General features: G+C 29.7%; 3 protein-coding genes, 1 long non-coding RNA gene and 1 other non-coding gene across 6 annotated transcripts; 2 read left to right on the forward strand and 3 right to left on the reverse strand.

Annotated features, from left to right (window-relative positions):
- Nucleotides 1-25: 25 nt before the first annotated feature.
- Nucleotides 26-4,633, forward strand: LOC111633163 (YTH domain-containing protein 1-like). Of its 2 annotated transcripts, XM_023377693.1 has the most exons (2): nt 26-1,087; nt 4,153-4,633. In XM_023377693.1, the coding sequence occupies exons 1-2, from the start codon at nt 98-100 to the stop codon at nt 4,159-4,161; spliced, it is 999 nt and encodes a 332-aa protein (XP_023233461.1). In that variant the 5' UTR covers nt 26-97; the 3' UTR covers nt 4,162-4,633. The 2 variants fall into 2 exon arrangements, with proteins under 2 accessions (XP_023233461.1, XP_023233460.1); XM_023377692.1 differs by lacking the exon at nt 4,153-4,633 and having other exon boundaries at nt 26-2,596.
- Nucleotides 4,634-9,218: 4,585 nt separating this feature from the next.
- On the reverse strand, nt 9,219-13,732 carry LOC111633157. The gene is made up of 4 exons (XR_002758014.1): nt 13,533-13,732; nt 13,199-13,439; nt 9,351-9,495; nt 9,219-9,262 (listed from the first exon to the last, which is right to left on the reverse strand). It is a non-coding gene; the product is annotated as an uncharacterized LOC111633157 (long non-coding RNA).
- A 4,984-nt stretch (nt 13,733-18,716) lies between these two features.
- LOC111633155 (NAD-dependent protein deacetylase sirtuin-1-like) lies at nt 18,717-74,923 on the forward strand. Its single transcript, XM_023377685.1, has 12 exons — nt 18,717-18,814; nt 47,886-48,142; nt 59,972-60,130; nt 60,449-60,655; nt 61,070-61,314; nt 62,141-62,293; nt 65,076-65,223; nt 66,099-66,178; nt 66,290-66,479; nt 67,467-67,584; nt 67,670-68,079; nt 72,558-74,923. Exons 2-12 carry the CDS (start codon nt 47,956-47,958, stop codon nt 72,860-72,862), a joined length of 2,202 nt encoding a protein of 733 aa, XP_023233453.1. The 5' UTR covers nt 18,717-18,814; nt 47,886-47,955; the 3' UTR covers nt 72,863-74,923.
- A 315-nt stretch (nt 74,924-75,238) lies between these two features.
- Nucleotides 75,239-77,472, reverse strand: LOC111633142. The gene is made up of 4 exons (XM_023377672.1): nt 77,448-77,472; nt 76,249-77,303; nt 75,611-75,913; nt 75,239-75,413 (listed from the first exon to the last, which is right to left on the reverse strand). The coding sequence occupies exons 1-4, from the start codon at nt 77,463-77,465 to the stop codon at nt 75,239-75,241; spliced, it is 1,551 nt and encodes a 516-aa protein (XP_023233440.1). The 5' UTR covers nt 77,466-77,472.
- Nucleotides 77,473-107,231: 29,759 nt separating this feature from the next.
- Trnav-aac lies at nt 107,232-107,304 on the reverse strand. Its single transcript has one exon. It is a non-coding gene; the product is annotated as a tRNA-Val (tRNA).
- Nucleotides 107,305-110,341: the final 3,037 nt, after the last annotated feature.

The following is a 110,341-nucleotide window of genomic DNA, read 5'->3' on the forward strand; positions in this document are numbered from 1 at the left end:
TATATAATATTTTTTATAGGTATTTATCAGATGCTATCTACTGCGAAGTTTGCTGTGGGTGGTGCTTTTAAAGTACAAGATTAAAACAGTGAAAAATATGTCAACATTACTAGATTCAGGTTCACAATCTCATTTGAATGAAGTTAAAGACAATAGCGAAGGCAGCGAGGAAACAACAAAAAGTATTAAGTACTTTAGTTCCCCCTGCAGAAGACCACAAAGAGGAGAGAGAAGGAGCAGTTCGGCGCCAGAAAGGAGGCTCCTTTCTAGATCTAGCAGCAGTAGCAGCGGAAATAGCAAGATAAATTCTGCTAGAAAATCCCCAGAAGCGGAATGTTCTGGCCAAAACAAGCAATGTAAAAGCAGTAAAAGTTCCGCTTGGAAAACGTCGAAATTTTTCAGCAGGACACTTTCATCGGGAGAGCTGTTGAGGAGCTTAAAGAAATTATCTCTATCATCCAGTAGCGAAGAGACTGAATGTAAATTGAGCGAAACTAAATTATTTAGAAGTCGTGCATCGTCCAGGAAAAAGGTTAACAACGAAGAGATTTCAATAAGATTAGAAACAAGATGCACAACAGTTAGCGATTGCGGCAATAAAAAATCGATTCAAAAAGAAGGTATTGTATGCAAAAAGGAAGATTTGATGAATCTTATTTCGGAAGCCACTAAAAGAAAACCGGGAAGTTCTCCACTAAGCAGAAGAGTCCCTTTAAGACAGACAAGGTCCGCTTCTTACGAGAGTCCTAGGGAGTTTAGAAGCTGTAAAGCTCCTGTGCAGAGGAGTGGAAGCGAAGAATGTAGACCAAAAAGTAATCTGTTTTCAGACGAAGAAGATAAGAATACTCCAATAGAAGTGAAAATAGATTCGAAAGAAGAAACGCCACCAGAAATTCAAGATGCCAAAGAAGAAGAGAAAGAAGACGAACAAGAACAAGAGGAACAAAATGAACTTTCCGAGGAAGAAGATAATGACGAATCCTTATCAACAGTTCAATGGGATGAAGGAGCTTATATAGATGCAGTTTTGATAGGCGATGCTATTGAAACGTTCCTGAAAGGATCTATGGGATCTTACGAAAAAAGAGTATCCTTCAAAAAAAGTTAACTACTAAGTGCTATTAGATATAAATTAGAGTTGGTTTTATATTGATTTCAGTATCTTTAAAATGATATTGTGAAACTGTAGAAAGGATAATAAGTATTATGTAAATAATATCAGCCAAACTGTCATCAACGTATTAACCCATTAAGCATAAATTATTCGTGCAAATTATTCTATTGTGAAATGAATATTTTAATTAACCACAGAGGAAATGAAATTTAGAGTCGGTATGATAAATTACAAACTTGTGTTTATACGGGTATTTTATTTATTACGTTAGAAAATTTAGTTATCTGGAAAGGTCGTTAATTTGTGTGTGTGTGTAGATTATATGTGAGTATAGATTGTGTGTATATATCTATAGGCCTATATTTTACAAATTTCTGTGTTTTAGATATCGATGCGCATAAAACTGTGCTAAAAAGAAACATTTACTGTTCTTGCTACATAATAAGAACATCTTACTGTTTATAACGTGAAAGGAAAATCGAATGTGTGATTTTGAAATTATTTGAAGTTGTTAGTATGGATGAAACGTGAATTGGCAGTTTACAAAAATAGCTTGAATTGTTTCGAAATTTAAAATTTTGTAATCTAAGAAAGGTTATTTTATAGAGGCTAACGGGAAAGTCTAGCTATTTTTTTTTTTTTTTTTTTCGAAAGTTTTTATAACGAACACATATCAATCATAGGATGTTAGCATTATATTATGATCGATCGATCGATGAACTCTCGCTAATATACGAGGAAACAATCGTGTTTTAATCCTTGTTTACCCCTTTTTGATATCAGTGGTTTCATCCCGACTGATCCTGAGTAGTTACCATGGTTACGAGAAGAGGGAGAGCAAACTGATAGGAATTCAAGACGGAAAGGGGTTAGTACTCTAATCATTCCATATAATCGTTCTTGAACCACTTTAAGCAAACCTTTTTAATGTATCGATCGATCAAAAAATCTCTTCTTTGTATTCAATAGAAAATCTACTAAAAATGACAAACACTCGTTCCATCAAGTGTTAGTCCCGTATAATCAAAATCGATTTTTCTTTCGATTTAAATTCAACAGAATTATCAATAGACTTTTTTTAAAAAAGAAAAACAAATAGATATACTTGCGATATCGAAAATATCGTCAGTAATTTTTTTTATCGTTTTAAAAGAGAATTTAATCTAAACAATTTTTTAAAAAATATTTTCACAGAATATTTTGATTTTAGAAAATTAAGAGTAAAGTGTTAACAGTAACCTAATTGGCAATAGCATCGTCTGCTTATAACTGAAGTAAACTTTTTTAAATGCAGTTTAAACAGTTTAATGTTGTTTATTCTGCAATATAAACATTTACTTTTTATTGTCATAAATATCCCAAAGCTTAGAATTCCATTAAGTTCCTTAAAAACTTGTTTTTATTATTATTATTAAAAATTCACCGAAGAAAAATATATTATTTTAAAAATACTTTTACTAGTATTGCAATAAAAAACACTGTTTTTTTTTTCTTTGGGAAAACTGAATTTTTGCCAAATTTAGAGTATTTCTAGTAAAGTAATTCTTTTCTGTATTACATTTTTTTTCTTTTTTGATTTTTTTTACAATATTTTGCTATTTTAAAGAATAAATTTTAAAATAAATTCGTATGTTTTTCGGATTTATATTTAAAAAATTCTACATTAATAATAATAATAATAAAAACATTCTTTTTCTTTCAAATAATCTAAACAAAATTAACCTTGAACTAATCTTTAANTAACAAGCTAATAACCGTAATCGGTTATGTAAATTTGCCTACAGGAGGATACTTTCTGGGCTCGTATTTCAATAAAATAAATTAGAAGCTGGAAATTTCGAATCGTGCTTAAACACGTGATTCGGCCGACCACATGATCATTCGATCATCGATGAATTATAATAATAATAATAATAACATATTAAAATATTTCTTTACTTGCCATAAAAATATTAATTTTAAAGAAAGGAAGATAAAATCCATGGCATAATTCCCTTTTACGATCTATTATACAAAAACTGTTATGCTTAAAAAACTTTCTTTCTCATTCTAAAAGAAGTAATAACATTTTATTACCTTCATTTTTAATTTTTAGTTTGTTAGATGGAGTACATTAAACTTCTACTTGTGAAGAAAGCAGAAAAAATAATAATAATGTAAAATTTCATGAAACTTCAAACCTTAAATATTCTTGGCGACATCAAAATAAATCTAAGGAAAAAAAAAATGAATAATTTATTAAACTGTACTTGTGGGATTGCTATTATGTAGTTACATTAGCACAGACATAAAAGAAATGTAATTTTACTCCTAAAGTAATTTGCATTTTCCCCTCTAAGTTATCAATATACACCCCCTTTTTTTTTATTGAATTTTATTAATAATAATAATAACAAAAAAAATCCTACAGAACTGTCATGAGGAGGGTAATCAGAGATAATATCTGGATAAGAAAATCTGTCATGATTACATTATATGCTACATTATTAAAGCATTAATTGTTTCCAGATTAATAGAGATTCGCATCATCATTATATATAGAGGAGACAGAAATACATCAACTTTTTTGCTACTGCAAACTAATAAAAATCGATCAGCTAGCTTAAAGTTTGGATCTTATATTGATTGAGAGTACACCTTATTGGCTTTTCTTGAGATGTTATCACTGCCTTTAAGAGAGGTTCTCTTGGCTTTTTTTTCCTTTAATAAAATTCACATTTAATGGCTAATTAAAACATAGTTTAATATTTTACACTTTAATAATCTAATGGTCACCTGTCATCGTTTTGTTAAATAAATGTAGCCACTACAATAATAAAATTTTTATGCGGTAATCGTACTTTTTTTCTTTTCTTTTTTTTTATGAATAAATAAATATATAAATTTCTGTCAGAGAAAATTGTTTTTATAATTTAAATATTTATATATGAATGTTGTAACTAAGTAAGATATTCGGGACTTTAATTTTAGCTTAGAAGATTTATAAAAAAAAAAAAAAATAAAATAAAATTTTAGAAGTTTTTTCTTTAGTTTATAAGCCAGATTGATTGATAACTTTTTCTTTTTTTGAAATGTGCAAGAAAAAAGAAACAAGTAAGAGGCTAGAACCGAACCAACCATTCATTCTTTTATTTAAACTTTCTCTGCACAACAGAGAAAGCAAAAGCAATTGCATTTTCAAAAGAAACTTCTTTACAGATACACGCAATAGCAACGAATCACGTGATTTGCAAAATAAGCTGCGATAGGTGACTTAAAATACTGTATTTTTTAAATTAAATGTCGATTACATTCAAATCACGTGACGGTTAGATTAACCAATCAATTTATTTTCTATAATTTTTAAATTTTATTACTGTATATCTAGATTAATTTCTTGTAAATCTGTGCCAAGAACAAATAAGATTATTTTTAAGAAAAAAAAATTAAAAGAATTATAAAGATTGTAAAATTTTTATTTTGTATTTAAATGTTGTGAAATTGTGCTGTATATTATCTGTATTGATGTGTGTCGAATAATGTATAATTAAATCTTTTTTTTTTTTATAAGTAATGAAACCAGGAAAAATCAAAATATACAATTTATAAATAGAACTTATCTGTATAGTGAATGTAATTTTAATAAAATAAGAAATAACTAAGGAAACAAAATGTTTTAATTTAAAAGAAATAATAATAATAACATTTTAACCAACAACTGAAAATATATTTTAAAATTCTGTTGTTAACTGTAGTATATTTTAAATATTGTTGAAGAAAAACAAATAAACTAGAATTTTAATTAAATTTGTAAGATTTTCATAAAATTTTTTCAAGCAAAAATTGAAAAAAAAATATTTATAAAAATTATATATCTTATTGATTTTAATATGAATAAAATTTTTGATAGTGTTATAAGTAAATCTTATAAAAAAAAAATATATATAAAAAAATTTAATTTCCTATGACAGTTTATAAAAATAGAATTCTGCCTCATGAATAAAGTACGAATAACTNGCATAAGTTAGAGGTTGAGAAGTTAGCAAGCTGTTGTTATTGGGAGGGAGAAGTGGAGCCTGAGGAAACCGGTTAGTTACCAGTACCGGCTGTTGACGATTGCACCAAAGTTTTTTTTTTCTGTTTTTGTTCTTTTTTTTTTCTCTTTCTCTCGACACTTTGGCTGCTTGGCATTTTTATTTTGGCTCCCGGTCTTCAACGTATAAAAATATATATATATATATTCTGCTCTGCGGTGGTGTCGTCGTAACGAAATTTGTAATCGAGAAATTTACCGTCCACTCGAGATCGAAACGATTTTATTTAGCTAGAAAAGGAAGCAGGGGGAATGAAAAGAAAAAAGAGAGGATGTTCGACCACACCAGTTGTCGACCTTGGACCTTTTTAGGTTGTATAAAATGCTTTATGTTCGCATTTGGTCACTTAAGTGTACTGTTGGCTCATGTTCTTTCTTTTATATATAATTTTTTTTTTCTTTTCTCACCTTCCTTTTCGATGTTTCTTTTTCTTTTCTTTGTAGCTGGAGGTGTTTTGAGACTCCTCGATAGTTTACCGAGCTGCGAAAATTATTATTAAGACTTTTGCACACGACGTGTATTGGGCGATGGCCATCTTGCTTCTCACGTCAGCAATCTATTGCTGGTCATGTAAATTTATAATGGAAAGTGGTTCCCTCCAGTAAAATTCCCGATAAGCGGTTGTCGTATATTTGCTTAAGAGATATTTTTTCGAAACGTTAAGAGATAATTAGAAGTGAAAATATGTTAGAATTTCTCCTCGTACCGACTTATTTAAATTTAATTAAAAACACTATCGGATATTCGTAAACGAAAATAGGTTTTTAAAATAGTTAATACTGGAAATAAGGTCGTAGTGTTAAAATCTTTCCAGGAGAGTTGAAGCGCAATAAATTCTGTATTCGCCAGCTCACGATGAGGAGATTTTTAATTGCTTCAGTTTTCTATATTATTTTTTTTTTCTCTTGTTTGTGTAGGTTTTGCCTATTAGATAATCGATATCTGTAGATTGTTTGGGTTAATGGAATTCTTAGAGACCGAACATATTTATTGATCCGCACGGCTTATCTTAAATGTGGCGACGTAAATTATTAGAAGAAGACATTAATATGCAAAATAGGCATTAGGTATTTTTTAGAGTCGAACGGTTTCCTTATTTCCAATTTCGGCTCTTTATACATGTTTACTCAAACAAAGAAGTACTGTACTTAAGTACTTATTGTATATATGGAAGAGTTTTAGATTAATGATAAAGCATTAGTGTGGATTCTATCCGGAAAAATTTTGCTTTAGTAATTTAGTTAATTATATAAACTAATTAGGATATGAGTCAGTTGACAGCTGAGTCAATTCTGCTTAAGCTATTTATAAGGATTTCGAAGATACCGTGAGGGTTTATTCGGATGCGAAAAGGTTGGAAAGAAACCAAATAATGGTTAGAGATGGAGTTATACAAAAATAAGAGAGGTTAAAGCTATTTAAGAGTCACGAGGAGAAGGCCGGTTGAGTCACGTGAGGTTGCGTTAGGGAGTCATACAAACAAGAAGAGGATTAGTCATATATGAAAAGTAAGGAATTTTTGGGGGATTTTAAATATGCCATAAATAAAAACATACGGATAGGAAAAGATTTCAACGTAAAGATTAATAAATGAAGGTTTTGAACGGTTTTTTTAAAAAGTTGTTTGTGGTTCTATGTTTGAACGACTTTTCTTATCTTAGGTGGGTCCTAATGGACAAAAGGAGTGGAAACAAGGGGTCCGCGGAGACTTGGTTGACCGCTTCTGTACAATGTGCGGATTCTATTGCCTGCGGCTACTAGTACCAAAGGGCTGCAAATGGAATGGGTAATCAGATTTTGCGTATCTTGCATCATCTTTTTTACTTAGAAAACGTTTTGGCTAACAGATGCGAGGTTACGTCATCACCGATAAGTTGGTCTGCGTTTGTATGCATTCGGAACGGAGTTGTTGAGGGGGGTAAAAAAAGGAAGAACTAAATTATCGATTTTTATAACGGTTGTGCGAATTGGGGCATTGCGTAGATCTCTAGAGTTTTCGAACTTTGCAGCTTGCTTTTTTTATGTGTGGTTCTTTTAATGGTGTTTTTAATTCCAAGATTCGTTTGTAGAGCATGCAAATTGCAGATATTTTTATCTTTTTTTTTATTAATTTAATTCAGCCGTATTCAATTGTATAATAAATTACGCAATGGCTTTCTTAGAATTGCTCTCAAAATTTATCAAATGCGATGGTGTTGAGTGAAAATCAATAATTAAAAAGTACCGAATATGTAATCGCGTTTCTAACAAATACATTTAGTGTGGAGTAAAAAAATTGTTATGATCGACTCGCCGAATTTATTTTAGTATTTTAGTCGAATGAACACGTATTATGCTCCAAAATGACGGGTCGACTTGCGTAGAAGTTGGTGTTAAATCATTGGCTATTACGAAACTTTCAACTTAACGAACGTATAAACTATGTATTTTTATCATTTTCGGCTGGAAACTGGAACAATTTATTCATTACCATTTGAAAAATAGATCTGTTCCATAGTCACGATTTCCATTAAGTTAAATTAGCCTCATTTCAAAAGAGGATTACTTTTATTTTTTATATAGTTATCTAATACATAAAATATAGTCGATATAAATATCTTCATAAATTCAAATCTATCTATCAACTTTTGTAACTGTAATTGATTGCATAGACTACACTGTTGGGAGTCTCCTTTGTTCCATATCTATGCGTTCGAACGATTTAAATATGGCTCTTCGTCTATTTTATTGATAATAGATAACGAAAATGATTTACTATATTTGTGTTATAGGTAGTTTCTGCCTTAAACTAATATAGTAATTGCGTATATTCTAAATTTTTTATGGTATTTACGTTTTTACTCGTGCCCCTCATCGTATCATTTTACACCCATTCGCTCGCCTCCTACTCAGTTGTATGTATTGTAGAGAAGGGAAGTGAATATAATGAATATTACCACATAAACGACTAGCCACGCATATCCGTTTGGTTCAGTCTGAAATGCGTGATTAATGGAAAAATTAGATACGTAAACTAAAATTTTTTGGTTCAGTCAACAATTTTTCGTATCTTAACCTGATTCAACGTACTTAAAAGTTCCTTGAACTTGGATTTTTAGCGAATGACTTCATAAAATTTGTGTTCAGTTTTTTTTTTTAAAGAAAACATCTTACGAGTATCCGTATAGAGTAATTTTCTAATGAATAATGCGAAAATTTATTGAAAGTAAATATTTGTTTAACTCTTATGCTACAAAATATAGTTTCACATAGAACTTTATTGCTGATTTATAGCCAACGCTATCAGAACAAAGCAGCTTTCCCCCTCTAATATTCCCAATGCTTTCCTGACTCGACAAAATAAAGGAAGTCGAATCAGTTTTAATTCCATATTCAACGCGATGCCAATCAAACGTCGTCCATTTTTATGCCTAAATACAATTGATTCTCGCATGCAATCGTCAGAAGAAAGCACCTGACAGTAATTAAAGTAATATAATAGGAGTCAGTTTTTTAACTCTTTTTTTTTTAACTTTCAGGAAGTGACATCTGTTGTTTTGGCGTGTAGCTAGATTATTCGTCACGGGGAGTTTTTTTGTTTGGTTCTAGCATATTTGGAATTATTGGTTGTTTATAATGAAACACCTTTATAAAGGTCTCAAGCGGGAGCTTACCCGATAACAAAAGTGTATTGTTGGGATTGTAGGGTAGCTACGTTGTGCAGGGCGAATCTGGTCGAAAAATACAACAGGAGTGTCACTCAACCTTCAGCAATACTCGGTCTCCCCATATCCAATCTATAGATTGAAGCAGTAGGTGTCTCCTAATGTTCTGCTGTCAGAAAAATACTTTGGTGCATTGCCGTTGTGCTTGATCTGTTCTTAAATAGTTTCTAATCAGTTCTGAATGAATACTTAGTTCTTTATCGCTCCTCCCTTTGCTCCGGAAGATCGTTATCAAGTTTTATTGAAAGATTTAAGAGCAAACCGTTCTTTATTCTTAAATTTACTTAGTTGCAAAATGAGGTTAATTTTGGAACTAGATTATTATCCATGTATGATTTCTTTCCGAATTTTAAATGCGATAAGTTCGTCGTCTTGAATAAATTGTAGAAAAAAGATCAGCGATAAAATATAACATTTTCTCCAAATTATATATTTTTTCGATTGTTTTCACGAACTTACAATATATATATATATATACAAATACATTTTCCCCGCATCTCCCATCTTCAGCAACTACTGTGAATTCTTCCAAGTAACAACTGTGCACGGAACCGATAATATCGACCATGTCTTGTAAAGGTAGGCGAAATATTACGCTTTCCTCCTATAAAAAAATGAAATCGAATTAAGGTTTAAGGTTGCTTGTTATGCTTAATAATCTACATCCTTATTTATTCAATTTAGTATTTTGTATCGATTGGTTTATCTCGGATTTTTTAAAACGTTAACTAAGTCTCTGCCAGATCTCGTCTTTGTTTAGTTCGATGGAAGGGAGAAAAAGCTAGGTTTTAAGTTGCATTTAACCTGATATGCCAGGGAATTTGGGAGGAGACACTCTTGAAAGCAGATAATGCGGTTTGTGAAATGCTCAGATTTGAAAACTGGTTGTTGGTAATGGAGTTTTGTAGTTAAGTAGTCCACACCGTTGACTCGTCGACACACCTCGAGGCGCGCGCTTCCTACCGACCTTGGGTGTTGACGATTCTGAACGTTTATAGAAAATATAAGATTACATATATATTTTTTATGTATTTAAATATTTCCTAGATTAGGAAAACTGAGCGAAAAAAGCAGTTAGGTCATTACTATGTTATGTTCCAGTCATTCCTGTTTGTTCATAAGTTGTGTAAACATTTCGCAATGACAGTGAGTGGAAAGAATAACAAGCTAATAACCGTAATCGGTTATGTAAATTTGCCTACAGGAGGATACTTTCTGGGCTCGTATTTCAATAAAATAAATTAGAAGCTGGAAATTTCAGAAATTTCGAATCGTGCTTAAACACGTGATTCGGCCGACCACATGATCATTCGATCATCGATGAATTATAATAATAATAATAATTATTATTCCTTTGGGACATATTGAAGTGATTCAGCTCGATATTCCTTTCTTCTTCCTCATTATATTAATCGTTTCTCGTCACGAGACAATGTCTAGCTTAATCGTCATTAATTAGTCACGCTCGGCTTGGCGTTTGATTTAAGAGGATTTCAACAGATGGCGCCATGCTCGAGTGGCATTTTAAAATCTTTATTAATCAATTTTAAAATGTTAGCCATTAAAACTTTCTAAATGAAGATAATTTAAATTTGATCTCTGTATTTACTCCGTATAATTTGTAATTTTATAAATTCGAAAGTTAATTATATCAGGATTTTCTTGTATTACATGTATTGTTATCTAATAAAAATAGCAATTGTTAGTAATACTAAAATAAAAGTAATAATATATATATAGTAATATTTATCGTTTTAAACATTCACAATTATTATATAGTAATTAATTTCCGGAACCTACGATTAGGGATAATTATGTTCGCTAGATGGCGCGACGTTAATGAAAGTTAAAATGTTGACAAATTTGACAGAAAATAGAAAAATTAAATTAAACAAGTATTTAAAACTGTCTAAAAACTTGTTAACTATAAAATGTCAACATTTATGCACATTATATTCTTTATATAAAAGATACATGGTGATGCCCAATGATAAAAAAAAGAAAAAATTAAGCCATCTCCCACATTAACAATAAAAAACACCACAAACAATAAAATTATTATTTTACATTATACATTATTCAACACATTAACACATTGTTTTATTAAGTATATCATTTAATGCAGTTGTTGTCAGTACACATACATTGACGTAGAACATAAAGTTAACTTATAAAATAGATTAATTAAACATGGACATGTAAAATTGGCCACTCCATCTCTATATAGTTTATAATTATGGAAGAACATAAATGTTTCAAAATTTTGTTATTTTTCTCATAATATACTTGCTAATACTAAGGTATAAAGTTGAGAAATGCATGAGGAAAAAATTTAAACAATACAAAATTGCTTAATTATTATTATTATTATTGGAAGTTATTTTATTGTCTTAAAATTAAAAATATCTGTATGCAGTCCTCAACTGTTGGACATAATGTGTCCCAAAAAATATCCAAAAGTCAAGCAATAATAGTGTATGTTGTAAAGGGTATTCTATTTCCAGAAAGTTAAAAAAAATTATTTGAGTTTGCTAGAGGAAACTAGAAAACAGTAAACTTCTGTTGAATTGATAAGTAAAAATAAAGTTTTACTATAAAGCAGGAAAGTTTTTGTTTTTATAACAAATATGTACAATGTATAAAATATTTAAAATATCAGGTTTTTGTTTAATCTATAATTTTAAGAATCAAATGACTTGTGAAAATTATTGGCAGAAAACACTACTGCATTATAATAACATTAAAGTTTTTTGTCTGTCAGATGGAAATGTACAAAAGTTTGAATTTTGCACTTGAAAAGTTGTTTAATGATATCAAAGTATCATTTATAAAAGGGCAAGTTGTCCAAAAGTCAAGGACAAACCTTATTTGATGATTTTTCAAGGAAAACTTATCTTTTACTGTCATATAATTGTTAAGAGTCTTTGTAGCCTTCTGTTTTTTTTTTTTTTGCTATTTTATATCTGAGAAAAATTAAGTTTGTTTTTTTATTTTAAAAATTAGTTGCTAAGCATTTGTAATGTTATACCTTTATAAATATTAATGAAATTATATTTTCCAGATAATCTATAATTGAAGCGTGCAATGCCATAACGTTATAAATGCCATTTTTTTTCTAAATACGTTTTATTGAAGAATTGAATTCTAAATGCAATGTTTTCTGCCACAAAATAATATTGTAGCAATGTAAGTGGCTGTATTTTGAAGATGAATTTATGTGAAAATATAACATTTAAAGTGCCAGAGTGCAAGTCACATAACTTTGGTGTGTAAAATGTTGCGGCTTATATTTACATTTTGATATTTCAGAGAATTTGTAACTCAGTGAGTTTTTTACCATTTTATTGTAAAATTGAAATGAATTCATTCATTAGAAAAAATGTTTTATACCTCTCCTGAAAAGTTTGTTTTTTGGCATTTACAACATTATGGCATTGCACACTTCAATTATTTTTTTTAAGTATATGAATGGAGACTATAGAATATTAAGATTTGTTATGAATTTTTTTTAAACCAGATTATCTTGTTTTAGTAGGTAGTTATTGTTACATAAGCTAAATTTTCTTTGTGATTTTTATATTACTATACAAAATTACATAAAGAAATTTTGTATAGAAATAAAATCATATAAAGAAGAGCTAACCTACATCATAGTTTCCAACCTCAGTCTTTTGCACTGAATATCTGCTTTTGGAAGCAGTTGTTAGCCTGAGTGTACTCTCTTCATAAACAGATTGACAGCCAATACTAAAAATCCCAAGTTTGCTTATGTGGTAGGTTTTTTAAAAGTTGTTCACTCTCTAACATTCTGTTACCAGAATTCTCATAAGCTTATGAAAATTTCAATGGAAACTCTAAATATCCATTAAATTTTTCTAAAGTACAGGCATACCTCGACTTACGTCGTTTCGAGTTACGTCGTTCCCGATTATACGTCGTTTGTCAAAAAAATATATGGAAAAATAAAAATCAAGTTTAAGTCATTTTATTCGACTTTACGTCTGTCCGCCACAAATATTGAAATCGTAATATCACTAGATAAACGTTTAAAGCACATAAAATCATATTAAAATATATACATTTACAAGTATGTACTGTATTTACAGTACATGCATTCGTAAATTTAAATTATTTTTTTTTTGTACTATATTAAAAACTAAAATTTATTTGTTTGTAAGCTTAAAATAGATTTTTATTAACCATATATTATTAAAAATGCATTAATAAATAAAATACAGAACCGGGAATGGTAATTTACGGTTTAGCCTAGTGATAAGTAGATTCGAAGACAAGTAAATTCGACTTACGTCGTTTTTCGACTTACGTCGTTTTCCTGGAACCAATTACCGACGTAAGGCGAGGTATACCTGTATTGCCACTTTCAAAATCTTGTTACAAAGTGTGACAGATATGAAATCTTTTCTTTGGTATGATAAATCCAATCTGAAATTCTGGTAATGTTGAGATCATTCTCCATGCTGTTGCCAATGTTGTTGATGGCTGAATGGTTAAGGTGTTTTAAGGTGTTAGCCTACTATTCTGGGAAACCTGGAAATGAATGGACAGGTTGAAAAATTTCAGGAATTTTTGTAGATCCTGACATCATGTCCTGCCCTGACCTCACTACCCAACTAAACTCACAATGAGCTTGATTAAAATGCTCTCTTAGTGCTCACAAGACAAAGAGAAGATAGAAATCCAAAGTTTTTTCTGAAAAGCTTGATTTTAAAGAATTTTATTCTTAATGCATTGGCAATTCATCAAATTTTGATAATTATTTTTATTAATATAATTTTCTTCATTATTTATTATCTTCCTGTTAACAAAAAAAATATTGCTTATTTTTCTTACTAGCTTCTAATGGAATTATTAGATTTAAACCAATAAAATCTATAGATATGCTAACAGTAAATAATTTAATTATAAAAAAGAAAAAAATTATATATATAAAATTTCTTTTTTTAGAAATTAAATTATTTAACATTTATTGATTTTAAAGGAACAAATTGTTTTTATTGAAATCAATGTTTAAATTAGTAGTATATATGAGTTATTGGTTCTAATAAGAATTTAATGATCTAATAAATTTATTGGTTTTAAATGACAATTTTAATCTAATATGGGTTGATTACTTGATAGCATAGTAGATCTACATTTCTGTTATTAATAGATGGGGTAATAAGTCTATTGATTCAATGGAGCTATTGATTTTACACAAAAATTTAGTTAGATAGACCCAATACATTTCAAGATTTCTATTGTACTAATTGATGTGTTGGCTAAAAATAACTTAGTGTCTAAATTTCCATCTAAAACCAATAGGAAATTTTTAACAGGGTTGCTTTAATCATGTTTTCGGTTTATGGAACTTAAATTAATTGTTCCTTACTAGGTCCTCCTGAAAATGAATCCAATACTAATGTAGATTTCCTAGAATTTAAAATTATATTCCAAAATCTTAATATTTGTTTTATTAGTGAAAGTGATGGAGTTTTGAATTGAAAAGAATTATTAATTTTTTTAAATACCATAAGATAGTTCTGTTATAGTGTTAAGCATTGTCATTATTAATTTGGACAAATAATTTGAATTTATAAAAGTTTCATAAATTCAAATTACTTTTAGTTCAAGTTATATTTTTTTATAGATAAAAGAATGACACTTTCAATGGTTTTAAAAATTTAAAATACTGTACTTAAAACAAATTATATTCTTCAGTTTAAATAGAAAACCAGGAGAAAGACATGTAACAAAATCGAAAATTTCAATATTCTAAAATCTATGGGTAAATAACATGCATGCTTGTTTGAATAAAAAATATCTAATGACAGTGTACTTAAAAACTGTAGTTTCATAAGGGAATGTCTCCAATTCTTGAACCATGTTAGAGCATAACTGTGTTGTAGAAATGCCATGTTGTATGAGGGATACCTGTATATGATATAGATTAAAATATTCATTGTAGAACTGTTGATATTTAAAAAAGTATCATATAGAATAAGATTGTTTAATCAAATATCACAATTATACTAGAAATAAAAAGCATTCAGTTAGATGCAAAAAAAATAAGAAACACAAAATTATAATATAATGTATAACAAAAAAAATTTACCAGAATTTTACTTTCAAAAAACATTTAAATTAGATCATCTACAATAAACTTTATGTATTGTATTATATATTATCAGTCAGTTAATGTTATTAGAATTAGCATGCCCTGAAACATAAGTTAACTTTGATTATAATAAGTATATTTTTTGGTTATTACTATTATTATATTCCAGTAAATGGACATTTTTCACAGTTTCAGTATCAATATTGGCCAATAATGTTGCAGTTATCAGTTAGCATTATTAATCTTAACCATTGTTTAAATGCTGATAATTTGCTTGTTGTGTAGTAGTTTAAATTGCTTGTATTGTTAAAGAAGGTAGCAAGCAAACAATTCTGAATGAATTATGTATTAATTAATAATAATCATCATTAATAAATCTTCAAGTTATACAATTTTTAATTGTTTTAACATGTCCTTTCAATATCAGTCAATTAGACCACAATTTCTACTAAATGTAATCTTAATTATTTACTTTAGTCAGCAGGACTGGCTTTAGATTTTTTGTTATCCCAAGCAAACAAAGGTTTTGCACTCATATTTTTAAAAATTGGCTCAGAATCATTTTATTTTTCTAAGCCAATTTTAAAATTCATATTAAAAAAAAAAGAATTAGTGTTTTTGTTTATAAATTGTATAGTATCTTATTATTGAGACCAAAAGCATGAAATAGTGATAATTTTAGACTGACATTGATTCACAAATTTATTAATCAATATATTATTTTTAAGAAATATTTCAATTTTGATAATTTGGAAGTTATTTCATATTTTAACATAAAAAAGTTATAATTAGTTGTCATAAAATTAAAAGATTAACACTAAATGAGTGGTAATAAGACAGCATAAATACAACTTTCTAGAGTATTTAACAGTAATTTTAAAGGTACTTTAAACAGCATAAATGTATGTTGTTTAAAGTGCTTTTGTTAAAAACAGTTAGCAATGTCTGTTTTAAGTTACCTGCTGTAGTTCTAGTGCAGCAAAGTTTGGTAGTACTGAAGACAAAATTTAAGATGACTGCTGTATGTGGCAAAATAGGCTCTGTAAAATTTGTTATATTGACGAATATGTGTCATTGGCTCCTTTTTGATATTATAATTTTCTAGCATCAGCTACAATGTTGTTTCTGAGTGAACACTTGATTTATAAAAAAAAACAGTAGTTATAAACTTCCAAGCAGAAGTAGGATTGTTTCCTTTGAAAGCATAAATCACTTAGTGACATGTAGCAGCTTAACTAAAGCAGCTTTACTAGGCAATGCACCTAAGTATAAAGTGAAATATAGTTAACTTTTTATTTAACATTCCATAAAATAAAGAAAGCCTTCTTTTTGTCCTTTCTTTTTTTTCAAAATATTTTACATTTAGCATTTTTGAAATAATTTAGTTTCATCTAAATTAACAAATTTTAAAACTTTTAGGGTATAGTTAATTCATTTATTATAATTAATAATGTTCATATGTAGTTAAATAGTATAAAAGGCAATGTAATTTAAATACTAGTTAATTATATAATTGTTTTGATTTGATAAAAGTAGCTGAAACTACTAGTTAACTGCATTTAAAATTACTCAGAAAAACAAAAAAATTAGACTGAATTAAAATAACAGTTCTGTTTTCATTTCATCTTTATTATTTAACATTATATTCTTTTCTAAGAATTGCAAAATCCCTCTAATAAAGAATGCCTTCTGGTTTATATTCCATTCCTGTAACAGACAGCAAATTTGGTCTAATAAATACATCACAGCAACAACAGGTTTGTTAAACCTCTATATCAAAGAACTTGAGAATGACAAAAAAAAAGGGTCAAAATAATATAGCCCTGGCAGCAAGAAAATGACTGAAAATGACATTCAGTTCACACTTTGTGAAGCCTGCATTTTACATGACATTCTCATTCTCACCTAATGAGATTGTATTCCATTAAATTTCTAGATTCGTGTTTATGTTCTATGTTCAAATATAATGTAAACCTGAGGATGACCATTAAAAATGGTGTTTTAGTAACCTGATGTATTTATTTTAACACTTTTATTTTATTATTTTTTTAACTGTTATGTCTCAAGAATACAAATTTTTCATCTGACATTCTGCATTATCCAGATGTTAAAATTTGTCCTAACAAGGGAAACAGCTGCCCCACTGCAGAATTACTGGAAAGGATAATGTTGTATTCTAAAAATGTATTCTTTATATGACAGTAATTGTGTAACATGCTCAATTTTTCCATATTCAAATTTTACATGTAAACTCCTGATAACTATTTTAAGAATTAGAGTAATAAGTAATAACTCAGTGTAAGTACAAAACAAATTATAAATACAGGTATACTTCGACTTACGTCGTTTCGAGTTATGTTGTTCCCGATTATACGTCGTTTGTCAAAAAAGTATATAGAAAAATAAAAATCAAGTTTAAGTCATTTTATTCGACTTTACATCTGTCCGCCACAAATATTGAAGTCGTAATATCACTAGAAAAGTGTTTAAAGCACATAAAATCATATTAAAATATATACATTTTAATTAAAATATATAATTAAAATATATACATTTTTACAAGTATGTACTGTATTTACAGTACATGCATTTGTAAATTTAGATTACTTTTTTATGTACTATATTAAAAACTAAAATTTATTTGTTTGTAAACTTAAAGTAGATCCTTATTAATTATATATTATTAAAAATGCATTAATAAATAAAATACAGAACCGGAAATGGTAATTTATGGTTTAGCCTAGTGACAAGTAGATTCGGAGACAAAACTTCGACTTACGTCGCTTTCCTGGAACCAATTACCGACATAAGGCGAGGTATACCTGTATATTTAAGTAATACATCATATACTTAAACATGTGCATAGCAAAATGTAGCTAAACCCAATTGATTGCTTTTGTTTGAATTCAACCTTTATTAATTTGCAATATAAAAATTTCAAATACTACAATGGCTCAAAAACAAGTAAAAAGGTTGAACTATACACTTTGACAAAAATTGATCTTCATGAAATACACACATTCATTCTGATTAATACAATTGATTACACCAAGGCAGGTAGTAGGTAATTATATTAAAAGTAGATAACTATGTAGTTTAATCACATTAGTAGTTCACTTGGTGTGGTAACTTGTACTGTCACCCCAAGAATCTCTTTTTTTCATACCAGACCATACTGAATCCTTAGTAATGTTTTTGTTTGTACTAATGTTACTCAAATCATAATTCCTATATATTACCCAAAATAATGGCAGTAACATAAAGAACCAGCAAAATTAAAATTATATCTATAAATTACAATACATTACTGTATTTACATTTATTTTTATGATTGTATAGTATTATTTGTAAAGGTAGGAAGCTTTGCCATTCTTTCTTCTTTATCCACTCAACTTGTGGGCTTCCTACACTTGTTCAAAAATTTTATGGAGCTTCAACAATTCCTGATTTGGATTCCCATTTCAATATAAAATATCAACTTTTTTTAAATCAATATTTATATAGTCTTTTAAATAATTTTTATCATTTTATTCTATGATATCTTAAAGAATTTTGTAGCTTAAAATTTTTATAAAATATAAGTCAACTTATTTATAATGCCATACATCTTATGGTCCTTATAAATATATGTAGGTATATATAATTTATAAAAAAATATATAAATTATTGGAATTTTATAATTAAAACTATAATAAATGAAATATTTATAGATTTAAGGATAATGGAAATTTTGAGAATGTCATGAAATTTCATCATATGTTATATTTGAACAAAATAGTGGATGAAAATATGGTTTACTACAAGCAAGGTAAATATGTAAATTTAAATTTTAGTTATTACATTAATATTGTCTTTTGTTTAAAAATTTTGTAATAAAAATATCTTAAAAACAAATCAAGTAAAGATATCAAAAAGTCATAAATAACATTTTAATAAAAGAATTGCAAAATTTACTTTAACTTATAAATACTTTGCATATGTTTATGCTTTATTTCAGAAGATTTTTTATCTGCAATGCTAAGATTTTTTTAATTTGCACTATGAAATTTAAAAATAAGTTAGAAATTAGAAATTGTCAGAAATTAGAATCAAAATCAATCTTAATTCAGTTTTAGAATTTGTTATAGATAACTTTTTTATCTGAAAAATCATTCATATGATTATTGTAGATAACTCACAATGACTTACACTCTGCACCTTTAAACACTTGTAGTTTAGAAATTTTTGTCTCAAACATTCCATACTTTTTTCTTGTTTCTTTTGCTTGTTTATGCTAGCAGTTCATTATATGTGTAATCGTAAATGGAGGAAAGGAATATTTGAGATGGAATTTGCCTAAACTGCAAAAATGACAAAAATACAAATGGCCACTGAAAAATAGTATTATTTCAATTCGTTTCTATTTTATTTGTTTAATAGAAGTAATAAATAGTAAAATAAAGTAAGAAAATTAATTAAAGCAAGAAAATTAATTAAAGCAGATAAAGACTTTAATATCTGTAATATTCTTGATGTTTGAAGAGTTACTTGGAATCAAGTCACTTGGCAGCATGACCATTGTGACTCTTAGCAGAAATGATTAATCACATACAATGCAAATAAGCAGTAAATAATGTAATTATGGTTAATGTCATTGTTGTTGATTTTACTAAGAAAATTGTGCTAAAATTCTAAATTATTGTAATATTCAACAAAGATTCCAGAGTTGATTTTTTAATTTTAGCTTTTTGTTGCTATAATTGTTGCCAAATTGACAGTTGGCTTCCACATAGTTCATTAACATTCAGTATAAGGAAAATTGCTAGAAATTTATCAATTTGCAACACGTATGTTCAAATAGGAGTGTCGTCATTGGGACAATCCTAATTGAATTTACATATTTGAAAGTTGATAAATTTCCAGTAATTTTCTTTTAGATCAAACTTTCATGTAATATATTCTTACTAACATTAGTAATTGAATCATCATTTTTTTTTCCTGTTTACTTTATTATTTAGTGAACTTCAGATTTTCATAGTATTAATTAAAATTTAAACAAATACTTAACTGGATAAATTTCTAAACATTTCGTAACAAAAACTTTCATAATTTAGCAATGATTTTGAATGAACAGATATTTTCAGTTATTTTAAATGGCCATCTTTAGGTTTAGTGTGTATAAATTATTTAAAATGCAAATCAAAATAAACTTAAAATAGAACAAATTATGATAAATTTATATTAATATATACTATAATAATTTAAAAGTAATAATAAATAATAATTGTAAAATGAATGTAAAAATTAACAATAAAAAAAAATTAAAACTTAAAAAATAGAATTAAGGAATGCACATTTTTGGGGATAGGACGAGTTTTTAAAAAAGTTGTAAATGCCAATAACAAGTTAAATTTCTTTTAAGTCTGACCCCATTTGAGACATGACACTCTAGTCTATTTTCCCCTTGATTTATTATTTTCAAAATGTAATAGCACCAATATTCCATATATAGAAATACAGTAGAGCGTCATTTATCCAAATCAATTGGGGACTGGGGTTGTTCGGATAACTTATTTTTTTGGATAATCGATTGTGTACGAAAAAATATATTAACCTATCCCATGTTGAAATTTTTTCTGTTGCGTGTCAGTTTGCGTTGAATTTTCGTTGATGTTAAGCCTAATGAAACTTTTTATAATAATAATCGTGGCTTTTGTATCGTTAAAAATTATTTCTTTATTTTGTACAAACAAAATAAATATATTGAAGAATATAAAAACAAAAAAAAAATACTTTAGGAGTTAATCTAGTATCAAAAATGTTCAATTCAGCACGACACACAGTCCTCAGAAAAACTCTACATAAAAGTGCCAGTGCTGTCAGCTAAAACACATGCACCAACAAAAAAAATATTGGAGTAGCCCAAGACATAGCCAAAGGTTGCAGCGCCACAGCACTAGTGGAAATTTAAATTTGCCGACTGGAATGCTTTTGGTTAACCAACGTTTCGGTTGACCAGCTTTCAGATAAATGGCACTCTACTGTATTCCTGCCAAGTTTCAAAATTTTATCTATGGTGAGATATAATACAAAATAGACAAACACAACCACACACAATTTCATAAGGAGTTTCTTTTACATTTTTGGACTCATGGAATGTTAATTTAAAAATACAAAAATGGAGGTGTCAAATTTTGACCAATTATCACACCTTTTTTCCCTTCCTATTTTCTAATTGTCAGGAAAGTAAATGAGTACAAACATCTAATCAAAATGTTGTTTCTCTTTTTATAAAATGGATATTTAATTATATAATTCATGAAATATGATGATTGCAAAAATATTTGTTAACTGTTTAGAAAACATTCTTATTTTTTATTGAAAACAGTTGCATTCTTTTGTATCCATAGATGACAGTTCTTTGTACATTTTATAACTTATTGAATATCAGATTTCAAAAATACCATATATGTCAACCCAATTAAATTACTACTGCCAAATGAACTGCCAGATTATCATACTGTAACAAGGCTAATTTGATGATTAGATATAAAGCAATTTGGCTTTCATCTAATTTATTAATTCCAAATCAACTGCTGGATTAATCATTAGAGAGTGGCATAATTGTCTACCTATAACCAAGTTACTTTCTATTTCATCATTCAATTATCTTTATTACAATCCAATGACTAATTTAGCAGTTTGTTTAGCATTAGATTTCAATATATAGCAAATAATAATTTGGACCTAAATAAAATAAATGTACAGAGAACATGAGTTAACCTTTTTCCATAAAACGGATATATTGTATTTTATTTAAATATTATAATAGATATTTAAATATACTAAATATTTTAATATACTGAATTTCATACATCAAATTTTAATATTAAAAATGTGTAAGTTTTAGTATTTTAATCCCTAATTCTCATCACATTAAAATAGTCTTTATTACTTTAATTTTGTTAAAGAAATGAAAAATATGAAAATTTTTTTGATAAAGTTTTGTCGATCTCTTAAATTAATTTGCACAAACAACCACTATATATATGCAAATATAATGTTTGTTCATGTAGAGTAATCTAACAGGTGTTTTTATATATGATCTTAAATTTACATAATGTTTTTGTGATAAGTTTTCATTTGAGAATTCTATATTTAGAACAAGTAAAACGGCAAAACTATATTTGGGACAAGACTATGTCTTGGAGACGGAATCACTTTGATGCTCAAGGCAGGTCTCATTCTCATTCTACTATCTTCTTTGATATCGCTGCTTTTGGGCACGATTGTTCAAACTTCGCCAGCCACAACCACGAGATCGTTCACGATGCATCTTCGATGAAATTAACCTATCTAATTTCAAAATTTCTCTTTGTTGCGTGTTGGTCCAGGTTGAATTTTTGTTGATGCGTAACGAAAAGTTCTCGTTTTTGAAAAAAATAATTGTGGCTATTGTATTGTTCAAAATTATTTTTTATTTTGCACAAACAATATACAGTTTAACCCAATTATAATGTCATCGAATGTAACGACAACACTAATATAACATCAAATTTTTATCAGTCCTATGATTTTACTATACTAGATAATATTAAAAAAAACCACTTGTAACGACATAAAACTGTTTTAACGTCATATTTGAAGCACTCACAAATTTACAAAATTAGATTACAAATTTTATTTAACATAAAAGAAACTGTGTTCGGTCCTAAGGTCAGAGTTTACTACTTAGAATGACTGTGGGTGGTATTCTCCCCTATCTGACTTCGGTGGCTGTTTTGCCTGTTTGTAGAAGAGGGTCGCCATTTTGGATTTTATTTTTACTCGGTTCTCGGTCCCCTGACTACCTATGAGTCTGGATTTTTTATGCTCAAATGATTTGGGGACCTAATACTCTGTGCCAAATATCAACTCTCGACACACACTCTTTCATACCTCTATGCTGGTAACAACATCGGGCAGTACGATTTTATAAAAAAGACAGTCTTGTCAATATGATATAAGTAAGTTATATATAGTAGTAATGCAAGTTTGACCTTATAATTTCATTAAGTATATTTAAATATTTTTTCAGTTAGAAAGTTACATCTATTCATTAAACATTTTCACCTATTTAATACAAAAACAGAACAGTTTATTAAGCACAATATTATAATTGTTTTTGATCTATAACATATTATCCTACATGCTACTTATCATGGATTTATAATGTCTGCTAGGAAAGTTATATTAATAGCTACTAAGAACTCTCATTTTACAGTTAATAATTGTTAACTTCACAAAAAAATTGTTATAATGATAAGTGATATACAGTGGAATCTCGGTATACGACCTTAATCTGTTCCTGATGTTTGGACTTATACCGAATTGGACGTATACCGAACCAACCTTTTCCATAAGAAGTAATGTAAAAATGATTAATCCGTTCTCACGTAAAAAAAAATGGCTGGCTTTAAACACCTCGCTTTCCTGGCTAGTTCCCGCTTGATTTTTCATGAGATCAGCGTGTATCTTTTTAGCTTTCTCGCAAATAATTGCTTCCAATACGCTGTCGCCAGCACACGTTTTTCAGTTATCCAAAGCAAAAGCAATTTCTCGACAGGATCTAATGTCTTCGATCTCTGTTTAGAAATTGATTTAACCCCTTTCGCAACGTTAGCAGATTTAATAATATCTTTATTTTTCACGATTATCGATATCATCATTCTCGGAATACGGTATGCAACAGTTAAAATCTCGAACACGTGTGCCACCTTCATATTTCTCAACAATTTATTTTTTCAGTTCCATTGTGATTCTAGTCATTTTTTTTAGTTTTATGTCGCTTTTCATGACTCATAAAAATAATAAAATTTTACATACAAATTAAAACCAGAAGAAATTTAACCAAGTTATAAACTGTTGCACTGCAAACGTCTAGTCTGGTCTAGTACACCAATAGTGCTACTTGTTCGTAGATGGTGCGTATAATTGAATTAAGTCGTATACTGAACAAAAGTCGTATACCGAGCAAAATTTATTTTGTCCAAACAGGACGTATTCCAAATTGGACATATTCTAAAATCAGACGTATACCGAGGTACTACTGTATATTATAATGTGCTTAGCATTATTGATGTAAACACATATGTTTAACTGTAAAATAAACATAAAGCAATTTTCCAAATATATAGTAATTTCTAGGTGATAAATATAAAATAAATAATAATTTTTACATTTTGGATCTGTAATTTCAACAGTTCTATTATAATTTACTCTCTCATTATAAATACTTTAACTAAAACTGGAAAATCAACTCAAAACCGATTTATAGTTAAAGCCAAATGAACTGCTGAATTATTGGGCTATAATATGGCTATGGAATTAATTAATTAAATACTAAATAATTTGTTTAGAGATAGACAATTATACTATCAATTAATTATAGTCATGCTAAATTGAAAAATTATAATAAATTTAATTTAAATTTTCTGGAAGAAAAGAATTGGTCTAAAGCAGAATTTGAACCCACAATTCCCAAATAATAATTCTTTAATAGTTCTGGAAGCAAAGATTGCTCATAGATTCTGGTAGCAATGTGTCCTTGTGATATGTGGGAGTTGCAGGTTCGAGGAGTCCTTTGGGTCAATTCTTTTCTTCCAGAAAATTTTAAAATTAAATTAAGTTTATTGTAATTATTAAATCTAGTACAAGATGACAGCATAACTGCCTACCTCTAGACAAATTATTTAGTATTTAATTAATTACATAATCATATTATAGCCTGATAATTTGGCAGTTTATTTGACTCTAAAACTGGAAATTATCACAATAAATTCATAATTAAATACCTTTTAGAAAAGACAAGTCTACCCAAATTCTGTATTGTATTATACACCATGTACAAATCATATGGAGAGCCAAACCTCAAATCAGCAACTTCTTAGCAAGAGTTAATAACCCTTATGGTATCATGCTAATTCCAAATTATTTTTCCAGTGTGATATTTTGCATAATAAAAGCTCTTATTATTTGAAATAAACTCCAGAATTTTTATTACTCTTTTATTACTCAAGGATTATTTGTTAACAAATAGAAAAATTCCTGCAATCAATAATTTTTGCATAGCTATTGCTGTTTGAAAACTTTTTCCATGGGTTGTAATGCATGACTCAATTATATATTTGAGACTGCTGTATGTTAATAAAACAAGTATTTAATATAGATTAAGTATAAAATATATATGAGATACACATATTTTCACACACTTACACTCACTCACTAAAAAAAAGTAAATGTATACAGTATTAACAATATATTCTATTTTTATTCTATATTATTTAATTTACAATGCTTATGTGTAGTTTTGTATTTGTCAAAATATTTAAAAGATAATTTGAATTCCATGAATGTTTTTCTGTTTATGAAGTAAATATTTAAATAGTTTGATTGTAAATTGTTACACTTCGTATGCTTAAATGAGAAACAATTTTCTCCTTTATGTCAATCTGATAGGTTACAGTTTTTACTTTATCATCATGAACATTTTGTAGATTAAATGTTTTTTAAGATGCAAAATTGACCATACAATACTAATTATTAAAGTAGTTCCAAAACAAAAGAAGCAGTACACCTTGTATGACTTCAGCAATATATTTAATTAACCAAAAACGTTTTTGACCTACTTCCATATATATACCTTCTTCAGTTGGTAAAGTCAAACTTAAATGAAAAATTAATAAAGAGAACGTACAAAAAACGTATTAAATGCAATGGAAATAATTTAAATTAAAAAGGATGGGAAGAATATTCTAAGTCAATTGAACATTTGTACAGTTCAAATAGAAGGGATAAAAGAAATAAATAAATACATATTATAATCAAAACTTAAGAACATAAATACAAGTAAAGATAAATAGTATAAAAATAAAATAAAAGTAGCAATAACAATAAACAGTTATCAGGGGACCAAGCCCAAGTTAGAGCTCATATACAGATTTCCATGCTGAAGATAATGTGTCACTGCTTCTTTCATTTGGTTACTTCTCCAGTTTTGTCAAATTATTTTGTAGTTCCAAAGATATTTTTGAAGTAACAGAATTGATTTTCAATTTTCTTACAATGTGTAAAAGTTAATCACTTTATTAATCAGTTCTTGAAATATTGCAAGTTATATATATAACATTCATTTATTTATTTTATTAGCAATAATAAAGTAAGATATATTTCAAAATGTGTTTAAGTTGTTTCTATCTCCATTTCTAATAATTCTGTTTAGTACATTAATATAATATATATAAAAATTTACCTGTATGGTATGCCACTATCTTATTATATTACTGAAATTTTTACTATCTGTTGGCATTAAATATGCTTTTAATATAAAAATTAAGAATAACAAGCACTGTTGACAAATACAAAATTGTTTCTTCAGGCAACGAACAAAAGAATTTTAATACATAACAGCATTCTAATAGAACGATTAAGAGCTTTGATGTACAGTAGATCCCCCTATAAAACCGTTTCCTATAGTTATGATTCCTATAAAAATTGTGGCAGTATCCGTAAACAACGGTAAAAATAACTCCTATAATACGTAAAACGTCATCGGGCAGCCNATTTTCAAGAACATCTTTAATGATATCAGATATTCTTAAAAACGTTGAAATCATCTGGAGCAATAAATTCCAATGCATTTTTGTCTAACACTAGCTCAGTTTATTTCCTAGAACACTTTTGACTTTTTCCTGTAAAAGATGCACAGTAGAATTTTTTAAATATTTAACAATAGTATGAATACTTCATTATTACTAAATTGTTGACATTTGTTAATTCAACTTCTGCATTTTCTTCAGCTTTATCATTGTTCACATTGAAAAAATAATCATCTTCAACATAATCAGAATCATTTTGGTCTTATATGTTGAAAATGTTTTTTTGTTCGTAGAGTGCATTGCAAATGACTAAGTGTATAGTGTGATTCAAACACACATTATAAGTACTAGGAGAATCTTGTCTAAATTTGTCATTACACTTGCACTGTCATCAGTTATTCCAATTATTATGTTTTTTTAAAATTTCTATTAAATGTGCTTAAATGGTGCTCTACTATTTCTATTAGCTGTGAAGCTGTACATGGATAAAAAGTTCTAACTAAATCTAGATTAAGCATTTCATTGCCAATCTCATATACAGTAGACCCCCCTATAACGCGGGTTCATATAATGCAGATTTGTATATTGCGGCGAAAAAATTGTGACCATATTCGTATAAAGACACTAAAAGAGACTCGTAAAATGCAGTAAAACATCATTGCTGACTTGTGTCGCGACAGGATTGATCGAATCTGGACCAATAGTGGATGAGCAGCTGAACTACTTACACGCTACGGAGAGTTTAGGCGGGCTAGTTGAGTTTACTATCGTCTGTACTGTATATAAATTAGATACTGTAAGTCTAATACAGTACTGTAATTTTATACATTTCTTGTGAAAAAAACATTTCTTATTCAACGGCCATAAAAATGATTTCTATTAATGATGTTTCCAAAGTTCAACGAATTTTTCACAGAAAAATAACTTATCAGAAAACACCCCGCAGTTTGGTGTGCTGCTCTGCGACGAAAACAAGCTTAAGCAATGGCATTGTTGAACGGTGCACACTCGGTAAGCAATCCTACAATTTTTTGTTTATAACATAGTTTATACGGATTATTCCCAAAAAATTATACGTGTTTTGGAAATGTTGAGTCGAATTAGTCTAAAATCGATTAATTTTATGGAAGAAAACCTTTCAAACAGCCATAGTCTGTAAACTGCATACGTGCCGGGCTGTGATTGGCTCATGTATTTAAGGATTCCTACAACGCGAAATTCTTATAAAGTGGAACGTATCTAATGCGTTATAGGGGGGTCGACTGTATAATATAAAATTAACATTTATATATTTTCGCATTTTTGTACTCATCCATCATCAAGTATGAAGCTAAATCTGTGGTCTTCTTTTAATTTTTCTTCTAAAAACTCTATTATTTCAGTCTTCTTTTTTTCATAAAAGTTATTGATTGAACTCATAAGATCTATTTCAGCTTTAAGAAATTATAACCTGATTTTGTTAAACTTTCACAAATAAAGCTAGATTTTGTGATGCTCTAATTGATATATTATCAACAGTGGCTATTTCTGCAACAATTTGATCTAAAGATTTACTAATGGTGAATTTGTAAAAGTTTTAAATTGTTAGGTTATGATATTTTCTTGTTTTTTTTTGTCCCAGGCTTGTAAAATAATTCTATGTTTGGTTTTTAAATGTTTAATCATTGCTGAAGTATTTCCATCTTTGTAGGATATTGTTGTTGAACATTTATTGCATTTACTACTATTTTTCATATTTGCACATTATGTGAAGTAGACCCACACATTTGATGTCTTTGGCATGTTGTGATTATTCCTGAAGAAGTTCTGAAGATTGATTCAATATCTCTAATTCTGAGTATAAAGTCTCCTTTGATTTATACTCAGAAGTAGAGATATTGAATCAATGGAAGAGAGTGAGTTTTACAAATATTTAGGATTCCAACAGGATGAACTTAACACAACATCTTCAGGTCTCAACGATATCAAACAAATGGCTAGTAAAATAGAACGTTTTTACTAGCCATTTGTTCGATATCGTTGAGACCTGAAGATGTCTATTTCACATAGACGAAAACATATGTAAGAATTTTGCTTTTTTTGTGACATGAACTGGTGATGATTTGGTGAGTGGTATATTTACAATTACCCAGTTTTTGAGATATATTGAAGATGATTTTGCCGGCCAAGTTCTACTCCATAGGCAGTTTAGAAAATGACACACACACAACACAACACAAAATATATTAAAACAGAGCCATAATCCATAATCACAGATAAAACAATTAATCACAATAGACCTGACATCACTCTCATTGACAAATGCAGTAAGATCACTTATATATAATAATCATCTCTGTTCCAAACACTAATAACATAAAAATTGCTCATACTGAAAAAATCAAGTACACACTACTCGCTCAAGAAATAAGAGATCTGGAGGATGGAAAGGTATTTATTGTACCTATTGTCCTCTCTTCTACTGGTGTCATACCATATACATTACACAAAAATCTAGAAACATTAAACCTTAATAATAACATATATTGATACATGGTACTACAGAATGCTACAATGTTGAATGCATGTCACATTGTTAGGAAGTTTCTAGGTGTTGACACATATATCAATAACACAGAAGTTTAATGTAACACTTGTTTGGGTAGCTATACTTATTACTACTATTATTATTATTTATAACATAATAGTTTACTTAAGAATTAAGAGCCAATCAATAGAATTGAAGGTAACAAATCAAAATTTGTATGTTTTATTTGTAACTTTTAACTAAAAAGATAAGATAAAGAAATTAATAAGCACTTACTAAATAAAGAAATGACAGATTTAAAACCAAAATGAAAGCATTGTGTACTGTACTGGTACATATGAAAATAAATAGCATGTAAATAATTTCAAAACAACTAATAAGCCAGTGCTAAGAACTTTGTGACTGCAATTATATAAGGATAAAGGGAATTGAATTTTAGTCCTAGAGTTATAAACACAACTAAACATAAGAAAAGAATGAATGTAGAGAACAAATATTATTGTGTATTAATCATTACAGGATTTTATGTTGTGCCATATGCAACTTTATGATTCCTGGCCAAAGTCTTGTTGAGTCTTAGATTGGATATCAGGTCTGAGAATTTACAATCTGTCTCAGTGAGTCTGAATCCAGGTACCTGAACTCGATAAACCCTACTACTTACTATATAGATTATTTGTGTTATCTTTCTGTTCAAGCAATAAGAATACATGTATGCTTCTTCCAATCTTATCTTCCTTCTCCTGTATTTAAATTCATAATTACATAATGCATATTTGGTCATCCTACTCTAGGCCCAGGAAATCTCATACTAAGACCAATATGTTCTGGCCACATACACTGTGAAAACTGAAGTATAAGTTTGTCTAAATGAGGCTAGAATTATTGGGCACACATGCTATGTCCTCCTTAAAACAGGCTAGAAATATATAAATATGCTAAAAGGAACAAGGCAGTTAATTTTAATAACCAAGGAACCATCTCTAGGGATGATATGCACATGCCTCTAGGCCCAGTACCTCATATCTTATCACACTTCCTTATATTTATTGAACTTACTCTGCTTTATGGCATGCCTGGTAATAAGATTGACTAAATATGATGTACTTGAACCTATAACCGATGTGTATCGAATAATCTTTCAACGATGAACGCTTTCATAACCCCTTCTGGGCTTTTCTTCAGGTGAAACAGCTGGATTGAACACCAAAAATGAAATTTGAATAAATACGAACTCTGTTGAGTTTGAATCGTTCGGATTGTTCGCTTATTTCGTTACGTGATATGTTTGAACGTGATCGAAGTTAACGATCAATGTCCAAATTCAAGAGAAAGATATTATTATGATACTTAAAAATGTGTGATTGAGATACATACTTATTCAATACTGTTCTCACATGTTCCCCAGTACCTTTTATTTTTTATTTTAATATTTAATAAATAGTATTTCGCTGTTACTCTGTATGTAGTAGGTTTTGCCATGCCATGGAAAGGCCGATTTTGTCTCTTGAATTAATACAAGTGGATGTGTCGTATGCTCTAAAAATTTCCATCTCCTCCAACCATTTTAGATGGTGAATATGCGGTGTGGTGACAATTATCTGCACTCTATTGAAGTCTGCTACTATTTCAGGTTCAGTGGCGTAGGTGGAGAGTGATGATGTGTGTCTGTTGCGTTGTACATCCGAGATGTGCTCTTTTATCCTAACCACTAATGAACGTTTAGTTGATCCTACGTATACCAAATCCTGTTAAACCGGTTATCTCTTAGAAGCATTGTATAGACACCTGATAACCCTGGATTGGTCCTTTTTGTTGCGTAGGATATCGAACAAAGTGCTGCACCTTCTGTATGCTAGGGTAACTTTTCGTTCCTTTGCGATGGTGCTGTATAAAGACCTCAATAGTGGGTTGAACATGATAGGTATCCTCATATTTTCTGTAGTGTTGCTAGTGTTTGCGTGATCACTGTAATGTTGGAAGAAGCCTGAGGTTGTTTATGGCCCTCCGAGATTTTTTGTATAATATTTCGGTAACCATGGGACCTGGCAATGCCTTCTAAGTATTTTAGCTCTTCCTCTAGCACTAGTTGTGTATAAGAGTGCGTAAAAGCTCGTTTGACCAATGCCCTGAAGGCCGCCATCTTGTATTGGAAGGGATCACATGAGTTAAATGGTATGTATGCCGATAGACTAGACGGTTTGCGAAAAACAGATGTGCGTATGAAGGAATCTTTAAATCTTATATCAAAATCCAGGAAATGGACTCTGCTGTTACTATGTTGTTCTAGTGTCAGTCCATACGGATTCTCGTTCATTTCTTCTATAAAACGGGTTAGGTTGGGAGTTGTCCTCCATAAGATGATGTCGTCATCGACATGTCTTTTGTAAAGGATAATGTCGTGGAGGAAATTAGGCAGTGTCCTGCTCTCCAATTGCCTAATGACTAGTTCACATAAATCCCCGGCGACTGAACTGCCCATGGGGACACCTCTTGTTTGTGAATAAGATTGACATTGTTTCTTAGGATAATTACATTAAGCCTCTGACAATATTTATATGCCAATCATGGAACTACTTAACTCAGCAAAATTTTTGTAAAATTTGAGTCGTCTATTCAAATTCTCTTAACTGTTTATGTTCAATGTAATAATCTGAGGAAGGCCTTTTAAAACATCAAATATTTATTTGGTTTATTAAGCACATGTGCTGGGTAGAAAGTGAATAATTACCTTTGTTTCTTGTATTTATTTTTGTATTTTATTATTTATGTCCAGTATTTATAATATTTTATATCAAATATTATTCTTATTTATAATTGTATTTTTACTTATTAATTATTTAAATTATTTTTTCAAATATGTTCCTTACAAATTGTTCTTATTTTACGTGCTTAATTTAACTTTTAAATTGAGCATTCAATTTGTATTCTATTTGTTACATCCTGATGCTGCATGAACAGCTGAAAACATTTGAAAAATAAAGAATACTTCTGGTAAAGGCTTATTTTTTGACAGTTTTTGTACAAATCTTGTAAGCCAGTTTTTGAATTGTAGTATTATTAATAAATTATAAATTAAAAAAAATTAAAATTAAATATTAACATTAAAATTCTCTAATATCAAATGACACAGATTTGAGAGTCAATCTGAAGAAAAAATCTTGTTCAATGAAAGATGTGCTTTTTTATATGGCAATTATTTGATGGATTGTAATGATCAGGTCATCCATTAGGTTGCTGAAATTGCTTTGTTTATTCAGTTACTATTTAGAAAACATTAGAAGAAAAATTTTCCTACTGTCTTTTAACTTGGAAATATTAAGAATTTAATATAAATAACCAATTTCTATCTAATTAGTTTATAAAAACTAAATATGACACAACCAATATTGTGTTTTATATTAGTTATAAGTATTGCTACCATGGTGGTTTTTTTTTATCAGAAATTGTTTCATAATAAAAAAAGCAGGTTACATCTATGTTTCACTAAACTATAGAGTTATTATAAAAATATATGTAGCATTTTAAACAATCGTATTATTAGTTTTATTAACAGCCATCAACATCTATTGTAATACCAGACTTATTATACACAGAATAGGAAATATAGCCCAATTAGGAAATCATCAATGTTTATTGGTTTATATTAACTGGGGAATTCATTTTGGACCTTGTCTCTTATTAGCCCCTATACAAGTTATACATTATAAGTTATTGTGCATTTTTTTTTAGACACATGATACATACATACTAGTGTTGCCACCAGGTCAGTTTTCATCCAGACAAGCTGGTTTTTAAATTCATGGTTTGGATTAATTATTAATTTGTCTGGTTTTTGTAGAAATTGTGAAATTATGATGAAACAAAATAAATTTATAAAAATATTTGCAAGTATTTTATTTTAACAGTTAAAGACTAACTTTACACTCCCACCAAAACTTATCCCTAGGCTAAGAGTGACAGAAAATGTACTTTTAAAATTCTAAACTTGTAAATATCTCTGGCAAATATTAGGTTTATAGACTTACCTAAATGTCAAATTTCCAGCAAAACACCCAAATTCAACATTCGAACATTTTTGGCCACTCGTTAATCGCCCTTCATCAGGAAAAGTCAAACGAAAATAACTGTTCTTATTTATAGAATGTTGCCACATTGTATATATAATTAAAAAAAATTTTTTTAAATCAGTTTGACCAGTGGCTGTGACGTATATTTCTTTAAGGATCAAAATAATACTTTCATGCATTTGGTACAGGAATGTAATCAGTGTTGATGCATACTCCTCTTATGTCGGTCCTGTAGATTTTTGTGACCTCTAATGTTCTTATGTGTTGTCTGTCAAATATCCTGTGTAGTATTATGGTAGCCTCATCCCATAAGGGGGAATTCCTGGCTTGGTGGCATATCAGGCCAGGGCCATATTGATGTTTCCTTTTGCCACATCATACTTGTGATCTTGTAACTGGGCTTTTATTACCAAAGTTGATACTAATGTCCTCAGATATTAACAATGAGTTAGAACAATTGAAACATATTGCATCCAAGCATGAGTACAGCCACACATTTATCAACAACATAGCATCCACATATCAGGCCAGGTCAATTCAACACCAATACTAACATCAATTAATTAACAACACAGAAGAGAAACGGGTAGTCCTAAGTTACGAACCATTCCTCTATTACATATACAGGAGGATGGTCAACGATTTAAACATATGCATAGCATACAAAAGGAAATCCACCATGTTCCTCCTTTTGTCTAATGTGAAGGATGAAACTGAGGACACAAGAGCACCAGGAGTTTATTGCATTCCACTACAGGATGACAGGTTCAACAGGACACTAACATACATTGGTTCCACATTCAGATCATTACAAGTTTGGTTACGAGATCAAAGTATAATGTGGCAAAAGGAAACATCAATATGGCCTTGGCCTGATATGCCACCAAGCTGGGAATTCCCCCCTTATGGAATGAGGCTACCCTAATACACAAGATATTTGACAGACAACACAAGAATATTAGAGGTCACAAAAATCTACAGGACCGACATAAGAGGAGTATGCATCAACACTGATTACATTCCTGTACCAAATGCATGGAAGTATTATTTTGACCCTTAAAGAAATACAGTTGACCCTCCCATAACACGGTAGATACGTTCTGAGATTTATGAATCCAGCTTCTAGCCAATCACAGCCTGGCACATATGCAGTTTACGAACTACAGCTGTTTGAAAGATTTCTTCCATAAAATTAATCAATTCTAGACTAATTTGACTCAACATTTCCAAAATATGTATAATTTTTTGGGAATAATCCGTATAAACTATGCTATAAACAAAAAATTGTAGGATAACTTACCGAGTGTGCACCGTTTGACTACGCCGTTGCTTAAGCTTGTTTTCGTCGTGGAGATTGTTATCAAATGGCGCTTGCGTGCTTCCCGATAAATTATTTTTTTTGCGAAAAATTCACTGAACTTTNGACTAATTTGACTCAACATTTCCAAAATACGTATAATTTTTTGGGAATAATCCATATAAACTATGCTATAAACAAAAAATTGTAGGATTACTTACTAAGTGTGCACTGTTCAACTACGCCGTTGCTTAAGCTCGTTTTTGTCGTGGAGATTGTCATCGAATGGCGCTCACGTGCTTCCCGATAAATTATTTTTTTTGCGAAAAATTCACTGAACTTTAGAGACATCATTAATATAAATATAATTTTTATGGATGTTAAATAATAAATGGGTTTTGGTAGGTCTGCTGCTCATTTAAACTCAACGGTTTGTGCAATCCTGTCGCAACACGAGTTAGCAATGACATTTTACCAAATTATAGGAGTTTTTTTAGTATGTTTGTACGAATACTGTCGCAATTTTTTCGCTGTGATATAGGAATCCAAACTATAGGAACCCGTGTTATAGGGGATTGACTGTATACATCACAGCCATTGGTCAAACTGATTTAAAAAAATTTTTAAAAATTATGTATACAATGTGGCAACATTCTATAAATAGAACAGTTATTTTCATTTGACTTTTCCTTATGAAGGTTGATTAAGGAATGGCTAAAAATATTTGAATGTTGAATTTGGGTGTTTTGCTGTGAGTTTGATGTTTAGCTGAGAATCTATATATATCGTTCCAGTTTATGGTTGTGGTTTTTTAAATATTAGGTTCGTTCCAACACAAGTCCCTAACCGGTTTAAAACTGCCATATGCATTGTTTGGTTCTTGATCATTGGCATAGCCAGAGTTTTGTTATGGGGGGCCTAGTAGAGGCCAGCTTGAGACAAAATTGAATTATTTCAAATTATTGTTCATTAAAATGAAATTTCCATAGGAATCGATAATAACTTAACACACATGTAATATGAAACTTCCTTTAATCATGCGTTTTCGGTAACATTAATATCAAACTCTAGCAATGCCTTAACCCGTAGAGACTAAACTGTTCATAGAGATTACAGATACATTTTTCACATTGGGCACTGAAAGTTGTTGACTTGTTTTTTTATTTTTTGGTCACAATTTCTCAACTTTTCTATCACTTCACATTGTGAGGATATAAGGAATTATTGTGGATCCATTCAGCAATTATTTAAAGCTAAGTCCAATATTAAGATTAATCGCTGGCCGCATAAATTCATTAAGTGGGCCGTATGTTGGCTATGCCTGATCTAGACTTTCAGTGGGTATACTACACTCAATTAAATTAGCTTCAGCTTTTTATTTCTTTTTGCAAATTGGCTCAACACTTTTTGGCTGTAATTTTCTGAGGAGGGGCACCAGGTTAACTGGGGGGGCATGCCCACCCATGCCCATTCCTGGCTATGCCCATGTCCTTGGTTGTAAAATGGCCTTGTACGGTTTCAAATTCAAACCAGTCAGGAACTTGTGTTGAAACAAACCTATTGTCCAGGTACAGCAATTTTGAAAAGGTGGCAACACTAATACATACATAGATAATTTCACTTACACATTTTGATGATGACTAATTTATCCAGTTTTGAAAAGCAAGCATTAACTTTTTAACCATACAACCAGTGATGTTAACACCACTAGAACCATATTTTCCACTTTCAATCATCTCTAGTTCATCTCCAAATAAAAATAGAAATTAAAAAATATCAAATAATGTTAATAGCAGAATTGATGAACATATTAGGTAAATTAATTATGAATAAAAAATAAAATAATTTGTTTATTTGGAAAGAGAAAAATGTAGTCTATAAATTTTTAACTGTAAATGTGCTAATGCACACACGTGTGTAGGAGAAACTAGTAGAGAACTCAAAATTAGAATAAAAGAATATATTGCTGCAATAAAGTACAATAACAAATTCTCAGCAGTTGCAGAATGTTGCAATAATAACATCTGTGAAATTTTTAAAGATTCTGTTAAAATAATTAAAAAAAATCAAAAAATTGGTTTAAAAGAAACAGAAAAAATCATAATAATTTTGGTTTACAATTACAGTTTTTAGTACCCTATTTTAAACACTAGAGGAAGGGACATAAAATTAAGTGAATGTAAAAACAAGGGTGAAAGGGAGTGGGGCTGTAAAATGTACTTTGGAACTGGAGATGATTGAAAGTGGAAAATACAGTTCTAGTGGTGTTGACATCTGTGGTTGTATGGTTAAAAAGGTAATGCTTGCTTTTCAAAACTGGATAAGGTAGTCATCATTGAAATGTTTAAGTGAAATTTTTATGTATGTATGTATATTCATGTATCTAAAAAAATGCACAATTACTTACAATGTATAACTTGTATAGGGGCTGATGAGAGACAAGACAGTCCAAAATGCATTCCCCAGTTAATATAAACCAATAAACATTGATGATTTCCTAATCGGGCCATATTTCCTATTCTGTGTATAATAAGTCTGCTATTACAATGGATGTTGATGGCCATTAATAAAACTAACAGATAATAACTAGACATGAAGCAAATTTAAGAATCATATTATTACTTAAAAAATTTTTATTTTGATACTTTTTACAAGAACTACTTTTCAATAAATCAGGTGTATGTTTTAAAAATTTGTAAAACTATACAATTCATATTAAAGTTGCATTTAGTATAATGCATTCCTTCCAATGTTTTGATTCTTAATTGTTTTTTTTTTCACTGGTCCATGTATTGTTCACTAACAAAAATACTCATCATTGAGAGCATTAGATTTAGAGAGGCATAAGCAAAATTAAACAATTTTTAAATGACTTTAAAAGATACATGTTTATTTGTGAAATATTTAAAAATTTCAACTTATCTACATTGTCAGGATTTATCATTTTGTCGGCATTCTTCAATCTTTTCATTGTGACATAGCTTTTAATACATGAACCTTTGTCAAATAGTTTTCCATCATTTATATTTTAGTTCCATTGACTGAAAATGAATAAAACTCTTTCTTTTATCTTCACTCAAAGAGGGCCTTGTGCATGTGTTAATATTCAATTTACTACTTCAATTCATGTAATAAAAGAAAATGGCCATTTTATAAAAATAAATCTAAAGGAATTGAGCAGTGAAATAATAAAGGACTGTCCTCTGAAATAAATATGGTCATCATAGTTATAAGTTACCTTTTTTTAGTATTGTATATTAAAATGTAAAGGTAATCTATGGTATTTTATCATAATATTTTCAGAGTACATTTAAAACATTGATTTGAATTTTTTCTATTTCTTTTAATTTCTCATTAAACAAAACATACAAAATTGACTATTGTTTTGTTGTATGAACATAGAATGCTATTTTAGTGTATATAGTTATAAGATAACATTATTAAAAATTGCATAAATTACAACTACACTGCAGTCAATTGATATATTAAACATTTCATGTAATAGGTCTATGTATGTAATCATTTAGACTTATACTTTTTTCTAAGTGAAATTTCTTTGGAACTTTTGGAAATATGAAGCCTTTGGGTTAAAAATTTAATTATTTAAATTTTTGCACATATTATTTTTGACCATATTATGTATTTTTAATTTCAGAATTATTGAATAATTAAACTGAGTAAATCTCATATAATAGGAACTCAGTTGTCAATAGTTTTGACAATTTTTCATAATGTATTATTATTGATTTAAAATAAGAATTTCCTAAATTAAATTCACTGAAAAAGTTTCTTTTAAAATACCATTAATTAAAATGGACATTTTATAAGTAAAAGAGAAATTTTGTTTTTTGCACTGTAATACTTTACACAGATACTATTGTATCTGTGTAAAGCATTTAAACATGTTTGAATTTGTGGTGTCATTAAAATTGTCTTGTTTGGTTTTTCTTTTAACTTTTTTTGGGGAAATTTATCTTCCTTTTTATTTGTATATTTTCCTTTGAACCTGTTTTGTGAATTTTTCTATAAAATACAATGGATGCCCACAAATTTCCTTTGAATTATCATAAAAGTTCATTTTGGCAAACAAATCAGTCATGTCAGACTCCACATCATATTTAACTTCACATTGTTGTTTTCATTTTGGAAACAGTAAATTAATACAACAATTTAATTAAGAACATGTGGTCAATTAATGATGTGCAACTGGCTAAGTAGTGTCATTGTCATTTAATTGGTATCCCTTTATATGAATTCTAGTAATTTTCTTTTATCATTTCTGATAAAACATAATATGGATATTTTGAAAGTATTTAATAACTCTTATTAATATTATTTCCTCTCTACTAATATGTAACTTTAAAATTGAAATTCTTGAAATATATCACTTTAAATTGTTTTGTTACAGATTGCTGTATTAAGAATTATGTTTTTCCATCATTTGAGAGAAATTTTTTAACCTTTGAATATTTCTATAAAATATGATGAAACAAGTTCATTAAGAAAGTTCGTAAATAAAATAAAAATTGATTTTAATATAGGATCAAAAGAAAACCAATGAGCAATTATTTATTGTGACATTGTCACAATGTCAGGCTGCAATTTTTAATCATATTTTTAATTTATTTCATTTAAAATATATGCTCTCTACCTCAAATTAGTACTGGCTTGCCCGTATACATCATACATTTCCTTTAACAATACAATCATGCCAGCCATCTATCTAACATCTTTCTGGGGGAAATTTTTGAATTGAAATAATGACTTCAGTTAACCTCCATTACTCTCCATTAATTAATTTTCTACAGTATTGATTCAATAATTATTCAATCACTACTGTACCTTGCTTCTGTTACATATTAACTAAATATAAGTTCACAAGAGTATAGGTAATCAGCAATGAGCTATTCAATAGCGTAGTCACCATGTACAGTACAGTACTACAATCTTCTCCTTGAGGGGGCCAAATACTGTTTCAACTTCTATGAAAGATAATGGCATAGTTTAAATTATAGTCATATATTCAATAGAATCTTAAAATTACTAAAAAATGTTTTTTGTCTGTCAGATTCATCCAGTAAACAAATTCTGCAGTGATTTCATTTTTGGTTGCAATTTTTTTAAATTCAGAAGGATTCCAGAGGACCTTCAGAAGGATTTCAGAGGGATTTCAGAAATGCCTATATATTCTATTATTGTATTACTGCTGCCGGACACTGAAAAGGTTTTATTGTCCAGCTATGGGTCTTTTAGTTTGATTATAAATTCTATACCTGTTTTAGCTATGGGCAGTTGAGGCAAAAAGTGTTTTCTATATTAAAAATTAGAAAAGTTTTACTCAAATAGTTTTTTGGAGAATTTAACTGTAAAATTAAGGTCATTCTACAAGCCATGACATTGCTTTGCCTTCTTCTATATTTTTGTCTAACATATTGAGTTGCCAAGTTGAGGCCCCTAATATTGCAAAGCCCCAGGCAGCTGCCCCTCCTGTCTCCCCTCTGATTAGCCCTGATCATAAGATATATAATGATAAGATAGCCTTTCTTGCTCTCTTGTCCATCTTTTGTTGTTGTCTAAATTGAAATTTGGACATAGTAGACAGATCAAATGATACATAGGTATTTTACTGGTATCCTGGACTTCTTTCTTATTCACAATTTGTATGGACATGACAACTTTCCAGTTCAATTTAAGATGTAATTAGCAGTATGAACTAATTCTCCCCATATTGTTGGTGGAATGTATATATCTAGATTCAAGAGAGCATCCATAAATAACATAATGCTATTTTTATAGAAATTGAAGATATCTTGGGTTGTTATCATGCTTTTATGCTATTTTTATAGTTTCAACTACCATCCAATCCCTTCTAAAGCCTTGTAGTGCTGTTGCATGTATCCACCTCCAAAATTATGTAACAAGCAACCTCAATCAACTCTCTTAATTGTACTAAGGAATAATATATAGCATAAGATACTGAACATTAATTACATGTAGGCCAGGAATGTACAAAACAGTAACATAAACGGTATGGTTTGCTATGCAACACTTCAGACACAAAAATGAAATTATTCTGTTACCCAAAGGTTGATAAGAGCATCTGTAAATGGTATTACTAGAGGTCCACTATTGTTTTCATTAGAGAGGTTGCGTGCGGCTGATGTTTTCAGCCCAAAATATGAATGTCAGACGTTGAGCGCCACTATCTGGCAATTCTGGAAGGTTGATAATGGCGTTTGCTATGTCTAGCATGGCAAGTAGAAGATCAGTTTAAACTTAATTTTTTTTGTGTTTGGGGTTAAAATTATGATGTATTTTATTAAAATAATGATTATTTAAACATTTATGAATAATATTGTAAAGAAACAGATGATTTTAATCCAGAAATTATTTAATTATTCAATTTTTTTGCAAGTGATGTGAAGTGCCTATAGAATTTACATATATTTGTGTTCATAATAGCAAATCGTTTGAGACTGCATACTATAATATCAGAAAACTTACTAATACACCTTATCTTGCAGCCGAAGTTTATAATAAAACAATTTCTAACGTTTTTGGTCTTGTTAAAAGACCTTTCTCAAGAAAAATAAAGCAAATAAAAATAACAAAATGTAAATCGAATGCTTAGTACAATGAACAAGTTTTTCGAATATTTTCAAACTCAAATATTCAAAAATATTTGAATGAGTTCGAAAATATTCGAAAAACTTGTTCATTATACTAAGCTTTCGATTTACATTTTGTTATTTTTATTTGCTTTATTTTTCTTGAGAAAGGTCTTTTAACAAGACCGAAAACGTTAGAAATTGTTTTATAAACTTCGGCTGCAAGATAAGGTGTATTAGTAAGTTTTCTGATAGTTCATAATAGCTTATCATAATTCTGTAGGAGTAGGTTTGTTCTTCCATGGCATCTTCTACCATCAACAGTGTAATATGTTTGTAAATTTTCTAAAAGTAATTTCCCGAGCTGCTTTCAGATTTACATAACCACTACTTTCCTCAACAAAAGCATGAGGTAGTCCTATTGTCTTATTGTATGGTAGGAGACACGATGCTAATTAAAAATAATTATTTAGTGTTATTAAACATCCTATAAATATTTTAAAATAGTTTAATTTGTTTATTTACCTTCGCTGGTAACATTTGTTGTTGTTAAACATTTTCACCATTTTTCTATAATATCCCATGATATATTGTTGTGAACATGTGGCGCAATGTGTTTTACTTGGAGCAAATGTTAAATACTTCTGCTTGCCATACAAGTTTAACGTTTGAACTTCGGCCGCAACCTCTCTATTACAATCATCTGGAACTTCCATACCAGGTGTATCTAATTGTTTTCATTAATCTATTCATAATGTTTTGTTTTTTTGAAAGTTTGATCAAACATATAAGTTTCTTTTGTTGTTTAGCTGCTAAACATAGACAAGTAGAAGGAATTTGCTGATTAGAGCCATAATAGGCACTGGTTATGCTCTATATCCTTTTTTCCAAATTTTGATATAACAGCAAAGTGATATGGAAGCCAAGAACTTTGCTTGTCTGATGTATGGAAGACAATGAAAACTATAGCTAAATCTGAGAAGTTATTGCCATTTGGCACAAAAGCTATCAGTAGCTTAATCCCTACAAAGAAAATCAAAAGCTTTAAACTAAATTTAATTATGCTAATGTTTTCAGCTATATTAAATGGTAGTCATCAGGATATTCAAAGAACACTATTATTCAAATGAATTTAAATTATTTTTTAAATATGTGGAACATTAATGTGTTTATTCACATTCAATGTAATGACCATTTTACATAAATGGCTTGTTTACAAACTGTAGGAACACTCAACTGTGTATAAATATAGAACACAATCAGTATATTCACTGAAGTACACATAAATGGTCAAACTGGAGAGTGATAAACTGAATCACAAGCTATAGGATTTTGTAAAATATTCTCCATGACTAAGAGATGCTGTCAATATACTTTTAATTGATGGATTTGGCCCTTGGGGATAATTTATAAATTTCTAACTGCTTGAGGTTAATGTGTCACACATTCTGACTCCCTGCAGGTTAACTTTCATGCCATTATCCTTGATGTATGCTGCTAAGGCTACAACAGGTGCTCATGGTTACTAAACCAATTGATTACTAATTAATTGAGCTATTAATATTAAAAGCTCAATTAATTATGACAATTGTTTTGGTTTAGTATCAATTTATTGGGCTTTGGGAAGTTTATTATATTTATGTTTATGGTTATCTCATGTTTCCAAATTCTTTCCTGGGAGTAAGAGATAGATGGGTAGGTCTTTATTTTTTTCTAATGAGTTTATAAATTGTAGGCTTTCTTCTATAGCATAATAGTATTGACTAGCCCTTGCAAATTCTTTGTGTAAGTTTTCAATACATCATTGATGCATTGAAAATCTCATTGAAATTGTGTCAGGCTTCTTTGCATGGCTTTGTACATATAAAGCTGGACAGAAGAAGCCTCACATAGTTTATCCTACCTATTTTTCACAGTATCTGGTTGCTTCCTGTGAGTATTTTAAGTAGACAAAAAAAACATTTTTTAGTAATTTTGAGATGTTTTGTGACTTTGTAATTTAAACTGTGCCATATCTTTCATAGGAGGTGAAATAAAATTTGGCCTCAAGAAAAAAGGATTTTAAGTGCATGATCACTATTCCATTAGATAGCTCACTACTGATTACCAATCGTCTTGTGCACTTATATTTTGCACATAACAGTACATAACAGAAGCAATATAAAGTCTGGTGCAATGCTGAGACACTAAAGTATCAGTGGTGGTGATGTAAAAGTTAATCAGAAAGCATATGCTTTGATGTTTGATGTTAATCAGAAAGCATATGTTTGATGTTGAAGCAGATGTTTTGATGTTTCAGTTTTGGAGAAATTAAAATCATTTCAATATTTAAGATTCAGAGACATCAAAAACAAGAAAAAACATGGAGATGAATTTTTTCATATCATCAAAAAGTAGTTAATGATTTAATGTATCTAATGATTGGAACAAGATCTGATCTAGTTTACAGTGTGAGAGTCTTAGTAACAGCCATTTTGAGAATCCATCAATGAGGATATATATATAAAATTGAACACACAGACTAAATCATCATAATAGTATATGTGTTTTAAATATGCCAAAAGTTTTTGATTAGAATTGGAATGATGACATTAATTAACTTTTGTATCTATACTAAAAATAGACAGCATATTGCATCTATTACTGTTTTTTTAACAATATTTGGGTATTGTGTGTTTTAATATTTTTTTATAAATCTTTATATATAACGTCACTAATCCAAACTTTTCACTAATCAAAATAACCCCATATAATAATTAGTTTATATGAGCTGTGTCCAGAAAGTAAGTACAATTTGTGCACAGTAGTTGTGAAGATGGTGCCAGTGATAACTTGCCACAATAATGATGGTTAAGTCTAGAGTGATGGATAGATGGATGCAGTGCTCAAATGTTTGTTACTGTACTGAAAATGAGCAAGATTATTGATAGTCCTGCTAAGTGTGAAATCCAAGCTGTTATCAAGTTTCTGTAAGGCAAAAAGCTTTGTCCAGTTGAAATTCATCAAGAGATTTGTCATGTGTATGATGAAAAGGTTATGATGAATGGTGAGAAAATGGTGCAAAATGTTTAAAGCAGAAAAAACTAGCATGCGTATTGACAAATGGAGTGAGTGCCCTTCATTTATCACTGCAGACCTTCTGGAACAAGTGAACAGAAAAATGCAAGAAAACAGAAAATTCAACATTTCTGAGTTCCAGGTATGCTTTCCAGAAATGTCAGTCTTTGCTCCTTGAACTTGTAACGGAGCATTTGCATTATTATAAGCTTTGCACAAGATGGGTTAAAAACCAAAATTAATCCAAATGCTTACAACACATGGGAGCTGCACTGACATTTTTAAAAATACTATCAGAAGTTCTTGGCCCATATCTTGACAGGAGATGAAACTTGGGTTTTCTGTGTAACTCGACACAGAGAGAGTAAACTATAATCCATGCAATGGCAACACAGATTTGCAACCACAGAAAAAGTTCAAGTAGACCATGTCTATCAGAAAGCTCTGAGATGTACAGTATGTTTTTTAGGACCAACATGATGTTCTGCTGATTGAGTTCATGCTCAGAAGCCAAATCATAAATGCATTTACCTACTGTGAAATCCTATGAAAACTGCAGAGAGCCATTCAGAACAGAAGAAGAGTGCTTATCACATCTAGTCATTCTGCCACATGACAATGTTCAGCTCTACACTGCTGGTGCAACTTGCCAACTTCTGCAAAGAAGCTGGCAAGTTGCACTGGCAAACATTGATAAACATTTCAGCATTCACCATTCAGTCTGGATCTTGCACCTAGAAACATTCACATGCTTCTTTACCTTTCTAGCAAGAAATAGATTCAATAGAAATGATGCTGTAAAGGTTGTCATGCAGGCTTGTTTAACACACAGGCAGTACACTTCTTTGCAGAGGGAATGGTAAATGTGCAACACTGATAAATGTCGAAAGTGATTGATGAAAACTAGGTAATGATGTAAAGTAAAATGTGAGATAAAAGGTATATATTGAAAACAAATCATTTAAATTTTTGCAAATAGTATTTATTTTCTGGATGCCCTTTGTTTTAGCAAGTGTGCACAGCATTGTTATTACTAAATTTTCATTAATAAGTAAGTAAATTAAATAAGTAAAGAAATTTTGCATTTCATTACAGTACTATAAAATCAGATTGAAAAAATTTAAAAACTCATAGAATATATATGTACTGACTTGATTAACAAAAAAGTTTATTTTAATAACTAACATTATTTATTTATTTGTTCATATTCAAATTTGTTACTAATAAGATAGTGATTCTCAAGCTTTAAGTTAATGTTACAGCTGTGAGTCAGTGTTGCATATATATGAGGGCAGTTTTTTTTAACCTTCAATGGACCATAAAAAAAAAAAGACAAGTGTAAATAACAAAATGAATTTATTATGAAAAGTTGGGTACGAACATGGTTACTTTTCAACATAATCACCATGAAGATTGAGGCATTTGTCATATCTGTGGACAAGCTTTTCCATCCCATCTTCATAAAATGTTACCATCAGTGAATTGAGATGGCCTTAACAATGTTGTTTTGAAGATTGTCATTAGTCTCAAACCTCTGCTGTCCTAGCCACGTTTTAAGTTCAGGAAAGAGATGGAAGTCTGAATTCACCACCTTTAAACACCCAGCTGATTTAGTGCTGAGTGACTTCCACCTCTTTCCTGAACAGAAAACGTGTTTAGGAGGGCAGAGGTTCAAGATTAATGACAATCTTCAAAACAATGTTAGGGCCCATCTTAAGTTATTGATGGCAACATTCTATGAAGAGGAGATGGGAAAGCTTGTCCACAGATATGACAAATGCCTCAATCTTCACAGTGATTATGTTGAAAAGTAACCATGTTTGTACCCAACTTTTCATAATAAATTCATTTTGTTATTTACACTTGTGTTTTTTTTTTATGGACCATCAGAGGTTGAAAAAAAATCAGCTTACTTATAAAGGTCATAAAAATATAAATTGTTTTTTATATAGTATATTATGTCTTATAAATAAGAAAAGTGAATAAATGAATTGGTATTGAAGACATGCATTTTTCTATATAAAATATATATAATAAATAATTTCATTTCACTTTTTATTATTTAATTATTTTTTGAAATTTTGTGGTATCTTTACAAAAAGTTTGTGAAATATTATTGTGCAGCAGCAAACTAGTAGTATTCCATGAACTTTTCATTGTAAATCATTGTTATAAGCTAATCTGTATTATATCAAGAAAAAAGAATTTCTTTTAGTAAAATTTTTTGTAAAAAATTTAAAGGATTCTTTATTACTAATTCCTTCATTCTAAAACTTATTTCTTTGTTTAGTTAACATTAGGTTTTATAGAAATAACAATATTTATAATTTTTAGTCTAAATAAAAATAATAGTTCTTTTAATAAATCTTTTAAATTGAAAGTTTAGTATTTTTTCTAATATTATAGTTTTCTATAAATTAGAATGGTATGCTTGATTCCATATTATTTCTTGTTTTATGAATGTATGCTTTAAACATTTTATTTTTCATTCATAAAGCAAATAAATGTTATGGAAGAAAAAGACAACAATCTAATTTATGCATGCTTAAGAATGATACATTTTAAGCATGTGTAAATTGAAATGTTAATGGGAATTAAGAAATAGTTTTAAGCATTATTCTTAAAACAAAAAATTATAGAAAAAATTTTATTTAATCATCAAAATATGTAATTCTATATTAGTTTTATTTGATAGTATTTGTACTTTTGTAATTTTTATATATTTAGTTAAATTCTTTTTTAATTCTGTAGAAAATAAAATATTTTTATATGATAAAAATTTAAGTCAATTATTTTTCACTATTCAGAAATATCTGACTTTATAATTAAAATTTTAAAAACATAATATTCTGTTAGTAATGAAGCATAATATATGGCAAGAAAAGAAATTCTCAAATTTATTTCAAGTAATAACAACAATTACTGTGAATGGTTTAACAAATATAAGAAAATTTATAATGATAAAAATTATTCTGGAATATATATTATGTCCCAAAGCGAGATTCCAACAGTCTTATAAATTNTTATAATGATAAAAATTATTCTGGAATATATATTATGTCCCAAAGCTAGATTCCAAACAGTCTTATAAATTGTAGATTTATGGTACAAATCAGGATATTTTTAAATCTGTTTAGATATAAAGAAATGTAACTTTTTTATTCTTATGAAGTGTAATATTAACTGTGCAAATTGAAGCTAGTGTTTAAGTAGAATAAGTCTGAAGACAAATTTCATGTAGGCCTATTCGGCGCGCGTTATTTCTGCCTTAAAAGAGAAAAGTAATATTTTGAGCAACAGTTTCTAACAAACAGATGATTATATTTAAAAAAGAAATTGATCAAATTTTTTAATAGCTTAAGTTTTTTTTAAACAGAATAATGTTTTGTCTCTCTCTTGTCTTGGATGACGAATGATATATTTTTGTCATATTTTACGGCAATTTTATCGCTTTTTATTATTAAAATTGTATATTTTGTGTAAAAGATGATCATTTAAATTTTAAAAATTTGGTTTTATCATCGTAATTTTATCGAAAATTTGATATTTTTGGAAATAATTTTTTAATAGACGCGAAAAATAAATAAATATTTTAAAAAATTATCGCACGAAATAATATTTAAATTTTATTTCGAAAATAATAGCGACGAACAAGTAAAAAAAAAAATATAAATTTGATGGAAATTCCGTATTTTTGCTTTATAGAAATCGTCCAGCATGACGTCATTAGGCAGAGTGACCCGGATGTATGTTCTGACGCTATGCGCAAAATTCGATGCGCACAGTGTTCTGGTTCGACGTCAAGATGGCGGAAGCAGTTCAGACATCTTGTGCATCGCCAAGATTGAAGCGTCCTAGACTAGATAATGATGATCACATAGTACTGTCTTTGACTTCTTACGACAGTAAATTGGACAACTGCGTCGATCGCGGTGAAGATGGGTGTTTCGCCGTACCCTATGGTGAGTATATGCGATGGATATTATAATCGATGTCGGGAATGCGTCATCTTGTTGCCAGGTTGGCACAAGCGCCTTTCTACGGAAGGCCGAGCTGGTCACGTGATGCTGGGAGGTTTTTTGCTCCAACAGCGTTTCCTCTATGGCGCACACGTGGACTTGTTTATATTCGACTTTGACGTTTAATCTATGCTTAGAAAATTTTAAAAACTATTTCATTTTAATCCTATTATATTATTCATTAATAGTAAACACTAATATTGCGGTTATTAAATTGCGAATAGTTAATAAACTGGTGGAAATGTCGTTGGGTTTTGCGGGAAAATGAGGAAGAGATAATCTCTGGCTTGAATTTATTTGCTAATCTACTGTTTCGTGAGAAATTATTACACATTATTTGATTTAATAATACGAATTTTGATAGAATCTGCCAAATATATTTAAATTAATTTAGTTTAATTTTGAAAGTTCTTTTAAACAAATCGATTTGAAACTTTGTATCAAATAATTCATAATATAAGGCAATCATTTTGAATTTTGTCAAATTTTTGAATATAATTGTTTCNCGTGAGTATTTATAGGTCTACAGTTATTTCAAATTGCAGCCCAAAAATCAGAAGGCACCTTAGATTGTAAAAGAATCTAATCGATAGATCTTTTTTGTGTAAATGTTTAATAAAACAAAATTATATACAAACAGAACATTTAATTTTTAAAAATTAGGAGATCTTTGAATATTGTTAAAGAGAACTCAAATTTTGTAGGGTTATTTTCCAGGTATATTATACATTTATTACATTTTTCTCTATATTGTAGTTTAACAGTTAATAATCTTACAGTATCATGAAGTTATTTGTTTTACTTCAAACTTATAAATTTGTTAACAACTCTTTTTAGAAATTTCTGGTTTTAATTAATTTTATTGGTGCTTTTATTTTTCTTAGAAATGTTTTAAAAATATTTTGTAAATTACAGTTTCATACATTACTAATAATCTAAGAAAAATTTATTTTTCACTGTATATATGGATAACTCAGTTAAATGTAACATGTTAGAAATATAATTAAAGAAGATAGATATTTGATAAAAATTGCAGGACAAATAAATTTTTAAAATTTACAGAATTTTAAAAAATTCAGTAAAGTAGACAATACTAAAGATATTTTGTAGATAATGTTTGTTCAATGTAAATATTTTATAGTCAGAATTCAATTTATTTCAGCCTATAAGTATTAGAGGTTTTTAGTATTTAACAGTTGACAGTTTTTTCTTAAAATAAGTTAATGATTTATTTTTGCTAATACATTGTCATTTTGATAATTTTGTTTTGAAATATTCTGATTGAATTGTGTTATAATTTAAGGATATTAAGTAAAAACAAATCTTAAAAACAAAAACTAACTTAATGCTATATTTAACTCACATAATGCTAAATTTAAAAAAGTGCTCCAAATATGATGATTAAAATATCTTCCATACTTTGTTTTTATTTCTTTCTTCGCTTCTCTTTCTGCTTCTTCTGATCCTTCTCTTGGAATTCCCTCTCCTATTAGAACTGATTTGTTTATGAGTGACTTGATGCAGATTAGATTTCCTTTCTATTCCTTTCAGATAATTTTGGCCATTTGCAAATACATTCTTCAAACTGTTAATAGTTTTTCATCCAGAGAACCTTTTGTTAATTTTGAAGGATACCTGTCAATTTCAGGAGATTGCAATTTTGTTTTTTTTTCTTTTATCAATGGGAAACTTACTCATAATGATATTCAGAATTCAAGAAGCAGAATATATAGAACTAAGGCATAGTAGAGGCAAAAAGAAAGTTGGAAGTCAATAAAATATCTTTCATATCTACTTACAGATTATAGGTGTCTTGCTGAATTTTCTTTTGTGGCTTCTCCAAAGACAATTTTCATGCCAAAAATAAGGAATCATAGTTTTTGTGGTTTATGCAAATATCCTCTAACAAACCTTTATAAATCTCTAGTATTTCTAAATTTTCTAGGTGGATTCTTATTGATTTGTGTCAGTAATTTGGCTTCATCCAGATTTGCAATTACCTTGGACTTTGTGGCAAACATGGCCTGTGTGGTGTTTGTTTTGTTATGATAGATTTCCAATTTATTGTTCTTTTAGTCTACTGGACAAAGATGTCTAACATATACTAGGATGTCTAACAATTAACATGGGTCTAACATATACAGGGACAACTGTATATATTAATATATGGTTAAATCTTTTGTTTATAATAGGAATAAAATATATTTCTGGAGTTTTTTGATGTTATGGTTTTTGTTGTCATGTAATAATTTATACTATGTGCAGTTTCTTTGGTAGCCTATGCATGCATGTAGACACAAGGCAGTCTTCCTATAAATTGAATTTAGTATGGGATCAAAATCCAGTTATAATTTTGGGTTTAAAAATTTAGAAAATTCAACAAGACTGATACTCTATAAATAAGTATAGAAGCTATTTTAAACATTAAGTGACCAAAATACAGCCCCAGGATTTATCTCTCATCTCTTCTTACGGAGACAAATGACGTCAAAATGAGAGATGAATAGTGATTCTGGTCATTCATAGTGATCTCGTCTTTGTTGTTGATTCTGTTAGGTTGATTATACATGTTCGTGTTATCTGTGCATGCAACACAGTATAGAATTTTAACCAATAAAATTGTAAAATTTTTGAAAATGCATAGTATGAAATCATAGATCACGTGGTAAGGAAAGCACTTGTTCAAATAAAGCACATAATTTTGCTAAATATGCTTTTTGTTTTGTAATGTTTTAAATATCATAATGTCAAAATGTCTCGGGTAACATTCTCTTAACAAAAATATTTTATTAATCTAAATTAGAAAAGCATATGTACTTAGGGAGAAATTAGAACAGTAATATCTCTAAAAATACCTAGAAACGGATAAGGTTAACAGCATATTCTGTAGTTCAGAAATTGATGCAGGATCATTAAAAAAAATGGACTCAGTGGTGTTCCCGTATAGCTGCTTAAAAATCATGTGTTATCTATCTCAAAATATTCTTTTCTGAGATAGAGAATGCTCCTAATATGGTTGTATAAGGCAAGCTGTGTCCAGTCATCCATATTGGATTTAATGAAACCAAGGCTACAGATGAAAGACTGGTCAAAAGACTACTATCCACTTGTCTCTGGGAGACGAGAATCTTTGAGAGAAAAAATTGTCCAGAATTGCATTTGGAGAGACGCGATGATCTCTTGAGATGTAAACAAGTGATTATCCAATCGGTGACTGGCTTGTGACGTAGACACCGTCTCTCAGAGACGAGAGATGAAGACCTAATACAGACCCTGGTCTTATGTGACATACATGGTCCCATATAGCCTGATTATTCCATCTTTTGAATTTTAATAAATTTGACGCTTGCTAGAATTCCATGTTAGAACATTTAGAACATTGTTTATAAAATGATGATAAAATTTCTATTTAGCTATTTATTGAGACAGTTCAGAAAGTTTTTAAACACAGTTTACTAATTTGGAAATTTTTTTTGTATAGGGAATGAGTGAAATTTTTTACTGAAGTCAATATGAAATTTCACTAGTTAAAGTCTTGAAAAGAGTTTTGAAATAAAAATGAATTTTCTTTTTTGGTTCTTTGTAAAACTCTGTTATCTATATCCAAACCATCCATAGTTTTGATTTTTACAAAAAATTAAAATTATGGTAAGGACAATTGACATATCCTTACTGAAAGTGCATAACCATATAAGCAGGCAGTGATGCAACAAGTCACTGAAATGATCAGAAACAAAGAAAACAATGTTTCATAAAGCACATGGTTTCCCTGCATTTTGGTGAGTATTCCTGGTGAATGTCTATAGGCTTCATTGAAACTTTACTTCATTTTATTGTAATGTTTTGAACTATTGCTGTAATAGTATATTTCTACCACAAATTTCTCCAGGAACACTTTAATTTCCTCATGACTTGTTTGTGTTCAGACATATTCTGTACCTCTGCTGTTTAAATCGTTGGTGCCCAACTTGCAGCACATATTAATCCAACTATTTGAACATATTTGGCACATCATTTATAAATGATGGAAATAGGCCTATTTCTTGTATATTTAGAATATATAAAATATTTGGATTATGTATAATTTGTGTGAAATTTAGCCTGTCAATCAAAAAGTTTGGGCATCACTCGTTTAAGGAGTAGGGTTTCAGGAATAGGAATATGTTTTAGGAGAAAAAGTCTACGTATTCAGTACATACATAGTCAGTGCATTCAGTACTAACTATATAGGACATGTTGGCAATAATGTAAACTTTTCTTTCTTCTGATGCTTACAGATTGCTTTTGTTTAATGACTTGAAGGAGAAAAATACATAGAATAAAACAGAATATTTAAAATACAAACAAATTTGAACTTTTTGAAACTTTCTGAAAGTTTTTATTATTTGTAGTTGATTTAAATTTAAAAATACAGAACCCACAGATACAGAAGGCTAACTGCAATTGATAGGTTATTCTCTAGAAAAGTCAAAACTCTCCATTAGGAAACTGACTGATGTATAGCAACTTTATATCCTGTTGTTAGTCATTGCATGGTTTTGAAGTCTAAAGCCTAGTACTCACATGTGGAAACGGATGATAGAAACTGTTGACAGAATGGCAAAGTGACATCACTTTTGCTGTTGAAGCCAATGGAATACAAAGTTGAAAATTTTTAACTTTTGCCATCATGGAAAGTGGAACAGTAAAAATTAGACCAAGGAGGCCATTTAGCAATGTTGTCATAAAGATCTTGTGGGATGATAGCATTTTAACTATGGCAGTCAGTAAGGCTAAAATGCTTTATTTTATACACTGATACACAAATATATTTCATTTATATGCTATATTACTATACGATTTAAATATTAATTTCAAATAGACATAACTACTGCATAAAGTATTTGAAATGGCATAATCTTAATTTGGGCGCACAAGTATTCGATATTTCTAAGTTTCAATGATTTCAAACATTTTTCATATCCAAATTCTTCATTTTTGTGCATTTTTTTTTATGATAAGATTGTAAACAAACTTAAAAATTTTAATTGATATAACAAACCAATCCTAGTTGGTGCCATTTTTGACTACTGGCACATGATGTGGAAAGATGGAACAGCAATGTTTAGCTTACTGTTTCTGTTCACGGATTCCATTATCCATTTCCATATGCGAGTACCACACTTAATGGCTCTAACATTCAATTAGTAGATTATTCTTATCAAGTTACTAAGAGACAAAACAGACTTTAAAACTGTAGATTCAAGAATAAACACATACAAAAATAAATGTCAAATCAATCAATACAAGCGAAATTTTTATTAGACTACTACGGGGTTAACTAATCAGATATTAAACAATTCCTTAATTAATTAACATTATAATAGTCCAATAAGAATTTGGCTTGTATTGTTTGATTTGACATTTATTTTTGTATGTGTTTGTCCTTGAATCTACAGTTTTAAAGTCTGTTTTGTCTCTTCGTAAACCAAAAACATTAATTTTTTAGAAAAAATGAATGTTTTTGGTTTACTTCTAAGACCTGCTTTAGAACACAAATTTCTAACAGATGGAACACCCAACATTTTGATGTTTGAATATGTTGAACACAGACATATCCTATTGGTTGATTTTAGAGGATTTTAAATTCAAATTTACATGAGAGCTCTTCTGCACTCTGATCTCTTTTGTTAAAAAGTTCATTTTTTCTAAAAAAAATTAGTCAGGTGAATATCAAGGTAAGGAGTTTTTGCATTTTTTTTTTTTTTTTTGAAGCATTATAATTGAAGAAAAGGTTAGCTCCACTTCTACTTGTAGAAATATATTAGTAATGAGGAAACAAGTATTTTCCATTTCAGTAGCAGAGAAAGAGATCAGAAAAATCAAGTTAAAAAGTGTTTAATTCTTCTGTTAGTACTTTTTAAACTTAAAGCTTACATTTTCTCATTATCAGATACTGATGGACATATCATTTTACTTATTATTGATATTAAGAGGAGTTGGTATGTGAAATGGATGTCTGTTCTGCATTTGTTCTGAAATGAAATTGTTTTATTTGTTGTTTTTAAGTAATGGTCTAAACAGATGATTAGCTTGTTCTTCTGTAGTAAAATAAATTTGCATTATGTCTGGCAATCCATATACCCTGCATAAACTCTTCATTTATTAATAATGAACTCACTATGTTAGTTGTTTAAGAGGTCCATATATACTACATTATGTAGGACACAAAAGTTTGTGCTTCCAAGTCCTTTGTGACATTTTTTCCAACAGTGCAGCTGTGACCAAGCCGAAGGCCTCTGTACTGCATGTTTCAGCCACTGTTGGTTCTATAGCAACATTGAAGTGAAGGATTCAGATGCATGACAACAAGTTTATTACTCAGGATTCCCCTCATTAAACATTAAAATTAAAGGTTTTAGGGATATAAGGACATTACCAAGGAAATTGTAAAGGTTTATGAGAAGGATATACTGACTTTTTAGGCATACTATATTCTTTAACATAGGTTTTATATAGGTAATATTTCTTAATATTTGAAAGCCCTAACAAATCAAATGACCATAAAGCAATGCAGGCAGAAGCATAAGTTTTCAGTAAGGTTATCCATACTAGTAAGGTCTGAGAGATGAAGAAAACAGTAGCCACTGCTTGTCAGAGATCCAATTATCAAAAAGGGAAAAGTCTTAAGCATCTGGGTTGAAGAAGTCCTAAAAGACTATCTTGGAATAGCTCTATTCTTTGTAAAAATAATTTTTGAGCATTTTTACTACAAATAATTCTTTTTGTCTCCATTCACGTCCACAACTTGGTGCTTACTATATGGCCTTATCTGTTGTTTCAGCCAGGTCAGATATGGTTCAATCAAAAAACAGGTTGTAATACTCTTAGGTGGTCTGTGGTTTGGCATTCTCCACAATCATGAGTCATAGTCAATGATATATCCCTATTTTTAGGTCTCTTTTTGACATTCCACTCTGTTGCAAAGACTTTATAGTTTGCCAGGTGGGTTAGTGTGTCATAACCTGGTGGTAGTTCTATGGGTTGGATATATATGATCTCTCTCTTGTTTTTAGCTTTTAGTTTGTTCATAGCTGATGTTCAATCTTGTCTTTTCTTCTAGTGGTTGAGTAAGTGAAGTTGCATCTCTTTCTTATAAAGCTTTCTCCTAGATTTAAGATGTTGTTTTGGGGCAGTATAATCTGGCAATAGATGGATATCTGGCATTATTTAGTTTTTCTGTTCATAACAAGCTGATCTTTAGCTTGTTATGACTGATCTTCAAATGTTGGATGGGAGCAATACCAGCAATAATGTGCATGTATTATGTTGGTGTTGGTTTAGGTAACCTGTTTTACAGTGGCAGCTTTCATTCAGGACTTTCTTAATGTGTTTGACATGGGATCATTGATTCCAAACTGGAAAAACACATTCATCGACAGAATAGTTAATGTGAGTGCATATGTTCTTAATGTTGAGGGACAGTCTTCCACCACAGTTTGCAAAGAATATTGTTGGACTGCAATTTGAAAAAATTGTAGACTTATAAATTCCCACTGTTGTCTGTCCACCTATCTTTCCTTAATCTCGAGAATGGAGTTAGATGAAAGACAAGACCACATACGAAAATCTTAGGGAAAGGAGACTCTAATTAACTAGATTAACTAAGAACTTCTGTTGCAAACTGGAAGTAATGTTATTTCAATTTAAAAATTTCCCCCAGAAAAGTGTTAGATGACTGACGTGATTGTATTGTTAAAGGAAAAGAATGATGTACAAGAGCAAGCCATTACTAATTTGAAATGGAGGGCATATATTTTAAATTAAATAAATTTAAAAAATATGATTAAAAATTGCAATTATTTATTGTGACATCATCACAATAAATAATTGCTCATTTTGTGTATTAACTTACACATGTTCCTTAAGTGAAAGTCTTGTCTAGACTCACTCCAAGGTAAGCATTTATTTGTATGATGTAGTTTGGTTCTAAATACAAATAACAGTCAAGATCAATTGTTTAGTCATTCAATGCTTCTGAAGAATAATTTCAAAATTTTAAGAAATGTTCTGCATAATATATAAAGATTTTAGATGAACAAATTGTAAGAGTTAAGATTGCTAGTTTTGCAGAGTTGGAAAATAGTTGTTTAATTTCTGTAACTTGTAATAAGGTTGAGTGGGAAAGGGCATCCTCAGTTCCAGAATTTGAAAGTTTCAGCCAGTGAGACAGGGTAAAGATTACCTGATTTCAAAAACCAATTGTTGGAATAAATTTTCTGGTTCCTTAGCAACAGGTCATGAATAAGGTATTTGGAAAAAGTTTAAGGTTGCTGAAATTTTATTTATATTTCCCATATTTTTGAAAATTATTTATTTTTGCTGTTAATATACATTAATCAAAAAATACAACTTTAAGTTATACTTTAGGTCTCATATTTATAAAACTATTAATGGAAATTTTAAAAAATTAACAAAAATATTAGAAAGTACTCGATGTCCATTCTATAATTTTACTTGCAACAATACCAAAAGGAAAACATTTGTCAGAATTTGATAGCATTTTTAGAAATGGGATTGAACAGAGCACTTTTAAGACTTTAAAGGTTGTTTAAGGTGTGTATTGACTGGCTTTGCAAGAATAAATTCTATAAATTTTATTACCTCAAAAATAAACTCTACTAAATATCAAGATATTTTGGCAGAAAATTTGTTGTCTTTTGGACTAATTACATCAGGTGATTGGATATTCCAGCAAGACAATAGATCAATTTACTGCTCTTTTTGGCAAAAAAATCATGGTTTGCAACTAATGAAGTAACTGTTTTGAAATGGCCAAGTATAAGCACTTATCTAAGCCCTATTGAGAACCTGTGGAGAATCTGTGTTAGATTTGTATACAAGGATTTTCATGTATCTATGTATCTAAACAGGATTTGATGCAAGCCATTGAAAAAGCATAGCAAAATATAAATTCTGATGTACTAAATAAACTTTCTTCATTAATGACTGAAAGATTAATAAAGGTTATTCAAAATAAAGGAGAATTCATTGGCTATTGATAGTTTAATTGCTGAAAATATTGTGTGACATATTTTTTTTCCAAGTAGATTTCATTAAAATTCTAACTCCTAACATTTTTTTTAAATTCATTTTTTAAATTTCTGTTTAATAATTGTATAAATGTGTGTTTTTATTTTGATTAATGTATATTAACAGCAGAAATAATTTTTAAAATATAAATAAAATTTCAACAACCTTAAGCTTTTTTCCAGCACCTTATCACAGGTTTCAAGTGAGTGTTATATATATTGAGCCAGAATATGTTTTTTAAAAATAATGCTGGAGTAGCACCACTTATTCTCATTTAGCTAGGAAGATCCAAATAAAATCAAATGCTGGGGCATTTGATTTTTTATGTATGTCAAAACTGTGATGACAACATTTTGTATACAGACTTCAGCACATTTCGCTGTGAGTATGACTTTAGCAAATGAAGTAACAATGGTACTTTAAAAGGTAATGATAAAATGATTCAATCATCTTTTCAGTTTATCTCCTGATCATTTTTTTTCAATCAGCTTCTTTAAATTTATTCATATTTATTTCCTTTCTTTGAATATTGTAATTCAAAGTCTAAAACTTCAGCACACATAAACATTTTTAAAGATAGATACTGTACATTTACCATGTGGCAGCAAACTCCAAAAGGTTTGCCATACCTGTTCTAGAACTACTTTTGAAGCATTTTTCTTTAGGTTATAAGAAGTGTGGTTGGGAAAATGTACAGAGGGTCATTTAGTAACTTGGCCATATGAAGTGTATGCAGTGAGCGTCTCATGAATTGACAGAGGTTTAAAAGATGAAATGGCTCAGTGTGTGTCCTTCACACATTTGTCTCACTATGCTCAGGAAGGGATTAAATTTCTACAATGTATTGTCACAGGTGACAAGGCATGGTGGTTACATTATGATGTGGATAGATTTGATGCAAGAGGAGGAATGGGATGTCTCCATTCTCCTCCATCAAAAAAGGTCCAATTCAAATAGCCACAAGTAAAATTAGTACACACAGTAAATAGATGTCTCCTTAGCGCCTATGTACCATGTATTTTTTCCAGTTGTTGGGTTCGAAAGAGGTGCAATTTTTTTTGTCACAGTGCTCTCAATTTTAGTAATGTCCTCTGTACATCAAACTTTTCCTGTGAATAATAGTCATGTCTGTTAGCTATATAACTCTGTTTTGGAGAAAATTTTAAAATTGAAGTAATATGACTTCCAGTCAAAACTAGAACTTAATATATAGTTTGAGGCCTACTGCCCCTAATATTTCTGTATCTGGTCTTGAGTTTCATCTATCTAACTTCATTCTTGAGATTAAGGAAGGATAGACACCAGTGGGGATTTATAGGTCTGCAATTTGAAAATTGCAGACTAATAAACTAGATATTCTGAAAGAACACATTTTAAAACACTTACACAACCAAAAATCCAACTTGTGAAAACAATGATGGAGAAAAACAAACATTTTCAATTGTTCTCAAGAACATATTTTAATTAATTTATATATCACTAGCAGACCTCGCCATGCATTCTTGTGGCTCAGAATGTATCTAAATGTGTTATAAATGTATCTAAAAGTGTTATAAATGTATAACACTTCTCCTGTGGGGGGAATTTTCGAAAAATCCCTTAGTGTACATTCTCTTGATGTACCCCATTAAAATGCAATAAAAAACACAAAAAAATCGCATCTAAAATAGTATAAATAGAAGCAGAGTTCTTCATGGTAAGCCTTAATCCTGTCCCTCTCCCCACGGGGGAATATCGAAAAATCCCTTTTCAGTGTATTTCTGTTGATGTACCCTATTAAAACGCAATCAAAAATGCAAAAGAACCACATCTAAAATAGTATAAATAGAAGCAGAGTTCTTTACGGTGAGCCTTAATTAATCCTGTCCATCTCCCCCTCCCAGTGGGGGGAATTTTGACATGTATATTATATAAAAACACGTGCATATTTGAATGCAGCATTGTGTCAAAATTTTAAAGGAATCGGTAGGAACAAACGAACATTACATTTTTATTTATATAGATAGATAGAAGATGATCTACTTTAGTTCATCCTCACAGAAAATCAAACTTAGGTTGTCGTACTCATAGTGCCATCTGTTGGACATAAAAGCCTTAACCCTAGATGATATCTTTTAATTTATATGAATGTTTAACGGAATAATATACAGCCTATGTCCACCCTGAGGTTCCATTTTAAAGAATTTTTGAAATTGGATGAGTAGTTTCAGAGATTACCTGCTGCAACGAAACTTACATACAAACATTACCTCTTTATTATATTAGTATAGATAGATAACAAGTGTAATATCATATATTATAATCCTATGTTAACATTCTGTTACAGTGTAAAGTCATAATAAGATGATGAAAAATACATAAGATCATGAGAATAAGGTTACATAAAGGTTTTTGGTGTGCGTATGTATTCATTCTCTGTCTCCATATACTGTATATATAGATACGTACGTACGTACATACATACATACAGTACATGGATATAAAGACAGTGAACATAGGATATTCAGAAAGTAAGAGATGAAAGTCCTATGTGATATAGGAACATTTTAGATAGAACAGTCAAGTGAAATTCATAAATAATGATGAATTTTATTTTGAACATTATTGCTACAATGCTTTTTAATCTAATAGTATATTTTTTCATATGGATTTAATTTGTTAATTTTAAATTATTATTAAATTTATTTTTATTGATTACAGAAGTGACATCAACAAGTGATCCACAGAATGATACTTATGGCGGTGATTCTGGATTTCATGAATTGACTCCTCCAGTATCTGCTGGATATGTGGATTCTACATCTATTGATGAACTTAATCTTGATTTGATGTACGACCAGCATATTGATTTTGTTAATGGTTAGTAATTTATTTATATATTATAAAATATTATATATATTTAGTTTCCTTATATTGATAATTTTGTTAAAAATTTAAGTTATTATTAAATTATTAGCCCAGTTAAAAGAATTTGAATAATAATTTAGATTTGTAATAATGTTTTGTAGAGAAATAATTATTTGGTATTTGGATCATCATGTAAAATAATTTGCTATCTTTGGAAATTTAAGTAAAATTTAATTAATTTTATAGTATCATGATTTTATATTATTTTACAGAAGAATTTTTATGAACTAATTTTCAGATTTATTGAATCATTTAAATGTTTTGATATAGGAATACATATCCCTGATCCTGACAGTTCTCAAACTGATTTATTAGGTCAGCCATCAGTTAGTACATATTCATCTGTTGATGATATAAACAGTTTGGTACCTGATAATATAGAGAATGATGCAGATGAAATAGCTTCTACTATCAGTGATTTGTCTGGCTTAAGTGATCTCTCAGATTTTAGTGGGCAAGAATGGAAACCAACTGCAGGTAAATTAAGTTTGTATTGTTATATTATGTTCTTCTGTGAATTTAAAAAGAAAAGTTTTGAAAGTTTAGTTAAATAAAATACTGTTGGAAAAGTTTTTCTATATATATAAGAATATCTGAATGTAATAAAAAATAAAATTCAGTCTAACTTTTTCAAATTTGCACTAACTGAATACTGTACATATAATTTTTTAATGTGTCATGAAATTATGAGATAATAAACAGTTAAATTTTTTTAATATAATTAAAACTTAAGTAAATTATTTCATATTTTATTGCATTTAGAAACCTAGTGAAAGTAAAATGTATTTGGAAAAATTTATTTTATGAATTTGAATGTTCAATTTATTCATTTTTTTAAAAATTAAATCATAATTTTTATAAATTTCATCTTAAGCCATTTTTTACTTGTAGGTCCTGTAAGTTGGGTCCAGAGACAAATGAGTTTAGGTGCAGATCCACATGCTATATTATCAGATATATTGCCAAAAGGTACTCTCATACCATCTCATTTGGATGAAGTCACACTTTGGAAGATAATAGTGAACATGTTGAGTGAACCACCCAGACGCCAAAAACTGGCCAATGTTAATACTATGGAAGATGTAGTTCAATTATTGAAAACATGTAACAAAATTATTATTTTAACAGGAGCAGGGGTTAGTAATATAGTTATATACATCTCTCCTTTCAGGACATTTAGTATGTAATTACTAGATTTCAATATAAAATTCTTTTTTATAAAGAATTTTGTTATATGTAAATATTTATAGTTATATTTTATATCATATGATGATAAAAGAATATACTGTACTTTGAACAAAGTGTGTGCATATTATACATATATTGTTTTAAACAAACTGTGTGTATGTGTGTGCATGCCTATGCATGTGTGTGCATAATGTATATAGATATAGCTTGTATTGATTATATACAGAGTGATTCTCTCACTAGGAAACCTAAAGTTTCTCAATAACTGCTTTATTGCTGTTTGGCTTCTTGTGAAAATTTACATGGACAATTTTATGTAGGCTTGAATGAGAAATTTAGGGAATTCTGCTCTTGATTCTCAAATGATAAAGCATCATTTTAATTGAATTTTTTCATTCGCCAACTGCATCAGTGACAATCAAATGTTCATGATAAAGATGGAAGCATCTTTATCGTACATGTTCTGTCTGCCCTCATGAAAAGTCTTCACTGTTGCATCACTTATTTCATCAAGTTTATACAGATCACAATCTGCTTATGAATTTCAGTTTCCAGAACATTTTTTGGAATTCAGAAATTTTATTATGAAGTATCTTACAATAAAATATGTATCTCACATCTAGTAGAAAAATTAATTTTAGCAGACATTTCAGTGCATGGCTATGAACTTAAAAGCTGTATATTTTACAATATTTATATTAAATTATTATTAATGCTGTTCATTTCCCCCCCATAAAATTCACAAGTTACTTGACTGTTTTAATTTTATTTCAGGTATCTGTTTCATGTGGAATTCCAGATTTTAGATCAATAAATGGAATATATGCACGTCTAAGCAAAGAATATCCTGATTTGCCAGATCCACAAGCAATGTTTGACATAAATTATTTTAGAAAGGATCCTCGTCCATTCTTTAAATTTGCAAAGGTAAATATTGTTTTTAATATGATTATTCTTTTATTACTTTGTAATAACTGAAAGAATGAAATTCAAATTTTGATCTCAGTTCTCATTTTCACATGTTGCGTGTGTGTAAATAAGCTCTCTCTCTCTTTCTCTCTCTAACTCTAGAACATATTTAACATTTTGATATCTTTAAAATGTCTGTTCATTCTCTGAGCTGTAACTACTGTTTATTGATAATACTTTAACAATGCATTTATCAAATAAAAAGTCTTCATTTGTTTATTCTAAAACTGTTTCCCTTTTATTCAATTTTTATTCAAATGTTTCTGTTAGTTTCTTTTTCTAATAGTTTTATTTTAAAATTACAAAATTTGGACTATCAAATTAAAAAGAATTTTGAATTTAATAAATGAAATAACATAATGATAGTAATTATTATTACTTAATGATACATTGGTGGATTGCATTCTATAGAGTTGACATCAGTATGTAAGACAACTTTTCTTATAACTATATAGGAAAAGTTTTGTTTATATGCTTTTTGTATACAGTATGTATTGTTGTTGAAGAATTTCCAGACTATATGATGTGTTTAGTACAGCTGCTTTCTTTAATATGAGCTACTGTTAATGCTTAATGTTCCTAGTCTTTTGTTTAATACAGTGATGGCAAATTGTTTTCCAAAGGTGGGTAAAATTGAATTTGAAATTTATTAACTTCAAATTATAGGCCAAATATTTAATTTGAGTAATTATGAAATAACAAAAATAAAAATGCTTATAAATTTACTTTATGTAACTAAAAATTAAATAAAGTAGTTGTTAATCTAAATCATAAAAATAACAGTAAACTTTATATAAGGAAAATAATAATGTGATTATAATGGAAAGAAATATTTTGTTTGGTGGGAAATCTGTTATTTATTTGATGTTAATTTTCTATCTTATAATTAGTTGCCATTGACAATATAAAAGTGTGGCTAATATAAAAGCAGGATTCTAAAGTTTATAAAAACAAAGCCTTAGAATCCTGCTTTTATATTACATATGCAAAGTTTTAAAATATATCAAATATTTTTTAAAATAATTTATAAAAACTTAATACATTTTAAATATTCAATGTAGATACCTTAAAATTCTTGAAATGGGTCACGGATTTGTTATTATTGACTTAATGTATTGCTGTGCGAGAGAGAATTACAAGAATTGATGAGTGCCTCAAATGCTCAATGTTTGTAATATGTGTGATTTTGTTCTGTTTGTCAGTGAATGTGATATCTGGCCTGTTGTGATGATTGTTTTGTCTCCAATTGTATTCTGGTCATACTATATTTTGTTTGTTGTTTTATAAGATTGTCTATGGTATCTGTTTTAGTATGATTGCTACGAGTATAATAATAGGTTGTTTTTGTGAAACTTCTCATATACTATGTGTGCTGTTTGGTTGTCAATGTAAATCTGTGTTAAAAGCTTGTAACACACTGTGATATGTTGAATAGTTTCATGCATAATATGGCATTTCCTACATATATCATCTGTTAGTGTTATCTTTTAAAATGTGCTTTATGTAGTTTCTTGTATTTATAACCTGATTTTGTATGGCAATCATAAATCCATCATTTCTTCAAGGAGGCATCTTGAGCCAACTTGCAGTTTGATATAGTTTTGTCAACATGATCACGGCTAAGGTAATTAGGATGTCTATTGTGGGACTCCTTCCAATCCAGAACTGCTTAGTGTAAATCTTTTATGTACTGTATTATATCTGGGTCAGTCTTGTGTAGCTTTAATGATGTACTGTATTTGTCTGCAAGAGTTATAGGTTTCTGTAAAAGGTTTTAGAAGTTTCTTGTTTTTGTAGAAAAACTCTATGTACTTTTTGTAGTGAACTTTTAAAATATCTGAGGATTCATCATTTCACTTTGAGGAAGAGTCAGCTTTTCTACAGAGGACTTAAAATAGTACTTGTTTTGTTAATGTTGTTCATACTTTCCTTTGCAGTCCTAGTCCTGTATGTGTGTGTCCAGTTATAACTTCAAATGAAGCCAGAAGTGGGATGACATGTGTTGATTGCTTTAAATATATTTTTGCATTCAGTTGCATTGTTAGTATCAAGTTTAATCTAATGTTGTATTCTTTTGTTAATCTTTGTTTTATTTGTGCATGTTCTGAGATTTGCCTCTTGAAAATCTAACTATTTGTAGACTTTGTCTTCATTCATGAATTGAATGACATCCATATTTGTTATCCATTGTATGTGAGTGAAATTGTGGTTGTTTGTGATAGAGTAGCCATACTTGGGTCAGTGTTGTGCTTGCTAGTGATGTCAAGGAAGACTAGCAAAATTTTGAACACGCCTAATGCACAAACACTAGAATTTGTTAATTTGGATGATGTCTGTGCTGAGATTCTGCTGAGAACATGTCACAACCATTTATGTTTTCTCCACATAAGTGGAGAAGCCAATTGTTTATAACAATGCCCTAATAAATCCCTACAAACCTTTCTAGCATGGATGACCCTAACAGAAGCTTATACTTCTACCAGTATTGCTCTATGGTTCATTGGAACTACTGAACTCTTTCACCTTGACAGTATGACTGTTGATAATTGTTATTATTAATCAATATAAGACTTTGTTTTGTTAAAATAGTTAAGGTCATAATTTGAAATAATGATGTAATTCAATCTTACTCTTTTGCATGCAAATGTATGATTACATTTACATGCATAAGAGAAAATTAAGCTACAAATTAGAATGCTATTTAGATGTGTGTTTAATTTTTATTGTATTGTCATTTTAGGAAATCTATCCTGGCCAGTTTCAGCCATCTCCAAGTCATCGCTTTATTCGTCTTTTGGAACAACAGAATAAATTACTGAGAAATTATACTCAGAATATAGATACATTAGAACAAGCTGCTGGAATAGTGAAAGCAATCACTTGCCATGGTAAGATGATCATTGATTAGCAGTTTTACAGGAATTATGAAAATTAATTTAAATAAGTTATTAACTTGATACTACTAAAATAAGTGTTGTCATATATTAGTCTGAGTATTTTATTTACTGAACATTATAAAAATTTCTGAACACGTGAAGTTTATAAGACTAATTTCTTAATCCTTGATATAAATGTATTAAGAAAGCATAAGTTTCATTTGAGATGATATTGTGGATAGTAAAAAAGAAATTGAAATTATTAAAATATTTTTATATATCAGAAATTGCATAAATTTTTCTTAACCACAAAATATAATGTAGCAGTAAGTACAGTATAATATTGATTATTAATATAAAGTATAATTGAAAACAGTAATCTTTCAAGAAAGAATTCAAAACACTTTTTTCCAAATTTACTTAAGATACATTATTTTTGTATTCAGTAAGCATTTCAACTTTAATTGAGTAACTTGTAAAACATTTTGAATTAGTTATAATCTGATAGTGTAAATTTACATTTGTGATGATAAATAATTTTAAATTTAATTGTCTGTGAAGAGAGATATTTGAAATTCTATCATGAATTAGATATGTATTCATTGTTACATTGATGATAAGCCATTTTACACAGTAATTAAAAAGTTATTAGCATTAATTTCTAAAATTCAGTCTGTAATTATTTTAAAATTTTATATTTATGTATGTAATATAAATTATTTTTTTTGTAAAAGAAATAAATCAGAATATTGTACAAAAATCAAAACTGAAGAAACAAGTGAAAATATTCCTCAGTTATATTATTTTAAATTTAATAGATTTTTCATTTAAATAAGATTTATAATTTCTTTTAGAAATTTTTGTGTTAATAAAGCTTAATTTTGTAGGTTCATTTGCTACTGCTACTTGTACACAGTGTGGTTATAAAGTTGATTGTTCAGTAATAAAAGATGAAATCTTTAATCAGGTAAATAAAAAAATTTTTTTTAAAATTGTAATAAAGTATTTTAAAATACAAATTATTTAATACATTACATTGGGTTATTATATTTAATAATTTATGATTATTTGTTTTTAGCAAATCCCTTATTGCCCATATTGTCCACCTGATATAGAAGAAATGGCTGTAATGAAACCTGATATTGTATTTTTTGGTGAAGGTTTATCAGATGAATTTCATCAAACAATGGCCAAAGATAAAGATATTTGTGATCTTCTTATTGTTATTGGTTCATCCTTAAAAGTTCGACCAGTTGCTCTCATACCCAGTAAGATCACACTAAGTATTTGTATTACTAAATTTATTTAATTAGATAAATTAATTCTTTGTACATGCATAAAATATTGCCCTCCCTGTCTTTTAACAATAAGGAAATACATGTACAGTAAAACTTCTCAAACTCAAAGTTCCAAGGGGAAGGAAAACACTTTGAGTTACAGACAATTCAAGTTATAGACCAATAGAGTAGAATAAAAAATTCTTATTCTGTACAACAAATTTGTATTTTTACTTACATCTCTTGCATTATATAAAGAATATTTGATAGTTTTTTTTGTTTTGTTTTAAACAACCCATATAATGCCTTTCAGCAAAATGGTCAATATAACTAATGGAATAGAACAGTTTTGCAGGTACAGTACATCTTGTTGAGATAAAATGAAAGGACCTTGCTTTGGACTAGAATATTGTCTGAAAATTGGTTTTGGAGAGTAGCTACCATTGTCTGAAAATTTCATGGAAATCCGATAATTAGGATCACTTTGGAAACGATAAATATTAAAATTTGAGATAAATATTAAAAGTTGAAAGTAACATAAATCACTTTTGGAGTACAACCATGAAACACTTTGACTTGAAGAAAATTCAAGTTAAGAAATTCAAGTTGGAGATGTTAAATCTCTATGCTATTCTATTGAAACCTACCAAATGCTTCATTCTTTTAGAGTTAAAGAAATATTTGAGTTAGAGAAGTTTTACTGTATTAAGAATTTTTATATTTAAAAACAAATTAATTAAAATTTTCAGGAAGAATTCTTAGTTTTATAATTTTCTTTTAAGTAATGTTTATGATTTATACATACATAATAAATGATTATATAATAGAAAAACCAGTCTCTGACCAATCTAGTTGAAAAGAATGAAAAATGAAAAACATTGCTTTAATTAATTTTTTTTGACAATCAAGATACACTATTTAGTTTTTGATAGTTTAATTTATGAATTTTTAATGATCTTATTATCATTTTTATTTTAGGTTCAATACCTCCAAATGTTCCTCAGATTTTAATTAACAGAGAACCATTGAAACACCTTACATTTGATGTTGAACTGTTAGGAGATTGTGATGTTATCATAAAGGAATTGTGTAGCAGGTAAACTGATCAAATCTTACATACATAGTAGATTTTCATTTTATGAATTTGTAAAATAATAATTAACTGTAATAAATTATTACAGGTTAGGGGAAGAGTGGCTGCAAGTCATAGGAACCCAGCATGCTCTTCAACAAATTGCAGAATTGCCATCTGCTGTTAATAAAAATTGTACAAATGTTTTATCAGAATCTGAGGTTAACAATAATAACAATGTAGCTGCAGCAGATACCACTACTGCTGTGGAAGCTAATAGTTGGAATCAGAATTCTGATAACCCTGCAGAAGAGGAAAGTAGTTGTGACTGTAATAATCTGTCTAATATTAGAATAGAAGATAGTTTGGATGGAATAGTTGATAGTGATCAAAGCAATAACAATCCTGATTCCACTAGTAATGATAGAGATTCTGAACCACAATCTACAAGAGATATAGAAAAATTGAGAGAGTGTTGGCAGTCCACACAAAAGCAGTCCTTGTCATCTAGATTACCTGGTGAGTTTTTAATGTTGGGTTATAAAAATTTAATAATAATGAACGAGAGTTTTGAATTGTCTGAGTTTTATATTATGTTATTGAAGATTGCTTAAAATTTATTACTAAAATTTATTTAAATTAGTAATTTTTAATATTGTAATACTTTTTTGTTGTAATGAAATTAAATATATAATTTTATCATTGTTATAAATGATATTAAATAAGTAGTATTAGTAGTATTAATAATAAATATTTTATGAGATATGAACAATGAATATAGAGATTGAAATAATATTTAGGAAGTCATGAGGTTATATTCAGCTAGATCTTACAAACTCGTTTCCTCCATATTAATGTGTACATTGATTTCAATATTTTGGCAACTGCTGGAAATATTCCGTGTGTTTTTGGAGTGATTAATAGTTAATGCATTACATTCTGTAAAATTTTTTCTTAATTGTTGCAAATCTTTGCTATTCCAAAAAAGCTTTAAAACTTAAACAGAAAATAAGAGTGTGATAAAGGAACTTCCATTATTTATGATCACTGTGATGGGATGCTTGATTTATGATTAATGATCAGAGGGAGTAGCAAGTTTTTGCATATGAAGATCTTTGTTAATGTGCTGTTCACTTAAATCATTTCTCTCATCAGTCTTTACTTCTGGGCCATATATATAATCCAGAATTAAAGATTCAACCCCATCAAGGTAAATAAAACAAAACCATCTCATTAAAAATAAAATATAAAATTTTGCTACGGTATTTTTTAAAAATATTTCTGGGATATTGTTTGTTAAATTCAAATGTTAATGTTAAGCAAGAAATATTACAAGACAGTTCTATAGTGATTGAGCATGCAGTTCAGAAAACAAAGATAAAAATTGGTGCTTATAGGAAATGCTAAGTGCTGCATTTCACTTAAAATACAAGCACCAATTTCTGATTCTTTGTTTTTTGAAAAATGTCTTCTCAGAACTTTTTAAGAATTTTATCAATGATCTATCTACATATTGTTCAAATTTTATTTGACGAGTTAAAAAGAGAGATTATACTATATTTTTACATATAAATTTTAAAATTTCTTTGAAAGAACATAACTTTTCAACAATCAACCAAACTATTCGAAACATGATAAACTATAGGTATCCCTTTCTTAACATGGGATTTGGTTAACTTGCAAAACTAATTGTAGCAGTCCCTTCTTATACACGACAGAAGTTTCAATTTACATGTCTTTACTTAACATAGATATCATAGTTTGATTAATGCGATTTCGATATACCTGGTAGGATCGCGGGATTAATTAACCATGTTAAACAAGGGATACCTGTATTAGCATTTCTAAAAGTAGCATATCATAATCACTTTCAGAAGTGCTGGAATTAGTCTACATCAGGGGTTGCCAAAGTGGTCTATATCGACCCCCAGGGGTCGATGCAACATCATTGGGGAGGTCGATGCGGCAATGGGTTACAACCTTTTTTTTTTTATACAGATATCAGAGATCACAACGTTTATTTTTTTTTTTGCTCATACACTTACACTTGTAATAAAACTTTATGATGGGGGTCAATGTGAGGTTTTGGAAAGTGGTTGGGGGTTGACAGTTAAAGTTTGGCGGTCTACATAGAGTTATGGAGACTAAAAGAAATCTGTTGAATAAATGTAAGACTCATCTTTTCCTAAATATTAATTTAGTCTCTGAACATTTTGATTTAACCTCATACATCAAATAGTTTAAATTTCAGTACATAAGCTTTCCTATTTTGTAGAATGTTTGATTTCATGTGTGTCCTCTTTAGCTTTAGTGTAATCATAAACCAATCTAAGAATTTTTTTTGTTTAAAAATGTGCAAAGTATTAAGGAATAGCAATTTAAATTTATGATCTTTAAAACGTTATCCAAATTTGTTTGTACTTTCCAAATACTAATTATTATTAATGTATAGTACGGTTTATTTTTTAAGGGTTATAAAAATGATTTATGTCTTGACCTTTGTGGTTATTAAGTTTACTATAAACAATTCACGTGAACCTTTAAAAAGAATTAGAGATTTTTGATTGCATTGGAAAATTGTGAATCAAAGTTTTAATGTTTAAAATATTTTATGTGGTAGTCAAAACTAAACTGAATTTTTAGTGTAGTTTTTATTACAGTACAGTAATATAGTATTTGCAAGTAACAAATACAGGGTGATTCAAAAGTCACAGAAATTTAAAAAAATTAATAACTCACAAACTATTTACAGTAAAATGATGTGGTTTTCACAAAAATGCTTAGTAAGAAGCTGGATTTTTTTTAAGTGTAATAAAAATTTTAGTACCAAAATAGTACGTTTCTTGCCGTAAATGGTGCTTGATAAGATTACATAATTTTTATAGTTGTTAGTAGAACTTACAATAAGAACATTAAAAATTTTTAGTCTTATTTTAAGAACTTACAAATGCTTTCAATTTCCTACAGCACCATCTATGGCAAGAAATGTAACTATTTTAATAAAATTTTTATTACTATAAAAAAAATTCCACTTCTAAGCATTTCTGTGAAAACCACATCTTACTATAAATAATTTGTGAGTTATTAACTTTTTAAAATTTCTCTGACTTTTGAATCACCCTGTATAATAGTAACAAGTATTTGCAGAAGATAATCATCAAAATGAGTATCTTATGAAGTCAGATGCTTCTACTAACATTTCTACCATTAATTAAAACTGTCTTACAGCTCATTCTGTATTATCTCTGTGTAGTTATTGTAGGCTGATGTTGAAAGATCTGGTGCATTGTATTGTTTCCAACAATAGGCATTTTAACTAAGGAACCATACATTGACATTCTTAGTTGCTGCTCTGATATAAGATGAAAATGGCCTAATCTACAACAAACAAAAAACTGAGTTCACCTTTTCCCAACAACTTTAGCACATCATACTCTCCTAGTTACTGTACATCTGGCAAAATATCACATATCTGTACTTTTATGTCTATCTTATGAGTTCTCTCCCCTCAGATTTTCATATTTTAACCAAAATAAAAGCTCTATTATAGATTAAAATTAACAAAGAGAAAGGGAGACGTTGCAATGATTATACTTGGAGATAATGCAGAATGAGCTGCAAGGCTCTTTTAAAAGTGGTATGAACATCAGCAGAAATGTACGAGTATAGCAGATGGTGCTTATTTTGAAGGTGATCTGTAAATACTTGAACTATTAATAAAAAAACTATATTAAAAATCCAATTTTTAGTTTTCACTTTGATATAATCATTGTAATTAAATTAAGATTAGCAATTTAAGTTTAGTGGTTATTAATTTTAGCTTGCTTTTACAATGAATGTAAATATTGCAGTATCTAAATAAATAAATTCAATAAGCATTTTAGCTTTCAATTTTTATTAATATTATTTTAGATTATAAATGGTATCTTGGATAAAATATGAGAATGGCTTATAGAAACATAATCCTAGTATATTTTTCTTCTTTTTAAGACTATAAATTTAATATTTTGTGTTTTGATATATTTTTGTAGAAATTGAATTTATAGAATAGCCAACAATTATGTTTTTCTATATCTCTCAAATTTCCAAAATCTGATTTTTCTTTTCATTCATTCATAAAACATTTAAGAAACCTTATTTCGTGAATATTTCATTATGCCATCTGCAATGATAACATAGTTTTAGGTTATATTTAGTTGCATTTATTGGTACTCAATGAAGTAATTGTGGATCAATCTATAGTTATTTTATTTTCATGATCAGTTTTTCTGACACAAATGAGATGAGATCCATCTTGATTACATGATCGTATTATAAAAAATAACGGAAGTAGAAATTGTCCGATTAAATTATGTCATTATAAAAGTGTCAAAGAAAACGTTTATTTTACCTTGGCATATTTAATTCTGAACATAATTTGTAAAATTATACGGTAATAGGAACTCGTCTATTTTATATAGAAAAATATAAATGAAAAATATTTTCATTTTTGTAATAAAAGAAATTTAGGAAAAAAAGCTACTTTAATTGGAGCATTATCAATAAAGAAAATACTTAATCACTTGTCAAAATAATACATTTAAATGAAGTTTACGTATATTTTAAATTTTATTACTAATATTATAACGACTTACTGATTCTAAAATGTTAGAGAAATACTGGAAACACTTATCAGATTAGACTGAATATGTTTTTATCTGAATAAGATAAAATTTCATTGTAAATTTTAAATAGATTTTCACAGGAATTTTTACATTTATAAGTTAATTTGGAAGTGATTCAGCCATGATCCTGTCTGAAATAAGTTAAGATTGGGAAGTAGAAAATTGTATTGAATTTTTATATGAATAATTAGTTTCATGTAGAGCAACATTTTGATAATTGATAAGTATTTCTATAAGAAACTGTGTAAATTATTAAATAACTTTATCTATCAGCAAACTTATTTTAAAAACTATTAAGATTTATATAAGATTAATTCTAGTATTATCTTACAGAAAATACCTTTTTGATTGTTCCACCGAATCGTTACGTGTTTCATGGAGCCGAATTATATTTGGATGAGCATCTGGATACAGAAGGAGAGGTTTCAAGCATGTCCGTTTTAGAAGAACAGAATTATAATGCTCCTAGTGTGGCAACCAACAGTAATCTTGTGAGCTCTGAGGAAAAAGTCGAAGCAACGTTTACTGTGGAACAAAATAATATACCAGAGAATGTTGACAGTGACAAAAACTATGCAGCAACAGCAGCAGCAGAAATGTTGGGGACAAACAATAATGAAAATTTCAGTTGTTCGTGAAATTAATTTTAGAATTTATACCTCCTGTAAAAATACCATATCTGTGATGTGGTGTATATGATCTGTGTTTGAACTCATTAGCATTCTATTATGGTGCTACAACACCAACACCATTATAGCTACCCCGAAAGTCCCATTTTGCACAAATATTACTTTGTGCTTTACCAGTGACTTTGACATGCTGGATTTATGCAGGTTGAAGATTCGAACATTGAGTGTTTCAACTTGCTTATTTTCACCCTTTAATGAAGTTGGATAATTCTTCAGACTTTTTCGTCTATCATGTAAAAAGAAAACAAAAAAAGTTATGTAAGTCCATGATTCATTTTCCAAGGTCACTTAAAATTGTATGATGGTGACAACCCTGTAAATTTATCTCGCATCCATTAAGCCATTAGTTTTTCGTTTTTTGATGTTTACGCAACTTCTCAACGAGATTAAGTACACCCATGCAATTTTAAAAATCAAAAGATGGAAGTTTAGTTTGTAGATATGCCATATTATTGTCGTATATTGCATAAATGATGATAAAAATTAATACCAAAGAAGCTCAGAGTAGAAACTATCATAGGAAATTTGTTCGCAGTTGTCGGCACGTTAATTCACGCTGCTGACGTTATGCGAAAGAGAGGAAGTATATTTTCCAGTAGTATTTATAGCTAGCTGTTTCACGTTTAAGAAAAAGTCCATAGATATGTCCGGGGTGACAATCAGTATTATTTCCCTTGGGGTGCTATTTCAGTTGTGTCCATAGAGCACAATCAGAAGATTGATTTAAACCTCAGGCATCAGCAATACATGACAGGTGTTTCCTAATACAGCTGGACTGATTTTAGGGAACAGGGATATAACCCGGATCTGTATTAGTTTTAAATATAAGATTAAAAAAGGATCTTGATAACAGTGGCAGCAATTCACATCAGTGATCAGCAGCGACTCAGCCAGGTGCTTTATTTAAGTGTTTAGATCACTTTGGTCCGTGTTGTACGTGTTTACAATAGCGCAGAATTATTGTCCTTCCCAACTATTGGTGGCAAATTCTTGCAGACTTTTCTGTGATACAGATTGTTGACTGATGGCGTTTACTGCGAAACCATATTTGAAACAGTGGGGAGGGGTGAAAGACGACGGATTAAGTATGATTTGTGTCGGAATCTCATCGGGGCCACATCCAAAGGAGAAATGAAATTCTTTTGTTTTGGTATATAATTGAAGAAACTTCTGTACCTCAGCACTACTTTCTCAATGTGTATTATATATAAATATTTAAAAATATGCGGTAAATATATATATATAAAAAGAAATTCACCATAATGTAAACTTGTTAAGAATTTCCTGTTGTTTCATTGTAAAGGTAGCATGCCTCTCTTCCTCGTTAACCGGGAATATTTTTGTGCATGCTTCAGGTAGCTTATGGGCAGAGTTTCGAAGATGCCCCGAAATTCAAAGTGATTTGGATGCCATTAGAAGAGTAGAAATTGCTATTTTAAGCGCATTTGACAAAAAGGTTAAAAACGAAAAAAATTCAAATAAATGTAAGTTTAACTATTTAGTGCCACTGACCAGTATAATAGTTTCAACTTTCGAACGGAAGCTTTAAAAAAATTCCCAGTGCGTCCATTTGAGAGGCTAGTGCCAATTTACTCGCATGTTAATTCTTTTTTCTTTGGACATTAGAACGCCACCATCTTCTCTTCTGTATTCAAGAGCATGGCATCTGTTAATTTGCCACGATGGGAACGTTTCGCCCGAGTTTCCGATTAAGAAATATGTAAATATCCATTAGCTGGGTGTTGCATCGTTTGTATTTATTGGTAGAAATTTTTGTCCCTCCTAGCAGTTTCACTTCTGTACAAAAGCTGCACTCTTCGGTCGTAAGTTCAAAATTTAAGGGATTATTCGTTGCAACTTAGACACGGTCCCTAGTATCGATTAATCGCTATTAATCTGGTCAGTGGTCTGTTCATAGTGATGCTAACGTCATTTTATATGTTTCATCTTAGTTGTTAGTGGGTATGTAATGTCATCAGATGTACAATTAAAGCTATTCAACTACTTAAATGGTGTTGTTTTGATATGATATATCAATAAAATTAGAAAATAACATGAAACATTTATAGGCGATGAGTTTATTTCGAACATAAGTTAGTGACGATGATAAACACTCGAATGACATTTTAAAAAAACTAATAAGAGAAGTGAAACAGAATTGTGCCGGAATTTTAGACGTCTTAATCCGGTTGTATACGCGAGTGTGACAGCAATAGACGCCCTGTGATGGTAAAGGATTAGTTGTACGCGCTACATCCCTTCAGGATGCCTTCTACCCAATACACTTTCCACTCAGCTGGTGGTAACGCACTGGTTGCTACCGCATCACGGCAGTTCTCCCGCACGACGCACTTGACACGAACACGCGATGGGAAGACGGAACACGTCGAAGTGGATGCCCTCTTCGTAACTCCATGCCAACAATCGCTGCAAGTTGAATTTCTGTACGCAGCGAGAATTGACAACTCCGTTCAGAAAGTTGCACGACGATTCGGGAGTGCTGTAAAGCAGTTCGTTATAGAAAGCCTTTGGTATATTTATACATAAAATGCGCTACATCTGTAAGTTGTTACGCCACGCCATGACTTCTATCGAAATAATTTCTTCCGTTTTAGAACAATTATAAAATTACGTTAGAAGATACGCGACGCGAACGTACGGTGAGAAACAACTTACAGATGAGAAAATAACACTTACCTGCACTCTTCCAGACGCACTGTTTGAGAATATTTTGCTCCTCCTTCACGCTCTTTCAAGTTAACAATGACTTTCCAGTCTCCATCGATATTAGATGCACGCAGAGGTTGGGCGTAAGTGACAGTAGAGGAGCAGATGTAATTTCCGTCTTTAGAACTGGTGCCGTTTTTTTCGCGGATGTTTCCGGAAGTGGAATTTCCGTCCACACCCTCTACTAAATTAATGGAACTGCTGTCTGTCGGGTCTGCAAGAATACGTTCTAATAGGAATTGATTATTGTTCATGGACAGCCTGATGATCTCCCTGGAAAGAATACAAAAACGTTATTGTAATTAATCGATGTGCCATAAAGTTTTCATTATGGACGCACTGATTCTTAAAGAATTTAGCATTTTTTGTAATGAACAAAATTGATATTAATTATAATTTTCTAAAATTGCTATTTATTGCTTTTTGTCCTACTTAAAAAAAGGAACATTTATCTATTCGATTATCAAAAATATTATCTGATAGGTACTTTAAGATAGTAATTTTAATTTAAATAACAATAAATTATCATTTAAGGAAGTAAAGATCCGAATCTAGTGTTAGTTTACGATGCTAGTTATAACTTCGGTAGTAATAGGTATTTTACTTACGATGGGTATTCGTCATCCTCTAGGCAGAATGTGGCATTAGTGCCATTCACACAGCTGGGTGGTTCTTTCGATCTGATTTTCTGCCTGTTGAAAGGTGGGGTATTAAAATACCTCTGCGCTGAACCATCGGCTCGACCTTGCGGTTGGGGAGGCGTTTCGATGCCTCTCAAATTTCCGAAAGCGCCGTCGTCTCTCTGAGAAAACTTTAAATCGGGATTGTTGGTTTGGTTAGAGGGTGCAGTACTAGTATTGGCTACTTTGATTTCGCTTTTCACCAGCAGTGGCTTGGCTGCAGATCGAGGAGGTATGGTAATCACGGGCGAATAGGGCTGCGTGATCTGGTGGTTATGCAGATAAGAATGATGATAATTGTGATTGTGCGGTAATGAATAATAATGGACGTAAGGTCTATCTATTTGGTCTACTAGTTTATGGTTTTGATATATATCTCTTAAAGGGATGTAAGAAGCGGTTTCGTGGACTTGCTGAGTCGGTTGACCATGTTGAGCGTGTTGAAAAGGCAGCTGGGAATTCACGTAATGGTTATTTCCGGAGGCGTAGTGTACGCCTTGAGGTTGAAGTCTGTTTAGCGCCTGTGCACCTTTCAACATCTGCACCAAAGTTCCTGCTGGCACTCTGTGATATTGTCCAGTATGATCTACTATTACGGGTGGCAATTTGACGTGATACACTTCAGTCTCCACGGGATCTGATGGAGAATTTTGAAGATGGTTGTAGTTAATAACTTGTTCTCTGTTGAAATAATTATTATCTGAGGGAGAGTTTGGTTTAGAGGGAGCGACTGCGAACGGTATTAATCGTTGTTCCTCAGACAAAAGTGACGACGAAGCTTCAAAAGGTACTTTGAAAGGGAAAGGATTAGCCGCAAATTTATTGAAGCTCTTCTTAGGGAAGAAATTTTTCGTCCATAGAGGATGGTATTGTTCCAAAGGTAATTGATCATAGTAAACATTAGAGGGCGAAAAGTGTTCGTCGCCGAAATCATCCATATAGAAACCTAATGTACCGGCGCATAATGCTAAAGTCTCGATAACCTATAACAAAAAACCTCTTTTAATAACCCAAACGTTTTAAAAACAACAAGAAAATACTATATAAAAATACTATTACGGAAAAAAAATTAACGTTAATAGATAAGGTACAGTACGGTTAGACTATAAAAAATTAGCAGCACTTACCCAAATGGTGAAGCACATGGTTGCAAGTTCGTGACCATTTGCTATAGCTTGGCAGAATGGCTTATATGCCCTTCCATCCGCCAATCGCAGGCGGTGCACCCAGTTAAAAGAAACCAGTAGAGCAAATACAGTAGGGCAACGTGTCACCCAACCCAAGAATTACTGATCCAAATCTCGTTTTTCCCTAAAACACCGAGAAGTTGTTTATAAATAACGCTATACATTTTTTTTTCTTAATGGAATTATATTTTGCTTAGGCATTTTTAATAGTTGGGCGTCTTGTTAACCATTTACGTTGTTTTTTTTTCCCGATAGCTTCCTTAGTGCTAGTTATTTAAATTAACCGAATTTTTGTCCATAAAAGAAGTGTTATGCGAGATTGTTTACGTTTATTGTTTTATTATTTTCGCTTGCGTATAGAAACGTGATTTCTGTCGTTTGTCACGCTAAGGTTTTCACGGTCGCCATTGCTTATTATAGCTGATGTTCATTATCTAATATTTAAAAATAGAAAATTTCCCAAGTGTGCTATATTTCCAACGAATTTTTAGACACAAAAACTTTCATAAATGAGTAACGAATTTAATTTCGTTATTATACTTAATTCATTTTTAATTGTTGTTAGTGGTTGGTTATATTAATGGCTTTTTTAATTGCAAACAATTTAAGTTCCGTGCAATTCAAACGTTAAGGGGTGGTAGAGAGAAGGTTTTATGCCATATAGGGCGTAAAATACACTGGAATTTGGGTGTTTCCGATATTGCTTTGTTATTGACGGATCTCGTTACATTTCGATAGTATTAAAAGCGACTTCTGTATTAGAGAAGGGAAATTAAAAAGTGGTTTTTCCACTTGCCGGCTTCTGAATGTGTTAATTACTTTTGTATAAGCAATTTCACTCGTCCTTTGATACAACCATATTTTTGTATAAACGCTGTTTTGAAATGAAAGTATTTATTTAATACTAATTTTATTATTACATCAGATACTTATAAATCTAAATTCGAATTTAAGTTTGTTACAAACGTATTACTGGTCGGATGGACGAGACGAGGACCGCTCTGGTAATCCGGGGTTCGAATCTGGGAATTTTTCGGAGATGGTCAGTCTAAGATACAGGATATGTCGGGCCCAGTCTTTCTCCATTCGGACTCTCCATTGTGGGTGTGGCCGAACCCACGATGGGCCTAGTAAAGGACCTCTAACTACTTATGGAAAGAGTCCAAAAAGCGACGATTATTGAATGAATAAATAAGAAGAAATGTATTATATAATTTTAAGATAGGAAAATCTGTAAAAAAATGGATCGGCTATTAATTAATATAATGTTAGATGATGCCACTAATAAGGAGAGTTTAAGGTTCCAATCCTAAACAGTGCGTGAGGATCCCTTTTAATAACATTGTTTTTGTAATTCAAGCGGAAATTTCTTTGCCAGCAACATCTTCAGCCAAGCGTTGACTGAAAGCTTGAAGGGTTAAAGAGAATAGGTTAGTACAAATATTTAAAATAGACCTTCATTTGCAAAAATTAAGATGGAAATTAAAAACGATTATAAATAGAATAGCGATAGAGATTCTTAATAACGCTTGCTAAACCAAACTGGAGATTTCTTGTTTCTTCATTCAAAAGTTTGTTAGATAAATGTAACAATTGAATGTTACGAAAGATGAAGAAGGGGACGGTTAAAATCAATCGGGAAAAGAAAACTAACACGATATAATCCTATTAGAAATTAAAAGAAAGTAAAAATTTAACATGGATGTGATCATAAAAAAAGAAGGAAAAATTAGTTTAGTAAAGAGATGTGAAAATCTAGGAAGAAAAAAAAATGATATAAGCCTAGACCTATTAAAATAGTAACTTTATTCTTCTTCAGTAATATATATTTAGTAGTTTTTGCAAGAAATATAATACATTCGAACCTTCAATAACAGCCATTTTTGTGTGTGTCGTTCAGAGGTTTGATCCATAGTATATTTACTACACTTGTTTATATATAGAAAATTCTGATTATTGAACACAAACTTTGTAGAAAAAAAAAACAATTATATCGTAAATAAAAGGTATAAAAATTAATGAAATATATTTTAGAAAGTTATAAAATGCAAGCAAATGAATTCTTAACTAATTATAGACTTTCAGTAAGCGTAGCTAAACGTAACTTGTGTTCTAGGAACTCTACGGAGTGTGTCCTACTGAGCGTAAAATTATTATTATTTGTTTAATAATTTATCAATATCGATTGATATCTACAGCTGTCGATATTATAGAATATAGTAGTAGAATAAATTGCATATTATTAAAGAAACTGAAGAGGATAAAGATATTTCTATACGTTTATAACAATTCTTTTGTATTAGTCAAATGGAAACGTTATGGTGCTATAAAAAAATAGTTCCTGTTAGATCCTGTATATTTTTGAAGACATATTTTACTGCAATTCAAGAAGAATAAATAAATCTGAGGCTCTTATAAAACTTTGAAAAGATGGGAAATGACCGTAACAGGCCATTAGGCCGTAGTAGACAGGATGATGATTATATATCGTCAAATAATCTTCGATTTAGTTGCTTGTTCAATTAACGTCCCCCAGAGTTATTGTATGAAAGTCAATACAAGAAAGAATAGTTTGTGTATTGTAATGTCTCGCAATTGAGCTTTGTTCGTTTTAAATGCTTTTTATATAAGTAGTTTTGCCATATTTTAGATTATAATCTGGGATAAAAGAATGCCGTCTATTAGCAATCAGTCGTAAAATAAGTTATAATAATTTAAATACTTTAATTGAGTTAGCAGTTAAAGATTTAAAAAAAAATTGCAATTTGATTGACACTAAAATTTTTAATTGATGTTCATTAACAAGCAGGTCAAACAGAAGCGATCATTTGGTCCGAATCCCGGCCACAGAAAAGTTTAGTTTTTGTGTAAAAAAATATATATGAAAGTAAAAAAAAAGTAATTTGTTTGTTTTATTAATTAATCTTATTCATCTTGAAAGCCAAAAGACTTTTATGGCTTTCGGGAGGAATTTGTGACTAGGCCAGCCCCATTTTACGTCTCTCATCCCCAGTCAATAACCGACGATGATGAGGTCCTTCCCAAATTTTGTATTTGTTATATTGTTTTTCTGATGCAGTATTTATTATTCTAGGAAAATTCTTCATTAAGATATTTTTACTGTCAATTTTTCTCTGGATAGAAATAATTCTGTTTAAAACGAGGAAGGAAAGGATGCAAATCCGGAGAAATTCTTTCGGAAGCGAGCAAATAGGGCATTTATAAAGCATTAATCGGGACGGGAAATTTGGATTAGTTCTTTTATTTTCCTGATACACCGTATGGACATTTTGATTTTTGATTTATATAATAGATGATCATTGGAGATGTTAGCATAACTTAGGATTATGCCGAGATGTATGTCATATGCTCTGATTGAGTGACGCATTATTATTATCTTTCCAAAAATAGGAAATTATCGGGAAAGAAAATTCTTGACCTCGTATCGATAACGTTATATCAAATGCGTTGTTATTTTCTCCACGTTTATAATTTAGTTCAATGCGATGCATGAAAATGCATTGTCTACTTAAACACTCAAAAAATAAAATTTATATACTGTATATATATATATATATATAATTTTCTGCGATGTACTCGATAAATTATTAGGTTTAAAATATAATTTCTGTAACTATTTTATAAGCTTATACGGATCGAACAAATTTCAGTTTATTTATATTATAAAACATATAATTTTGAAAAAATACATTATAAATACTGTATATGAATTTTATTGAAAACTTTATTATATTAAATGAATTTACAGTATAATATCAAGCTCAGATGGGCTACATAACAGAGATTATGTGATGGAGAAAATCAAGAATCATGGTTAAGTCTGATAAGAAACTGCACTTTGTATTAGATTTTGCGAGAAAGAAAGAAAATCCTATATGATTTTTTTTCATTTAGATTTAAAATGTAGGAAATTCTCTTTGTTTTCCATTACTCGTTTTTGAGGTAAGAAGAAAACAAAGATGGCAGACTTTATTCGAATTATTTCGAGCGCAAAACTGTTTTATTAACTTAAGGAATTTTTATTTAATTCTTCTTATTATTTTTTTAATAATGCAAAAGACAAGATTTGAATTAGAACGAATATTTAAAATAAAAACATTCCTAGAGAAGTTTGATTTCCTGTAGACGAAGAATGCTTATATTAAAGGATAACTTCAGAGATTAAATGGAGGATACGGTGTGATATCGGTTAACAGGTTTCGTTCCCATTAAACACATAAATCATTACAATGTGACATTTGCCTATTAAATGCTTCCTTTACTGATTTTAAATCTGAATTATTCTGTCAATGACAGATTTATTATTCTGTTTAATTGCGGCAAGTCTCTATTTATTTGATGTCTGTTTACACAATTTTTCAAAAGAAAATGATACTAATATGTCATTTTCTTTTGAAAAATTGTGATAAATAACAAATCTCTATAAAGATTATGAAAATATAAAAAAAATTTTGATAATGACCGGATCCAAGTTGCAATTTTAATGCGGTCAAAGTAAACAGTATTTATAAAATAAATAAATAAAATAATAAAATATATACACAAAGATTAAGTATAAGTTTAATAATGATAATCGAAATAATTATATTTTAAAGAAAAATGAGCAATCTCTGAAATATGTTCGCACTTTTTTAAAATTTAAAATGGAGTTTACAGCATTTTGAATTGAAAAACGAAAAGGAAAACTTAACCTCCGCTAATTGTGACGTGAATAATTAAAATGCAGTTTACAAAATGGAAATGTTACAATGACATAAAATAATAAAATGTCTCATTATTATATTTAGCAATTAATTATTTTCTTTATTATGCGGTAACCACAAAGTCCTTTACGCGTGTACACACACCTCCTTCATTCTACGTACGAATTTTGATTCTTGTTTTTTTCTTGAGAAATACAGAAATATTTCGTGTTGACAGTGAAAAAACTTATTAAAACAATCTCTGATAATTGTTTTTAGTGTCGTAAAATATAAACATTTTATCTTTTATAATTAAAAAGTCGCAAATGTAAACACAAATAATTTCACTTCTATCGTATACTTAACTGTTGTCCTTCCTAATGAAGCTCTATAAAATAAAAAGAAAAAATAACCCAAAATTAGGGCTAAATCTAGATGTTTTTCTATTCCAAGTGAGCAGTTTTTGTTCTTTAAATATTTAAATTTGGCTCAGAAAAATACAAAAGAACAACAATTAAAAATTCAGATAAGTTGTAGCTTACAGCGTTGTTATTGGAAAAGACTTAGGCTTTTGACAGTTGATTATCTTCTTGACTAATGAGCATGGAGTGTATTTGCAAAGTCAAATTTTGATAATTATGTTGTAATTAATAATTAAAATGCACCAATTTCACTGATATTTCCGAAAATATTGTGTGAGAAGTGTAAACATAATATAATTAAATATGTTACATTTTAGGCATGTGAATATTAATAAATAGTTTGAAAATATTGAATAATTATACAAATAGAGTACAGAAAATAAATAAATATCATTACGAGTGTAATTCTGTTCCGACAGATGGCGACACTAATATTTATGTTTTCACTTAATAAATCAATACAAAAAAAAAGCACAATAGTAATTCAAGATTTTCCGATGCCATCTTGGACAAACGTCTATACTCTATTCATCCTTACTTCGTTCTGCCTTTAAACAAATTCACGTGATGGAAGCCCACTCTTATTGGTTATAGGATTACAAACAGCTTCTGTAGTGTTTAGTTATATAGACTAATAAATGTTTTTTTATTTGTGATAATCACTTTCTCTCTCAAATACAAAGCAGTATTTAAATTTGACATTTTGGTTACGACAGGTTACGTTGAAGAAATATGAGGACGGAAACTGTTTCCGTTACAGTAAGCAGAGGAATTAGTTAATCGAAACAATGTCGGTCGTCACGTTAATGGCCGAAACTAGCAAGAAGCTATCCATCACGCCATTAAGGAAGAAAACAAAATATGGGAAATGGATTTTGCCATAAATAACGTCGTATATGTTGTAATTATAAATACTGTTGATAGTTTCTGTACCAGTCCGTTTCTGATTTAGAAGGATTTTCTCCTATACTTGAAGGCGGAAAGTAAAGCCTGGACTCCACATTACCGGAATCCGCAACGTAATCGTAAAACTGAAAGCCAAACTGACGAAACTTTCAGTTTTGTAACGTTCGGTTGGACAGAAACAAGACTGAAAGCAGAGTTAAAAATTATTTAACTTTTCCGTTTTCGTCCTGCGTTCTGTCGTACTGCAACCAATAAAAACACAAGGATTTGTGACGCGTAATCACGTGCACTAGTCACGTGTAGTTTGATTGTCGTAATGGCAGAAAGTGTAGCGCAAACGACGAGGAAATAAATAGATTTGGAATTCTTCATCGAACAAGTTAGAAAATACAGATGTCTGTACGACAAAAAATGTAAATAATTCAAAGATTATTTACATTTTTTGCAGAGAAATCGTGGCAAAATCCGTAGCGTCGTCCATGTTTGACTCTACGACAATTACAGAACTGATCAACAGATGGCGCATTTCTAGTGGTGTCGAGTTAAAACGAAAACATAACTGAAACGGAAACTCTATGTTTCAGTTCTGTTTCTGAGTTTCTGTTTTCAGGTAATATGGAGTCCAGGATTTACTGTATATTAGTACAGTACGTACGAATTCAATACTTTTATGTATTAATACTGTATGCATATTAGGAAAAATCTATAGAGTTACTTGACATTCTTGTTATGTCAAACAACTACAGACTTTGTCACGTGTTCTTTGCATCTTGCATATTTTGGCGCCAACAGTATGGCCAATCATAAATACAAGAGCAGAAGGATACGGAATGATTTTGTTTTTATTTTTCCAGAATTGCGCCGATGTAATTTTACTACAGGAGCAAGAGATTTTTGTCCGTAGTGCTCTTGTGTTTTTTCTTTCTTAGACTGTCTCACGCTTGTTTTTAAAATGATGGCAATGATAGTATATATTGCAATAATTAATAAAGTAGTACAGGTCAGAAAATACTAGATATTGTAAGGATTCAAAATAAACAAGATCGTTATAAAAATTATATTCTGAATTATTGTATATATTGCGTATTTAAAACGCGAACTTTGTTGGTTTAGTGTGATAGGGAAGATTTATAAGGTTCATAATTATCATGAATAAACAGCACTAATTTAAATTAATTAATATGAAAGTTACCATCCGGGTGGATTTTACAAAATTGAAAATATATTACAATGATTTCATCGCAAGAGATCAGCTTGAAATCTGCATATTAAACACCTTAGCCAAGCGGCTAAGGTATTTAATATAGTGGCCAAGCGGTTCCGTTTCCTGAACACATGGGTTCACGCCTCGCCCGAACCGGCTGGCCACGTGGAGTTTTCCACGTCTGTAACGCCTAAATAGAGGCCAGTTTCCCTTTAAAAGACCTCCGGAAAGACATTATTCCCCGTGTAACGACCATCATATACCATACAACTACTATTACATGACAATTACGTCACACTTTACTACGGGACGATACCGCCTAGAAACTCATGCAAAATATCATCGTTGCCAATTATGTTTTAAGGGAAAGAAAAAGCGTGTAACACTGTTCTTTTTTCATTTTTTGCCTCTTTCCTCTTTCTTTGCGGCCACGAAGAGGGCATTTTTCTAAGCCTATCATGGGTTCGACCAGCAACTGGGATGTGAAGGATGAGGGCCGACATATCAAGAAAAATTCCTGAATTGTTTAGACCGGTAGACTGACGTCGTAACCATCTTGGCCATCCGGTCGGCATTACTATCGGCTTAAATTATTGTAGTTGTTTTTAAAGTTCCAATATTATTTGGATAAATTATAGTACAATTTACACTTCTCAATTTAATTTTAAAGAACTATCTGAGCATTCACTTAACTATCGAATATATGGCTGAAAGAGAACAGTTAACTCGATTATTTATATACTATTTGAATAAAGGAATAAGCACCGAAAACCATGACACATACAATATGTCACTTTTTTGTACGTAATTAATAAAATAACGTAACGTTCGGTTCTTCAATATTCCATGCTATGTATTATTCCTTAGGAGCATTACAAGGAGTGAGATGTGGTATTTGAAAAATATAAAAACAGTGTTCTATTCTCGATCGACAGGTCGCCGCTAGTTCACCTACCTCGGAATTTGGAATCGGTACTTCTTTGGCGATGTCACCCCTTCCACTGTGCCCAATCAGACTCCTTGACATACAGATCAACAGAAACAATCAGTAATACTGTTGCTTGTCTTTCTCTTTCAATCCACAACAGAAAGTTCAAATTTAATTTTGTTTCTTTTTAATATCTTCTGACCCAGGAATGCTATAATGTTTTCAATTACAGAGGATATTTATTGAATAAAAAATCATGGCACATAGTTCATAGAAGTAAATTTAATCAATTACTTTATAGAATATATATTTCGTTTATTTTATTTAATATCTCAGGATGGGTAAAAATTAAGAAACGAAATTTGGTACGGTAACATACATGTAAGGGGCACTGAGGCTATTAAGCTTTGTTGGTTAAATGTCAAAGAAGTGAGGAGATAGACGAATTTAAGTGTTATATCTCGAGTGGGGTCGGACTTAACGAAAACTATACTCGTTATTGGCATTTACAATATTTTTAAAAACATATCTTTCAAAAGGCAATATGAATTACGTTATAATAATAATAATGTAAAAGTTATTTTTAATAACATCTCGTAACAGCTAGCACCACACAATTTTCGTTCTAACGTGTCTTACAAGTTAGTATTTTCTAAATAGAGGGTTTTAAGTTACGCTACTCGTTGCTGGATTATTTTAGATTAAGACTTGAAACAGAATTCAGTTAAAATTCTCTATATTTCACTGATATCGTTTATGTTCTATACTAATATAAAGCTAATATAGTTTGAAAGGAAATTCAATTCTAATTAAAAAATAATAATTTCTTATTATTGTACAATATCTACTAGTACATATCATTTCCATTGTATAGTATTGATGTTATATGCATATAGAAACACTTTTATATTAAGAAAGTTATTATTGAAGTTTAGTTTAATAAAATATGTCTGAAACTTTCTGTTTCCAATATAGTTTTATAAGGTTTATACAAAAGAGAATAGTATTTAAAATAATGATGTGATTGACAACTGAATAACTGAAAAGTATGTATTTCATTAAATTTATATATTTTGGAATTATGCTTGTATATAATAGGTTTAATGTAAATTTTAAAAAGTTTTCTCATAAGAAAACTGTAAGGAAATGTTTTGAAAAATGAACGAGGTGTTGTATGTTTTTTTTAGCTTCCCCCTTTTTTCTCATGAGAAATTGGTACTCCTAATTGTCAGTCTGTAGCTGATTTTTGTGATATAATCGAATAATCAAATTAAAGAACAGTTTAAAACGATTACTTGGTGCAGTCGACTAAAGTAAGAATTAAATAAAAATGAAAGAAAAACAAAATAATTTTTAAATAAAATAACTAGAATATGATAAGTATTTTTCAATTAAGTGAATTAAATCAATTATACATTATTTGACTAATTCTTAAATATGTCTTCTGACCAACCAAGCAAATTATTTAATTACTATTTAATTCATATCTATTTTATCTTTTCAAAATATATTTTCAATTCACTAAATATTATTTACAGGAGCAACCATACATATTGTAGTGTGTGTGTCGTTCAGAGGTTTGATCCATAGTATATTTACTACACTTGTTTATATATAGAAAATTCTGATTATTGAACACAAACTTTGTAGAAAAAAAAAACAATTATATCGTAAATAAAAGGTATAAAAATTAATGAAATATATTTTAGAAAGTTATAAAATGCAAGCAAATGAATTCTTAACTAATTATAGACTTTCAGTAAGCGTAGCTAAACGTAACTTGTGTTCTAGGAACTCTACGGAGTGTGTCCTACTGAGCGTAAAATTATTATTATTTGTTTAATAATTTATCAATATCGATTGATATCTACAGCTGTCGATATTATAGAATATAGTAGTAGAATAAATTNGAAATCAGTTTAAAATTTCTTATATAATTTTCAGAACTTTTTTGACTTGAACCTTAATTCTTTGTAATGAGTCCAAAATTAGAGGACCGAACTAAAACGAAATAGCATTTAATCAAGATCTCAAATTGAAAGAAAAGCATAAATATACTCAAAGAACTTCGTTTTTGATCCTCTCTTTCTTTTATGCTAATTCGGGTTATTTTTTCTTTTATTCCGGACAAGTTTTATCATGATGTAAATAAGTTAATCAAGTATCGAATGTTTATCGTCGTTAAAAATATCACTTAATGGATTTTGCCACTGAGCAAGAACATGCTGCTGGAACCAAAAATTGGTCAATCATTAATCCTTCGTTATCGTCATAAGTTAGAAGATGCAATATTGCATATTTCTGATCGCATTGAGTCTTGAATTGAAGAGGGACGAGATTGCATCTTTCTCCGACTTTTCTGAAAATTATAAAAAAAAATACTTTCTTTATCTAATTAATTACGAGTTTTATTAATATAAATAATTAATTATAATAAGATTTTTATAAAAAAAAAATAAGCTTAAAATATATTTAAAACTTATGTCGCCATCTGTTGGCGTACGGTATAATGATATTATAATTTAATAAGGAGGGTTCATCTTTTATTTAATAGATTTAATTTGTATTATAAATAATAAAAATTATACAAATACTTACAGACATGTTTCGATATTCAAATTTTGCTTAACTTCTTCCACGTTTACAATAATTTTCCATTCTCCTTTCAGATTTCTTGCTCTGAAAGGTGTTATATGTGATACTACACTGGGGCATATGTTATTCCAATTATTTTCGTCTATAGGTGGGACTTGTCCATTAGTAGGAGCATTACTGGAATTAAATAATGCCGTAACTCCGCTCAGTTTACTGAGAAAATTGTTTTCGTCTGAAAGGGCCTTCAAAATTTTTTCTCTGAAAAATTAAAAATGCATAAATTTCAGGAATGAATAAATTGGCAAAATCGATCAATTAAAATTTGTTTACTTTGGATAATCATCGTCCGAGGTGCATATTGGGATGTTGTTACTCTTGGCACATTCCGGTTTATCATCATCATCATTCACGTTGATTCTCACTTCTTGAACAATTGTAGAATCACGAGAGGTATCCGTTTTAGGTGTTGATGTAGCAATATTACTAGGGGTAGCGTATGCTTCTTTGCTAGTTTCAACCGGAACGGGAAGTTCATAATTTTGTGCCGCTTCTGTGGAGGATTCGCTGTACGTAATGGGTTGAGTTTGAGTATAAACGTGTACTGGTTTTCCCTCCTTATTTCGGACATATCGTTCGTCCACTAATACACCATCGGTATCGTTAATTGCAATTTCGCGAAATACTTTAAGAACAGATGGATCGTTAGAAGATGTTTTATATTGCTTTGTTACTTGACGTTTACTTCTACGATGCGAAGAGCTCTCTTCGTCGAATGGCTCATCATCATCGTCGAAGTCTCTAGATCGAGTATTACTATTATAGCGATGGTTTTCGTGATTATGTGATTCTTCTTGTGGTTTGTACTCCTCTTTGTTCTTGTAATTTCTGTACTGATCCAGTTTATCGTCGTCTTTATCGTAATCGTTTGAAGATTGTTGCTCAGATTCATGATCTTCGTTATAATCTCTGCTGTTTTCTGATCTAGTATCGTCATCGAATTTCTGGGGTTTTTCCGAATTGTATTTTGGCAAATTATGATAATTATCCCGTTCATATTTCAGATGTTGAGCTGTTATTTCTGGTCTTTGAACTTCTTCTTCGGTTTTATGGTTTTCGAGGTTTTCAACAATATGCCCATTGGCACTTCTGCCTCTTGTGTATCCATTAGGATAAGAACCCACGACCGTGATTTTAGGTTGATTGATAGCGTGGTTAGGTACTGCAGCATACTCTTGATTAACTAATGCTTGGCTAGGATTTGGATAAGGTTGTCTAAAATTAGATACAGGGTTGATTTGATGGATTTGAGGTTGTTCCTGAGGTCTGTAATTAACGTAAGGAACAGGTTGGATCTGTTGTCTGTAAGGCAGTTGTGCTACGTAATTTGGCTGTATTTCAGGTCTGTAAGCTACGGGTAAAATTTGAGCGTTGGGTTGTACTGCGGAAGCGTATTGCACTGGTGTTCTGTAATTATTTACAGGTTGAGTGTGATAAGCAACATTAGGAGGATTCGACTGTGGTATAATTCTATAAATAGGTCCAATCGGATTGCGATCTGTGTATTGAATTTGCGGTGGTGGTTGTTGTGCTAAATATCTATGATCGAATATATTTGGATTTAAAGTCTTGTCTTTGTCCTCGTTAACTTTAGAGTCTTGAATCTGAATGGGTTTATGATAGGATTGTTCCTTTTCTTCGACAGTTTGGGATGAATGTCCAGAATTAATATGAGGATTTTGTGATCCTTCAGAATAACTATTTACTTGTTGGGGTTTGTAATATTTCTCATTTATAGATGGCTGATGTTCAGATGGGGGAGGAGGAGGTGGAGGAGGATTTGGAATGTCATGAGTATTGTAACTTTCATCTTTTACACTAGATTGAGGTTTGTCGCTTTTGTTTACATTGCCTGAAAGATGATCGAGGAAGGAAACATCAGATTTTAGAAGAGCGTCAAATGATCCCGGAGCAAATTGAAACGGACCAAAATATCCTTCGTGTCCTTTAGTCGGTTGAGGAAGATAGTACCGAGGTCCTCTTATCACTTGTTCATTCTGTACAACTTGACTGTCTTGTGGTTTTATAATTGCAGGCGCACCTTGATTTACTGGTAACTCTTGAATATTGTAATTTTCATGAATAGCTACTCTAGGTGGTCCAGCATATACTATTGGAGCATTTTGTTGAGGAGGTTGTAGAGGATGAGCTTGTGGTTGCTGAGGAACCGGCAACTGTCTGAGATTGTCGACAGAAGGAAGAGGTCGTCTACTGATAATTATGAATTGAGGCACCGGTTGTCTGCTGTTTAGGGGCGTCTCATGCTTTTTATATCCTACAGCAGCTATTGGAACCACTTTTGGTTTTTCCGCTACTTGATATTGTGGATAATGTAATGCCTCAAAAGGAGGTTTGTATGGAGATGCAGCAGGTTGAGTATACTGATTAGTAGGATTACTTTGTTGTTTAGAGTGAACAGCAGGAGGTGGAGGTGGCAAAGGTGGTGCCGGTCGAGGTGTCGATTTGAAATTTGGTTTATTTTCAGATGCTTCAGGCGGTTTTTGCGTAAGTTTCAAAGGTAGTTGAAGTGTTGGGATAGTATAATCTAATGAAGGAATACTTCTCAGTCCTAATAGATCATATAATAAATTAGTCCCTCCCGAAGGACTAAGGGATATTTCATTAAAATTCGGAAAAGTTTGTCTTTTCTCTTTTTGAGTTGATTCTTTATTCTCACCATTAATACTTCTACAGAAAATAAATATGGAGATGACAGCGTAGAGATATATTGATGAAGCCTTGAAAAAATTAATTTTTAAAATTAATTACCTGTAAAATTTTTCATTAAAATTTAAATATTAAATATCCAAAATAACATAAATATATTTATGAAATTACACGCATATATGATTACTTTCTTCTTAAAAATATCAGCAATTAAATCATGTAAAGATCATACATGCATATTCTCACGTGTCATACCAGAATCATTAGAAGAGATCTTGATTATATAAAGCGGAACTTCTGTGCTAGTTTATAAAAATAGGAGTAATAAACATGAAAACAATGCTTTACTTATATATATATATAGGCCTATACCACGATACATAGAATACTACTCAACTGTTTGTCAGTGACCTGATTATTCAAATACGGAAACAATTTCCTTAGGCAAAAATCCACTTTCTACTTTAATATAAGATCTTAAAGATATTATCAGCAAATCCTTATTTTTCTGTATTACTTTTTCTAGAGATATCCCTGACAAGTGAATCCGTTATGCTTTCTGCTCAAAGATAGATAGTCCGAATATTTTCCCTACTTTGTTTTCAATTATTCGTGAATCATAGGAGAAATGGAACAATCGGAAGCACTAGAAATACTAATTAGGAATTTCCCCAGTATATGACCAAAGGGTGCAGAATGTAACATATTTATATTAATCTAAACACGACCCAAAACTTTCTCACAGTCTAGAATACATTTAAGATTATTTTTATACTTTATGGAGTATTTATAACAGGTAACTCCTCAAGCAAAATATAGAAAAAAAGAACAAAATTAGATTAAAATAAGAGATAAATATAAATAAAGACGATACGGGCCTACTAAAGACGAACAATTGCAGTTTTTATAATTAATTTACCTTTACTTTCTCTGTCTATTTTTATACACACAGATATCAGAAATAAATATAATAATAATAATTAATAGGCGTGGTGCTGATTATTATAGGATTAAGTTTTGTAACGGTCAACGCTTTTACTAAATTATATTGCGTGACACTACATTTGTTAAAGATAAATAGGGCGAGATGCGGAAGAAAACTCGTTTTGAAGTTCGAATTACACTTGAATTGCTATAATTTCCAATATTAAAACTTAATCTTCTTTTGTAGTTGATGTATAAAAAGTAAGAAAAGAATGTTTCCAAAAATAATTCGTCTCCCATTTCTATAAATTAATCACTTTTGTCTATTTATTTTTTTCCATCATTATTTAATTTCATGCAAGAACCAGTTTAATCAAAATAAATAAATCCATTACTTATACAGACAATGGGCAATATATTTTTAAACTTAAAATAACAATTCCCACTTCTGAGCTTCGGATTTCTTTCATTTATTTTTGAAAGCGTAAAATTCCAAAAAACTTATTTATATACATTATCTTTTCTTCCAAATTTCTTTCCAATTTACATCAGAAGTGAAGAAAAAATATTTTATAATTTATAAAATAATAAAATTACTTATTAACTCGTAAAATAAATTAATTTATATTAAATTTTAATGATTAAACCATGCAAAATTGTTAAATCTCTATAGAAAATGGAGTGATAATTTTTAAAAGATAAAAACAAAAACTAATANATTTTGATTACAGCTTTTATTAAAATAATTAAAATCAAATTATTTTTAATAATTTATTTAATAATATAATTAAATAATTACATTTCAAATTTATAAACTGATAAAAGTTATAATAATTAAGGAGAACGACGTTAGTTTTAATTAAACGATGCCATTAAATTATGAGGCTATAATAAAATTTCAATTCGTTTAAGAGTTCTTTAATTAAAATAGGTTAGAGTAATTTGTAATTTGATGTTTTGTTTAATTGATTTATTGATCAAATATATAAAAACGTACAAAATAAATGCTCTTTATTTCATCGTTTCCTTCAAATTATTAATTAAAGTACTATATTGACTCAAAAATTGTAAATTTAAAAGCATAAATAAATGTTTTTATTAATTTGTAAAAGTGTTTGCTTTAAAGATTTGTTAATAGAAAATTAATGCAAAGAAGAATCTTTAAAACAAATCGAGTATAAGAGAAAGGCAGGTTTCCATTTTATTATGGTTCCAAAGCGGAGCTATAATAAAATGGAAACCTGCCTAAAAAACAGGAAAAATTCTTAGAAATGAAGCGATTTTCTGTATTAAAGAAAAACCTGTTAAGCACGAAACACCTACCAAAGAGAAAAAATATTCGGTATGATACGAGTCCTGTTTACACAGGTTTTACTGTAGTGTAATTTCTCTGTTATCATCACTTTCACGCCTATTCTTAATCAGTTTTCACTTGATAAAAAAAAGAGGAAACATGCGACATAAATACAACTGATAACGTATGACTGAAACTTCTCTTCCATACCATTTATCCTAAGTGTAAAAGTGATTTTAATAATGATATGAGTGCCTAACAGGAATTATAACACAAGCCTTAATAGAATCGAAAGTAAATGGAAAGGATCCATCCTTTAATAAGGATAATTACTAAATAATTGTCAAATTAATCGAAAAAAATATATAAGGGATTTAAAAAGAGAGAACAAACGTAACCGAAAGCAGACATTAAAAAATAAAATAAAATAAAATAAAATAAACATCACCACAAACGGATGACAAATTTTAAGACCTAACTGATCAATGGAGCATTTCACAAACATAATAAAAAAATTATAAAAAAAACCTATATTACAGTAATTATTGAAACAGGAAGTTCTATTGTTTCGTTCTTCCATCCGTCTCTATTTACTTCTGTTTGTTGAACTTAATAATGTTAAAAAAAATATATAAAATTTAATATCTGACACAAGCATCGTTCCATAAAATGATTTTTATCTCTTGAAAAATTTTCCTTTCTATAGAGGATAGAAGAATTGGAAAAAAAGTAAAATTATATGTTAAATATGTATAATATAGAATTATCTTTTACGGTCGAATAAACTTATCAAACAGAATTGATGAAATCAGGAAACAGAAATTAAAAATATGTCATTGAAGTGTAACACTTAAGGGTATTGCTTAATATCTTTAAGTGTTAAAGTTATAATATGATGCAATAGATAAATATATTCATTAATGTATAATGAAGTGTGTTGAACTTTTCTAATTTTAAAATGCTTCAGGTTCTATAGTTTCTAAAGAGTAGCTAAAAGTTATAAGAGATATTTTGATGTTAAAGAAATTATACATTGTGTTTATTTTATTATATGATATTGGTATTCGATGAATAATATAGAATTCTTTAATTCTGAGTCGGAGAGATTTGTGTCTGACACTATGCTACTTCCTTATTGACCAAAAAATGAAGTTAACAACCATGTCAAAATTGTTTTTAGCAGTAGACCTTTTGTTCATATGCAGAGTAGGAGGAAACAACTGCATCCTAGTAAACTATTAAAGCTTTTTTTAAGTCTTAATTTTAATATTAAATCATTATTTTTTTTGTTTTTTTTTTGCATGTGAAATCAAATTAAAATTTTCAGCAAACTTTCCTGACTGAGAGACAGACAGACTCCACTAAAACTTAAAATACTAAACAATAAGAGCTTGTTAAAAGAATTAAACTATTAAAATTTTAAATGTATAATTTTTATATAAAAACTATTATTAAATTTTACTAAATCTTTAAATTATTCACTTAAGCTTCTTTGTAATAAATATTAATTTATTGGAATTATTTCAAATTCGATACTATTCGATATAGGAACACAATAAGAATAATTAAAGTAAGATTAGTTTATAAGTCTTTAAGCTAAAGTTTTAAAATTAAGGTAACATCTTAGAAATTTACGAACTTACCATGTATAGTCCTTCTACTTCAAACTCGATGGAGAACTATTTTACAACTGAAGTAAATGTTTGGTGTCAACATTCATTTATTATAATATGGGGGGAATTCGAAGCCGGGGAGGAAAAGCGATATATCTAGACGAGAATATCTGCCCTGATCCAATCCTTAGGCGTCATGCACCAGTGAAGAAAACCGCCTTCGGTATAGACTTGTATGCTTTCTACTAAACACACGTGTTCACTCCCATTGGCCTTGATTGCGGCCATTCAGATAGAGTCACTCGATTTTAATCAAGATTTTTCAATTTTAGATTAAGGCCCGTGATTCTTACGTGTATAGAATTGGGTTTCCTTAAGGAAAAATTTAAACAATGGTGGAGACTGCTTTAGTTTTTGGAATATTTCAAAATTAAATTTATTTTTGTTTGATAATTTTTAGATTCGACTGAGGAAGTTTGAAACTTTTTGGCATCGCTTTTTAAAAAATTAAATTATTATATTGTATTATTTAAATTTAATTTTGATTACAGCTTTTATGGATTAGATACTTTCGTAAATTGATAGTTTTTATGATTAATACCTACAAATTAATAAAAAATTTTGTGGTTGTTCATCAATAGAGTTTAAGATAAATTAGCAAGAAATCAGTTTAAAATTTCTTATATAATTTTCAGAACTTTTTTGACTTGAACCTTAATTCTTTGTAATGAGTCCAAAATTAGAGGACCGAACTAAAACGAAATAGCATTTAATCAAGATCTCAAATTGAAAGAAAAGCATAAATATACTCAAAGAACTTCGTTTTTGATCCTCTCTTTCTTTTTTTATTATAGTTTGCAATACTTAAACCTGAAAATTATCTATTTTTCTGATTTCGAGACCCAATTAGAGATCAAAAAATTAATTATACGCACCTATAATTGATTTTAATTTTATAAAAATTATCTGTTACCTTAATGTTCAATCGACAAAAATTTAAATAAAGAATTAAATTGTCATAATCTAGTTTAATGTAGTATGAGAAGAATAATGCAAAATAAGATTTAAAAAGTTTAAAACAGTTCAACACACCATACATTATTCTAATTTAAGCTTTTACAGATTTGTTTTTCTGAAATGTGACACACAACTTGATGCACGATTCATATTGCATGTCTACAAAACAGTATATAGGCATAAAATAATGCAATTTCCTACTAACTTCGGAGACGATCTCTGGATGATAATTTTAAATCCATATTAAAATCAATAGATATTTCACACGGAAAGTGATTAAAATATTTCAGTTCCCATAGAACCAGTTTCTGTATGGCATTTAAAAATAAACTTATTGTTAGCATTTCTTCGCATTGTCTTACTTTCTTTTTTTTCGTTCTGTGGAATTAGTTTTACGTACTTATTTTTCTCTCAAGTTCCTACAACCTTATTTTCTCAGATCGGCAAAAGAAAATCTGCTAACGAAACATCTTTCTGGTGTATTCATTCTCAACTTTCCTCAATTAATTAAGTTCCAAATTCACTTTTTACAATGAATGGTGTCCATCCACCGTGTGTTACTCCATTTAAAAGTAATATAAAATGTATCTAAATGAAGAGTATTTGCAAACTTTAATTTAATCCCGAATAGAAAAATTTGTAATTTTCTACAGCTTAAAATTAATACGATCGAAAATAGCCGTCGACAATAGAGTAAATCGATAGGATCACGAAAGAGACTATTCATTTTCCTTCTAGGAAAAATAATATTTAATCTTTGAATATGTTAAAATTTTAATATTATTGTTAATAAAATCAGATTAAATGTTGTAGTAACAATGGAATTTCTGAGGTTTTAAGTTTTGTTTTGATTTTTTATTTATAGAAAAGCATTTAGTTTCACAAATTTCCATTTTTGAAACGAACGAGCGTTTAAAAAGGACATTTAATAAGATAAAATGAGTGTAAGGAAAAAGTTTAAATTTAAAATTTTAATTAAAATTTACAAAATGAGTGTCTTTATAATTTGTCCTTTCACATATCTCAAGTACGAAAAGTTACGTGGAGGAGTCGACCTTTATTTTGAGGCTTTTCTAAGATTCTTTTGAGGAGACCTTCAGAAAGCGTAGTCAACCTTTATTTTGAACGTTTTCTGAGATTTTTTTTTTGAGGAAAAGAACTTGAATACAAGGTAAATTCCTCCGTATGTCTTTGTTGTGTTTTTGAGGCATGTGAAAAGGACGGATTATGAAGCCACCCATTTTGTTTTGAAGTTTTTTTTTTTTGAAAATTTTAATCATTTAATTAAAACGAATTTTAAAAAAAATTTATATTTTGATAATAAAATAAAATAAATTCAAAATGTATATTCTTCTAATTACAATGAAAAAAATTTAAGAACATATAAGTGACTTTCAAAATTGAATCTATAAATAAATGTTGATATGTGTTTTTGTACTGTAGTTTACATAAGTTATAGCTTATTTTTTAAACAGAAAGTCTGTATAAGTTGGTTTAAATTTCATTTTTCAGATCGTTATTAAACAAATTCTTTTTGTAAATAATGAGTTTGAAATCTAAAATTAAATAAAAATCTACAAAATAGACAAACACGTACACACTCTCGCTCACACGCTCACACACGCTCTCTCTTTGGATTATAGTAAAATTTTAGAATTTAAAACTGTTACGGTAAAATAATCACAAATTAGACAAGTGAACAACTTAGATAACATCGAAGTCTTCATCATTTAGACATTAATAACCTGAAATTTTAAAATTATTACTTGGATTCAACTCAAAAGAGAAAAATCTCAGCAAGATTTCAAATATTCGGTTGTTCAGGCAATAGGAATTTTAATTTCATAAACTTTTCTATTCTTTTTTAAACTAGCAAACTGAAAAAACTTGTTTCTATACTTACAAACAGCGGCGTAATCATGAAGGGATCAAGAGGACTCGGACCTCCTTACCTTCGTAAATAAATTAATTAAAATATTACATAAGCACAGGAAGAAGACTTGAATGTCACAAAAGCACTTATACACATATATATACAATATCTAAGAGTTTATTTACTCTTCATCCACAGTGAATATAGGTTTGCTTCTTCTACATCGGGGTCCCCCATGATATAGGTTCTATGCACGTTGCTGCTTTCAATTTCAAAAATGTTAATTATTTAAAAACTCCGAAAAGAACATTTGAAAAAGTTATAAAATAGTTTGAAAGTTTCTATTCATTCGAATAGCGGAATTATGATTAATGAACATTGATGTAGATAGTGCTTGAAAAACATAAACGTAAATTGAAGTAAGGAAAATAATCAGGTAGCTGATTAGCTTTTAAACTAGGATAATCAGATCAGATAATACTTTATCAATAGATGATAGTTATTGGAAATGATCGTGTTTCAGTTAGAAAAGAGACGAACGATCTCATAAATACTATTATCAAGATCAAACCGAACCGTTAAATGTAATGAATCAAGCTGTTTCACAAAGAATTTATTAATGATTTTTTTAATATTAATTATAAAATAATTTATTTACTGTTAGTCACTAATAAAGGAAGTTGTTAATACAAGAGAATAACACGATACAAGAGAAGAGAATCAAAATGCCATACGAATTCTTGTTTGTTACAAAATACCGAATTTTTTTTAAGGTCAAACATCTTTCGTACTAGAAGTTAAACTTCCTGAATATTTTCCTGTTCTTGAATTATTGCTAGTTTATAGTAAATTTTAAAAATTCTTTATTTTTAATACTTCTCTAAAAGTACGAAGTTTTTTTTTGATAATAAATAAGATAGAACCAGAACAATAACATCGCTTCCATTCGTAAAAATAACGACTGCTTCGTAATAAAATCAATCCTATTTTACATAAATATCAAAGATTATATAATATAAAAGAAAAAGGCAAGACAATTATAGAAAATGGATTAAATTTACTTGAACTAGAAAGAATTTAATTTGTTCTCGATGTGCATATCGTGCAAATTGAGGAAGGAGTTTTATCATCGTAGATAACTTATCAGCTCCAAGATTCTAGCTCAAAAAGTTTCCTGATGATGAAGTACGCTAAAAACATCTTCATCGGAATCGTTAAAGTATAAATTACATTGTACACTTTCGTGTTTCTCCTCGTACTCTATCCAATAAGAGATAATGTACCTATTTTTTTTTTTTATTTTACTTTTAAAAATTACAATGCTGTTCTATATATACAATATTAGTGTGTTTTATCCTACTTTGCTTGGTAATTAATTTATTTCTTTTAAATAAAATTTAATTTGTATACCAAGAAAAAAAACCGGTTTTTTTTATTTTCTTATCGATATAAACTTCGTAAACAAGGAGAGTTTGTACGTTGTATTTTTACCTTTTTAATTTTAATTTTAGATATGTACGCTTCAATAAATATAATAAGGATACTTGGTATTTGATTTATACGCGTTTTTTTAAATCTTAAAAATAGTTAAGATTTAGTTTAATAATTTATATTTGTGTAGCTAAAAATAATAATAATAAAGACATGTATACATTTTGTTCTTTAAAGCTAGGCTGTTGTCCGCTTAGAACGTTACCGTAAAATCTTTTTAAACGGTTATATTTATTAAAAAAACATTCAAAAGATATTTAAAAAGTCGTTAATAAAATTTAAATATCTTTCCTTCCAATGGAAAGAGTATAAGTTCGTTACACTTTCTACCTTCACGCACTAAATATTACATTGGGAGATTGCCTCAAGAATAGCTTTTATCTTCTTCTTCCATAAACGTTATATTAACGACAATGGTTTGTTTCCAGGAAACCCATTCGGGCCTCTGAGATTATATATAAATATATTGTTTACTTCTTAATCTATATTAAATAAGTAAATGTTTAGGATTAGATTAGGATTCAAATATTTAAAAGTTTAATACAGTCAAACCGCTAACGTAAACGTTTTTTTGTGGAGGTTATTTTAAATGCCCTTTTGTTAAAAATGTAAAATGTAGATAAATAAATTAAAGCTAGATCCTTTTTATTTATTAACGTGTTTTCAAAATATAAGTGAAAAAAACAAAGAAAAAAGTTCAACATGAAATTAAAAATATAAACATATAAATAGATTATTCTTTTACCTAATTTTATTACTGTATTATTATAAACTTATTACGTTAATGTTTTTTAGAGAGTAGGTTACATGTTTTATTTTTTAAATAACAAATTTATTTTTAAATTATTGAAGATTGGAGACTGTCATCAATGACGTATCTTTACAAATATGATTTAAAAGATATTACCAATTATTCATCCTTGCATATGCGATGTACTGATAAAACTGATTAAAATATTTTTGTAATATGACTTTTAAAATTATTTACTGTACATTAACATTACTTCAAAAAAAAACTTACAAATTATTCGAAATAACTTTTTTTTTTTTTAATTTTAACTTAATGAAATAAAATAAACGTAAGTTAATACAAATTAATTTTAAATGTTTTATCTGATTTCATCCATTTCGAGTTATTTAAAATAAAGGGAAAAATTAAAATACTTTTCCTGAAATTTCTTGTAAGCATGAATGAAATTTCAATTCACATTTTCAAATATAAAAATTATTTATAGATGCAAAACCTGGCTGATATATTAATGTGTGTGTATAGATTAGACTATATTTTTTTGACATTTTCTGTCCTGTGGACCTTAATAGAGCCTTTTTTTTCCAAGCCCATCGTGGATAATGGTGCGACTTGATGGTTAGAGATGAACGTATCTGAAAAATTCCTCGTCTGGATTCGATCCCGAATCCCCCAGAAGGACAGGTTGACACCTTTACCGTCTCCACTGTGCCTATTTTTAGTAAGTTTCTATTGTAACCGAATAAATTATCGTTTTATTTTGAACCGAAATATGAAAAGTTTCCAAAGTAGTTGTAACTGAACTTTCTATATAACATTGAATTACACAAAACGATTAAAAATAAATTGGAGAAATGAAAATCGAATATTCTTCAATATTAAAAGAATAAATAGCAAATATCATATTACAAAAATTTGGATAAGACTATTTATAATACTTTTAAAACTTGATAAAAGGGGAGAGAAACATGTAGTCTACGTGTCAACATGCTATAGGACACGAAGCGTACTATAATATGGGAATTGAAAATGCCTCCACGTAATGGGGAGGATAAGTAAAAACACGACACTCTCACGAGACGTGTAAAAATTATCATTCCTGTTCTTAAGATAGAAAAATTATTTATTTATAAAAGAATTTTAAAAACAAGTTATTGTTTATTTTATCGAAATTGAAAACTGAAACAAAAACTAAACACTAACGCTTGAAAGTAAACTGTGTTAAAGTGTATAGAATCAATCAAAACATTGTATCTTCATTGTTTTGTTAACTAGAGTAGGTCTGTTCATTTTCTTTCGTTAAAACAAAACTGCATATTTGATTACTATCCCAATTTGCAGTTATTTTTTTGTGTGAAAGGATGTCAACACTCTTCAGGTATTTGTTATGGTAGAAATCTATTCGCTTCGCTGTAGAATAGATTTTTCTAAGATTAATCAACCCCTTCTATTCACTTATAACGTTAAATGAGGGCCTAGATTTTTCTGTTTTTTTTTATTTTTTTAAAGTAAGTTACGTGACGAATGTTTCTTTTCCTAAAAAAAAAAAAAAATATTTCCAATCTGTTCTGGTAGGACTCTATCGCTTCTATTATAAAATCTTCCTGTTTCGTGACAAATAAAATTTTGCATGACTACTGTTTATTTCTGTTTGTAACAGAAACGTATTACACTTATCAGAAAATCTGTTTTAAGCTATAAAAGCTTTATTTAAAAAAAATGCATGAACTATATAAATATCCATAGCGAAAGAAGAATTACTAATCACTTATTAAAGTATTTATAAGAATTTCTGTTATGAAAAATTTGATAATATAATTGCTACTTTAAAATTCATTCATTACATTGACTTTCGATGATTAATTCATAGAATTATTTTTAGAATTAAACGGGAAAATTGCTTGTTTCTAATTTTAAAATTGTAAAATAGATTATTATTATTATTATTAAATGTTTGCAGAATATCAGTTAAATTTTTCATTTTTAAATTCGTACAGTATATATTGTAGTTGTTCTATATTATTATTTTTTTAATTTTTAAATTAGTACTGAATGTATTGAGAAAGTGATGTTTAAGCTTCAGATTCCTTAATCCCGGAGAAACCTTAAAACAACTGTTTTGGATGCTCAATTGTTACCGTCCTCCAATTATAGTTTAAGCATTTCAGAGTATCAAAGTGCCAAAAATGTAAACCATTAAAAATTAGGATTTTGAAATTACCTTATAAATTAATGGAGTTGAATATAGTGGAGTGATGATCATTGTGTGATTTATTAAAGCTGGTTAAGTTAATGAAAGAACTGCTTGTAACCAATGATTTGCGAACAGAATTAATCGAATTAACAGAAGTATTGTTTTCAGTTTTCCTTCCTGAAGTGTTTGGTGTTAACATTTACTATGAACGCACTGTACATAGGCGGAAAGCGTATAGTAATCGAAGAAAATCTAATTTTATTTTTTTTTAATTTTAGATTACATTCCTTCTTTACTCCATAAATTTATTATAGGTAAGTAAATGTACAAAAAACACAATTTAGCGATACTGGCCGTCACAATCGAATGAATTACTTTCTGTTTTATTTACGAGTACGTGGAACATTTTTAAAACAATATAATTCCATACGAATTTTGTGATTCGTATAGAAATCGAAACGTAAGATAAAAGACAGTAAAATAATGTTAAAATAATTCTTACAGATATACTGTATGTATGCAATTTACAATACCGCTACAAATGTTTATATTATATAGGGGAGATCGGGGCAACTTCGGCATGCGGGGCAAGTTTGTCAAGCGCTTTTTTTAAAAAACAAATTAAAAGGAGACTTTGGTTATAGGTTAGGCAGTTGAGTTTTATTGGTGGCTTGTTGAGTGTAGTGTTTTTATTGTTCTCCAACAAGCGTAGTTGAATTATCAAGCAAATTTTCATTTTCGTTCAATTCCATATAATATTTTTTTTCCATTTATATTGAATTGGCAGGTTTTGTTATAATTCCATGATAACGAAAGTTACTTTTCCTGTTAGAAGGATGTAACTTCAACTTATTCACGTGGCCAGATCGTGGCTTGGCATTCTGTTCTCAGGGTTGTACTTAATGTTTCGAAATCATGACTAGCGGGGTAAGATCGGCAACATAAAGCCACATTAGAAGCAAAGGATAAAAATCAAACAGATGATAAATGAAAACATGTTTGCATTTGTTATTCATGTATATATGTCTTTGAACTTGCATTTCGTTGTAATAATATTAAATGGGTGTTGGATTTGTATTTCTTTGTTTTAATAGTGAATTCCAACTTATACATTGTTAATAACATAATTTTATATACGTGCCTATCTTGCCCCATTACTGTTGCCCCTATACCAGGGGCAACTTTAATAAAAATAATTAAAATAATTACAACTTTACAAAAAGAGAGAAGTTGCCGATCTTGCCCCTATACCCGGGGCAACTTCGTCAATTTCTCTCTTCTTGTAAAGTTGTAATTATTTTAATTATTTTTATTTCCAAACTGATTTTAACCAGTTCTATAGTAAGGTAACATTCCAATAGACAATATGCAAAGCTTTTTTTTCAGTTTACAGCAGTATTTATTACACAAAATTTAAGTAAAGCTTAACATGCCGATCTTGCCCCGATCTCCCCTAATACATGTAATACAGTATAAACACGTGCAGAATTATTTTGAATTTCTTAAGTATAAAAATCAATATTTTGTTTTCATTTTGACTCTTTCCGCCCTTTGGACGCTAACAGGGCCTTTTAATATTGCCCATCATAGGTTCAGCCAGTCTCACAATGGGAGCGAGCAGTTGGTTGAGAGCCCGACATATTCGGAGCCGACCATCCCCGAAAGATCCATCAGTGGTCGAATGGATAAAACCACGGTTCGCATCTGACAAACGGGCTGATCATGTGGAATTTTTCGGGTCTTATTTACGTGTCTAACACCTGAATAATAACCATAGGAAGTCCTTCCGAGAGGCATTTCTTCGGCAAATCGGCCAGGTGTTGGGTTGATTTATCTCCCATTAACCTAACCAAACCATTACACACTCGAAAATTCCTAGGTTTTTCGAGCTCTCAAATTCGATCGTGGTTCCCTAGAATGGTATCTGACGTATCCGGTCGTCTCTCCACACTTATATTAAAACATTTGCTCTATCCATTGTTACATTAAACGCCTTGCATAATAACATTTTATTCATTTATTAGTGTCTCGCTACCGATAATTAAAATTTTTGAATAAATATTTTTTACTGGTTTCGTCTAACATGTAATAAAACATTTCAATAGTTTTGAAAATGTAATTAATTAATCAATTTTTGTATTGTATTTTCTTCAATTTAATAATAATAAAATTGCATTTAATTCGTAAAATTTTAAAAATCTATCAGAGCTGAGAACAAAAAAGAGCAAGAAGACGGTTAAATGTAAACAATATCACATTTATATGCAATTTTAATTTATTCATATAAATAAACTCAAATGTGGAAATGTTTGTTAATGTATATGTATGCAAGCTCAAACTTCTATATGATTAGAACTGAGATATTGCAGTTTTCAAAACTAACTAATCAAAGAAAAAGTTTTAAATCTAAAAAGTTGAAACTAATATATGGGAAGATTTGATTCCCATCTTTATGGGAATATTCCATACTTATATTCCGGTAACATACTTTATAAAAAAAGTTTTTTAAACAGATTTATGCTCATGTAGACGTATGTATTATGATAGTCTTTATAATGTATTTAAATATACTAATTAAATTATTATAGGTTATTTAAAATGGATTAGTTTCATATTATTGAAATGTTAAAACTTTTCGATATTATTATAAAATTTTACAAAATTCTTCAACACAGCTCAAAAACGTTTTTTAAAATCAAAATTAAGAAGAAAAATTACTAAAACATTAAATTGAATTTCAAATTAAGTTTAATTTATATGAATTAGAATAATAATAATTGATCGGAATTGATGCTAATAAGTTCTTCTTTTAACGAATCCTTCAAATCAATTTAAGGACCTTGGCCTTACTTTATAAAATCGTCATTTACAATTTTTTAAAATAAAACACATTTTTACCCCGAAAATTAGGCTTTTTGCCACTTTATAATAATTAATAATGTAAAAGTTATTTTTAAACAAAATTTCATAATAGATGACACCACAAACAATTTTAATTTTGTGCTATTATATCTTAGTGTTTTTCGCCGGAAAAGTTACACAACTCATTGTTAGTGTATTTTTTAATTATTTAATAAACCTAACTGAAATTTCGATCTTATTACATAGTTTCATGATCATTCCACCAATGACTAAAGATGAGGATATCTCGCATAACTTGTAAATGCTTAGGAAGCAAAGCACTGCGAAATTTAGTTGTTACGCTAAACAGTTAATCGCCAATAACAACTTTTGTGGGCGAAGCAACTTGAGGACACTGGTAATTGTTGGTTCACGTCTGAATAAACTTCCCCTCCCCCGAATCAACACAATTCTTACATAAAATTACATTGGTTTGTGCATTCGTCTATTTATTTTCTATTAATTAATAAAAGTGTACATTTTCTCTTCTTTGAAATTCATTTTCGAAATTATTCTATTAAAAATGAATTTAAAACTTTTTACATTTATGAATAACTCAACATATTAAACAATTAAATAAATTTTAATTTTATTAAATTAGTTAAAACTAACACCCAATATCATATTGAATTGTTATATGTAACAGTAAACAATCATCTTTGAACGTCACTTCCCTGGTTTCTTATTGTTTTTATCATAAGTATATTTATTCCCTTTTCATAGCTAATAAAAGGAAGACAGTACGAATAGACAAACAGACAGTAAAAATAATAAAATCACATAAACTATAAAATAAATAATTATTCCAGTTTTAAAGACAAACTTTATTTTGAAACAATTCCGAAAACGAATTTCCATAATCACAAATGTCTACGGACTTTCTTCCATAGACATTTGTGATTATGAATCAGTTCTATTAAGAGAACTATAGTGCATATATCTAGTATATCAGAGCCCCTTTAGCCGTCACTCGAGATCATCGAGTGACGTCTCCGCTTCCCAGTAACCTAGAAGGACCTCAGGGGTTGGATTTTGGGAAGCGTTTCGCTTTGTGAAAAGGTGTTTGTGTTATGTAACGGCGTTATTTACAGCGATGACGCGTAATATGTAAACGAATGGATGCAACGAACAAATTAGACAATGGTTTAGTGAGTTATCGTAAGAGGTGTTTGTAAGGATGTGTTGTAGTAAAACTGAAGATACAATAGAATCTTCATTTGGTGAAATATTGCTGACTGATGAATTACATGATACATACTTACCAGGCACCGAGATTTGCGGTGATCAAGTTGGCGGCACCTCCAGGGCGAGGCCTTGTTATGCGGAAGTTGAAACGTGTAATTTGTGATATGTGTAGTGCTTGATAGCTACTAATCTAGCGCCAAAATCATATCAATCACGAACCGTATCAACAGGCCTTGGATTTGAGCCTCCAGGTTCCACGTTAGACGAAGGCCCGTTCCCAGATTCTCAACTATTGTACGAAATTAAACAAATTCAAACCTCACAGATCTTCGAAATTCTAAACAATAGATTTCTACGATATTTGGTTAACATTTATGAATAACAGCATCTTTGCTTTTTTATCAGAATGGTGACTGTCAGGTGATCACGCCTGTAATGGTAAAATAAGGAGATAAGCCACCAACCGTTAGTTATTTGATCAAACACTCCAGTGATTTCGCTTTCTAAACTTACGGGTTGCGACTGTGTAGTGAAATTATGAAATGTGTCGTACGTAATCAAATTATGTTCATCACTAAAGTACAGCAGTGCATGGTGATTGACTATTAGTCACAAATTAGCTGAGAGCATAGCATTACTCATCGAACTAAATTGTCGAGAAAAGTAGTTCGTTTAAACTATATATTCAAACAGCAAATCAACGTAGCTTGACATCCGAGTAAATATTATGCAGTACATAGAAAATTAGATTATCCCAATATAATTAGCTTAGGAAATGATACATACAGTCAACTGATTAAATTGTGAAAGTAAATTTTTAAATAAATGAGTTATTTCAATAATCACTAATGCTTATTGCTTTAGACTGGATTGCCTATGAGAGTTATACAGCAAAATGGAAAACTTAAAAATTAAGTTTACGTAGTTAATGCATATGCAGTTATTTTCACTCATTATACAGTACAATGAGTGAACTTCCCAAAAATGTATAGAAATTTAGCTTGTGCCTGCCAAGGATCGAACCTGGGACCTTCCGCGTGTTAGGCGGATGTGATAACCACTACACCACAAGCACCTGCTCAACTAATGGTGAAATCTGATCAATAACGCACCTCTTGATTACGTCCGTTCTGACCCAGAAGCATTTCACCCTGTTGGATTTACCGGTTGCGTCGTTAAGCCGCAACTCACGATTCGACACAAGTCAAACTTTCAAGCTCATCGCTTTTCAAAATTAAATTTAAACTTAATAATCATTCTTATGAATGGAGACGAAGCCGGGATTATATTTCTCTAACAATTGCGTCCGGTGCACGAAACTCCGGGCTTTCGTATGAAAAATAGTCGTAATGACATAAAGTTCATTGCCATTTTCTTTACGACTAAACGATTTCTTCACGAGTAATAATAAATTCGATTTTCTTTTTAACTTCTTACAAAGTGTTCACACCACTTTTATTATCCACATTGTACGAGTAAACATATACAATGTTATAGAATGCAAAATGCATGTACAACTTCGTTTTAAGCGTGTAACTTTGAGCCAGGAATCCTCCACGTGTGTTCGGCGAAATTTTCAGAGAATAGGAGGCCATTTTTTTCGTTCGGGTAGCCACAAGTGAAAGGCAAACTTATTTTTACTATGTGAACCTGCAGACGAGGCATCACTGCGTTTGCAGTTTGTGTAACAGAAATAAGTCATTAAACAAATGTTCTCTTTGCCGTAAATTCGACAATTGCGAATTTAGTCGGATAAATAATTCCATCCTAGGTACTTCGCCCACTTGTTTCCAAAATTCGCTATTTTTAATTTTAATTTCGTGACGATTGTTCGATTCTCGGTGCGCCGTTTTTGCTTTGTTGAGTCTGATCTTTGAAGAAAGCAAAACGCACAAAACACACACTACGTGAAAGGTTAATTACGAATTGGCTTATCGCGAGCGTCGTTCGGAATCGTTTCGCGTTCGCAAACGAAAATGTTGGTAACTGTTAACGTGATTGGGAAGGTGTGTTCCCCAGTGGCGCAATTGGCTAGCGCACGGTACTTATAAGCAGTACTTGTGAGTTATGACGGGGTTGTGAGTTCGAGCCTCACCTGGGGAATGTATTGATTTCTTTTTAAAAACAGAAATTTGGAGTTATGTGGAATATATACTCTCCAAGACTAAACACTGAAGATAGGATACGAACGTAACATTCTCATCGTTGGAAATTCGGGTTTAGGAAAGTCTATGTTGCTTAACACTCTTTTCAAAGATTTGTTATACGTAAAAATTTGGTAAAAAAAATGACCCCCAAAATTCTTAGGCCTACATTTTTGGACTCGGGAGCTTGAAATTTCTAAACATGCAAAAACCTTCAGGGGTTTCTTGTGTGTATGGATATTAGTATATGTGTTGGAGGGCACGATTTTGTTCCCCAATTTGAAGCATAATAACTCCTATGCTTTTTGTCGAAATTTTCCGAAATTTTGCAAAGAAGTTTGTATATTAGGAGAATTGATGCCATTAAATTTCGGTAGTTAAACGTCGAGAGGATGGTGGATCACATTTCAAGTACGGTCGGACTTAATGAAGATTTTACTCCTTGTTAGCATTTACAATTTTTTATCTAATTAATACCTACCCTCAAAATCAAGCTTTTTATCATTTTATAATAACTAAAAATATAAAAAGTTTTTTTATAAGAAAATCTCATAAATAATGGTGCCACACGCAAATTTATTTATGTTTAATAATATAAAATTTATTTTTTAATTAAGATCTCATAACAGCCGGGAAAGTTGCGCAACTCGTTGCTGGATTTTTTAAAATAGGTTATTTAACAACTCATGCTACTCAAGACGCCCACTGGTACAGAAGTAAAATTTTAATGTATAGTGGAATTTATCTGTGTGAAGATGACTCGAATTCGTTTGTAGAGAATTGTAGTTCGTGGCCGAAGATAAGAATATGGCGACATTTTGTTTTAATAATCCAATTTTTAACTCTTAACTACACAAGAGCATACAAATCACTTAAAGCTCAATTATGTAGCAAGTAGCTGGGTTGATCCAAAAATTTTGGCAAAGAGTTCTTCAGAACAGACCTTTCCTAGCAAGAGAAATTTAAGTACAGTACATATATCACTTGGTCATTGTATCGTTGTACTGGCTAAAAATGTACGTTTTATGACCGTTATATTGCATAGCATCACTTCTAAGTGGCGTGGTTTTTTTTGTTTTTTGTAATTGTCGAATTTGTTTTATTTCTTCATTAGGTGAACCACTCAAAGTTTACGCTTCGCTCATTTAAAGTTTAAAACGTTAAAACGGAAACGTCACAAATATGGCGCCGGGCAAAACACACATGCGCAACAGGTATATCCGGGATTCCAATATGGCACATGCAAGTTGCTTAGTGGCAGTTTGTGATCACGTGACTTTAAGACTCCATTATTCTTCCAAACAATGTATTAGCGAGATTGAAATAAAAGCGTCGTGGGTAAATTTCATCGTCTATACGTTCGTTGCCTGCAAACAAATTAAAGTTATAGTCTCTCTACCAAAACCATCGTTCCAGACAAATTGAAAATTAACATATAGAGGAGAAGGTGGTATTATGGAACCCCAATTACATTTTAGTGAATTGTAAACAAGGTATCATAACCAGTGGTGATATTCGAAATATTTAACAAAGGGTTCGCTAACAGAAAATTTTTCCTTAACAACTTTTTTTTCTCTGAAATGGTGCATTAGCAACATTAGCGCAAAAACTGACCTTAAGATATCCATATAAATAAAAAAGATGCGTTCGCAAAATTAAGTCAGTTAAAATTTAACATTGTTTATGCCAGAACTATATTTTTTTAATAAATAATAAAAAAGAGTGTTCAAAATGATTTATTTTGTACATATTTTAATATTTTTCATTCAAAATATTTTATAAACATAAAAATTGGCTTTTTTTAATCAGAAAAAGTCATAGGGAAAGCAGTTAAACAAGAAAAACTTTTCTAAATGATTTATTTTATCGTTAGGTATTATTATAATAATAGACAGATGTCATCGTCTCTCGAAATACAATATCTTTCTTATTTCGCTGTTGATAGCCCGACACGTGCTCCGCAGCCAT

The sequence above is a fragment of the Centruroides sculpturatus genome, unplaced genomic scaffold, assembly GCF_000671375.1.
Source record: "Centruroides sculpturatus isolate CEXI.00-Female unplaced genomic scaffold, Cexi_2.0 scaffold773, whole genome shotgun sequence".
Lineage (NCBI taxonomy): Eukaryota > Metazoa > Arthropoda > Arachnida > Scorpiones > Buthidae > Centruroides > Centruroides sculpturatus.

What these genes read in the sequence shown, in the direction of transcription:
- LOC111633163 (XM_023377692.1), top strand. Translation starts at nt 98, where the DNA reads ATGTCAACATTACTAGATTCAGGTTCACAATCTCATTTGAATGAAGTT.
- LOC111633155 (XM_023377685.1), top strand. Translation starts at nt 47,956, where the DNA reads ATGCGCACAGTGTTCTGGTTCGACGTCAAGATGGCGGAAGCAGTTCAG. An exon ending in CATTCTTTAAATTTGCAAAG is followed by an intron (nt 62,294 to 65,075) that starts GTAAATATTGTT and finishes TTGTCATTTTAG; the next exon opens with GAAATCTATCCTGGCCAGTT. An exon ending in ACCAGTTGCTCTCATACCCA is followed by an intron (nt 66,480 to 67,466) that starts GTAAGATCACAC and finishes TTTTTATTTTAG; the next exon opens with GTTCAATACCTCCAAATGTT.
- LOC111633142 (XM_023377672.1), bottom strand. An exon ending in GAGGATGACGAATACCCATC is followed by an intron (nt 75,914 to 76,248) that starts GTAAGTAAAATA and finishes TATTCTTTCCAG; the next exon opens with GGAGATCATCAGGCTGTCCA. An exon ending in GTGCGTCTGGAAGAGTGCAG is followed by an intron (nt 75,414 to 75,610) that starts GTAAGTGTTATT and finishes ACTGCTTTACAG; the next exon opens with CACTCCCGAATCGTCGTGCA.